At 39.1% G+C, this 122001-nt stretch overlaps 2 protein-coding genes across 3 annotated transcripts; one reads left to right on the forward strand and one right to left on the reverse strand.

Moving 5' to 3' along the window:
- Positions 1-40665: 40665 nt before the first annotated feature.
- On the forward strand, positions 40666-49443 carry CSRP2 (cysteine and glycine rich protein 2). Its single transcript, XM_027655872.1, has 6 exons — positions 40666-40726; positions 44389-44507; positions 46468-46636; positions 47626-47758; positions 48429-48522; positions 49125-49443. The coding sequence occupies exons 2-6, from the start codon at positions 44396-44398 to the stop codon at positions 49199-49201; spliced, it is 585 nt and encodes a 194-aa protein (XP_027511673.1). The 5' UTR covers positions 40666-40726; positions 44389-44395; the 3' UTR covers positions 49202-49443.
- A 1731-nt stretch (positions 49444-51174) lies between these two features.
- ZDHHC17 (zinc finger DHHC-type containing 17) lies at positions 51175-121562 on the reverse strand. 2 transcript variants are annotated; one of them, XM_027655847.1, is made up of 17 exons: positions 118612-118663; positions 103822-103925; positions 95789-95911; positions 90393-90470; positions 88852-88996; positions 82774-82838; positions 81392-81554; positions 76751-76876; positions 75341-75483; positions 73066-73166; positions 65913-66037; positions 62813-62875; positions 61528-61621; positions 57737-57820; positions 57186-57343; positions 56297-56391; positions 51175-54351 (listed from the first exon to the last, which is right to left on the reverse strand). In XM_027655847.1, the coding sequence occupies exons 1-17, from the start codon at positions 118612-118614 to the stop codon at positions 54213-54215; spliced, it is 1809 nt and encodes a 602-aa protein (XP_027511648.1). In that variant the 5' UTR covers positions 118615-118663; the 3' UTR covers positions 51175-54212. The 2 variants fall into 2 exon arrangements, with proteins under 2 accessions (XP_027511648.1, XP_027511658.1); XM_027655857.1 differs by lacking the exon at positions 118612-118663 and adding an exon at positions 121459-121562 and having other exon boundaries at positions 51181-54351.
- Between the last annotated feature and the right edge of the window lie 439 nt (positions 121563-122001).

Here is a 122001-nt window from a genome sequence, read left to right on the forward strand (position 1 = left end):
CTCTTGGTTAAAGTAATTTATTTTACCTAAGCATACATGAATGTTTTCCTCCCTAATCAGGAGCAGAGACTAACCATGAAACTCTGCCAGGCTGAGCCCCATGAAGAATATATGCAGACCATGTCACCACACTTCAGACACCACACTAGTGGGGTGAGCTCTTCAGGGCTGGTTATTGGGGTATATCTGAGCAGAGACACCACTCCCTTCTGGTCTACTGGACCTGAGGAAATGGAATAGTTTAAGAAGGCTTGTGTAATAAAATCTTTTACGAATATCTGTACTGCAAAGTTAAAAGGAGACCAAGGGAAGGAGAACTCAGTACCCACAGTGTATAGAACAGGGTCCCACAACACCCAAGCTTTTTCTCTGAGCAGCCCATGCATCCTGATGGGCCATGGTGGTTTCCTGGACACCCTCACTCTCCAGCTCCCTCCCTCCAGCCCGTCACCCTGTCAGTTTGAAGCAAATGTTCGTGAGGTGATGTCTATCCCACGCAAGCCTCAGGCCCTGGCAAATTATATCCTGATGCACAGCACTTGGAGAAGAGTTGTGGCTCTGGAGGTGCTGAACATGTGAAACAGCCCTCTGCCCTTGAGAGCTTCCCCATGCTCTGATGAAGGGGATTGTCCAGCTGACAGTTACAGAGGGGAAGGTGAGGTGCCTTTCAAGGATGAAAGGCTGATCAACTTCCCCTCCCCTCCCTTTAAAAATATGTGCATTCAGATGACATGCAATGTAATTTAGAGACCTCGAATGTGATTCAGGGTTGAATTCATAAGCCCTAGGAAAAAGCAACAGCACAGAACTCAACCTCATTGCTTCTGACATGCTCCTTATAGACAAATGACCTTCTCCATATTGCAATGTCCAATAGAAAAATAATGGCAATAAAACTTCTCACTTTATCTTTAGAAAATTCAGTAGAATCAGATCTTGCACAAAAATTATTTACCTTCAATCATATAATGAACACTGCTACAGGGTAGACTTAACTGTATGATTTGACTGTATAGTCCTGTATCTTAACTTGCCTCAGTTGCTTTTAAAGCTTAACCTTCAGTCTGAATGATCTGGTTAATCCTTTGTTTGAGTCTAAGCACAACATTTTCATAATGTTTCTCAGCCTCACAAGAAAATTTCAATGACCTCAGCTCAGGTTTAGCTGAATTTTTTCCTTCCCTGGAAAACACATGTGAGCTCAGTTGTTCCAGAATATGAAACATTTCTTTCTGCAAATTTTTAGCCTGTGTTACATTAGCAATTGAACTTCTCCTCAGCAACAAAACCATTATAAATGTTCCGTTTCCATTGCACAAAGGGAAAATGAGAGTAGAGCCTGCTTAGCTTCTTTTGCCTGTGAACTAATGAACACAGACCAGAAATGATTGTCTGCAAGACCTAGTTATCTATCCCTGCAAAAGGAACATACACTGGAGGAGAAAATGAGATTGCAAGAAAGAGGAAAGCTGGAGGATTAATAATTACAGGAAAGGAAACTCATTTAGGAGCCTAACATGATCATTACGTAACTAAGCTTTGTTCAAGACCGTTCAGATGATAAAGCAATATACACCCAGAATCAGCTAATGACTTGCTTGAAATGCATTAGAAGCTAAAGGGTTTTTTAGCATGAGCCTTGATCAAACCTTAATCAAGGTGACTGATATTATTAACTGATTAATATTAAATGTGGTCTGTACACATGAGGGGTGCTTTCCTCTCCTCAGATAGGAAAATGGCTCTTATCTTGCTGAGAAGGTTTATCTTTAAAGGGCATATCTGAATTCTTCCAAGTCCCATTATTTTTGCTGCATGTCTCCTTCAATCTAACTGCTGGTGGGGTAGCACAGCCTGGTTCACTCCTACAGAAAGATGAGTCTGCCACAGTTAGCTCTGCTTCTAAATCTGCTCTTCCAAAAACAAGCCACCTTTTAAGAGTCAACTAGCATTGCAAAGAGGCCTTAGGCTGGAATGGCCAGCTCAGACCTCAGCCATAATTCACATTATCCCCCACCTACCTCAGTGATCTAATCTAGGTCCCAGTGGATGGATGGGTGTGTCAATCTTTCCATCTTCTGCTAGATGGCAGCAAAATCAAAAAACTTGTTGCTTCACGGTTTGTTTTGTCATTGATGAATGATGCTCATGGCTTTCCTAGTCTTCCTTCCTAGTAATCCTTCCTGGTAAAGGAAACTAGACTTATCCAGTTTTTCAGGACCCATTTCATTCCAGACACGCAGCAGTTGTTTCTCACTTCTCCATGGATCCTTCCCTTCTTCATGGTGGAAAGGAACCCATTCAACCTCAATAGAAAAGAACAGAAAAACATATAAATCAGAGCAATGTTGAACTACTCTAATAGTTGATAGGTCCTATTTATTTCCATGGCACTGTCATTCCTTTTGCCAAAAAAGACCAAAATACGTGTAACCAACCAATTTGGGATAAAGTCTAATTTCATTTTCATTGGTGGAAATCTGATGTTCAGCAAATTATTTCTACTCAGACTTTCATGAGCATTCACATTTTTTCAACAGCTTTCATCAAGATTTCCATCGCTTCACTGTGCTAGAAAGATCTTCTGCTGCATATTAAACTACAGTATAAGCAGAGGTACATCAGTTGGGTGTATTAATCTGAAAGCACTATAACAATACCTGCCAATGTCTTCCAGAGATTCAGCATGAAATAAACTTATGAATTTCAAACTTACTTGTTTTAATGGTACCCCGAGGTCCAGAGAGAATTCTGCTGGTTGCCTGGGAAATAAGTTGCTCTGGATTAGATGAATAAAGGAATGACTGAAATCAAATCACCCTGTATTTGCTTGGAGTGACAAATCATATCACTACATGAAAAAGATTTCCATCTCTAGGGTACAATTTTTGTTAAAATAAATATAATTTATTCCTTATTTGCTATAAAAGATTGGGCATTCATAAACAGTGGACAGCCAGCGACCATGTAGACTTATAATGACATTTAGTAGCAGATAACAGCTATGTGTAAAGACTAATGTGAAAGATGCATTTATTTATTGGACAGTTACTGCGGCCCCTAACTGGCGAATGGGATGCAGAGGGTAAGATGCCTTCTTAATCTCAAAACTTAAACATCTTTAAAATAATAACCGTATTTATGTCTGTCTCACTTTGTAAACATTAACTAATGAATCTTCACTACATATCCATGAGGAAGACATTTTATAGATGAGGATATGCACAAAGACATGCAATGATTTATCCAAAGTCACAGCACAGTCAACATTAACAAAGATTAGAACACAGTAATTGTTAGATCACATTCACATTGGGAACCGGGTCTTAAATATTTCATTAAAAATTAACTTTCACACCCTTCTCATCCAAAGAAGAACATTACTGCAGCTGTGACATATGTCCTGTTCAGAAACAAAACAACCTTGTGTAGGGTCATCTCCTCTACCTCTTGCCAAATATTCCACTCTCTGCTTGGTTTATTCCCACAGCATCAAATATAAAGAGTAATTATAGTACAGTGAAATTACCTACACTTTCTTTCACAACTTGAATTCTTTTCAATTAGTACTATATATAAAAAATAAGAGGATTGCTTGAGGAAAATTTCTTTTACAGATCTATCTAGTTTCTCAGGTGCCATAGCTAAGTGTCCTAATGCAGTTCTAGATGAAGGAGTTGGTAAAACATCACAATTATATGCCTGCTTTCTGAATTCACAGGTGGAACCAGCTCCATGTTTACAAGGTGATAAATTTGCTGAGCCAAATTCACAAGAGGGCCTGATACTAAGGACAAATACAACAGCAACAGCTGAAGAGATCAGTGTTTGCTTGCTGCAAACCATTCATCACCACTCTCCCTTGCTCCTCAGGAGAGCATGTCCTCAACCACCTCTGTTATTCCAAACAACTCCATTCACAGATGTTGGTTAATTCAGCTCACGTGGACTGAAATGAGGAAAGGAGTTTCATGAGTAGCCCTACTAGCAAATCTGAGCAAACAGGAGCTTTTTGTAGCACAGCATAAACACTGTTGCACCTGTTTACAGTGCATGTTTTCTTGCATGCTGGGACAACACATCAGTGTCACGTACATCTTCAATCATAAGGCACAAGGGATGTTTCACTGCCACTCCTACTTTCACTTTATCATAGCATCGTTTCCATTATGCCTATAATCCTGTAATCCCTCTACAAAAAGACCAGATGATGAGGAGAAAGCCAGAAACTTTACAGAGTATGGTGTGTCAGAGCACCTCAGTCATGGCAGTCATTCCCAGCATCAAGATATTTAATCTTAAAGGTATGTACAGCCCTTTGGTACATTTTACTACAGCTTCAGCTCCTTGATGATCAGAGCTTGGGAAGCAGATGAAGGTCAGCTAGGATGACATATGGGAACTTAACCTGCACCTCTTTTGTGACCTACATATTACAGTGCTGCTCAGCTTTTAATTTCCCTTATTCAAGGTCTCCATCTCAGTATTGCCTTGAAATCTATCACTGATAGAGGTACATCATTGTGTCTTTATACTGTTAATTCATTCACCTGTGAAGGAAAAGGAGGATGTCCATCCTATTTTACGTCACCATTTCACTTCTTGAAAATTTTCATTTTCCTATCTACAGTGGAAACTGGTTTTGTTTCACTGTTTGATTTCCTTATCTTGCTTTTGCTATATGGTAGACTGTATCCTGCTTTTCTCCAACTGTAGTTAATGTAGATTAAGCTTTAAAGTTTGAACACTGGCAAAATCATACAGGGATAACTCTGAAACTAAGAAGACATCTCTATGCCTACCTGAAGCATCTGTAAACCATAATGTAGTTAGAGTAAGTCTTCCTTCTTTTCTCCTCCCAAACTGTGTTCCAACATGTTCACTTTTTGGTGTTTGTTTCTGTACAGCAGAAATAAAATTGGACATGTGTGCCAAAAGCCCATGATATTTTGTATCAAGCAAGAAGAATTTTATGTCTTTTAATGGTAAAGCAACATTAACTCACTTCTTACCTGCCAGATATCCTTTCTTTCCAATAACTTCTGCATGTTCTGCCTCAGGTGTATGGTTAATAAAGGGTCAAAGTTGGATCAGTTTATTTATCCAAATAATCCTATTAAGAAAAATGAGGAGTCCAAAGGTTGGTAAGAAAAATAATCCACTTGTTGAAGTGTTTGGACCAAGTAAGAAAAAACTAGTCCCATAGTCCCATCTGGTTTTTACATATTCTTAAGAGAGAATGAATAGCTAATGTAGGAAAATATATTTCTGGTGTGTTTTATAATCATTTTAAAGTAAGAGGCCATTTTCAGACAGCAGAAGAAAAAGGTCTTCTGGAAATTAATACTCTACCAGACTCCTGATTTTTAACAGTAGGACATGAAGATTCAGTTTGATAGAACAATAACTGAGTAGCAGGCTTGCCACACTTGGAAAAATGGACTTCTTTTTTCTGCGCAGTTTTTAAACACCTGTTATTATAGATACTAGCAAGGTGGTAAACTGTGTCGTCTAAATAGGTTTAATTATATTTAATAGCAGTTTATCTCATACATTACAAGCTAGGAATGAAGGGAATGCCTGGGAAAGAAGAGAGCTGCCAACTTCAGAGAAGAGAAAGCAAGGGGGAGCAATTACTTCAGAGCAGGATCAGCCCCTGCTCAGTCTAATTTATTTATTTTGTCCAGTTTCTGACCTATTCCATAAAAAAGAATATTATTTCCTATATATACATTTCAAGAAAAAAATAATGGAAAAATGCCAGGAGAAGAAAACGGTTGACAAGGCACCCATCTGAACAACTAAAGCATTTCAGATCCTGCTACAGTTTCTAGCAATTGGGATTAGAAATACCACAGAGTACCCTCCTGCCATTCTTTTACAGACAAGTCTTCTTGGCTCTTCCAAAGCAGTGCCTGCCAGATTAGGCCTGCAGCACTGATTTCCAAGGATACATATATTAAGACTCGGTCTTGACAGGCAAGATTCAAAGCCCCTATCGCTTTGAATAGCCCTTCGTCACTTTGAACATTCTGGATCAACATCACTGTCTAATGGATAAGTAGGGCAGGAGAACCTATTTCATTTTAAATGTTGATTTACTGCAGTTTAAAGGTCCGTGAGTCTCCAAAGCATTTTCCAGAACCAGCTTGGGCAGCCAGCATTCAAAGAGTACCTTTGTGTTACATCTTTGAGGCCTCTTTGTCTTTTGAAGTTAATAGCCTCTCAGCTATTCATCTGCTCAGGCTGTGCCGAGTCACCTTGGGGACTGGAGCAGCTGGGAGTGCACAGGAGGCCTGGACCCCACTGTTTGTGTCACACAATGTGTAGTAGTGCTGCACAATGTGTGGATATTGTACAGAGTGTCTCTGCCAAGATGATGCCTTCCAGGTCCTGCCAGGTCCCCTGGAAATGGCATGCACCTGATCAGGCTGGGCATGCTTTCCAGTCTGTCCAGACACAGACCTGATCTCCAGGCAGGCTGGTGGCCATCACTCAGACTCAGTGCCAGTGCAGCTACAGCCCCTCCAAGTAATTTTCTTTGGCATCTCATGAACAATAAGAAAAAAAATAAACCAAATGGAAAACCCTAGCTCTGAAATATTCCTGAGTACTAAGACACTAGAACACTACTCATATTACATAATACCTTCAAGTAGTTTGCGACAAATTCCCACAAACCAGCACAGAGTAAAAACTCCACACCACACCTGCTCAGCTCCTCAGAGGTTTCCTTCCTGCCCACAGGCACATAGTTGTCCTTGGGAAGAAAAACATGCTCTGTTCTTCTTTGGGGAAAAAAGATAGCTAACTGTTTATTAAAAAACAAACAAACAAACAAACAAACAACAACAAAAAAAAAATGCACTTCAAAATCATACAGAAATACTTGGCTACAAAACAGTGGCCATTGCTGCTCTAATTCTATGAAGCACGGTCTCCAGTGCTAGCCCAGGCTGGCAACATCTCTGATTACTCTGATGCTTTGAGCCCCTAGGAGGGGTTTGGGTCCCTGAGGAATATGTGGAAAGTTTCAGTAGTGTAACACTGAAAAGTGAGGTAAATATAATGTACTGAAAGGCAACAAATGTGTTAATTCTATTAAGTTTTTGGGATTTTCCTTCCACTTTCCTTTTTGTTTACACAAATGGAAATGTCCAATTACACAACTGGACATGTCCAATAGATGTACAATGAAAGGAAGAAGGATTTCCTATGCTTAGAGACACTTTTACTCAGACATGCAGTGTGAACTTTGAAACAAGGAAAGGAGGAAACTAACACTCAGCATGTGCTCACAACTTCAAACAAGTGGATAGCTGTATGAAACAAAAGCTAAATCTGTATTTGGACATCTGAACAGGAAAGCCAGCATCTTTTATGGGCACCAATATCTTTATTTCATAGGAACAACTCTTGAGGCTTGAGGCTTGTTTTCTAGGCTCACAGCAGGAAAGAGGATTTCCAGGATGCAGACAACCTCCTTTAGCACTTCAGGAGTCACAGCACACTCCAGCCCTGGTCTAGGGAAGGTGAACTGCAAAAAAGATGAACATTTTCTGATGTACCTGAGGCAAGCTAAAAAAACCAGCTCGAGCTGTTCCTGTGTTAATGCACTGTGAATATATCACTTTATGGAACTAGGCATCTGAGACTCTGCTATGGGAAACCAGGGGTCAAATGGGTAAGGAAACCTGCTCTGACTGCCTGAGTATGGGGTGTGTAGGGAGTCAAGCGGGGCACCCCTCGACTGACAGGAGCTGCTGGCATTGGGAGTGTGACCACCAGAGAGTCTTCTGAATGGGCTGGGAAGTTTCCTTAACACTTTCTTGCCTTTCCAACGCGATTGGATCATCCAGAGACTGAAGAAAGGCATACAAGTAAGAGAGGTAGGATGACAAGAGAAATTAAGTGCTACGAGATCTCTATGGCAGATCTTTTTCTGTGTAGATTTGTTTCAGAGTCTCAAACAGCTAGCAACAGAGTCAGAGTTGTTGTACATGCATGTACAAAGCAGCTCATGGAAATCTTGGAAGTCTGTTCCCTCAATATGTGCAGATCGATGCAACAAACTATACTGCTCTAACAGCCTCCTAGAAGAAAAGAGAAGGAAGAAAATGAAGGGAGGACATCTGCAGCATATTGACAGTATTTAGCTGCTGTGTGGGCTCAGTTGTGGAACTATTTTTCAACTTCAGATCTTACCCTAGCTAATCTCTTGCCCATCTGTCCACAGCAGAGTCATTGAGGTTAATCTCCTTTTCCTCTGTAGTATCCTCTAGACTGGATAGTGTATATCAGGAATGTGTCAGCACTGGGCTGACTCATTGCACCAAATCATACAACCAACAGAATTAACCATAACTTGTGAGCTTTCCATAGACAAAATTTCATAGATCCTGACTTTCATGCCAAAATGAAAGTTTTGGAATGCCTAGATTATTCACCCAAGGCTTCCTGTGCATCAGTTAGAGACAGGCACTCTGAAAGAGTAATTTAGGTTGTAGGAGGACTAAATTGCATTCCTTGACTATGGGAATAAGAGAACTTAAGATATTTGGATCCTTAATTTAGCTGCCTCATTAAGTGCCTATGAGGTAATGGAATGAATTTGGGCAAAAGTGTTCATGTCACTGCAACAACAGGAGCCTGGGAGGGTTGCTGCTGTGTTTCTACTTGGAGAAAGTCTAGCTCATCATTTTCCCACAAGCCTTTGATCTCATCTCAGTGGCTCTGCTCAAGTCACTAATCCCCAAAAGCACAAAGCATTCCATATTCAATTTAGAAAGAGAGTGGGCGTATAAATGAGTGTACCAAAATGGGTTTGGGAAAACCAGAGCAAGATGGAGAATATAATTTCAAAACCCTGTTCTCTGCAAGGGATGCGCTTCCTTCTCCTCTTAGATGATTTAGAGGAGAACATCAGACTTTCCGCTACTACTGTAGAGGCTGAGTGTTTAACAAAACATACTGTTCTCTTGTCTGAGGATCTCTGCAATACATGAAGTACATTTTAAGAAATCATTGCTTTTATTGACTGCAATTATTCAGGCCAGTAATGAAAACTGGAAAGGACTGTTACTCAGTACCTCCCAGCTATCAAGATTCATAACAACCAGCACCAATTAACTAAGCTATAAAGCAAATAGTTTTAAGACAGCCAGAAATATCCAGGGTAGGAGTGTAATTGACCAAATTCTCAACTTTCACACAACACATTCATAACCTTCTACCTACCTCATGATTTCACAGTAATTGATCTTGCCTAGGGAGGGAGATGACTCTGTATAGAAAACTGAAGTACTGTCTCAGTTTCACACCGATATATGACTAGGGAGTGGAGTCTTTCTGTTATGGCCCTCACCACAAGGCAGAATTAACTTTTGTTTTTCTGCTAATAAATCCCTTGGGGTGAATTAAAGTAAATCAATACTAGATGATCAGTGTTTGCATATACATATATATGTGTGTGTGTATGTGTACATGATTTATTTTAGATTGCAAAGGAAAACATGTATGTAGCTGGTTTGGTTGTTATTATCTATATGGCACTATAAAGGTATAAAGATATCACCCAAGAAAGTGTGTAAGGGAAAAGAGAGAAAGAGAGAGAGAGAGTAAGAGTTAGAAAGACAGAAAGAAAGACAGGAAAAAAAGTAAGAGTTTATATTCACCACCGAGAGGTCTCCGATGAACTTACTTATTGTCATCGGTGTCACCGATGTCTTGTTCCGTTGGGGAGTGGTGAGGGAAAGAAGCCCATGAAACGTAAAATTCAATGGGTTTATATACCCTCAGAAACTCTCCTGGTGTCTCCCCCATATGTGTGTGTGTGCATGAGGTGCTGTTTTTGCAGAGGATGAAGGGCTGGTTTATCGCAGTCATTTTAGGCTTGGGGGAGGGGGTGCTTTAGAGGCACTGCTGCTAAGAGAGAGGCTGCCTCCAGGGTAGAGGCGGGTGTGTGCACAGAGGGTCTCTTTTGACACAGCCTGGCTCATAGGAGATAAGCATCACTCACCCAGAGAATGGTAACTGATCTTCTTTAGGCCCCCCACAAAGGTAACAGTTTGTGGGCTATGGCCTCCTCCCCTCAGCTTTTATTTTCTATCTCCTGGGAGGAGGCTTTTTTGCACAGTAGCAACGTTTTAGGAAATTAAAAAAATCCAATTCCTCACACTTCCATACGTATTTTCTGGGAAGAACCCATTCATTTATTGAGAGACTAAGCTGCTGTTGAGATTGAAGCTATAGGATCATGGAAATGTGGGTTGGAACATACCTTTAAATGTCATCTACCCCAGTCTCCTGCTCGAAGCAGGACTGTTGCCATCCCAAGACTCTTCCTATTGGAAAGCTACGTTAGGTCTTGTTTTATTTGCAAGTGAGATAGGGGTTGCCTTATTTGCAATGAGAGTGCCCTGTCAGCACCCACCCACCATAAACACCCAGAGCTTTTTGAGCAGGGCTACCACTAGTCAGTCACTTCTCAGTCTGTGCTGATACCTAGGGTTATTCTGCCACAGATGCAAAACTCTGCATTTCTTCTTGTTAAGTTATTTGAACTGTTTAGGTTGGCCTTGTCCTCATGTTTAGCAAAGGTCTTTTAGATTGAAGGTCTGCCACTCATCTTGTCAAAGATTTATTCTAATTAAATGTCTTCTCTAAATTCACTGATGGTTCATTCTGTGTTATCATTTAGGCTGTTGATGAACATGTTAAGCAACACTTGCAGTACTCCTTTTATAAGTGACCACCAACCAGATGTGAGCCACCCTTTGAGCCCAGAGGTCCAGCTGCTCTTCAGTCCACCAGGCGTTTTGTTTCTCCAGCCCATATTTCTTCAGCTTCCAGGCGAAAATGCTGTAGGTGATGATATCAAAATCACTAATAAAGTGTATTGTATACATGGCTCTCACTTTCTCCACACAGACAGTCACACTTTTGTAGAAGGCAATCCATGTTGACTATCTCTGAGTATCTTCTTACCCATCACATGTCTTTGGATGGTTCCAGGAAGACACATGCCCTAATCTTTTCAGGAACAAAGCTAAAGTTGGCTAGCCTTCACACAGTGAGTTCCCTAGATCACTTTTCCCCCTTTCACTTCTTTAGGACTTACTACTCATTTTTTTGCTGTTGTCACAGACCTTTCCAAACCACCATGATTTGTCAGAGAGAACGGGCAATAGACTATGAAATTACATATGCCAATTCTTTCAGCACTTTTGGGAAAACATCATCCAGACTCACAGGTCTGAATGAATCCAAGTTTTCCAGGCAGTACCTACTGTGTTGTTCCCCCACTGTTGCCTGTCCCTCCAAGTCTCCAAATTGTGCTGATATACACAGTGGTTTGGGAGTAGGTTTTTCTTGTGCAAACCAAAGCACAAAGTTTTGTTTCTCATCCTTTTCCATATCATCCAATACTAACTCATCTCCTCCAACAGACCTGCATCTGCTTTTGTAACGAGTTTGCTTGTAGGATTCCTGGTATCCTCAAGATCTCTCACTAATATCAGCTCCAGGACTTTGACCTTCCTGATTTTGTCTGTATATATGCAAGGAATGGTTTTATACCACTCCTTTGCTGCCTGTTCTTCTATTAGCACCTTGTATCCTTCTTTTTGCGTGTAGTTATCAGCTTTTGTCCTGAATGCTAAGACATGGAACCACTTTTAAAACATACCCTTTTTTAATAACATAATCTGTTTGTTATCTGAACAAGCCCATTGTACCTTTGTGGGTAGGACAAATACATCTCTATGGTTATCTGCTTCTGTCTTCTGATGCTGTGTGAAGAAACTGGCTCTCTTGCTACATTTAAAAAGCTCAGATTTTTGCAATAAAGAATGACAAAGATGAGCCATAGCACAGTCAGTGGCTTGCATGATGGAGTGTCTATTTATTTTTACAGCAAAGCTCTAAAATAAAGGCCTATGAAGATATAGTGTTGACATCTTATTGCACTGCAGCTTTTGGGGCCTTGCACATTCTGTAGTCATTTCCACATGTGCAAAGTTGACAGAATAAATAAATAAAAAAGCTAGGAAACCCAAGGAGTCATTGCAGTTGTTTATTCATTTTGGTTTCCCTCTGATTTCAAGCACTGAGTAATGCAGAATCAGGTCTCCTATACTGTATTAAATCACATTCCTAAAGGATACTTTTAAGAACATATGCATTTACTTATAGTGATTATGAAAAAAATTCTCTATTGTAAAAAGGAGCAAGAACCTGTCCTCTCTTGGGAGGGTAAGGCCATAATTGTTTAGGCCTTGTGCGCAAAGACTTGGTACAATCACAGACCAGGGAGATTGTTACATCACAGAACTGAGTTTTACCAGTTTCTGAAAGTATCAGTATCATGGCAGTGTCCATGTCCTCCTTCTGTCCAAGTAGCTCACTCTTTCATTTTCCCATAACCTGTAAAGATACAAAACGCTTTTTGTGTGTGTTTGGGGATGGAGGGGGGGGAGGAGGGTGAGTCTTCTCAAATAAGGGTATGGCAGGACTTATTCTCTGCCTTTTCATCCTACTCCTTCCCAAAAGCATATTCTTTAGCCAGAAAAAATACGGGAGTGTAACAGAAGTAAGGGCTCTGCCTCTGCTTCGATATACTCAAACAGTTGCTTTGTCATTGAGACTAAAATCCTTTTGTCTTGCTTGTAGCCTGCGCCTTAGATTGGGAAAATCAGAATCTCATTACCCTTGGAAGAAGGGCCTCCTGCAGCCTTAACAGCTTTTTGAATCTTCTTCCTGTGTCTTAAATCACTCCCAGCACTTTCAACAGTGCTGTGTTTGTTGGCCTGCTTCCTTATCTTACACACACACAGAGTTTCTGTAACTCCTTTCAAATGAGCTTTTGAGGTTTTCTTCAGCACTTTGGATATCAAGTTATCCATTAACACACTTTGCTGAGGCTAAGACTCAGTGGTTATACTTAGCGTTGTTTCTCCAGCCTCCCTCCCTGACCCGGATGTTTATTTTCCATAAGACTCTTACAAGTTTAATCTTCTCAGTGGAATTTGTATTTGTCTAGTGAACACAAATTCCCTCCCACTGGCACCCGCTAGCCTCTAACAAGGCACGCTGTTCTTACAGGATGTCTAGCTCCCAAGCAATAGGCAAAATCTCTTCTACTTAAGATCCCTTTGGCTTTGGGAATGTGCTAGTTCTGGAAACATGTCAGTGGGGGTGCTTTTTGAAGAGACTTGAGGGTGCTCAGTTTGAAGAAACAGTACCAGCTAGCTTAGCCTGCTTCAGCCAGCTGCTTGTGACTTTTGCCAAGAGGAGTGGCTGTTTGCCAAGAATTACCCTTCCTAGCAAATTTTTTATAAGGACTTACCAATAACGGGGATTAGTCCTGATCTGATCTCTCAGGAAACAGACTCCAGTACAGACACATCCATGCAGTCCCCAGTGCACAGGAAGAACCAGCTCCTTTTGCACCCAAAGCCTGTCCCTGGTTGAAGGTGCAACCTGCCCCACCAGTGGGAAGCACTGGTTTATGAGACTGTGCTCAGGACAGCAGCAATAGCCCCCAGCATCCCCCAGCTAGTGTATTATGCCCAGTTTGGAGACAATAACTGCCTCCAAGGCCTCAGCTCAGCAACCTGCACAAGAAAACCTAGTTCAATTCCCTAAGTACATGCCAAGCGCTGGAAAGGGAGTTGCTGTTATACTTTGTATACGCTGTGCTGGCAAGGGCACTTTTGTTAGCATGTCTGCATCTACACTGTGGCAGCTGCTGGCACCGATCTTTCTATCAAAACATGCCTCTACCCCAGCCAGCATTCCTGTTGCAGCCAACGTTTCTAGTGTAATCCTAGCTGGAGCTCCCAGCCAGCTGTGATCATATGCAACCGGCAGCATCTGTCTGTCTGTTCTGGAGTACGATGATCTAGCAATGGCTCATTGGTAATACTTATCCAGGCATGGAAATGCTGCTGAGTTTTTCCATCTTTCAGCCTAAAGAAATGATCTCAGAGTAATGGTAGATTTATAGTCATTATATTGCTACCTTTCCCAGGATTCCTGCTTCACTGGAAACCTTTCCTGGACCTCAGAGAGAATGGAAAGTTTGGAAGAGAGTTGTTTCTAAAGCAAAACCTCCGAAATACCCATCTTCAGCCAAACAATAGAGGTTTGGCACCATCCGTCAGAGTCTAGCCAGCTTCCAGCTGCATCTGAGCATGCTTGCAAGGAACAGCCATACGGAGAGACAGCTACTGTCACATACAGTTAAGGAAAATGAAATACAGGGAAAAGCTCCACTTCTCACCTCCCACTGATTCCTCAATGATAAATTCTTCCAGAAAATTAATTAAAGTCATTTGTGTATTGAATTCTATATTTGGCAGCAATTCTTTATGCTTACATATTCTGTAAGTGCCACAGGGAAGAAAAGTGTTGTAAGTTGTTGTATGTTACGTTGCAGGAACCCTTTCTTCCCAAGGCAGTAAAAATTACACTCACTTGAGCTTAATCAAACTATCTCATAGGTCTTGCATTACCAGAAAACCTTCCTGAGGTTAAGCCAATGTTCTAATGAGATTAAGTATGTGCTGCAATGATGGTTATGGACAGGCAGTGTGAACAAGTCCAGGACACCCCTCTGGGGAGTACCCACTTCAGAGGACAAGGACAAAGAGATAGATCAGTCAAACAACAGCAACCTCTGGCTGTCAGGCAGGGGTAAGAAAAGTTGGGAACTATGTGTCTTAGAGAGTCTCCAGCTGTTCCGCTTGTGCTGGACTCAATGTAGGTCTTCTCCCAGTGAAGATGATAATTTTGGTGGCAAGGCTTTACACCCCGCGCAGGAGAGCAGTGAGAGGTGCTCTGGGGAGTCAGTCTCAGCTGTGATTTATGGCTGCTTTATGCCACTGCCAAAGGGCTACCACCGAGCTCACAGGTATGAGGACAAACTGTTGTACAAGCCCATAGGGAGACCTTGCATTGAAGAGGAAGCACAGTTGAATGGCAATGATGTTCAGGGAAAATAGAAAGGAACCAATCCATTTAACACTCAGGATATAAGACAATAAACTACCTAAGGAAATTTTGTTTTACATTCCCAGGATTTTCTGTTTTTTTCTTTTTCGATAGTCTCTTAGTCCCTGCCCAGTGTTAGTGAGCATAACACCATTCACCTAATTCTGGCTGGGATTTAGCATTTTTCCACAAAAACTGGGCTGCTGTCTGTGGAGCAGAGCTGCCAGTAGCGCCTTCTGAACAAGCAAACAGACCTAAAGTCACAAAGATCTGCTGCAGCATGACCAGCTTTCAGCTGGCTGCCTTCCAGAGAGGGATTTACAGTCCCTAACTAAGCCAGCATTGAAGGGTAAGAGGCAGAAACCTGAGCTAGCCAAAAGGAAATGCTTAAAGGAAGGGTGTAATACAACCTCACCCTGCCACACTCCTCCTAGGCTTGGATGTTTTCCCATAGGCTTCTTGAACTGGACTTCCAGCCCAATCCTCTCTAGGCTCGCTGTCTGGCCAGGGGTGCATATCCCTCTCTCAGACACAGTACTTCATATACAGCAGCGATGTTGCCTCCTCTTTTCAAACCATGTCTAAGTAACTCATGCACTCAGCTCTGACTCCCCTTTCATTTCTTCTGCCCCTACTGCTCACATTTGGTACTTTGTTCTGCCCTCCTTTGCAGCACTCTGGCAGTGCGCTCTTGGGAGAAGCTGCTCTGTGCCAGGGGTGGTACCTCAGAGGGATCATGACCCACATCGGGGCAGGGACACTCCTGCAGCTGGTGGACAGATGAAAAAAGTAAGATGGGACAAGTAGTTGAAAGAAACCCTTATGCACAGATCCATCATCCAGCAGCACCCATCACCTCACTGGAGGAGCTGGAAGGGACTGCTTGTGAGTGCTGGCAGAAACAAGGGAATCTGAAGCTTGAGAGATGCCTGGCTTAAGCTGAGTCAGGGAATGGAGACAAAAGGTGTTTCCCTATGTGTTTGTTTAATTGTCTTTTCCTCAAAATTTAAATCAGTAATTAAACTTTTATGTTGATCTGCCAAAAATTAAATTAATAAAATTCCCAAAGTCAAGACTATTTTGGCAGTGACACATTGAAAACTGCCCTTGTACTAGAGATAGACTTGAAAAATAGTTAAAAGCCCCCTAGGTAACTCAATTCCTTGAAAAAGCCATTTAACTCTTTTACCTACTTCTGTTCTTCGCAGATCTTTCAGTTTCTGAGTCCATAAATATTCCTCTTAAAATGTATGGTTCACTTCCTTTGTTATTGTATGCTGCCTCAGTCTCAACCTTGATGCACATAGGTTGGAGTCAGCTAAGCCGGGTTTCATTTGAGAACGGCCTACACACACATACACACATGCTCAGTGACTGCAGTAGCAGGTCTTTTCCTGTTCTTTTTTTTTGAGGGAAAAGCTATCCAGCTGTTGGACAGACCAAAACCCATCACTTCCAATGGACATCTCTGCATGCTAAACCTTGTTCCCTTCTACAAGTTCACTCCTCTCATACCCTCACCTGTTGCAGAGTGATGAAGGTATAGCCCACCTTCATCAGTGGTGGTATTTCAGTGTGTACAAAGAACAGTATCACCACACACACCAATGCCTCATTTTATGCAGAAAATGGGGAAATAGTTGTGCAAACCAGTTATGCATATGGAAACTATCATCCCCAAACCTTGGCTAGCTTCACGGGAATACCAAAAGTCTTGTCACCTCTCCAAGGACTATTTTCCTGTACTGTTTCAGTCTTTACTTGCTCCCACCCATCTTGACACCAAAGCTGTTCAAAACAATCCATCACTGTCTTCTTTTTTCCTTCCAGTGAAGGGAGAATATTTTCCCTGCCTACAGGAATAGCTGCGTTTTGTTACTCAGGCATTTAAATGAAATTAATCCGGGGTAGAAACCTGGTCTAGAAAGCTTAAGCTCAGAGGCTGAAAGTTTCAGCAAGTAATTAGCATCTGAAAATAGAGCCGTTAAACAGGAACAGTTTGACTGTGATACTCCAAATATACATCCCAATTAAGAATGAGGGGAAGAAGCAATCTGCTCCAGGCTGAGCAAATACCTATCCCGGTGGAGAAATGGGGGGGGAAAAAGCCTGTAGTGAATAGTGCCACTTCATCATGAGCCCAAGCCTGGGGAAGGACCATGTCTGCAACAGCTCTGGCTTTCCTTAGTTGGTGGATTTTAGGTACTTTTATTCCTTTCCATTTCTATTGTTGAACAACTCCTCCCTCTTCAGCATACTTCGCATATCTGAAGCAGAAAGTACTATTTTTTTCCGCCTTTAGAGATAGAGTACTCTAGGACAGGGATACTGAGATCGGAGCCCTCAAAGGTATTCTGGTTCCTAATTCAAAGGAGATTCAACAACTTAAATGCATATAAAGGTTTGGGATTAACCAACCTTCAGAGGCTGGGTATCATCTCCACAGCCCTGTTGAGTTTTCTGAGCCCGGGGCTTGTGTTTCAACACCTAGAGATGCTTTCTCCTGTTACAACATCTGTTCCCGAATTCAGTGTACTTCCTTGCTGAGTAAGGGAGTGGGACCAGTGCATTACAATACAGACAGACAGGTACAGGTCACCCCTCCATCCAGGTTTCCACCTCTGATGCTTTGGCCACAACTCTGCATCAGCTCCTCATCCACTGTAGTGCTGTGTCTCTTTGCCGATAGGGCAATAGGCTAGAGACAAGCACATGGACACACACACTGCCCTCACTGCCCCTGCTGACAGGGTGCCATTGTTTTGCCCTACCATAACCTCACACTGCAAGTAAAATTTGGCATTCTCTTCTTGAATCTCCTTCCCAAAAACAGAGGAAAGAGGTGTACTTCATCAAGAAGTATTTCTTCTCCCCTCAAACTTCTACAACACAGTTAGACCCAATGGCAGCAGATTTTCAGAGAACTAGTTTAGGTGTTTTAGAACCAAGCCCTTTATAAATCTTGGAACTCCAAAAATTTATTCCTAAAATTGTTTCCTGAGAATCACACCTTGAACCTCCAAAGTACAAAAAGTTTCTTTTGTTAGAGGATTTAACTACTGCTTAGATTCATTAGTGAAGGTAATTTTGGCCTAATTAGTCTTCTCATTTCTATATTATCCCTTGTAGGAATATGCCCTCAGAAATTAATAAAATTACTTATAATATATGCTAATCACTATAATCTGATTTGTCTTTAATTATACGTGTAATGGGAAAACTGATTGGAAGATAAAGAGTATTCTGAAGGGCCAAGATATGTAAATCAGGAAAAGAACAGAATATTATCAATAAGCAACCAAAAAAATATGCTTTTGAGTATGTGGAAGACTATTTGCTTCCTATAACAGAAAAGTCAGATTGCTTCACTTCTTTTAGAGCTCCGTATTGTAGCAAAACTGATTCAGAAATCTAATAACAACTGAGGTTTTGGCCTTACAACATCTGCCTGGCCTGAGACAGAACACCTAATACAAGGACAGAAATACGGAAAACTTATTTTCAGAAGAGAAGATAAAGTATAAATAAAGTTGTAATTTATAATAGTGGTCTCTAAATGAAATTTTCTTAATTCTAGAATTTCCTGCTGGCAGAAAATATGTCACTGAAGTTTCCTCTGTGTTTAAAAACCAGATTGAGCTAGTGGGTCTTTTACCAACTTTGCAGTGTACTTTTTCCCCGTCCATGGATTTAATGGACAATAACAGTAAAAATAGCAATTTCCTGGGCATTTATTATTTCTGCTCTTGAAAAGTACATTTGGTATGAAATACTGTCAAATTCTGTTCATGCTTTAAATGTTGCAGTGTAACGTGACTTTACAAAGCACAGCATGGAAGGGAGAAATTATAGTTCTTCTATAAAGTTATCAGAAGGGAGTAATTTAAAAATATCTTAATACACAAAAGGACATAAATCAGCGAAAATGAAGATACTATAGCTATCCATGTCTTTTTTTTCATAAATATTTTAAAGGGTAAGCGTTTTTTCATCTTCTTGCTTTCTGAGTGTAGAAGAATTGAGATGTAGAATTTGTCTGGATGAAACAAGGTTTTTGTTTAATAATGGATTTTATTAAGGGGTATTGTTCAGCTGTTTCTTCCCTGTTGTTAGACTAAAGTTGACAAATTGCACTTTGACTATTCCAGTTCAATAAGTACATCAGTTAACTCTGTCTTTAGTAGTAGAGCCTACTAACAGGCTGTGACATGAATGGGGGAAGCTGATGCAGATGCTCTGAGCCTCTCAATCCAACAGATTGACAGGATTTGTCTCACAGTCTTACCTGTGCCTCTTGGCCTTGTGCCTGCCCTGGAATTGCATCTATAAAGTCTTTTCTGTTATAAAAGACCAGTTGCTAATATTTGGAATGATTTTCAAGCATTCAGTCCTTATCTTGGCTGATCTCATGGGTAAGATACACACCTTTGATCAATTACGGAAAGCATCCACACCAGATTTTCAGGTATTTTAGGAAACTTGAGTTATCATTGAATTGAATGTTCAAATAATCAGTGAAATCTGGCACATCCATCTGGGCAGAATCTTTCAGAAACCAGAGAGACACCTTGGCTCTTCAGCTCTAGCCTGCAAACCAGCTTCTGTAACTTAATGCAGAGGGAAAACTGCTGTGCCCAGGAAGAGCACACCGGTACAGCCCGCTGCTCTACCTGGTCACATTCTCATCCACAGAAAAATTAGACCAACACGTCCGTGCTTTGCTTGGGTACAAGTTTGCTTTCATACAAAATTTCTCAAGGAAGCTTCACTGCATAACAAGCTGCATGTTATTTTTCAGAAAAAATACATCAGCATCTAACATTGTTCTACATTTCAAAACAGAGTGCATTTAAATTATAAGAGAACTCAAACATTCAGAATTTCTCTTTGGTAACTTCAGTCTGACAAATTGCCAGGAAGAGTGGTGGCCACACCAAAGTCATGAGATGGAGAGGACACCTTAAAGCAGAACACAGACAAACAACCTTACCTACATGGTTAACAAGTACAATGTATGATGCAAAGAATCTCATTTGGCATTTAAACACAGAATGATAATAGGTGATATTTTTATTTTGAAATAAAAAGTCTTGTGCTAAAGGTCTTTCTAGATCATTAGTCTGTTGCATTTTTTTCTGTGGCTTTATATCAGCAAAGGATTTGAACTAATGACTATCATGCACATCTCCCAGTTTAGCCAATATCAGGACCTCTCCTAATTTAGCAACTTAAAATATCAACAACTATATTTTTTAATGACTCATGCATATGTGAGGGGAGATCCCAACCTTACAACAACTGGCAGCTGGGATCCCAGCACAGCTAGGACTAGGATGCCATCATGTCTGCTAATCTTCTTAAGAGAACTAAGCACACAGTGGGACGTGCCTTAAAGCTTCTTTTTAATTTTTTAATATATTTTATTAAATAGGGAATTGAGGAATCAGAGCACATTCATGCTACTTCCTCTGTCAATAGGATAAAACCAGGCCAGCTACACAAAATAAATTAAACATGAACCACTTGAAATATTAATTTAAAATAATATTCTGTACAGATGTGGACCTTTCATGATGACAACATATTCAAAAGATTTTCTAATTGTCTGAGAACTTGCAACATTTGCTGAATAATTTGAATAATTAACCTTCCCATGAGGTATTACAAATTGTTTCAATCATCCACCAATCTTTTTGTTTGTCTGATAATTCAAGTCATCTGGTATTGATTACTCTGTTGGAACTTTAAGTGGCAACAAATATAAACAAAACCAACCTGTACCTGCTCACAATAATGAAACAGCATGATTAGAATTGGGAGGCCTTCAGCATAGCCTCACAAATAGCTGGCAATTTTCTGAACATGTACAGCCAGCAAACAACATAAGCAGCACTAGCCAAGCATGAAAAGGTTTGGTTTTTTTCTCAACAATCATATCACATTATTAAGTATTCCCTAGCACAGCATTGTAGACACTGACACAAGCCATCCCTGCGTGGTTCACCATGCAATCCAAATGCCATCACTGCTCATAACCTTGTTTGTTTCAAGAAAGTGTTGACTGAACATATTTAAACCCTTACATGGAAAGGGGTCTGTGAGGATGCAATCTGTCTACAAAAGAAGCCGCAAGCCAGAAGATAACTTCGGTACTTTTAAAAGATGAGTCAAATGGGAAAGGTAATCACTCATCCCTGTGGCTTCATTTGACCTTCATCTAATGTTTTTCCATGGGTGTATAACTGAGTGAGCCCAAATGTGGCCATACACCATAAATTATGAAAACATGCATAGAAAAGATGCAGTGGAGAGGAGAATGATATGAACAACTCTGGATGACATTTAACATACGAGTTAATGGTCATATTGTTCTTGGGTTTTACTGAAAATTACCAGGCGGCCTCTGGAAAATATGCTCTGTTGGGAATCTGTTCAGAGTTCTTATCAAAGCTTTTTTGCAATTAGTGGCAAATTATTGTTCATTCCTCTGGAATTCCTTGAAATAAGATCACTCTGATTTCAGCCTTATACTATTCATAGCCTGGCAATCTGCAGTTCTATGGGAAGTTTGTTTTAATAATAAATGGAATATCAAGTATTTGTGCGGCAAGCAGCGGTGATAAAGTTCTAGTGCCGTTCAATAGCATTTTCACTGTCAAGGGACTTGACTTGCCAACTTTAGTCTTAATAGCTCCCAGTGAGGTGGGTGTGTGATCAGTTTACTTCAGTAAATATAGTGATAGAGGCAACTAATCTCTCCATCCCAAGGCTGGTGGGTCACACCCTTATAAGCACAGCCCTGGCATGGGCAACATTCGGCAACTTGCTCCGGCATCGCGGAGGTAGGCTCAGTTGGATTTAGGTGCTGTTCAAATATGCTGCTCTTTTCTTGTTCAAGTACTTCACAGCCCTGTGAGTTAATTATTACACCTTTTTTTCTGGCCAAAGTGAAGGCAAACACATGAGATTTGCTTGCCTAAGGCCAGGGTGCTGGAGCTGAGCCAGGAGCCAGGAGTTTAGGGAGCCTGTCAACCTTACCCTCCCAGTGCTTGCAAAGGTCCCACTGTAAACCTGACAGATTTTGGGCTGCTTCTCCACCGTGCCTCAGAAAGGGGAAAGATTTGACCTTCCAAGTCCAATTTCTCCCACGTAGTCACGTGACGTCCTGTGTGGGACTGGAATTTTGGGAACAGGCTGGTGCAGGCTGGCCAAGCTACAGTGGGTGAAGGTCCTTGCTGGAGTTGAAGTGGAGCCCAGGTGCAGCTCTGCTTCACCCTTACTCCTTTCTTCCCACCACCATTGCTATCAAGGATGGCAGGCAAAGGTATGGAAGAAGGAAAGCAGAGACACCTGGCCAACCTTTCTTGCTAGGGGAATGTTTCCTTGTGAGTGTCATCCATGGGCTGTGCCACTTTCTTTCTAAGAGAACACTGCAAAGTCATTTCAGTGCAAGAGAAAATTGGAATTACATGTTCCTCTATTGCAGAGCTGCACAAAATCTTGATGTAGCAACATCTACCTCATCTACAAGCATGGTGCTGATAGGCCATAAGGGTACACTATTATTACTAGCTACAACACTGAGGAAAAAGCTGGCATTAAAAGTATTATAAATATCTGGATTTGTTTTTTTTTCAAAGCCATGGGGTATGAGGCAAAGGAAATTAACCATGAGGGAAATAGTTGGTAGTGGTGTCACTACTTTCATGGTTATTCCTAGCAGCATAATTGCCAAAAGCATGAACAACGGGAAAGCATTGTTAATTGCAAATATTTTCAAGCAATTCAGGCAGCAGAAAAACAGCCAGAGTGAAGGCATGCAGTGATTTTAAAGGCAAAGATGTTACTAACAGGTCCTTTGAATGGATGGGATGCATACTGTTTCTTTTCCTCAAATAACAAAAAATGTTACTAATTTGATTAATTATGAACCTTCAGAAATAAAAAATGCAGCATGGAAATCTTGATTAGTAATCATTGCTACCCAAAGTTAAGAACTGCTAATGATTAATTAAAAATTGCTCAAATGAGTTCCTGCAGCATTTGGATGAAATTATATAGGAAATTACTGTGCTATGGTACACTAGACAAATGATTCCCCTAGTGTGTATTTATAGAAGTAAATTGCACAAAGCAAGCAGCAGAACAATTATCAAAACTAATCACTCCTGGAGCTTGGGATCTTGTTTACCTTTTATCTGGGGCTGTGAAACAGTCAGATAATAACCATGAAAACCATATCACCCATGGCAAGACAGCATCTGGTGATGGATGCTCACCCAGAGTGCCAGCATTACAACAACATATGCTTTTCATGCTCCCTTGTAACCTTCTGGTTTTGAAGGAAAGTATAAAAATTGTGGAGGCTGATTTCTACAGTGATCAGGGTCAGGGACTGAAATGATGGCTTTTTTCTCTTTAAGGACTTTATCCATCAGAAAAATGCAGTCAGGCAGCTTTATGTACAGTGTGACCATTGGTTTCAAGGAGCACTACAGATCTATTTGCACTCATCCCACTACCTGATCAGTCTTGGTCACTGATTTTACTGAGGTGTGCTCGCAACAAAGTGAGGATGGAAACTGCTTTATATTACACTGAAAAGAAAAGGAAGAGGGGATAAAGAGAAAAACCAATGCAATCATCAGAAAATTATTTGAAGCAGCAATAAAACATTAATAATCTAATGGAAAGGGGTGACAAACCTACAAAACTTTTCACATGGTTGTATTTTGTTTAGTAAGAGAATTTAGTTTTAAGTGAATGGATGATTCACATGGAAAAATATGTCCTAAGTATTCATCATCTGTGGGAGAGTACTGTTATAACATGCATAATGTGGTTTCAGAGAGAACAGTTTGGCTTTGTAGTAAAGATGTGGGCTTCAGTGGCAAGAAAAGTCTATGGTACTTTAAAAATCTGTCAAAGTTCCAGAAATTAAACTTTCATTAATGGAAAAACATACCATCATTATTCCCAAGCTGTTATTACAACTTGGTCTTGTCATGCAGAGAAATCTGCAGTCAGTTATCCATGCTACTCAATCATTTGATAGTCTCCTTGAAAGATACCATCCCATCCATTTTATAACATTATAGTAACACAGCTATAGTGTAATCGTATTCCCTTTCACAATATATGAGAGTTGTAACACTGCAGTGGGGAAAAATGTCCGCGTCCTAAAACTTTCATTGCTCCTTCTGGACTATAAACTTCTTACTTACAACTGCTGTTATACTCACTTCTGCTTACTTCCTGCATTCATTTGTTCAAAATTGAAATCTACTGGCAAATAAGCTTCTTAGTCAGTTTTCCAAAGGCAAAAGCTTGTTTTGTGGATGCAAAGGGAGGCCCAAGTTCACTGCCTCATCCAAAACCAGTTCAGTCAATGATTGCATTTGATGGAAACCCTTGGACCAGTGTTTATTCACCATAGGGCGTTTGTACACAGTACATGGGGAAGGTATGTGTGGTCCTAGGCATAAATCAGCACATTAATGTGATGTCACCACCAGTGCTTTCAGCTGGGGTGACATAACTGAAATGGGTATCAGAGACACAAGTAGGATGCAGCTTCTCCATAACTCAGAAACGAACCCAGATGAGTACTGAATTGAAAATAGGTGTACAAAGTCTTTTTTAAATACCCTTTTCTGAGGAAAAAAAATGTAAAAGCATGACATTTATCACTTTAGTTGCTTGTTCATTTAAAACATTGCAAATGAAGTGATTTTCTGCAGCAGGATACAGTTATTGCTTGTACAGCATCACCTGAGCCAATTTGAATTTCCATTCCTAACTATACTACTACCTGGAAACAGATAACTTTTCAATTTTGCAATTAATCCGAGTTACAAGTACTTAGAGAAATGGATCCATATATCTGAAACGAATAAGTGAGATGGAAAAAGAAAAAAAAAGATAAAAGGAATCTGTTACTGCAAAACAGCTATTACCAGATCCATGCATTTCAGGTTGCCAGAGCCCAAGATGGGAGAAAATAACTTGTTGAATTCATTAAGAAAGAAAGCAAAGATGAAGCATCATTTCTGCTCTTTGATCCCAACTTTCTGAGGAGTATGCTGGTTTTGGCTGGACTAGAGTTAATTTTCTTCACAGTGGCTAGTTATGGGGCTGTATTTCGGATTTATGCTGAACAGAGTGTTGAAACTATAGAGACGTTTTTGTTATTGCTGAACAGGGCTTACACAGAGCCAAGGCCTTTTCTGCTTTTCATACTGCCATGCTGGCAAGGAAGTTGGGGGTGCATGGGAAGCTGGGAGGTGACACAGCCAGGACAGGTAACCCAAACTTACTGAAGGGATATTCCATACCATATGACATCATGCTCAGTATATAAAGTAGGGGGAGGAAAAGGAAGAATGAGGGGAACATTTGAAGTGATGGCTTTTGTCTTCCCAAGTAACTGTTATGTGTGATGAAGCCCTGCTCTCCTAGATATGGCTGAACACCTGCCTGCCCATGGGAAAAAGTGAATTAATTCCTTTTGTGCTTTTGCTTTCCCTATCAACCCCCCTTTTTCTCAACCCATGAGTTTTCCAGCTTTAATCCCTCAGATTCTCTCCCTGATCCCTCTGGCAGCAGAATGAGCAAGTGGGTGCCTGGTGCCTGGTTGCTAACTGGGGTTAAACCATGACAGAGAGTAATGCTAATAACTAGAGCAAATATTAAAATGTCCATATGCCTCTCATCCCATCTGAAAAATCTAATATATTTAATTTCCCCACAAAAATGAGATGCTAAGAAATCTTCGTAGGAAAATGCATCCATTTCCAGGTACTGTAGAATAGTGACTATATTTCTTCAACATTACTTTCCTATTAAAGGGGATAAAGAATGCACACTTCTAATTTTGCGTCACTTTTGATCCAGGTTGTAGCTTTGTTTGATAAACATCACTGACTACCCCATAAAATATCTATCTGGCAAAAAAGGCAACCCATTCTTGTAAGTAATAATCAGGAAAAAAATATGAAACTGAAAACTCCAGAACACTAGCAGCCATGCTAAAGGAGAAAAATTAACCTTTTAGTAATGTTTATTCTAGTGACTTGTATCAACAATCCTGATCCAGACTGCTAACTCTAATACATGTTGCATAGAATTTGGAAAGATCAATATTTTGACACCTTTCTTTGGCTAAAATGCAATTAAAACCCAAATCCTATGCATTACAGAACATTCCCATACCATATGGAATGCTCCCACTTGCCCCTGCTCTCAGTAATTCAAAGCCCCCTTTAAGATAGATGTTTGTGTAGATCTATTTAAATTAAACAAAACACAGGTTCCAGAGTCCTCTTGGGTATCATTCTAGACCTGGGGAAATTCAAGTCAGGTAGAAAACTTTTCTTCTACATACAGGAGAAATCCAAGTTCCATGAAATGAAGCTGCCCACAAGTTCCCAAACATTGGACAGCTGCACCAGATTTGGCATGTAACCAGGGTGCACAAACTGAGCACTGTCCCTAATGATGAAGTTCAAGGAAATGGCCTTAATTAGGTCCTTTGAAAATGCCAAAGAATTGAGTAAAGTTGATGAGCCAACGAAGACCATGGAAACAAGCCGCTACAGCCAAAAACAAACAAAGTGATGAGTTGGCCAAAACTCCGAATCAAAAGGCAGCTGAATCTTCTTGTACCCGCAATGCTCTTCTGTGTTAAAACTCATTTTAGCTATAAGTCAAGAGACCTGCCTTCCTGTCCAAACTCTAATCCCCCTTTTGCCCTTCAAATTGTTTTTTTAAAGTATATTTTTTTGTAGAGTATTACATCTCCCTCCCTGGCTGTAAAACATCAAATACTGATGCTCTCATTCTGTATATACCTCACCTCATACAGACAAGCCCTCTGATGTTAATTGCCTGTTAGAACAGATAGTAGCATGAGGACTTCAGGATCTGGCCAGGAATAGCATACACACGTACCTTTCAAGCCCTCATTGATATGTTGCTCACCAGCCTGCCCCCATCAGCTAACTGCTGCTCTCTTTGGATGACCTCTCTTCTTTCCATCCAATGCTCCCTGTCCTATCACCTCACATGAATTACAAGCAAACCAAATGACATCTCCAAGATTTCAGAATTAGGGAGTTAAATACAAGGATGGTGGATCATGTCCTCCCTCTCCGGCCCTCCAGAAGGTGGGGGTACAGTCAGGAGTCCATGCCTCAGGAGAACAGAGACATGAGGGTACTGCACATACTTGTGACACAGCACTGTCCACATCAGCACCTTCAGCTGAGTTTTGGAAGATCCAGATGCCTGAGCCTCAGGCAACCACTGAAGACTTGGAAGACTACAAAGTACAGCCCTACATTTAAAGCAACACTTCAAGCTGACATTTAGCCATCTAAATTGTACAGACTGGGCAAATGCTGGATAAAAATTTATCTATTGCTGAAACATATTTTCATCCACAACAGAGTTTACAGCTCTCAATCTTTCTCATTCCTCTAAAAATCATTTAAACTTTTGTTATCAGAGCACCTGCAGCACAGGGCACCAGTGTCACCCACCTGCTGCTTTCCTGAGGACTGGAGTGAGATCCACATTCTGCTGGAGTGACACTTCCAAACAAATGCTGTCAAACCATCATAAATGTTTCCAATACCAAGACTCTGTGTTCTGGCTTTTCAAACACATGCTAATGCAAGCCAGAATTGTACTCAGCGAGGCTCCCTTGAGACTTTAAGTAAAATTGTGGGTTTGTGTTTGCTGAGTTGGGTCTTTTGCAGTGTAACTTGGTACTCATGATGAATGAGGAGCTGTCTCCTGGAAAACTGAATTCCTGGAGACATTTTCATTGATTGGCATTTTAATAAGTGCCTTGAGAAAACATGGAAGTGCTTCAGTTCAAAAGGCTGAGGAGTGCAAGATATTTTATAAGCCTCAAATGAAAAAATGTTTAAGGTCTACCACCTCTATTGAACTGTCTAGAAAACATGCTGTGGTGGGAGAGTACAGAAAGACAGCACAATGTCATTACTGTGCTATACATCCAAAGGGGTGATCATGTCTTCTGCAAAGAATCAAACCCTGAAATCCTCACTCAGCTCCAAGACCTGAGCCATGGTGTGGCAATACCAGCCCTTTTACCCACTGACTCTGATGCCTGAGCAGGGGCAGTGAAATCAGGTCCCAAGGTCACAGCTCTGTTTTGCAAAGCCACTATAGGGAATCTACTTAAAATTCATTCAAGCTGATGGAACTTAAGGTATGTCCTTAAGTGAGTATTTTAACAGGGATCTTATTTCATCTCTGACCAAATGAAATATTGTTGACAACTTCTGCAATAAAAATAATCCAGCAAACTGCTCTGGACTGTAAATCAACGGAGCCCACTGACCTCCTGAGCTTCACAAAAATCTGTCCCAGCTGTGTAACAGGATGAAAGTCTCAGCTGGGATCAGCCCACAGACCTGGGACTGGCACAGATGCTCAGACCCCTTTGGGTGCTCTTACAGGGAGCAGTCCCTGGGTGATGAACTAAAGCAGTTCTTGGCATAAGGAAGCTCAGGGTGGATAACCCATCATCCCAACAGCACAAGCTCTCCCCTTCCTTCTGCACCCACAAGTGGCAGCCTCGCTCTCACAGGGCAGCTTGGAGCCTGGCAAGGGGACTGCTGGCATACTTTCTGCCTGGAAAGAGAACTAAATCCACGTTTCCCAGACTCTTGTTAATGGCTCTAATTGCAAGGTTATCGCACACAATAGCACCACAAGTTGCCTTCAGGGAAGCTGGCAATGGTATTTCTGCAAGAACAATCCTGCCTGTGTACTAAGTACGCAATGGCTGTTAAGCAGGAACATTTTGCTTAGGATCCCAGCTGGTCTTGGGTATCCTCCACACCCTGAGGTATGTGTGCCAGAGCTGGGGCAGCTCTGGGTCTGCATAAACATATAGATCCAGTAACCTTAAAATCAGGAACTGAGGGAGCTTTGCAGTCAGGTAAAAACACACTTTTCCTTTAACTGTCCAAGTCCTCTACCGGATTTGACTCCAAGCTGTACAATGTACAATGAGGTAACACTTATATGTGGAAAAAAATATGATTCAACTTCTTCAGGTACTATTATATAATATGAAAATCATATCTGACATCTAGTGAACGTCAGCAACAGTGATGGCTGCTGGTTTTAGACAAATTCAGGAGTGCTGACACTGCAATGTACAAACACAGTATTGTACGATATCTGCACGTGTCCCCCTCCCACCCACCTGAAATTAAGCCTTCTGGGAAGACATCCAAGAAAGGGTACACCTAATACTTAGGCCTCTTGTCTCCTTTGACAAAACCCCATAGACTGGAGTAGATTTAAGAAGAACAGAAAATCTTAAACAAAACAAAGAAAACCATTTTTAAGAGCTACACTGAGTGCCAGAAGGCTAAACAACAGCTTTATCTACTCCTAAAATAACAAATTGGTCCAGTGCCATGAGTCGTCTAGCGGTTCTAAAAAGCATATCATTTAATGCCAACAATAACAGACACCTTCAGTCAAATATGACCCCTTTACAGAAATTGACCATATATGACTAATTCAGACAGACAGTGGTAAATCAGAAATCTGTTCCTCATCTATACAAGAAATTATTTATAACATAGTGAAATTCTAACATTAGAGTGGTATATTGCACAATAATGGTCTTTTATATATATTTATTTTTCCAACATTTCTTCCCTGAAGTATAGCTGAACAAGGGAGAAAAGAATCAAACTATAAAATACTATGTAAATTCAACTGCAAACATGCTGCTAAGACAAACTAAAACAATACTGAAACTTCATATGAGTTATTCAAAAAGGTCAGAGCAATAGGCGTGAGAAGACATAAACCATGTTGTCCTCCCAGTCCACATAAAAGTAATATGTTTGTATGTAGATACATATATGTGTGCACAGGTGTCTGTCCACACGTGTGCGTTCTGTACCAACTTGTGGAATGCTCAGGCAAGGAGGAGTAAAATAAGCAGACAAAGGCTTTGGGGTGGAAGGTGCAGAAAGACTGCCAGGCAAAGGGGAAAATAAAGGATTAAGCAACACGGTATGTCTTGCATTTTCCATACAATCAGGGCAGGAGGAGCAGAGAGACAACAAAAGCAAAATGAGTATCAGAAAATGTTTGTATAAGTTAGTAAGTAACCCCTGGAAGCTATTTCCATACAAATTACTAAGGTGATTAGCATAGAAAACACTAAGAAAAGATTGCATTCACACAGATTTGATTTTCATACAAAGTTACAGTACCTAAATCAACTCCAAGAATCACTGATTTTTTCTCATTTAAGAAAGACTTGTCTGGTTGTACAAGTCTGAAGCAATAAGAGCACTGCCCTGATGGCAGCCAAGCTGTCAATGGTCTCCACTTGCAGGATCAGGCAACCTATTGTTTCCTCAATTATGTAAGTTTATTTCAAACAAAAACGCCCCAGTGATGTGCTGACATCCCACAAACATCCAGACAAGTGCAGGATCTCCGTCCCCAGTGGTGAAAGCCATACTGAGCTGGCACAGGCTTGAGCATGTATAGTCTGATCCTGAGCTACCGCCACAGCGAACAAAACACAGGCAAACGGGATGGAAAATGTCTGGCTGAGTGCCCTGCCAGCCCTGCACTTATTGCTGGGCTGTGAACCGGTGGGCTGGAAGCAAGGAAAGAAACTGATAGGAATCCCCTACACCTCCAAGGTGTCCAGGTGCTCTACAGTTTATAGAATTTGGTGTAAAATGACCAAAAACTCATTTAGTGTCTAACCAACCTGCTTGTTATCTTTCCAAACAACGTCTGTACTCCTTAGGTGTTCTTCAGGAGTACACCAAATGGGTAAGAGCAACCCAGATGAGGTGAGAGACATGGCAATTTGTGCATGAGAGGTCTTCTGCTGTGTGCCCTGAATTTGGCAATTCCTCCACGCAAGGAAAACAGCCACAGGCTGCTGGAAACTACCAGCGTTTGTTATACCAAATGTGTAATTGGCAGCAAGAGTCTCATTCAATAGTTAAATGAACTGATTACCCTATTGGGCACAAGAATCCAAATGCACCACAGGCAATGGAATTGCCCCATTCCCTTCTCTGAGTTTTAAAGACCATCACCAAGTCTTTCAGAAGTATCATCATACAGTAAAAACTGTGCTAACCAACAAAGTAGTTTTATTTGACCTTGCATCTTTTGCAAAAATAAAAATCCTCTTCTGTTTGTCATAAAATAAGTGCTTTTTAGAAGAGCTAATTACTTTTCATTTCTGCTGACCTTTTTGCTGGGAACACAACATGTAACTGAAAACAGTATCTGGTTGCATGACAACAATTACATTTAAATAAATCAAAACAAATTTTAGTTGTGGATTTTAGGCCAACATACTTATTCTTAGGACATTAAAAGTCAGGTTTGGAAGAATCAGTACAATGCCAAGAGGCCTTTAAAAGGCCAGTTCTCACCAAACAACCACAGGCTGGCAAGAAAAGTCTTTTATTTCAGTTGTAAAGCAAACACAAAGGTTAGATTTTGGAATGCAAAATAAATATGAAGACTTTTAATGCTGCAATACCTGCTGAAATTTTTCCATGCTTGTTGCACTTTTGCTCCCTTGCTGTTTCTGCAGGGTTTGGCCTCAGTTGTGCTTAAAATTTGCTGTTGGAGAAACTGAAGTTGTGGCTCACTTCAGGAATAAGACTGAAACCATGTATGGTGGAGAAAGACAGACAGCAGATTGCTTGCTAAATGATCAGCACCACAACAGTAATGCCTAGCATTTCATCTTCAGACTGGTATGCTGTCGACCTTTAATTAGTGACCTTTAATTATAATTGCAACCAGCTGTTCTGGCGATATGGCTCTCAGTAGCTAAAACTTATTGCCCCTGTTCAGCTCCCACAATGCTGGCTGCTGTTATTCTCACTTTAGAGGGGGATAAGACTGCCAAGGAGAAAGAGTGAAAAATGATCCGGGCCTCAGTGAAATTCATGGGCCTTTTTTAGTTACCGTGGCAGGGGGCTTGGAACTAGGTGAGCTTAAAGTTCCCTTCCAACCCAAACCGTTTTATGATTCTGTGATTAGTAGGTTCTTGATTTGGCCTCAGCCTTGACTAGACAAGGGCATCACCTACTCTTAGGAGGGCTTTGCAGCCCAACAACACCATCAGAGCCCTACCAGCACAATAGCCAGAAGCCACAGCTGCTCTAGCACAGCCTACACCAGCTACAGGTAGAGAGAAATGCCAAAAAATCTTTTGCTGTTCCTCCCACTCTGGACCATGTCACTGAGGCTATTATATGCACACAAAGCATACTATTACACTGCAGGGCACAACATTCATGGGGTTTCAATTGACAGTGGAAACTTTTAGGTGATTTACATTGGACTGGTGGTGTGTAGTTGCACTGAGAAAATGATAGAGAATAAATAATAATATGTGTAACTAAGGACCAAAAATGACACAGACATCATTATCATAGAATAGTTTGAGTTGGAATAGACTTTCAAAGGTCATCTACATCCCCTGCAATGAGTAGGAACATCTTCCACTACACCAGGTTGGTCAGAGCCCCATCAAATCTGCCCTTGAACACCTCCAGGGATGGGGCATCCACAACTCTGGGCAACCTGTTCAGTCCCTCATCACCCTCACAGTCAAGAATTTCTTCCTAATATCTAATCTAAACCTATCCAGCTCTCTCAGCCTGTTTTCACAGAAGATATACTCCAGGCCTCTGATCACTGTTGTGGCCCTCCTCTGGACCTGTTCCAACAGGTCCATGTCTGTATATTGACATACAGAGAGAGAGAGAGAGAGAATGAGAGAGATGGCTATATACATTTCTGACTTAAAATTCAGTATCTGAAAAAATGCACTAATTATTTTGAGTTGGGAGAATAAACCTTTTGGTGGTAAAGAAAGACTACCATTAAATCCTAACATTTCAATTAGTGTATTCTTTATTAAACCTTTTGAACATATGGACTGCTGCAGGAAAAAAGATTTTAGGACAAAAAATTAAAATCTAACGGTACAAGAAGTACCACAACTTGTAAGGAATACAGAAAATACACATATTTCTGCATCTCATAGCCAGTTTGGAGTTAATAAACTTATGAAATTTAAAATAATTTTTTAACCTAATTCTAAAACCTCTATCATGGTGATGACTGTCTCCCTAGCTCAGTCTTCAGTCTGAAACAGCAGTTCTTTATTCTCCTCCAGAGACCTTTTCCACTAGGACCTTTCATATTATCTTCCTACTTATCATAGAATCAGTTGGGTTGGAAGGGACCTCTGAGGTCATCAAGTCCAACCCTTGATCCACTACCACTGTGGTTGATAGACCATGGCACTAAGTGCCACATCCAGTCTTATCTTAAAAAGACTTATCTCTGTTCAACTCTCCCTTAATACCACTCGTTTCCCATTTAACCTTTTTACTCTCTTTGCTTCCTATGCTCACTGTGAGCTTCACACTTACACCTACAAAACAACATCCAAACCCTTTTTTTGTTTTAATCCTTTTTTAATCCCTTCCTTTTAGGCAATAAGTCTCAACCACCTCCCCTTCAATCGCTGTTAGTGTGGTTTCTCACATTTTAACTTTTGCGTTAAGCAGGCTGTGTTCCCAACCTCCATACAACCTCTTTCACGGCGTAATGTGTCTCTTAGTTAGCTGTATGGAAGAATCTAGCTTTCAAGCAAGACTAGATATGAACTAATTTTTAAAGTTTGTGCAGATAGCTATCTCATCTGTACTAGAAAAAATTTGCTGTTGCCTAACATCTAGATCTGCTTTGATCACAAAGCAGAATCAATAAGAAGCACAACAGCCTCATTTCATTGCCTTGCTTAATGAAGTGTAAAAAACAAACTGACAGCACAACAAAGAGAAAAGGATAATTGATTTTTAAATGTATTCCAAAAGTGACATTTGTAATCCAATTAAGGAAAATATTGGAAATTGTTTGGGCTTTTTCCTGACCACGGAATTCCACTGTTGTTGATGCTCCATCTTCCTTTCTGAGTGGTAAAATTTCTGTAGGAATCCTTTCAGCTCTTGCACTGCTTTTTTACACCCATATTTCTCGGTAAAAGAGATTTGTGTTTTACAGATGCTGGTCTATCTTAGCAGGACGGTGTGTGGCTGTCACAGACCACTCACTACCTGATGATGGTTGTCATAATCTGAATGCAGCATTAACAATAATGACTAAGCCAAGCACTGAAAACTGACCATTGGTGCCATGCAGACGAAGTTCTGAGAACCTGTAGCCTCCTAGTGCTTCTGTATTTGTGCCAAGAAAAAGGGCTCATTGCCAAGATTGTGTGATGTGCAAGAGCTGGCCAATGTGCTCTTAAGCACAGTTGTTTTCACTTGTTGTGTGTGGAAGGGAGTCATAAATTTCTATCCAAAGAAACCACAGAAAAGCAGAGTGCCTCACAATGATTTGTTGGTGATGGTGCAGCATTGCCTCTAGGTATGATTTTTGCGCAGCTAGTTTTAACTGGGAACCATCAAGCACCCTGATTAATGCTGTGGGTAATAAGAGGGACAAAGTCTGGGCAGGAATGGGAGTAGGAAAGAGCACTGGGGCAAAAGGACAAAGGGAGAACCAGTGTTAGTGCTGGTTGATGGATATCTCTGCTGATGCTGGAAAGCAGCATCCCAGATGAGCAGTTTCTGCTGGGCAGCTCACATCAGGTGCTCATTGTGCACTACAATGGCCCTTATGTTAATAGAATCACAGGCACATCTCCAAGTACCCTTGCATATAATCAGCATTTCGATGGTACTGTTATTATCTAGTTTTACTGGTTCAAATAATTCAAATAATTATTTAGTGATAGAGGTAATTAAAACACTCCAACTAGTGATGATAACTGGATTAATTAATAGCCAGTATTATCTAATTCAACTCATGAGGTATTCTTTCCTCTTCAGATGGCACTGAGGTGAGCAGTTCAGCTTCAAAACGCAGATATGAGGTATAACTGTTGTGTCACACAGCTGCTGCCATGGATCCTGCACACCAGGGATGTGTCAGAGACAGAAACAGGTCCATCCAGAGCTAATGGAAACTTGCTTTGGTAGCAGGAGCTAATGCTGCCTCACCCGTAGCTGGTATCCACTGGAGAAAGACACCACAAGTGCTGCTTCTGGTTCACTGTAGGGGCTCAGACTGACAACTGCTATGCACTAAACCAGGAGCTCTGTAGGCTGAGAATAACTCTCAGGCACAGGTCTCGCTTGGCAAGATGCCAGCAGTCAAAATACCTTTGCTTTTTGGACAGAGACTGCTGCAGATGTTTCGTTTTCAGGCAAAGGAAGCAGAGGGGGGCTTATGGCTGGATCCTGTTGCTGCTACAACATCCAGTCTTAGAAGCACCACTTAGCCGGTGACCAGGGTTACCTATTACCCTTGAACGGGCTGTTAATGAAGCACAATCACGTTTATGGAGAGTCCTGTCTTTCTCTCACCAGGGCACTCAATGCGAGATGAGTTATACCTACCCTTTCCTTTTCTACTGCTGGAAAAAACAGGCTTAACAGTAGGATCACACACTCCCAAATAACACGTGATTATCATTGGCATAACAGTCAGTTGCAAAGTAGCAGTCTGATGCTCATGTTTTGTTTATGAGAACAAAATCCCACCAAGCCCCTCTGCAGACAGTCAGGGTAATTAAAGCATTGCTGGCTGCAAGGCGACATGCTAAAAGTTACCAGCCCAACTACACTCAATAGCTTATTCTCCTTCACGCTGGGTAGGTTTTCTGCCAGATTTTTTAATCCCTCTCCCTCGATCTGATGTTCCTAGTCTGAGAAAGATGAATCATCATTGCATCTTAGCATTTTCTGCTGTCCGGGGGAGGGACGCCAAAGACACAATGGTTTCCAGCAAGCATCAGCACGTTGCTGGGTTTACTGCTGACCATCCTCTAGCTGTTTCTGTGGAGTCTGAAATGCTTTTCCTTTGATGTAAGGATGCCAGGAACTTCATGCAATGGCAACACAATACAGCTTGGAAACAATCCACCCTCTTCTTTCTCACAACAGTTAGCAGGGAGCTCTGGCACAAGACTGCTAGTGGCTCTGATGAAGGTTGTTTGCAGCTGTTGTAACATCCTGACATGATTTGCCTTTGAGCTTCCTCTTCTTATCAGGACAAGTAGCTACATGCAGAGGTGCTGATGTGGTGGAGAAGAGTTTAGAGTCCTAACTATTACTGGGAAAGGGGATAATGGGAAAAAATATCACATGAACTCTTTTTTTTTTTTTTAGCCCAAGCACTGCTTTTTGACATTATGGATTTGGCAAGATTGCCATCTGCTATCTGGGTAACTCCCTCACCAGCCTGATGCAGCTGGGAAGCTTTATAAAAACAGCAGAGTCAGACCATTTCACCTTGTGATCCACTCTGCGCCTGCTATCTAATACTAAACACATTTCCTTGCCCTCCTCAAAATCAGTAACAGTATTATTGGAACAAGCTGTAGGGGTCCTCAAATTTTGTCCTGCACTAATGATACCCTGTCAGTCAGCAACAGAACTTGTACATGGTTGAGCTCTTGCCTGCAGGTTTTTCCATGGCACAACACAAAGGATAATCTGGCCTTGTGAGTGTATGGTGAACAAATCGAGCTTTATTAAAGAAATCAATACTTTCAGCCTGAGTTATCCCTCCTGCCAGCAAGGTGACATCATAACTAGTCCAGGTACTAGTGTTCTGCTGAGCTGGCATCTGAAATAGAGCTCGCATTTCGCTAGCCTTTTCAGAAACCTCTATTCAAAACCCCAGAACTTCAATGTAGTAATTTCAAGTTTTGCTGTGGTTTTACAGCGCTGTCACCTGATAACTGCATCACGAGCACCCTACACTGTGCTTTACCTCACTAAATGTATTTAGGATTAGATGCAAATCATGCATTTCTTTCATTTAGATAAAACTCACATCAGGCTGAAGTGTTGCATGCAAAACCCTGGGAATGAATGGATCCATCTCCCTCGGGGACCAGGAACACATTGAGTCCCAAAAACTTTGCTGAGCTGGAGAGAAATCTGAGAGCCTGTGAGTCAAAATCCACTGCTCAGTCTTCTTAAAATCCGACTAGCACCCATACTTCCAACAGTGGGCAGCTCCACAGCTGCCTCCATTTCTGCTTGGAGACACTAAAGCAAAGTAAAATAATTTATAAATATGGCAAATAATAAAGAAATCCATAAGCTTAGAAAGCACAGTCTTCTCCTACCTAATGTCTTCTGGATCTGTACTTTGGACTTAAAGAGCTGACTAAAAAAAAAAAATCACAGCTCTGGTAAACTCTAGAATTGTCTGCTGCATTTTCATTAATTTGTGCAAATTTCATTGATTTATCATTATCATATTTATAGTAGAATAAATGTATAGCACTCTCGAGATGCATGAGTGTTTAGATAAGGAAATTAGCTAAACAACATATTGCCTTCTAGGATAGGGCAAATCTGGGTAATGCTGGGCACAAATTAATTTTTCACTAGCTGATATTGCATATAAATCACTTGAAAATCCCTTTTATTAGGGGCAAGTTAGAGGGATGGCCAGTGAGAAATTAACCAAGTACTATGGAGACTACTGCAAGGCGGTTTACCTTGCAGGCTGGCAAACAATAAACTCTAATGCTAGCTTCAAAACACCTCTCCTGACAGAAAAAATAGCTAAAATTATGCTCTTCCACAAACATAATTAAGGGAGGTCTGTAAGTTGTAGTAGCATTTGGATAAAACTAGGTATGACAAAAACAGTGTCAAACTATGACTAGAACCCCTGCAAAGTAAAATCTAAAGTAACTAGAGTAAACTTTCATAAAACAATAGCAAGGATTATCAGCAGAGCAAGCAGACTGACTGCCATAAGCAGGCATGGGACTATGCCTACAAGATCAAACGAGGATAAGATAATCCCCGGTGAGTGGAAGGTATGGCTGTAAAAGGCCTGAATAACTGATGTGTGACAAGTCTTTTGAAAATTAACTAGGTCAGACAAGCTGACAATTTACTCAGCTCTCCGAAACACGGAAAACAACTTTTGCATAAAATTATGGCATAGCTAAAACCTTGAAAATTTTGCTCTGAGATGATGAACATACTTTGGGTCAATTTTACAAGTGAAGGGAGAACTAGTTTAGTGTAGAGCCTCTGGGCTTTCCCATGGCCAAGGAAGCAGAAGAACAGAGAGGCAAACACCCTGGGTCACAGAGCTGCCAAATCAGCAGGGGAAATTAACGGGAGCTGCTTATACACTTGAACACTGTTTCTCAGAAATAAACTGTCTTAATTATACTTTGCGGAGCTCAGAATGGCAGAAGCCAGACAAAAAGCTGGCAGGCTGCAGGAGCCTGGCTGCCTACAGGGACCTGGCACAGTGAGTGGTTAGGTGGGAACTCCGCACCAGACCAGTGAGAAGAGGCATCATCTGAGATTTTGAGCAAATAGGTCAGAAAAAGGAATTTATGGCAGGTGTCAGGCAGGAACACAGGGAAGGATAGGTCAGGAGGATGACAAGGAGGGTGAAGTGGGTAGTGGGGCTGCTCGATGAATGACAGGGATTCTTAGGGTGCCAGGATGAAGGACTGCAGAACGGCAAGGAGGAATGCAGCCGGGCTGGATTCAGGCTTTATCTTACATAAATTCTGAACTATGCCCTCAGGAAAGACAGACAGAGAAGAAGAGATGTGCTGATGAGACAGAATAAGTATGCTTATAAATAAAATAACTATGTATTTAGAGATATACAGATGCATACTTATATTTATAAAATATAAGTATTGATAGAAATAGTCCTTATCAATAAAGTATGTGATGAAAGTTTTCATTCTTGGTTTTGTTTTCATTCATTACTAGGTATTAGTCCCAACTGTTGCAGTAATGTATTCCTTATTATTGTTCCTATAGTAATGTATTTAATCAAATATTTATATCCGAACCCCATAGTTACTCTGTTTCTGACAGACTAAGTACTAAATATGAGTAAAATAAATGTTGGATGTCAGATTGTCTTCTAGCTCAGTCAGCAGCGCCTCAACGCTGAAGATCATTTTATTTCATACCAGCATGGACCCTTAGTTGCAGTGAGAATTTCCTTTTTTTCTGTACAGTCAGTCCTCACTAGGACTGCAATGCTTCTCCCTTCCCTTTATGATCTCTGCTGTTTATTTTTTATAGTCTGTAGGTAATGTTGTCAAAAGGGAAAATCTAATAGCTTTGGAGGCTACCTGAGGAGATATGGTAAATAACAGCATCATCACATGCAGTTCCAGCAGAGCTGGGCGCAGGACAGGTTGGACAAGAGAGCATAGGCCTTTCATGCAATAAATGCAGTCAGCCTGCTGTGACTCATACACCTCTTACTTGTCTGACTGCAAGAGATCCTCTCCCTCCAGTTCAAGAAACAACATTGCTAATACTTCTGCTTCTCATAGTGCTTGCTTCCCTCAAAACATAGACTAAAATTGTTGCTATGATGCTTGAGGTCAGACTCTTGGTCTTGCTTACAGCAAACACCACCTCGTTCCACAGCAACCAATACTGGCTTCACTTATGGAGCAGGGCTCCAGGATGCACATAAATCATGCACAATCTGGTCATTCACGATTCATTGCAAATAGAAAAAGAAAATTATAAACAGGAAGGAAAAAATCTCAACAAGTTGCAGCTGTCAGCACACAGGCTGCAGCAGGCTGGAAGAACATTTTAAAAGGAGAGGACAGCTAACCTTTTTCATTCCCAGGCTTGGTATGGAGGTAATGTGTGGCCTCACAGCACAGGCAGTTTGGCCCCATATATCAGTCACTGGACAAGGCAGGTTTCATTCCACGCAGCTGCCTGCACCAACAGCCCCACAGCATAGCTTTTGCACCCAACCTGCTGTCAGCCCATCTCACTGTACCATACTTGCACTGGAGGGATTTTTTGTGAGGTACTGAGGAGGCCACTCCTGTTGCTGAAACAGAACAACCTGGCACTCCTACAGGCAATGAGTAGATGATTTGGTATTGGGTTAACAGAGAGGTTAAACCTGGATCTTCCTCTAGACACAGGGAGCATAATCCTGAATCGATCCAGTCAGCACACAACAGCCCTGGGAAATTGGGAGATGGGGACGCTTTTAAAAAGCAGCTCAAGCTCTGCATTGTTTTCTCCAGCAGGAGCTGGCTGGTGTGGACAGCGTTAATTGCTGGCCTTCTGTGAAAACTGTTTAAGGCCCATCCTAATGAGTCCCCGCTGGAGCAGTGGTTCAGCGGGAGCTGCAGTGCCGACTCCCTGAAGGCTCCCATGGTCCGGACAGTAGCTCCCGCCCCAGCCCGCTCCTCCCGTCCAGGTAAAGCTCTTTCCGAGCCCTGCACGCCTTCGCTGTGCTCCGGAGAAACACGGTCACGGTGCCTGCAAGAAGTTTAAAATGTAAATCAAAATCCTAAAAATGGATAAAACCACGGGCTGGTGTCCTGCAGTCGGAGGCTGCAGCTTGGACGTCCCCGGGGTGGCCACGGCAGGGGCGAACCCTTGTGCCCCCTCACTCTCGGATGCCCCGGCGGTGGGGGCGAGAGCGGGGCTGCCCCGCGGGGCCGGGGCTGGGCCGGGAGCGGGCGGCGGGGCTGGGCCGGGGCCCGCAAGGCTCCGCCCCGGCTCTTTAAGCCGCCGCGGGGCCGCGCTGGGCTGAGACGCGCCGAGCTGAGCCGAGAGTTGGGGTGAGTGCGGGCTGGCAGCGGGAGGGCGGAGGGTGCAGGGGCTGGGCCAGACCAGACCCTCTCCCGGGGCAGGGCCGGGGTTGGTGAGCGCCACTACGGGACCCGGCGCCGGTGGGAGGGGAAGCGGGGGGCGATGCTCACCCCGTCCGTGCTGCTCGGCTTGTTGTAATGATCGAGCTGCCACGCACAGGGCTTCGCCGGCTGGCCGCCGAAAAAGCCGTCCAGGATAATTGAATAGCCTGGAATTTCTCAATATCTGTCTTGGGATGGCTTGGGCTCCTTCTGTTTAGAGCTGCCGTTAACAAACGGGTTGGAAAGGACCTGGCGGCTGCCGTGGCTTGCCCGAATAACGTACTCCCCTCTTGGCTGGGTTCAAGCAGCTGCCAACAAAGCTGCAACCGACAGTCAGAATTGTTGGTGCTGGTACTGAGGTCACCTGGATGTTTAATTACTGCTCTTGAGCTCCCCAGAGGCCTGCCTGAACTAGCCAAAAAGTCTTCAGGGAGCAGGGAAGGCTTAAGGCAGCACATGAGCTCTGAATCTGCTACCTGTGGAGCTCTGGAAGGAGATCAGGGCAGTGTGAGGCTGTGGTGCCGAGAGAGTGGCTTGTGGGCAGGGGGACAGGGTTGTGCACTGTCCTGCAGCAGAGCTTCTTCAAGTCACCAGCCCTGTTCCCCCAAGGTGCCTCCTGGGCACCGCTGCCGTAAGGGCAGCTCTTGCTGTGGGGTGATTGAGAAAATATTGCCATTCTTCCCATGCAAGCTGTCATGGGAACATCATGGAGAGGCTAAATGGAAATACTTCTTGTGGAAGACAGTACGGTCACCTTGAAGTAATTACTTCAGTTCCTTTTTGTTTTTCATTTAATGAATTCTCAGAGTCCTTATCAGACAATTTGAGTCAGCTAAAGGTTGCTGCATCACCTAATATTTTGTCTCCCTTGGGAAGAAAGGGTGGAGCTGCACTCTGTGTTGCCCAATATTACATGGGAAATCTGGGGAAAAGCTGGAAACCTGATTCAGGTCCTTGGCTCTAGTGTGTATGAAAACTATTGTTTACTAACAAAATGGTTAAAATTATTTAGGTTCATGTAAATACACAAAAGAACATGAATGGGGATGGTGAGAGGAAAAGACAGAAGTACTTCTTGTACCAAATGCCATTTACATTTTGGAAAGAATACAGAGTGAAAAGGAATCTCTTCTCCATTTTTCTTTTTTTCCAGTCTGTGCATTCCTTTTCCAAAGCTTTGTGCAGCCTATATTCGCTTTAACCAAGGACGCTCTTTGCCATGATTAATGTCAGCTGCTGTGCAGTAGCACAGCCAAGCACTTGAATAAAAGAAATGGAATCTTAATTTTTAGACTCTACAGTTGTGCCAAGAATGACAAAAGCAAAGTGGGAAATGTCATAAAACTAATTTTATGAGCTCAGTCAGGGTATTAGTGCTAAACCATGGAGCAGTAATGATGCTAATCCTGTGGAAGTATTAAACAAAGGGCTATCTCAGTAATTAGTGTCAGTGTGCAAATAGCACTGCTCAGCCACTCTGAGGAAGTTTCCTAAGCTATTGCTTAGGAATGTACCTAAGATGGCCCAATTTAGGTTAATAAACTAATCTTATTTTGCCACATGCCACGAATGGCTGTCTGCTTGTCTTGGACAAAGGTCTTGTAGCAGCTACCTGGCAGCATGTCTTGGGAACCACACAACCTACCATGCATCCCTAAAACTGCTGAACTGTTGGTCATGCTGCTTGGACAGGAGGCTTGTTTTACCAAGCCATATGGGTCACGTAATTCAGCCAAAACTGCTGCTCTCAACTGTTATTTATGAGTCTGCTCTACCTTGCCTGAGGAGCACGAGGTGCCTCACTCTGCACTGAGGCCTGTCCCACACATTGCTTCAAGATCCCCTTTCTTTAAGGGGCTTTTCTCACCAAAGTGCTCCTGTCTGGATCCCTGTGGTGGAGCTTCCAGTTCCTCTTTGTCGGCCAGTGGGATGACTGGAGATTGGTAGTCTCTGCTTCTGGCTCAGAGAGATGAGTGGCAAAGCTGATACAAGGCAGCAGACTGTGGGCAGTGTGTGGATGCTGTTGTGTGTATCTTCTCCCTGTCTGGCCAGCACAGGAGAGCTTCTAGAGGTGAGTTTTCCAGAGAAATGTCAGAAGCTCCCAACAAATTCCTTCCCTCCCTCCCTTCCTGATAGTTGACCTGTACTGCAGTGCTGCTGTGGGGAGTCTGCAGGGAGGGAATGGTGGTGCTGGTGGGGTAGGGTGGCAGTGGGCAAACCCATGGTCCTCTTCCAGAAACCTTCTCTGAAATGAGGATCAGTAAGGAGCAGTGAGGGTGATGAGTCCTAAGCAGCTCCACTGGGTTAAGCTCGCTGAATCGGTAGCCCTGTCTCTGGCTGCTGTTGGCCTCTGTGCTTGCGGGAGGTGGTCCTTTGGTGGTGAGCTGCAGGAGAGCAAACCAGCATTACCCAGCAGTCACAAGTTAAGGGCAGTTCAGGGACGACTAGGAGATAAGTCCTCAACAAACACTGCAGTATTATCTCGTGGTGGTGGTGGGAGGAGGAAAGCCCCAGAAAAGCCAAAGGTGACGGGCAGTGCTTGGCTTTGGTACTTTAACCGGGACGGTTAATGGGAGGAGCAGGAGGAGCTCCCACTCAAGCTGGGTGGGAGTGGCTGGTGGTGGTGTCGGGAGTGCAGGGGAGCTGAGGAGGGGGCAGCTCAGTTTGAGATGGGACAGTCACTGCTTCTGGCTTTATGTAGGAGACTGTCGGTTCGCACAATGGGTGAGGTGCCTGTCCCTGCACACTAGCCATCTGAGCGTCCATTCCAAGTAACATGTAATGTGTGAGAGGGAGTTTTACTTCCTCTTAAAGCAGCTGTGGCTCCTTGAGCAGTTTGGTTTGGTTTATATACCTGTCTGGTAAAGGTACAGTTCATGTAATAGCAGTGAGTCCCTGGGAAGTAATCTCCCTTAAACTTCTTTGAAGTGCAGGTGTGATCTCAAAGGAGTTCAGAATGTTCCTACAGCCCTGATAAGTGGTTTTCTGGTGAGGTGAACTTTGGCTTGTACCACATCCCAAATGACAGGCCCTGCAGTAAAACAAAATGCCGTTGTTGGCACAATTGGTTTGCTTCTATCAGATGAGAGGCCCAGCATTAATGAAGCATAGAAACTGAAATTATATCTATCTAGGGGGCATTTGTTCAAGGTACAGTAAAGCCCTTGTGCATGGAACTGTAGTTTGGGCGTATCCAATTTATGTAACTTTCAAAATCCGCAGGCAGGGACAGAGGACATGTCTCGTGAAGACTGTGTCTCGGTTTTTCTTGCTGTTCAGCAGCAGCAGTCTCTGTTCCCCTTGCCAGTTCATCTGCGCTTACAAATAGCCATAGAGAGCCCACCTAAGCCTTTATGTCTGGTCTGGGATCTGAAGAGCTGGGAAGTTGAGTTGATCCCAAAAACTTCTCATGCAGTGGAAGGTCACATTTTTAAAACGGTGAACTCTCAGGGTTGTGCTCTGATACATTAACTTTGCGGATCTGGTTTAAAGGAGCCTGTTACACCAATAGTCCCGGGGCCAGGGTGGTGGAGGACACTGTATTTAACAAATCTCTCCCCTTCTCCCTTCCTTCCTGGCTGGGCACACAGAACCACCATGCCGAACTGGGGAGGTGGCAACAAATGTGGTGCCTGTGGCCGCACTGTCTACCATGCTGAGGAGGTGCAGTGTGATGGGAGGAGCTTCCACCGGTGCTGCTTCCTCTGCAGTAAGTATTCCCCTCCAAAATCTCTGCTGGCATAGCTGGGGGGATCAGAGCAGCAGGGTGCTGGTCCACAGGAGATATCCCAGGCACAGCGGGCACCCATGATGGGGATGGCAGTGGCCAGAGATGCCTTTGTTTATCACATGTTGGGCTTAATTCCTGCTTCCTCACATGCTTCCTGGGCCTGGCATCCCAAAGGGAGAGAACATCTCCTGGAGAGGTATTATCCTACCTATCCAGTGTGTAAGGAGTGGGATGCACCTCTCAGAGCACATCATGATTTTTCTCTTCCATTTGCACTCTTGCCAGCCTTTTCCTCAAGAATCTGAGGGTTCTTTAGGTTGGAAACTTAGCTTAAGTGTTGCTCATGCAGAGGAAAAAGCCCTGTGGCAGAGCTCCATTTGCACTGATCTGAGCTCAGCTGGGCCACCAGATCTCCTGGTGGTCTTGGGGCTGGCAGTAGCTGAAGGAACAGTTATCAAACTGCTGCCCTGGTGTCCTGCACAGACCAGGACACCAGCATGCTTGAGCACAGCTGAGTTGTTGATGGTTTAGCTCAGCCAAAAGCCTAAATTTTCTTGGCACAGGAGCCTGTGGTTTATTTCAGATGAAAGGAGTCCAAAGCATTATTTTCCAGTCCAACCAACAAGCCTAGCGAGGCATTGAAAACTGCTTTCTCTGCTGAAAAGACCTCTGCTTAGATGAAGGGAACAAAGGGTCCCTGTGAATCAGAAGCTCCTGCTTTGCAAACAGACAGCCTGTCTGTCTGAATCAGAGAATTTTACCTTGTTGCGAACACGAGGTACTGTTTTGCCCCACTTGCTGGTGATTAATACATATGGGCAGAGCTTGGGTCTAGGTCTCTTCATCTAAGCTGCAGTTACAACTGGCCCCCTCAAGCATGTTAGTCTGCTGCCCAATGTCAGCACGCTGTGCTGGCACTGAGAGCCTCAGCACACCTATGCTCCTTTCCCTTAGCTCTACTGTGGTCACAAAAAACAAAGATTAGATGTCTTGGCTGCCTCATTTTCAGCCTTTTATGGGAGTTACTATTAAAAGAAACCTGGAACTTGCAGTCAAACAATGGCTCTACTGTGTCTGCATATATGCTTTTCCTTAGTGCATAGTTCTGTTGGGGTTAAAGTCCGTAGACTTAACAAACATGCATTAGTTGATTTATTTATTGGATATTTTTATCTTATAAAAAGAAACTTGGAGCTAATGAATGCCATAAGCAAAGGTCCCCCAGTGTTTTGAAGACACTGAAATTCTTTTTAAACAAAAAATTCATAAGGCCATTTCTTTTTTTTCTTCCCAAATTCTTTATCACGGGCATAATGCTGTTGCAGATGGAAAGAGCATGCAGTTGGCATACAAAAGGAGGTTTAAGAAGGAAATAGTTCTCCCTTCTACTGTAACCTTGAGTAGAGTGCTTGCATTGTGCCAAAGGACAATGTAGGAATGCCAGAAAAGCACAGCCCCTCCGGTGACAGCTGTGAACCAGCCTCAGCTCAGTCCAGAAGCAGAACTGAGGCGGATGAGGGTGGGGGAACCTTGAAGGTTTGTTTTTTTTCCCCAGCCCCACCCTGGCAAAAAGGGCAGGACAGGGGTTCTTCTGTACTGATAGGCTTTTGCTTCATGCTGTATGGCATCTGTCAAGGGAAACTGCTGACTGCCCTCTCTGGATTTCTGAGCAGCCTCATTCATCAAACCACAGCAAGTTTCCAGGCTTTAAATGTCATGGCCATGAAGAGGTGGGAGGGAATACAGCCCTTTACAGAGCTAAGCATAATTCACGAATTCAAAAGGCAACTTGCTCCCTCTAATCTCTGGTGGTCCCACAGCCCAGTGAGAAGAATTGTGGACAGGGAAACCCATAACATCACTTCTCACTTGATTTTTGGCTTACTATGTGTGCTGATGGAAACTGCCTTAAGGCAGTTTAACTCTTTTTTTCCTCCAGTGGTCTGCCGGAAAAACTTGGACAGCACAACTGTAGCGATTCATGATGCTGAAGTTTACTGCAAATCTTGCTATGGGAAAAAGTATGGCCCAAAAGGTTATGGATATGGCCAAGGAGCAGGAACACTGAACATGGACAGGGGAGAGCGACTAGGCATCAAGCCTGAGAGGTGAGTGAACTGAGTTCAGAGGCGCCCTTGTCCTTTAGTACTGTTTTCAGGAGTCTTTCAAGCTGGATTTTGTTTAGTTCATGTTGTTTGGAATTGGAATGCTGCAAAATACACCAGTCTAGCTCAATGCGGGGCATTTAACCTGTGCTACACAAAGCTCCCACTGGTGACTATGTGAGTAGGAACAGTACAAGCAGCAGTTAGTGCAGGCAAGGATGCACTAATCCTATGCATGAGCTATAGGGGACTGGATTATGGAGCTGCTGATTGCTCTACATGAGCCCACAGAGGTGACTCCCAGTGTCGAGGCACTCTCCTAAATAAGCTGGAAATGCGAATGTTCAGCATTGGACATGGATTTGGACAGCTGGGAATCTGGGGCTACAAGAAGAATGAATTTTTAACTGGCAAATGAAGAACCATTTGTGCTTAATGGCAGCCAAAGTCCAAAGGCCCATTAAATAGTAAACATTCCTAGTCTGATTAAGTTCTTGCTGTAAAGCAAAGCATGTGAAAAGAAGCTGAGGTATGCCTGACAACTTGCTTCATGCAAGTTCCCAAATTATTGCTTAGTGTTTATATGATGCATGCTCACCAGCCAGGTTCAGTGATCCATTCAGGTTCCAGATTATGATCAGTAGACAGAAATTTAACAGAATTATTTGTAGCTTACTATGTGAAAAATCCATGTCCTAATACAGAATTCAGCACTTCTAGATAAGCGAAAAGGGGAAGGTTCCTCAGAAAACTAGCCTTTACAGGAGCTTCTTTTTATCCTTTGAAACATGGCCATCCTCTTTTTGTTGTTGTGGTTTTGGCTTTTCTTCCCACCAGGTGTAATTGGATAGCCTTGCTGCTGACTTACTCCTCCTGTTTTGCAAAAGTACTGTAGCATGTGTTGGATGCTGCAACACGTATTTGTGTAGCTAAAAAGAGCAAGAGGTCATTTAGTAAAAGAGTAGAGACAACACATGTCCTGTTTCTTTCAGCACACCTTCTCCTCACCGGCCCACTACAAATCCAAACCCTTCAAAGTTTGCTCAGAAGTTTGGAGGGGCAGAGAAATGCTCAAGGTGTGGTGATTCTGTTTATGCAGCAGAGAAAGTAATAGGAGCTGGAAAGGTAAGGAACTGCATGTGCTGTTTTGTACCTGCTGCATGGACTTAAAAGTGAGCAAGGTGTGTTATGTGGGTCCCAGTAGGGAACCAACTGCAGGGCCGTTACCTTAAAATCACATTTCTTACCATTGGAAACAGTCAAATCAATCAACTTCATGGAACAAAAAGCACTTGAAATGCAGGTTGATGAGTGATCACCTTAGATTTCAAAGGTGAAGATTCAATATCATCTCATGCCAGACTTGAAGCAGACTGCAGAAGCCCTCTCCCTGAGAAGAGGGAACAGTCCTGTGGGGTGTGCAGCTTCTGAAGGAGGCTGAATGTTTCAGCAGAAAGGGAATGTTCTCTGAAAATACCATGTAAAACCATGTGTCAGGCTGCCAGCTGTCTGACTCACTCGCTACAGAGAGCCAAGATCTGCTCTGAATTGATCAGAGCAAGCCCAAACCTTTCAAAATGCTGCTCTGAGCAGGATGCTGTGTGGAATTTGAGGCTTTGGGCTACTCAGAACTGCAGATGCTCTTGTCTGCTACTGGTGCACTTCAACTGGTTTCTATTTTACTAGTCATATAAAAACAACACTGATGCAGATATTTCCAGTTAATATGGTTTTTTTACCAATTCAGATATCATGTGTATTTATACTATCTTTCTGCTTTTTATTTTTTCCCTAGCCATGGCACAAAAACTGCTTCCGATGTGCCAAGTGCGGAAAAAGCCTAGAATCTACAACCCTAACTGAAAAAGAGGGAGAAATCTATTGTAAAGGTGAGGAAAGAAACAAAGGTCACTTGTTTATGGTTCAAGGTAATATGTTACAGGGCTGGATTGTTAGTTTAGTCCTGGTATAAGAAACTTTCAGGCTCATGGCAAGATGGAAGTGCTCTGTAAGTCATAGGAATAGAGCTGAAAAATGAAATAAATATTACTGAAGCTGCTGATGCTGACATCTGCATCAAGCAAAACATCCCATACTGAGGGATGCAGCAGCCTGTGCCCTGTGCCTGGGTCAGAGAGCAGATCAGAGTAAGGAGACAAGCCAGCAAGCATCCTGCCATGCCTTCTTGCATGATATTGTGGATATAAACTCGATATGTGATATTAGATACTGTGGTTTGATGACAACAAATGCCTTAACAGATAAAGAGCACAGAACCAATATGTGAGTTACCTTCACAGAGCGGGATGGAAGCTACATGGACCAAACAGGCCTGGCTACTGAGTTCAGTCAGGGCAGTTAATGCAGTTTAACAAAATGTTTTTAAGTGTTGCGTGACTATGAGGAAGCAGCTGAGGGCTTAGCCTAGACAGCACTGTTCTTAATTAATGTGCCAGAAGACTCAGCTACTACATGTTCATCTTTCTTGCAGGTTGTTATGCAAAGAACTTTGGCCCCAAGGGATTTGGGTATGGCCAGGGAGCGGGTGCCCTTGTTCACGCCCAGTGAGGGGCCTAAAAACCCCTTATGGCTCTGCTGAGATCCTGCTAGAAGGAACAAGAGGGTTTCCTAACTGTTACTAACTACTGTGAAACAGATACTAGTTACTGTAGTGCTTGGGTATACATTCTGAAGATGATTTTAAAAAACCCCACAAACACTGCTTTTTTCCTTGCTTTGTGTATCACACTGTAACACTTTTAATACTGAGTATCAATTCAATAAAGCTTTGCTTGTTGATATATCCTAAAGCCGAGTGTTGCTTGCTTTGTCAGCAATGAAGGTGAGGGGAGTGTTGCTGGGGCAGCTCAGGGGTGGAGATACGATGCTTACAGACTTGGTGCAGACCTTTGCTGAAAGCTGGACATACAGAGTAGGGGTCGTGGTCTTCAGAGGTGAATGCCTGTCCTCCAGTATCACACCATTATATATGCACATGCAAGGCAACGAGCTGCTCACTGCACAGTAGTAAATCTTAATCTACTGCTCTGTACAGTGACATAGCTCTGAAAGTGATAGATAATGGGTAGCTGCATGCCTAAACTGCTGCCTGTCTCTGCCGCAGTCTCTAGTAAATGAAAAACAAACCATTTGCACCATAATATTCTGTGGGGTTGCATGTACTTCAGTATTGAGGTGCTATTATGCACTTAATATTCCACCAAGACAGCTGCAGATTAATACCATCCATCCTCAGCAGCTGGCCAAACTCTGGACTATCATATCCGACTTGGGTCTAAGAGCAACTTTTGACCTTTCCTTGGTAGTGCTAGGACTCCTAGCTCCCTGAAATGGTGGAGGGTTTTGGCCTCTTGAAGACAAAATGTGACTCAGTTCACAGAGAGGGAAAGATCAGAACTGGAAAAGACAGGCAGAAGCAGCACACATTTCAGGTGGGAGTTAGGAAGCAAGCAACGGCACAGCCTAGGAAACCTGGGCAGAAACCTTTGGCCCTGCTACTCATACTGCAGGCATTGCTTTCATAGCAAAACCATCTGATTTTACTTAAAGACAGCTAATGGGAGGTCAAGGCACTGAACTCTAATCAAACCATAATGAGGATGCAGAGGGCAGGCTTCTTCCCAAGTAAAACAAACCCAAGAACCAGCTTTCAAGTCATCAGGAGCCCACCCATACCTCCCAAGCACAGCAACTGTTCTGATGGAGCACTGCAAATCTTAAATGGAGACCTTCAGCACAGAAGGCAAAATGTCTTTTTTTTTTTTTAAAAGTACCTTCCCTGGTGTTTACCAGACAAGCCAAAAGGGTGGTCATCAGAGGTGAGCCTGGACACAGCCTCACCAGGAACATTGCTTGGGGAAGGGGAGAACAGCACCAACAATTCTCAATGTCAACACTGAAACCACACTCAGCAGAAAACAGACTTTTTTCTCCCCTTTAGGTGTGCTCTTAAGTCCTAGCCTTATACTTTAATATATGTTCCTGATAATAAATATCTTGGTTAAATTCCAACTTGGACTGTTACCTTGTTTCTACTCAAACAGCATGGACCAGAAGAGTCAGGGTAGTCGGTAGTCTGTCTCTTGTAAGTGCCACCCAGAAGCACACATCTTGGTTACACCTCCTAGCCTTACGTGGATGTCTCTTTTACCCTTAGAATACCTCAAATGTCACTAAATACATACCTCTGGCCACCTGAAACATTCCCTAGATGGAATTCTCCCTTAAGAAACATTACCTTGCCAGCATGCTTTGCTCAAAAGACAGGAATATCTAATTAGTGAATGGTAACTTTAACTGGTAGTACAAAGGTATACTTTACCAAAATCCAGTGTAGTAGCTCACAGGATCTCACATCTGCACAGAACTCGGTGCATGCTATCTGCAAGACACCTGTATGTCTTTCAGAAAGACTTTACTAAAATAAGCTGCAAGACGACAGCTATTTTTTCATGGTATGGCTTCTGAAACTGGGCAGAAACAACACTGTATGAAATCACATTCCAAGTCAAGACAAACACTGCATCTAAGAGTCAATATTTATTTGATTAATAACTTACAAAATTTAACAGATTTAATTTATGTAAGGAGAGCTAATTTATTAAACATTTTACAGATTTTTTTTTTTTTGTTCACAATGTAATACACATCAAGATCTTGACAGTATTAAAATAATACTTGGCACAGTTATAAATAAAGAATATACAAAAGAATCCATAGCTTAAAATGTAGTGATGCTGTTTTACACATTATTTGAAAAAAAAAATCTGGTGGACATCAAAGAATACAAAAACCTGCAAAGAAACAGCACATGTTTAGGGCCAAGACAAAATTCCTATTTATTCTACCTATGTCAGATTAACTTGGTCTGATCTGCTGTTGGTCTGGATCAACTTTGTTAAGTTTCAGAAGCAATGCAGTTTTGGTTCAACAAGTGAATTTTAAGTTTGATAACTTGACAGAAAAATGCATAGTTGGCTCCGCCCTGCTTGCTTTACGATTTCACAAACAATTCAGTGTTACTCAAGACAAGTTCTATTTTGCACTGGAAACATCATACATCCCAAATCCATATATGCATGTTACTTTTCACAATTACCTACTATTGTTCAGATTCTGCAGGTCTCAACAAAACTGTCACCAGAGAGCTACTGACAAGTAAATAGTGCAGAACTCGCAATGTGCTTCCAAAGATCACCTCTTCTTTTAAAACATATTTGACATGGAGTGCATGACACAATTCATGGCAGTTAATGCTACTGGGCAACTAAAACCAAAGCTTGTATCATGTACTGAACTGCTCTCCTGGTGGCTAGGCAATATTTAATAAAGTGTATTGAAACTCCTAAAGTCAACCAACCCCCAACAGAAATGTGGAAATAAAGAATAAAAAAAGAACAAATATATAGAAGATCATTGGTGATTTAAAGAAACTACACTGTAAAGTCTTCATGCTTTTTTCTGATTAGGAAAAAATATGAATAACTGAAGTCAACTGTTTTCACTGAAATAGAACATGTTCTTCGTTAGGATTACAAATTTTGTCTGACAACAATAGCAAAAGCTTCTTGCCACCCCTATACCCAAACCTCTCCTGTTAAAACTGTGTCCAAGAATGATGTTGATTTTTCCAGTATTAAACATTCAAGTACTCTAATGCTGCACTTCTGTAAATCCTGATATCTGGTACTTGCAAACTAAGTGTGTGTCTTGAGATCAATGAACAACTACAGAAAAAATGTTTACTTGCAAATACTGAACATCAACTATTTACAGTTTCACTGCTTCTCTTACTAAGGCAAGGGCCGGGAATACCACTAGATTGCTTTATTACCTGTAATCTGCATATTACAGAAAACGCTAATTTTGCCAAGCATCAAACATGCAGTGAATTTGCAGGGCATAATGCCTATTAACAGCAATATTGAACATCACTAAAAGCTCATTAGATATCTTCCTACACTTTTTTGGTTGAATAAAATGAAAATGAGCAGCTTTAAATACACTAAACACACACTCACAGAGAGAAAACTATTTGATAAATTATTTATATACAGATACACATTCTTTACACTGGTCTCAGACATCTGTTTTCAGGTCCCTCCCCAAACTCCCCTCACAGGTTCCTCGAACCACTGGGTTGCTACAGCACTTATAAGAGAACTAACCTGATTCTCAGTCTCTGTCTCTCTGTAAACAATAGTTAAGGAAGCAGTGAACAATTCACTATGAGTATATGAAAACACCATAACAAAAATCAGTGCATCACATTCAGGAAAAGCCCCTTTGGAATGCAATTTCAGATCATTCCTTACCTTCCAAACCTATCTGTAGCATGAGAACTTAAAAATAGAAATTAAGAGTGATTTCCATGTGCCAGTACACCATCTTCTTCAGAATGCTGGTTTGCATTTTCTGTGCGTGTGTGCAATTATGGGGATTCTTAATTTATTTTTTTTTAAAGCTTGGTTTCTGTTATTTCACATCCAAACGAAGTAAGCATTTCAGGCTACTTTGGGTTCTTCTTCTGCAGTTGCATTCAATTTAAAACTACCTTGTATTTTTATAACTGAGACTTTTGCTTTCACATCTGTGGTATCCTCCATGCAATTTCTCTTCCAACACGTCTCCAAATACACTACACTGTACTGTGTGAGGACCAAACGTAACACTAAAACGTTGCTAGTTTGTAAGTTGCTCATACAATTACTTCAAAGATAATGATTTCTTCCCCACTTTTTTTCCCTGAACATTATATACTGTAAACTAATTTTACAGGTGTATCATGCATTTAAGCAGGGCTTTAACTTTGACAGAAAAGCTTTCCTTATTGGCACAGTTGTTTATTTCAGACTACATTATTTCAGAACAGGGTTAATACAAGTATTTAGTTTTACCACTAGCCGGTGGCAAAAACAATCACCAAAAAAAGTGGGCAATATATTTTTTCTCAACATTACCTGACGTGCCCTACTGCTATAACTTTACATGTTACAGGAGATCCCCACCATACAATGTTTTTAACAGTACTAAAAAGCACATTTTTCAATGTACATCATACTACAGAAAATCTGTATTAAAAAAAAAATCACATTACAGGAACTACAACATAGCGATCAGTGAACTCTGTAAAATGAAATTTAGTTTTATATTCTAGATTCTTGTTTCAGTGGAATTATTGATATTGGGATACAAATTTTTTTGCTCAGCACAACATAACTACTTATGTCAATACTTCAATAATCTCATGCTCCATTGTGAAAGACCTTAAATAAAAAACCCAACAACAAATACTGTGAATATGCTGTCATGAATAATTCTCATGTTATGAACTGTTAAAATCCCTTTTTGATCTTCCTCCTCTTCCATATCAGGTTTGGCAGTTTATTCTGTCCATTTTTACTTCTGTTAATAAAATTCTGATGAAGAGAAGGTACCTTTATGATTCATCATCAGCCCTACACATAGCATGCTACTCTTCAAGGGATGCGGATTCGAGAGAGAGAGAATATTTTTCAGGCACCACTCAGTATGATATGCGCACAGGATGAAGGTGGTGCTACACTAGCTGGTAGCCTGATCCTGAAGTTTGGTCATATTCTATTGTATACTGCCTTGTCCAGTCCACAATAACAGGCCGAAAAAGACCACAGCATCTGAATTCAAAGAAGTCTATAATGTTCCTTATACATCCATGGCTAAAAACAAAACAAAAATACAAGTCAGTAAGCAATATCATGGTTCATCTAAGAAAGGACAATATCTTTTGCCTACCTACAAATTTGATTATTCACCCTTTAAGTTCTTAAATTCAGAAAACCATTTCAGTTCAGAATCATCTTTATTGATGAGCAAGTTCTGAAACAAGAAGTAGTCACCAGACTGGTTAATGTTTGATGGTTGAACATAATCAAGACACCAACTTTCTTTCACTATCTACCAAAACTGTATGGAGAAATGTAACATGTTATTAGCAGTACACCATCATGTAGCACAGCATGGTAATTCAGATCCCTAAGAGGAAAGACAAAACAGCATGAAGTAATGTCTTCCTAGAATAATTTCCATCTTTATTAATATCTATTTTTGCATACATACTGGTTCACCAGCTGCAGGTCTAGGATCAACCAAGTCCCTTGACAACACAAAATTAAGGAAGCATTATCTGAATTAAATGAACTATTCAAGCACTTTCTGTGGCTGAATGAATTGTCAAATATTTAGGAAACCTATATAAAAATTCCAACACGTTGGGGGTTTTTCACTTAAACATGGGCTGAATAGATCACAGTTTTCTGGAAGAGAAGCTCATGTTATGACATATGCAAGAGCAGGTCTAAGCAAAGAGGAGATGACAACTATTTGATGTTGTGACAGGTAATGCCAAGTCAGTTATTTTGGATATCTGGTGTTATTTTCAGGAGCCATTTTTATAATAGCAGCTATTTCAGTGAAAATGGTTTGTGAATGTGACATTAATTTGGGGATCAAATCAGCAGTTTTTTCCAACCCTGTGCACCACCTTGTGCTCTTCAGGAAAAATAACTATCCAGTTTTGCTACAACTCTAATCTGTAGGAACACTGCAACCACACAGAGATGCTTGTCTGTTTCTTACTACAAGTTTTGTATGAAGAGATATTATAAAAAAAAGATTTATTATTTATTATTTCTAGCACAGAAATCCATCTGCAACATAACAGAATCACAGAATGGGTCAGGTTGAAAGGGACCACAGTCAGTCATCTGGTCCAAACTCCCTGCTCAAGCAGGGTCATTCTAGAGCACATTGCACGGGACTGCATGAATCCATGCTGACTATCCTGATCACAGCTCCTATCTCCTTTTCCCCAGGTGGCACCTGAAAGACCATTGGTTCCCACAGGAGACATAGCATATACAGCAGGATGGCACGTGCTTCTGTCTTTCCCAGCTCCTTTTGTAACATGCTCTCAACCCACCAATATACCAGTTTCATGCCTTCATTTATTTCCTGCTCCATGTCTCTGTATTCCCATCCCAGCGCTACTTCACCTCTGAGCCCCACTCTTTCCTCTTGCACCCTCACCCCTACAGAAATTAGAATCCAAACCTACCCTTTTACCTACAGCCCAAAAGCCCATGTCTCACCTATGCAACACCCACTTCAGTTCCTGGGGCATCCTGCTCCAAATAGCTTTGCCCATGCTCTTCCTCTTGAACAGGAAGAAAGTGAAGCCTCTTTTCTCACAGAAAAGAGAGAATGGGGAGCAAACTCAACAGCACATTAAGTATTAATCAGGAGAAAGTGCCCAGTGCGGAAGTGAAGATCCAGGTCAACATCAACATGCTGCAGTAAGCAATCACCTTTGGTCTGAGCATTTGCTTTATAAAAAGGATATTTACTTCCCCATAAACTCTACAGCAAAATACAACCACATTCTTTTCTGTGTTTATGCATCTCTACACTACAAAACATTTATCACTTCCTTTAACTGGAGAGAATGTGTTACTGTAAAAACAGCTAGATTCAGCACTCCAGGTAGAGAAAATACTCTAAAAGTATTTAGCTGTATTCTGTTTCAACAAGCAGCACAATTCAAGTGTATGTAAGGCTACACATAAGAAATGTGTCATAATAAAGTGTATCCGCTTTAAAACTTACTTGAATGGGCTTTCAATAGATGTGGTTGTAACTTTAAAGTGCTTGTATCTTCTTGCATTCATTCTTTCATTTGTTGTGATACCCAAGCAAGATATCTGAAGACAGGAAGAATAAGTAATTTAGCTCACATAAAAACATGCAACCAAGTCCTGCATGAGCCAGATTACAAAAGAACTAAATTTACTAGTTTAAATTCTTTCTTCTGAAGCAGGAATTTTTGACTGGGGAAATTATTAGGTCCAAATGTGACACATAAAATTTTGAAATTGATATACGTTGTACGTGATGAATATTATAGAAAAAGCAGGACAAAAATTTACTGAAAAGTTTTACCTAAGTCTTAGAGGATAATTTCTATTTCTAGGACCTCTGGAAAGATTAAATCTCATGGTTCATTAATGACAAGACAAACTGAAAGTCTTTCATGTCATACTTGAAGGCTTGGAGTATGACTTCTCTTAGAAAGCATAAAGAAAATTTGAGTTTGGTACAGTAATGTGGCCTCAAGTCACACTGAGGCAGTGCAAGAAATTATTGCATTTTCTTTGAAGCTACCACTCTCTTTCTGCTAATGACATACAGCATTATTCCAAGCTGGCTCCACAGATCTTAACCTCTATTATTCTTTATTGCCTTTCTCTGGTCTGTTTTACCTTTTCGTCATTCTGAGAATGGAAGGCAGGAGGCAGGTAGAAAAAAGAAAGCCCAAGTGAATGAGAAGTGAATGATGCCTAAGATCGAGAGAACAGATGCTTGCCTACAAGAGCAAGGCTGAGAGACCAAACACTTGGTCTTGCACAATGCACAAGAAAATTTAAATGACAGAACTATTTCATATTCTTATGTCACTCCCAAGGCTCAGCATTACAAGTGAAGTGCTCTTCCATACCTGATACATCTGACACATGAGTAACACAGCCACCCACATGAAGTGAAACACACTGTTTAGAAACATCCAAAACATCCATGGAGAACAGGTAGCAATCTGTGTAACATAGGTCCAAAATCCATCCTTTGTGTAACTTGTCTCACAGTGGAAACCCCAGTCTAGAGAGAAAAAGTGTCAAAAAATATACAGGAGATTTAAGGTATGTTTATTGTATATCAACATAATGCTCACATTAGAATGTGATAAATTAAATAAGAAAATAACAATGTGCCAAAATAGTTTTACTTGCTCTCTTTTCCTTTCCCAACTCCTTGAACACATGCCATATGCACATACTTGGTTGTTATGAATTAAAAAAAAAGATCTCGGACAAGGAAAACATCATCATCTAAATTAAAACACCCAATATAGTCAAATATTAAAGTGCAGTTCAATTACAGAGTAAAAATATCCACCACTCTGATAAGGCAAAAATTTGTAAAAATCCCTACAAGGAGATGAAGGATTTAGAAGCAATTTAAAAACCAAAACAAAACATCATATTTACTCACAAGAGATACATCCATAAATCATCCAGCAGATCATAAAAAGCAAGAAGAACAGGTATCCCATAAAATAGCGATGGTTCCCTGCTCCTAAAGTTGTACAACAGGGATCAAATTACTATACTTTCAACAGAAAGACAAGAAAATTTCATTACTTGCTTAGAAGTACTGCTTATTTTATACACAGAAACATTATTCTCCAATATTAAGCCCATATAACTTCAAGACAGTGAAATTAGCTGGCGTATGGTGTTTTTTATTTACTTCTCAGACAACAAAGTAATGTTTCTTCAATTTTCTTCAATTTCCATCACATTACAACTGCAATTCACTAATTCATTTGTAACCTCTTCCATGAACTAATAAAATTTTTGATAGAAATATTTAGAACAATGTTGGTGTCAGCTGTTGCACAGCCCTCAAAAGCCAGGAATTACACATCAAAATATTATTTAAAAGCCATTAAAAAATCGTCAGACTTCAGAGTCCACTTTCTTAAAAGAAACAGAAATACGAACAAATACATAAGCTTCCTTGTATATTTGTTAATAAGCTAACTTACACCTTAGGTTTTACCTGCTTCATGAAGCTAGCTAAAAATAAAGTATCTAGCAGAACTTGTAAAATAGATACATGTCACTGAACAGATGAGGCCTAAGAACCTGGCTATAATAATGAATAAAAACTACTCTGCTTTAGACAATTTAAATGCAAGAAAATTCAGTTACTAAAAGACTGATCTATTTTTAACATTAACAGAGCTAAAATAAGCTTCTTATGTGAGTACATCATAATACTGAAGTACTCAGCCTTCCTTCTGGATGTAAAATATGTCCAGTGTTGCAACCTTCCAACAGCTCCAGGCTGTAAACTAAACCCACAGAGATGATAATGACTACAAAAGACTTGGCTGTCATCATCTACCACAGCATTTACTTCTTCATTATGTCAAATGTTTTCCCTGCTAAAACAAGAGCATCCTCTGGAGGCAGAAAATAATCAAGTGCTTTTAGCAAGTGAGCTGAAAGATTGTATAAATAAGAGATGAGGAAAAACACACATACAACCCAAGCTAGACTAAACACGACATTTCCTTGAAAATCAAACAAGTTCCTGCAGACATAAAATTATGTTGTAACATTGCCTTAATCACCTAAGGGCATATGAGAAAGTGCTGGGAACATCCCTGAGGTATCATTTTCATTTGCATTCTAAATTTCAGAACTGTTAAGTTTCATAAAAGACATTTTTTTAAAAACATAGAAGTTAAACAGTGACCTAGAAGTCCATCTGAGAGGCAACTGATGCAATGTTTCTTTTAGCACATCTTCAATGATACCAGGCCAAATTCTGCCTAACAGGAAATCCATATGTGTGGGGTAAAAACATAGGTGTAGCATTTAAAACTGTAAATGAAACAGGTACAATCTTTATCACAGTTAAAAAAAAAAAAGTCTTCAGAAAAAGAAAGCAGAGAAACTGTATTTTTGAATAAGACTGGACAAAACACAGCACTATGCTCTACAGTTTCATCCTGGACTGGCAGGAACAGTGAGTTATTCTCCATATTTAAAACAATGCTGTAAGAATTTTTGTTAATTTATTTTATATGCTTGTGCTTATACATAAGTAATAACATAAAATAAAGATAACTGATTTCTTACTGATGGAGTTATACGGGAGGATTTAGACAGTTTGCTAATTTCATAATTTTTCCAACTTTTAACTCCTTACAGGAGGGGAAAGTGATCATTTTTCTAAACCATGCAACAATTTCTCAGGTACACAAGAACCTAACTTCTGAGTCACTGCTATCAGAAAAATAATTCAGTACAATGTCAGCATATATTGTGACGTGTATTAAAATTTGGCTCTAGAGATTTTCATGTTACTATTTGAAAACTACATTTCTGCTGCAAGTCTGAAGTTTGTGTTTGAAATGCAACTGCAAGTTTAATAAAGTTTGTTATTTTTAATTTTAAAAAAACTGTAAAAAAAATGCTATTTTGATACTTTATTAAAAAAATAAATATAATCACTTGTAGAGACTTGCTTGCTGTATTTTTAACTATAATTCTGCAGGTATGAGGAAAATAACTTGCCCCAGTTGCCAATTTATTTATTTTTCAAATAGTCTGCACTTTTTGTCACCCTCTTCAGAATGGTAAAAATATTCTAAGTCTCTTTATGTGCGAAGTTTTATCCCCAAAGGATTTATTTTAGAGTGTCTGTAAACACTCTTACAAGACTTCTCAATCCTATCTTTAGCAACATTCTTATCTTTCTAACACATTCCACATGCATCCAAATTCCACCTTCCAGAAAGGCATGATTCATGTTTCCCTTTTTGGTAAACATATCACGAATGCTGTTTTAAGAATGGATTCTATTTTGCAATCCTATGCTCAGTGTGACCATGTACCAATCTGAGAGACAGAGAAGCCATATAAGGTTGTTCAGACCATCACTCCCTCCAGTTCAGCTCCACCTCCCATACTGTGATTCCTAATGCTTTTTTCCCAGCATACTTTCAAGGGCCCCAATGTTTATTTTTACCTCCAGTTACCCCATTCACACCACTATAAGACAGATTCTGCTTTTCCATCATCACTGTTATTTAAAAACCATTTCCTCCACCTAACCTAATCTCATTACTCACATACTTTTATGACACAAAAACTAAGGTCTTTCCTCCCCCATTTGTTTTTTGGTTTTCCGGTTATTGATAAAAATACTGATTCTGTCACACTGACATGTATTCCTCAGCGCTCTTGCAAAACAAACTATGACTAAAGTGTCTCCAAAACCTGAGCCCATGCTCCCCTGCCTGTTTAAATTAAAAATGTCTTAGTTCTTCATTGTTAAACATCTAAAATATAAATCACAAGTATCTCAAGTAGTAACATCTGTAGGAAAAATAAAATAGAAGGGGATGATATAAGTTGATCACAATGAGACTTTAGGAATGTTCTATTAAAATTCAAATGCCAGGACTGACTGCTTTACTCTTGATTTTCAGGTTAAACTACTCTGATTATGCCTTATCATATCTACTGGAAAGACTGTAATAAAGCATGTCAGCATGCCAGCTGTCAGTGAAGCCAGGTCCTAATTCCTCCCTAAGATTAAAGTTACCTCAGCCTGTGTCCTAAAAAATTAAGCCAGTGAAGCAAGATGCACTCATTTCCTAACTGTGAAGTCTTCAGTGCTCCTTGCATAAATAATGGCTTTCAAATAAGTTTCTTAAAACTGACAGGGAATAGCAGCATTTAGAGACTTTATTCCTGTTCTATATCCATTCCTTCCATAATCACTGGGGAGAATAAAAGACAACCTGGATGGTCAAAAAGAGGAGAATACCTCAATAGGAAGTCATTCTGTATCTAATTGCCATAATCATGACATTTTTCAATACATATACTTTCCCATTAAATTACTGAATTTTATTGGTGAAAATGAAAATCTTCTCTCTTATGTAATGGATAATAGTTGTGGAATTGGCACGTGCCTTTTCAGCAGTTAAGCTTTGCATCTTTTCATTACTAGAGCTTATGTTAATAAAAGTACATATACAGGAAACTGAATTAGACACAGAACAATTTTAAGGAAAGACAATACAAATCAGAATAAAGCAGAAAACCACACACAGAAAAAGAATTAAGCTCAATACTGAAAATTTTCTTCTTCTACCTAAAGTCCTCGACTGCTTTTCTCAAGACTTTGGCAGAAGCCAAGTCACTTGCACTGTGAAATGAGAAGAGACAAAACCTTGCACAGTATTTTAGCAAATTACTCACCTACGCAGTTACCCACCCATGGGCAGTGGTGATCAAACTTTGCTATACATCGATTGCAAACACCACAGTGTTTGGACCTCACTGGCTTCCGTATCTGCAATAGTTATTGACACTTGTTTAGAAAAGCAAATTACCCTAATATACTTGAAACAGAAAAACCCCAAACCCTCAATTTAAATGTAAATTGATTCGCTATTGTTAATTCCTTAGAGAACTTCAAACTTGATGCTAATTCTTAAAGCAATCCCAGCTATTAAACTTAATGTATACATTGTTTAACACAAACATCTTTACAACCACGCTGAAATGATTTTCACACTGTTTTGTTACACAAAGGATTATTTTCTCCATACAAAGTTCTTCTATCACCCCCAGCTATTGAGCTTTGTATAGCAACCAGCTTCATTTCAGCTTTTTAACAATGAAAATACGGAATGAGCTTGAGTTCCATGATTCTGTCAGTATCATTTTTTAACTGAGCTCTATTATAAATTCTTCAGGTTATTTTCTAAAGACAGAAATACAACTCAACAAGCAGAACTAGGTGGAATTTAAAATGCTAAATTACTCTCAACAATTTTTCTTGAAAGGTTATGTTTTGAAATAAGTGGTCTTATATATATATGTATATATATATACACCACCTCCATCCATCTATCTATATATGTATGTACACACATAGTTTTTAAGGCGTCAAATCTGTATATAATTTACCAGCTTCAAAACTAGGAATATTAATATCACTCATGTTCTATATAGGTCAGAGCTTTGCGGTGTAACACTGATAATCTTGAGAATTTTATATTTACTAGTTAACTTCCAAAGAAGAAACATATTACATTTCCTTATGAAAATTAAGATTTTTTTTCCCCCTCCTGACTACTGCCAAATAGAGAAATGCACCTAATTTTTGAACAAAGTATTTTATTAGAAGCACAACATAATTTTTGCTGTGAGTTACAGAGGCAGTGGAATGTCACCTGTGATTTTCATAACTTGTTAGGTGTATAACCAAACATCTTAGTAGACATATTGGATACTTAGATTTTGATACTGGCAAGTTATTTCCACAGTGATCTTTTTTTTCCTCTTACTGTTGCATTTTTTTTGTGTACAGACATATATTATTTATTGAAAACACAAATTAAACATTACAAATAAATCCTGCCCTTGAAACTGCATTATTAAGGCCAAATATGTGCCCATTATTGGAAGATTAATTTTGGCTTAGCATTAAAGAAAAAAAATAATAGTAAGTGCTTAAATTTAGTTAAAAAAACACTACCAAGCAGGTACTGCAGAATATACTGAGGTCCAGACTTCCTGTCTCTGCAAGTTCTACTATTGTCTGCAGTAAAAAAAAAAAAAAAAATTATAATTTAGCACATAAATAAATACTGATAAATCATTTTCATACCCATAGCTGTGAACTCTTTATGTCAGGTAATTTCTACACACAGCAACAAATTAAATTCAGATGAAACTTATTTTTAATCTCTTTATTAAACCAATATACACATTCTTCTTCTAAATTCACTTCTAAATTAATTCTAGCTTATACTTATTCCTAGTCTATTTAGGTTTAACTAGAGAAAAAGCTAGCTTATAGTAACTTTGATACATCCAGAGTGATCAGCAACAGTTCGACTAACATGTTAAACCTATTAACATTAATGCAGTTGAATTTCCAAACAAGAAAATAGTAAAACTAGCTATCAGGATCTGCCACTCTAAAAACAGGCTTTCTTTACAGAGGTCCCTCAGATGTTGAAGCTTCAAGAAAGAAAATAAATAATGCAAACCAAACCTCCTCTTACAGATATTCTTAAAGGTTGTCACACTAAATGACGGCATTTTTATTTTGTACACTCCTTCAGTACCCACTTCATTGTTGGAAAAGAAGCAACCTATTACTCCACTAAATGGTTTCCCAAAATTTTTAAAATTCAGCAGCTGAAAACATGCCATGTGAGACATAAATGACATTTGCAACATATGGAAAATATCCCCAAAACATCTTTTGCCAGCATAGCCTTCCTTGAACTAGAAGGAATTCTCTCAGCATAAATAGCTTAATGGCAAATAGATTAATCTACTTCTCCCTTCCAAACCACATATATTGTTTCATCAAGCTAGTTTCTCATTGCACAAGCAATAAAATAGTCCTTACAATTATTTTCTCATCATAGCAATACAAAGATAACTTCCTTAATTAGATGATGAACACTAAGGTACCTTGACTGAAATCATAGTTTTCCTCTAAAATATTAAACTGGTTAGGAAAAATTTATAGAAACTTTTTCTCAAAGTAACCAGTAAAAGTTGGTTGATACTAAAGTCTGAAAGCTGCACTATTTTTTTTCCCCTTGATTATTATATTTCCACCTACTATTTGCACAGTATCCTTGCCCCCCCACTGTAACCCTTGATATTCCCTCTCCAAGCAACCACTGACATTCATAAGCCCTTCCAGGTCCCTCTTGCAACTTGCCAACTTCCAGTTCTTTGCATCCCTTTCTCACTCCTTCTCCCATCACTGCTCCAACATTTCCCAGTAAAGGACTTGAAAATAAAGGGCTCCCTCACCAGAGAGACTTTTGTATATTATCCAGATGAATAGACAGTAAAAAAACCATGTAAGACATACCTACTCTGATTTTAATGCTGCTGGCATGACTTTTGATACCTTGGACAATTTTATAAATAGTCCATCTGATTTCAGTGGGAGTATACAACTACACTACAGACTCACAAAGGAATGTACATGGCATGTTGCTCAACACTGGAGTTCAGTACTGTCCACAAGCAAAATCCCAAAGCTCAGGAGAACAGAACAAGAGCAGGTGAATAGCTTTTAAATATAACTTTCATGCAGACCCAGAAGCACTCAAGGTAGAGCTGCATCATTATACTTTGTAAATCTTTGTCTATTTTCTATACTTTTGAACTATATTAACAGTGACTTGGGTTATTTTGTAACACAGAAGAAAGAGTATGACACAATAACAAACATCTGAAACTGTTGCTTACTACACATTTCCAAACATACTTGGTCATCTGGAATTGAAAGAATTTTTTTGCTTACTTATTCCAAAGCTAAAGGCTAACTCAGCATTAAATACTTGGAGACAAGTTATGAAAACATTAGGAAGTGCTACACTGCACGAAGGTAAGGCACGTCCTACAGTGGTTCATACCCGTGACAATAGAACATTTTACAATGTGGTTAGCTGCAATGTAAGAAATCCAAAACATTCACAGCCATATGCATCTGCCTGAAGAAATTGCATTTTGCAATTCCTACCAGTTCAACGAGGCTTTTGTAACCACACTTAACTACTTAAGCAAGTAGATCAAATGAATTGCATGTTTGTGCAATTTGCTGAATGCAAATCAAAGTGCCATTGCTGACTGTTCTATTTAATTTAGTCCAATTGAAGAAAGAGAACTTAGTTTGGAATTTACTTTGGCAAAATTGCCATAGCAGAAATGGAATTTGCAGAGTAAATCTAAAATCTGCACACTGACTAACAACTTAGTTATAACCTATTGGAGAATACAAAAATCATTTAATCTACCACAACCATCCTTTTAAGGGCTATTATAATTTCAGTCCTACATAAGGACATAATTCCAAATGGTCTGACGTTGATCCACACAGGTGTTTTCACAAGTAACCATGAAGTAAACACTCAAACCTCATTTTTGGTGTGATGCGGTCTAGGAAACTTAAACCAAACCAAACCAAACCAAACGCTTCAGCTGCTTGTATAATTGTGGCATATTCAATGCTCACTTTGGCTGCTGAGAACAAGACACTTCAACTAAAAAAAAATATGAAATGCTAAAAATAATGATATAATGTCCTAGAAAGGAATCATTAGATCATCCATATTTTCTCTAATACTTATGCCAAAGCAAAAGCCCACCTCAAACCACTATGGGTTTTGGTTGTTTTAGCCTCAAAATGTTTGTCAACCTAATAGTTTTAGACATAAAGCTAAGGAAAATTAGAGATGCTTAAAAGTCTGGAAAACTTTTATAAAATTAACTAACACTTTTCCTGTAATGGGCTATATGTTTCAGCAGGGCAGAAGTCTGAAACTTCACATTTTCTTTTTCACCCAAATGCTTTTCAAACTTTTGATCTTGAAAATTCAAGTCACAATTTTATTTTGCTACTTAAATGACCAATATGCAATTTTGCATCGGTAAGACTTGAAATATATTCCATATGTAAAAAAAAAGAAATCTGGAAGACTTTGCAACATTTTAAACCTTTTGTTATACAACTTATTGAAATTTAATGTACTGGACAGCAAACTACTCTGATCGGCTGCTGGAAGGCTGTTGAAGAACAAATTTCACATATCTCATGGCTTTACCTTTTTCTTTTGTTCTTCCGTGGCTTTGATGATTCCTGGATCAGATTTCCAGGATTTTCCAAAATTGTAGAAAAGTGCAACGCTATTAGCAAGGAATGGAAGATGTATAAAGAAAAAATTGAGATGTGTTTACAGTTAAGGAATCTAAAGTATAAAACTAAATTTCCTCCTGAACATACCCAATGACAATTCTAAAATAAAATTAAATTTAGTTACGTTTTTCCTAGAGCCCTCGAGTCACTGTCTTCTGAATTAACAAAATCCAGCACTGCTGTAAGAACTAGTTTGGTACTTACTATTTTCTATTGCTCAAACTTCAAAACTTACTTTCAAGAATGCTGTGCTCCATAAGGCATTTCTAAAGCATTTTTCTTTCTAAAGAATAACAACAGTTCAGTTTTTGCAATTATTTTCTCTTTTAATTAAATTAAATCCCATGAAATTTATTTTCTTAATAACTATTTCCTGTTTTCACAAAGATTTCAGAGCTCTATTTATAAGACAGACATTTGACTGCCTATGTTTTCAGTGGCTTGACATTCCTGTGAGATCATAGGATGGACTGTTTCTAGCCATAGAAGGAATTGTGCTGCAATGACCAGTGTTGTGTGGCAATCTTCTCCCAACACCACTTATCTCCAAGAAAGGTGGTGTCTGAAACCTGGTCCTATAATAAGGCTGTACCCATATTTTGCATCAATGACAGTTATTTTTAACATACTAATATGTTTAATACGTACGAAATCACAGAATTTATTATTCTCTTGAAGTGTTTATAAAATCACTTACCATATAAAGACAGAAAATAACCATTTGTATTAAAATACATTTCCTGCATTGAATGTCTTGCCATAAAATATGCCTTAGAGCATAGTCTTAGAGCACTTGACATTTCTTCAGAGAATTAAAACATTTCTTAGCAATGATGTTGAAAAACCAAATACTTCAGATATGCCTCTTCCACAAAAGGTGGAAAATTATGTATTCTGATAAACCTACAAAAGACTTGACTAAACCTGACTAAAGATACCTGCTCTAAGTCATAAGTGTAAGGAGATACCCTATACCTGACAAAGCTGTGGTGGCAGAAGCCTCTACAGCACTGTCCAAGCAAAAAGGACATCTAGTACTCATGCACAAATCACTGCACACTCAAATTACACTACATTTTGAGAAAGTTAAATAAATACACACAGATCTAAGTAACTTGTGATGAGAAAGAACCCTGAAATGCGAACAAATACAAGCAGGCCTCTTTATTACTTCTGAAATGCTAACAAAGTCTCAGTCATGTGAAGTGTATCCCAAATAATTTTTGTTCTCCTCCTGTTCAGGGGCGGAACTGGTTGTGAATTGGTAATAAAAAATATTGGCAAGTTAAATTAAAATTTTAATAATGTATCATATAGTAGAATATTAGATTTATCTCACTAAAGGTTAATTAATCTTTCCTCTAACAAGCTGTTTCCTGCTAGCTTATAATAGGGGAAAAAAAACATAGCTATACTATAACCTTAACACTCACAGTTCTATTTCATACATTACAGATGAAAAGCCCTGACTTCAAAATTGATACAGTCCAACTTCTTCCTATTTTTTTCTAAAACTATCTGCTGCCAAGAATAAGCCAGTTCAGCTGATTTGTCTAGTTGGATAGATTACATTTTCTTTAGAATACTAAAAGAATCACTAGGGGGTTTACTGCAACAGTTAAAACTGTTTTTTCACTAAAAGTACCTTAATCAGATGCCTGTTACAAACAATAAAGATACAACTGAAAATAACATATGACCCATTCCTAATTACCATGCATCATGTCTAGACTTTTAAAGAAGATATAGGGAAAACCGGTTTATTTTCTATCTAGTATGAGGGTTTTATAACCTTAACGCTTTGGAATTGTTTTTTTTACTAAGTAAAATTTGCACAACCTGTGTGATAAAGAAGCTGTTCATTTTTTGAACTTATATTCCCCCATTTTACTCCATTAAATATAGAGAGAACATAAAAGACATCCCACAGTTTGTTTTTCCTGTCCTTTCATCACAGTGGTGTAAGATGAGTGCAACGCTGACAATGTAAATGGTGGCAGATAAGGTACTTCTGTGCTGAGGATGGGTGTAGGAATAGTTGTGCTTTCGGAAGAATTTGTAATGGGAAAGCTAGAAACTCATTTTCGCTTAGGAAGCCTGCAAAGTGCCTTCTCAAGAAGGTATTTTTTTTCCCCCCTTCTGCAGTCCAGAGGGGGTTGCAGAGAGCTGTGTTATCTCTCTCTCTGCTACGTTGGAGAAAGACAACCCTAACAGACATGTACAGAGGCCTTGGGAAGGCGGGGGAAAAACAGAGAGGATACTAAAGGCCCTGGAGAGGGTGGGAACTTGCCTTTTCTCCCTAGGGCCTGGTGTTTCAATAGCACTGTCAGGTATTTTTAAGATGCTCGTGTTCTGGCCTTCTAAATAAACTTTTGAATTCTTTCCACTGCCTTGGCATTTCTGGGGATACCTGCATATATTACTTTACAACAGGAGATGTTGGGAGACCACACAAGAAGTTAAAAGTTTTCTTCTCCAGCATATTTCCGGTATGTGATGTGGATAAACAACTCCAGCTGTAGGCTTCATATCACCCACCGAAAATCACTCAGTATGCCTTCACACGCATCAGAAAGAAAAAAAGTCATGCCCCATCTACCTTCAGTATCAAAATATTTAAATTAGGTCAGAGAAGCAGAGCCCTATAAGTGGTTATTTTTTGTCACTGGCTATGAAGAGTGCTTAAATATTAAACATTAAACTTCAATACAGATGTTCACCCTCCAGGTATCTAAAATCATGCTGAACTCCCCTGTGAAGTTATCATCTTGCATCACAGACATCTCTCAAAACTCTCTATATGTAAGAAACCCTTGTAGGTTTGCAATAGCTTCAGAGTAGGGAATTGGTTCTCCAGAGAGTGCCTCGTTTTGCCCTACCACCCTCATTTATAACTACAAGGAAAAATACATTACTATATTATTAAAGGTTGAAAAATGCACGATACAGCAAGCATTCACCTTCTGCCTTGCCACCAGTTTGCTGTCTTTTATGCAGTTCCCCCAGTTTTCACAGAGAGAGACAAAATAGAAACACCCCATTAAAACTTCCTACTTCTAGTCCTGATCAATATCCTTTAATTATCAGAATAAATACAAGAGACTCCTTCATATTCAGATGGAACTTTCTGTGGATCAGTTTCTGTCTGTTGCCTCTTGTCCCATTGCTTAGCACCATTAGAAGAGCCTGGCTCCATCCTCTTGCCATCCTCCCTTCAGATACTTATAGACATTGACGAGGTTCCCTTTTGGTCATCTCTTCTCAAGGCTGAACAGGCCCAACTCCCTTAGCCTGTCCTCATTAGAGAGATGCTCCAGAACCTCAACTCATAACAGCTGTACATCTGGATCCAAGAGTCCAGGTAGACAACATCAGACAGCTACATGAGAAGCCTCATTTTACTGGGCATTTATTAGACAAAATCCATCTGTAATTAACTGAAGGTCTGCAAAACCCCCTATACCTCCATTTCTATCTAACATAAAAAAATCCCTTAGCTTGCAAATAAATTAGTGTATCTCCTTTAACCCAGATTTTTTTTATATATATTTTTTTTTATTTTAGAAAAAGTATTTAGACATGGGAACAGAAGTTCTGGATAGCTGGGCCTAGAGTTTGGATTTTTTGGGTCTTCGGTTCCTCTAGAACATGGTCGCCAGCTTCTTTCTTTCTGCATGCAAGGCTTTTTACTGTTTTCCTGAAACTAATTTTGGTAATAGGCATTTTTTTAGAACTGCTTAACTGTACCAATTAGCTTGTTACCGTTTTTAAAATCCTGTGCTATTGTATCAGTTTTGTGAAAGCATGAAAATCATCATGAATTCTCTTATACCCAGTTTTAAAATGATGCCTAAATGAAAAAGTGTGCAAAACCTAAAACCCATCAATACATGAAGTATATTTGAAATAAAATAATCAATACAGTATTAGTCAATGATGAATTATTTTTAAAAATATAAATTGGTTTATATCATCTCATTGTCTCAGCATTGCAAGTAGTATGCTATAACAAAAAAAGCTTACTTAATCAAAACTGCACACTGCCATTTGCACCAAATAGAAGTGGCAGAAACAAAACAAAATACAGTGAATATTTTGGGTTACAGCAGACTCTGACATCTTAGAAAAACAGAGCAATATAGGCATGTTCTGACATAACAGGCACTATTTGTTCAGCTGGAACTGAAAAGACTGCAAGAACAACTGAGATATGAACTCCATACACGTGCCCTGGACTTTTACAGGACACGAGAAAACATTCTACCTATAAATGCTAACGAAAAAGCACAAAATGTGAAATTCTAGTCTCACATTATTAAAAGTGCAATTTTAAATAAGGTTTTTTCTTTTAACAATAAGACTAAATTAAAATATAGTGATTTAGTGTGTAGGGTTTTTGAGGGCATTTTCCCCCTACTCTCCAAACAGTAGAAGACTAGAATACATTAACAGAGCTAGACATAACTATCGTTTGTTATGGGCAAAATATAGTTACAAGGAAGCACCAAAACAGTGGCATGGAAGCATAGGACAGTAAACTCACCTACAGACTCATATATACATAAACCATAACTTCCTGATTCCCTGCAAGAATAGGATTTCTATTTTAACAAATACACCAGATTCAGAAGCTGCTGAGAAAAATCCAACAAAATGGAAACGTTTACAAAAAAATTCAGTACACTTTCAAGATTAGTCTTTTGGAAGGTACATCATTAAACCTTAGAATTTAGAGCCTTATTTTTCATGTGACCACCCTGAAATTCAAGAAAATGCACTGCTAATCTTTGGCTTTATTTGTTCTTTATGATACATTTTATCAACTACCTTTTTTTGTCCCATTAGGATTAAAACCACAAGACCTGATGATCTTCCAGACACCTTCAACATATCTACAAAAAAAGAAAATTCTTACGAAACACACAAAGATTAAAGTAGCACTTGCAGCAGTTAAGATCTTTATGTTATTTATAACATAAAGTTCCAGCAAGGCAATTCCTGATAGTTCTTTAAGGTTAGAAACTTTTTTCCCTGAGCAAAAGACAGTCAGAATTCATGAAAACTATCAGGGCAGGTTTTATCACTTGAACATTATAGAAGTAGTACTCTAGTCTGCTGTAAGCAATCCTATGAAGCTGTAAAAACACAAGAATTTTTTCTCCAACCACAATGCTGTGCCTCGTGCTACAAAATTAGAGCAGGCATGCAATTTCTTTTATCCAATAAAGCTACAGGGTAATTTTCCAGAAGAAGAATGAATTTGGAATCTTATTGCAAAGACTTCCAATTAAAAATCACCAATTAAAGGAAGAAGGCCTCAGGCACTCAAGTCTCTAAAAGTGCTTGTCAGAGAATTGTGTCAGCCCTAATGAAAGCAATTAGTAACTGAAGGTTTTAGACTTACTTCTGTGTACAAAAGACTGTTGCAAAGGTTTTGAGACACCAGTTCAGGACAGAAGCAGGACAGTATTTTATTGACATTCTGAAGTCAGGCTTTATTAGGGTAACCGGTTGTCTATGGTTACTACTCCTAGTGGGCAATTAACATTATTCTGTGACCAAAAAAATATGCTGAACTTCAAACTGTTTAATCTGAACACTAACATAAATAAAAATCTAAGCAAGTTGGGACAAATATGAAGGAAATATGAGCTTCAGGATAAAAGCCTCACAATTTGACAGCCCTAAGACAGGTCACCACTGAGTTGCGTTGACTGTGCAGCCATTTTAATGTAGTCAAGGACTTTAAATCAAAGTTGGACACCTTCTTAGATTTGGTTTAAGCTGATGTTATGTTAGCACAAGAAAGAATTTCACAGTAGATCAACATCTGCAACCCAAAACATGTAGTAGCATTGGCAAACATAAGTTTCTATTTTTAACTACTACTTTTTAAAATGTTTTTCATATTCATTTTGTACTCGCTTTCCTCATTCTGTAGCCAGTAAGTAAATTTGAGTTAAAACATAGAAAATCAGACCAGGCAGAGAGACTGGTAGTAGGACCAGCATTTCTAAATAACTGTTTCAAGACATACTTACATTAATATTGATATAATTTTTTTAATTTTTAAGGGTTTTTTTAAAACATGACATAGTGGTCATTTCCATTCACGTGGACTCCTATTCAGAGCAGCACCTTCGCAAACACTGTCAGAATTGAAGCCAAAGGTAGCATGGACGCAGGGTCTCCTCTCTGCTCTCAACCCAAAAATACAAGGCTCATTTAGCTAAGGATGTAAAACATATTAACAAGATGCCAAAAGGTATGCTCTGTTATGATCCCATTTCATGGCAATTCCTTCCCTAATGAAAAAAAAACCAGTTTCTAGAAAATCCAAGCCAGGATCCTCATAAAGTTCACTTCAACAATTTACAGTTGTAAGAACTGTATTAAGCACCAAATCTCTATTTTGTTTTCTTGGCTACTGAAATTACAATACCCAAGAAAGTTATTTAAAAATCTGTGGGGGAAAACTGATATTCCTCACTCAGTGAACTCTGAATCAACTTCTACTTCCATGAGTATAAAGAGTTCATATCTAGACAGACAATCAAAGCAAGAAAAAGATGGGTATATGCAGAATCTCTGTAATCTAGTGTTGTTTATACATACATTTTCAAACATATCTAAAGTTTGTATGGGATTTGCAAAATCTTTAGGAAGAACTAAATATGAAACCAATTCCATTGGAATTAATACAGACCATGAAATGGCCTACTAATTTTCTGAAAAGAACGGTCTAGAAAATGCAGTCAATTATACCGTGTCACCTCACAGATAGAAAATATTTTGTAGAGTTGGTAATATTCTCTCCACGTAAGACATGGTGTAAAGCTCAGGAAATATTGCAGACTACTGTAAGCCAATTTTGAGGAAAATCTTTCACTTACTGAAGCAAAGAAATAAAATAATTACCATTAATATAGAAAGCAATGTTTAATGGAGACCCCCTTTTTAAAATTTTTATTGGCTTACTTACTGTTATATGTAGGATATAGCTGGGTAGTTCCTCATACTATTAACATAAAAAAAAATTAGTGTACACAAAGAAAGGATATCATTCCAAAACCAGAAGAACCACGTCACGTACATCCAGAATTTCGTAGCCAAATATATACCAAGAGGCAGTGCACTGTGCATGGAGTGATCAAAGAATGACCTGTAAAGTAGGAAAAATGTCACGTGGTAAATTTCTACTTATAAAAAGTAAATCCTGAACTGTTGCTTTAGAAAAACAGTTCCTGTTTAAATATATACTATATGGGATATTGCAAAATACATTTTCCTCACTTTTCCCTTCAAAGTTCATGAGAATTTCCTTTTTTAAACCTGTCAAGAACTGGCCAATAAAGGCAGAATAAGTGAATACTCATGCTAAAACTACACCGTGAAAGCATTAGGAGCCTGTGAGATTCCTAGCCACATGGACAGTGGCTGCAAACTATATTTACTTTTGAGATTCTAATGCTAAAGATATTTTGGAAACCCATACAATGAAAATGGCATGTTAAAACTACTTCAGTAAGAAAAACTAAAGAGATCATGGTGGTATCAGCCTTGAAATATTTTAGATTACTGAATATTTTGCTTCTGTTACAGTTGCCAACAAAAAAAAAACAACAAACAGATTAAATCATTTCCCATATCACTATATTTGCCAAGTTCTAAGATAGAATGCTGCTACTTTAATTAAAAAAAAAAAAGTGACTAGGTTACTCCACATTCAAGAAAAAATTGCTATGAACCATAGGAAAAGCCACATTCTAAACAGGTAAACTCTCGAAAATAAAAGTTCTTGTACTGCCTGTCTAAACATTGTTATATTAATCCACTCTGCTTTTTGTGCTAGTGGTGTTCTCAGGGCTGCCACAAACATGTGCAGGGAGTAGGTTCCATTTTGCTTCTTTACTTCCTTGCAGTATCTCTCTCTAATAGAAGTTCCTTAGGTCTTTTGAGAAAACCCTATAAGGAATATGAGCTAATGTGATGAGTAATTAGTGAATATACATTTGGACACACAGGAGTTACTCTGCACTAATCTTTCAGTGAGTTCTGTGCATTTTTGTGTGTGTGAAAGCAGGGAGAAAAACACAGCTAAGCAGATAAGCTAAAATTCAACAGGGAAAGAAAGTACTACCAGAACAACAGCAGAAGTTTAATTTGAACCTGGATTTTGTGAAAAACATTTCAAAAAGGATTTATACTAGATAATAAGCAAAGGATAAGAGAAAGTTATCCTTTCTCTTATGTTAGTAAGAGAAAGAGAATGTTAATCCTGAACATGTCAGGTAGGTCAAAAATATAAAACTTGTCAGAACTCAGATCTTCAGAGACAAAAAAATCTTATTGTGCCTTTCTGTAGGAGGCATGGTTGAGGATTTGCATTGCCAAATGATTTTTGTGGGAGGAAGTCAGCAAATTGCACAGCCTCAGAGATGACAAAAACACTAAACAGATCATCTCCAAGATCCTGCAAAAGCTTGATGACCCTCCACCTACCTTGTGGTATATTAAGTTCACTAAAATCTTCTGAACTTGGTTTAAGCAAGAGATATACTTTCCTCTTGATACAGAAAGGAAAGAGAACCCAGTGATTCTAATAAACATGACATCCAATGCCAGAAAAGCAGAATGTTCTAAGCACAAAGGTACAAAAAGGGCTCCTATACATGCTACATGTGATAAAAAAAAAAATCAAAGGATAGATGAAGTATTCTACAGATCTTGAAAATCCACTGGAACATGGCTATAAGTGCGTGTGTGTGTGTATGTGTGCACATATATTTGTAGGTGCATTTACATATATTTAAAGAACCCATAATCACAACTAAAATTCTTTATGATTGGTAACAAAACGTACAAAAAACACTATTGGAAAGTAGTCATCCCTTTCCATAAAAACAGAAGCTACAAAATCTGACTCTGACTTAATTTCTCTCTTTAGATGTCTTTGGGTATTTAAATTCTTAACTAGCAAAAAAGAAAGTTGTAATAGTACACTTGCACATTATCTTTCTTCTATTACTTTGCAGTAACTTTCCCACTGACTGCTTTCTGCAAAATTCATGCTGATAACTCTTTGTAGACAGACATTCAGCACCCTCCTCTGGATAATGACTGAATTTCTGTTCTGCTGTTAGCTTCTGTTAGCTCAGTGGTATTCACCAAAGGTAATTCCATATGTTTTGCAAGACAACAGAGCATCACACGAGCTAAAGTTGCACCAGAAATAGTAATAAACAATTCCAACAAGTAGAAATTTAAGACTATCAAGTAAAAATGCCAACAAAATACATGCACACTAAACAGACAGTGTCCTGGTAAAACACTTACTTGGAAAGGAACTGCACCATAGCCCAAACACCACCATACATCAGCCCTTTAATGAGCCAAGAATCAATGTCTAGGTCTGCTATAAACCCGACCAGCCAAATAACTAGGAAAGGAGTTCCCAGCATAACCTTCTGACGGAATTCCTACATAGAAACAAATACCAGTAAGTAACTCTATTTTTAGGAACAGACTATTATAATATTTTCTAATAAACAGGACAGTCACAAAAACTCAAATTTTCACGAAGTTTGACATTGGGGAATGAATCTTGATAAATTTTTCATTTCTTGTATTTACATATCTTTAAAGAATTTGCAAGGAAAATAAGCCTTCCTAGAATTTTATAACAAATCAGTAACTTTGTTCTTTTAGAACTGCCTTCTAAAGATTCTGCTGTTAATGCAGAATCAAGGCAACAGTAGGGGTTTTTCAAGAGTCTGTCAGTGTATGAACTGCTACACAGCACACAGCAATCTCAGTGAACTCTAAAGACTACACTTGTGTAAGTAATAAAGTCATACTGAAGCACTATGAAGATAGGACCTTTTTTTGTCTTATACTATACGGGTACAACTCCTGATGAGGTCAGAGAACTCTTTCCAGATATTCAAAGCACAGTGATAATGCACATGTACACACAATGCAATGTACAAATCACTTCAGGTCAATAATCACTGCATTGTTACAACTCCACAGGGTTAAAGCACAGGCTGTAACCAGTACTTCAAGCACCTTGATGCAATATATCTTTAAATCAAGAAGTTATAACAAATCAGTATTAGTAAAACTTAATATCCAGCACAACACTCTACCTGAGTGTTGTGATGAATACTAAGAAAACATTACCTCTGTAGAAGTCACCAAACAATAGGCAGGAGAGCAGTTCCTCATGCTAAAGCAGTGTATTACCCCTTACACCCTCATTTCCTGCCTCCTCCTATCTGCAGTATTAAGTAATAACCTGAGAAGCAAAAGGCCTCCACATTAGAGATTCATATATTACATTATACTACCAAGACTGACTGCTTCTTTCATTCAAGACAAAATAATACATAATTAGAGAGGAGATCAGAGTTCAGGATACCCAAAATGCTTCTTTCCTCAGCTACTTGACAGTCAGCTGTGGAAAGTTCTGGTTAACTCCAAAAACACCAAATCACTTGGTGCTTTCCTAGCATTTGGTTAGCATAAATTTTAAGGTTTGTGGAGGTTTAGGGTTTTTTTCCACCTGCCTTGAATAAAACACATTTTTCTTCTTTTGCAATTACTTTTGTCATGACAAAAAGACATTTCTTAAAGCTGAAATGTGGGGAAAACACAGTCCTGAACTGCTTCCCTTAAACAAACACACATCTCCAAACCAAAAGCAGCAGTAAGACTGATTTACGCAAGTATTATACTACCACTTACCTTATCAGCTTTTAGTTTTCTCAGAAAGGATGGACTGTCATATCCCTTTGCCTGCCTTGCTTCTTGTAGGTGATTGATCATCCAAACGTTCTTCCTCTGTTTTGCGAGATCAAGTGGTGATTCTCCCTGTCAAGGGTTTAAAAGTGGGAAACATCCAATTTAAAAAGAAAATGCATTCAGAGCACTTTTGAAACAGAAGATTGGCTGGTAAAAATAATACATTTTAAATCAGTTTAAGATACAATCTGGCATACTTGACACCAAACATCATTCATTCCTTTAGTTTTTTTTCCACTCTCTCATAACTACACATGCGTGGACAAGTTGAATATTAAATGTATGATCCTCACAAGATGTATGTCCTCACATAGCAGTAATTGTTGCCTTTGGCATAACACATCTATGTTTCACTATTCTACACACAGTCTACTAGTCCGTAAATGAAAGACTGTGCTTCCCCCTCAGCAATTGACAGGCAGCAGAAATCAAGCAAAGAATAAGAACTTGTGACCCACTGGATCATGGTAACTCTCCCAAGTCTAAAGCCTCACTTCCCAATTAATTCTCTGCCTTTTTGGCAGATTGACATCACTTGTATTATGGAACAATTCTATAAGGATTTTTTTCCCCACAAGCTTCACGTTCCTACGTTCATCTCAGTTACTGAAGTCCCAGGAAGAAAACAGAAAAGAATAAACTGATTGCTCATGTCCAACTATTTTCAAAACTCTGAGCTTTTATGCTGAGCTTGGGCTTCATGGACTTTGGGTGCTAGGCCAGCAATGGTCCATGTTTCTTCTTCCATACTTTCAGAGACAGATGAAGCAAAAGAGAAACACAGAGAGAGATACAGGGGCCAAAGGTGCCTACCAAACTGACTTGATTTTATTGTTTTTTAAACATTTAGCAAGAGAGCTAAATGAAAGTTATTGACTGGACCTAAAATTATAGAGGAGGCAAGAGACAACCAATTGCAGGTACCTCCAGCTTCAGTTTTGCATTTGACTCTTCCTCTCTTCTATTGGAGTTAACTCCCCTCCTAAACAAACCATTCATGGAGGCTTGAAAAATGGCTGAATCCTCCATCGCTCGGCCCCCTCCTAAAAAAAAAGTACAGACAGGTACCAGAAACTGAAATTACCCAGAAAGGGCAATAATTACTATAGACAGAAGCGATTTCAAAGATTAAAAACTACAGTTAAGACAACGGGAATTGAATACTTAACTGTCATTTTTGCCTTTGAAATCTTGCTCCACATCTTTAGGAGAGTAAATAGCACAGTCTATAGATTATGAAGTGAAGATTTTTGCTACTTAACAGGACCTTGCGCTTCTTCTGTGCGAGAAGTTCAACTAACAAAATCAGTTAAAAAAGAATAACCTTTTGACTTAACGTGGCTTCAAAGTTATTTAGCCAGATGTTTAAAAAACAGATTAAGTTAACTCCATCCTCAACAGAAATGCCTGAAATCAAACTATGGTGCCTGCTTCATCACAAGTTTAATAGCTAATATATGGGAAACTCCAGAGATCCTGTTGTTTTGATATCACCTTATATATCCAGACTGTAAAGATTACCTGTGGACAAGCAATCCCCTCTGGGAGTTGATCTCCCAAGTAAATCCTGAAGTTGTCTTGGGGTCCAGCTGAGCATCCCTTCCACTAGAGGGCCATGAGACACCTAGGAACTGCCTAGATAAAAAAATTGAGGGAGCTTTAAAGAAGTCTTTGACTACACTGGCCATTTTAATACTCTAGTACTTTCCTTGTATTTACAGTGGATGGCTGCCTTGCTTAGACAGAAAAAAAACAAAACAAAACAAAAAAATCATATGTAGGGGAACTTAATCTAGTCACACACTTAAGTTTGCCAGCAAGCCATAAGGCTTCAATAGTATATATTTGAAGTATTTCAGATTATTCTTTCCATCTAAGAGTCATTACCATAGTGAACTTTACATGTAGACTTCCATGGAAAAGCCTAAGATACACTGCATAATCAAGAAACTACATCTAAAGTTTGATAAATGATTCATTAACAGATTAAAAAAAAAAAAATCTTCCTTAAACCATAAGAGTTCTTTCAGATCTCTATCTCTCTCTAGTAAAAAAAGGAGCTTCTGCTTATATTAAAATAAGATTTACAAACTTCTACCAAGCCCCCTCTGAGAACACAAATCCCTGGGAAATCCTGTCCTCATCTGCTCAATCTGTCTGCTGGTATAAGATAATTTCCTTAACAAAAAATTCAACCAAACAAAAAAACCCCACTCTACTTTGATTACTGGAAAGCAGCTTCCAACTCAAACATTAATCTAGTTCTCAAAAAGGAAAAAAAAAATATCTTACTACCAAAAGGAAAGTATTATTTGCTTGTACAGCATAATACAAAGAGGGTAAATACACAAAGAAGACAAACTCATTCCTTGTATCAAGCTTCGCTCTAGAATTAAAGTGCTATTGTTCAAATACTTCACAAACTGTCATGCAAAGTAAATAACACCTTACTGAGATGACTGGTCCCAATCTTGTGCAAGCCTAGGCAGCCAGCAGCACGTGCCTTTCTAACACAGACTGCCTAGCACTGATAACAACAGAGTTCACTTCTAATATTTCAGTCACTTCATAATTTGAAAAAGATGAATGGTTTTCAGCCAATGTATTTCCTTAACCCTAGCTGTCTTACCACTGTTCTTGGTCAATTCTGTGGGCTATCTGAGGAAAGGACTTCACTAGAGAGTGCTACAGAAATCTGGAAGTGACTGCATCAAAAAGGAGCCTTTCACAGTTCCTTTTATTTCTGAGGGAACACAACGCAGATATTTTAACAACTGGGTTTTGGCTCAAAGAAAACGTTTTTGCTGAACAGTCAAAGGAGGGTCACAAAACTGAGTTTCTATATATCTATAAACATCAACCAAATTTTTCCTATATATTTATTACCACTTAAATCAGCATCTCTTATAAAACCACTGGCTGGATGGCAAAACTGCCTCTGCTTGCATGATTTTGATCCTCAAGAAACCTAGATTCCACTGCAGAAGATAGGCAGTGGTTAAACAAACCAAGTACATGTCTTCTGGCATGACTGGAAAGATCATGATCCAGCAGGTTCAAAAATGTGTTTTTCTACTGACTGCTGCTGTCTGTCAATAAAGAAGGTAAGACCATGTACTGCTTCAGGCTAGCAGATACTTTTTCACTTGGCCAAGCACAGGAATTTCTGTTACAGATTTCATAAGAGTCCAGAAATGTAAGTAAGGTGATGATTTTAAAACTCTAATCACACTAATCAGTCTGTCAGAAGAATCAGTATGACACATTGACTTTTTTTCCCACAAAAATACCTTAATTTTTTACCATTAGGTGGCATAAGAAAAAAGCCTTTCAACACAAGAAGCAAGCCTAGAAGCATAATTCATCCACACAACTGACCTTACAGACCAGGAATAATTATTATTTATTCATAGCACTGCATGCAAGAGGCTAGTTGATTTGTTTCAAACATGTGAAAAGCCATGTGATTCCTTGTAATGAGTTTTCATTCATGATCATGAGTATTTCTGATATTTTAAAGTGCATTTAGGACCTAGAAGCTACTAACAAAATTTGACTGCACCCTGAAAAGGCTGTTCCATGTTCTTAAAGAAAATTGGTGTGTATGTTAGTTTTTTGCATATTTCTACCACTTGTGGTCAAGTAAAATAGGCCTTGGCCATCTTAATCAGTAGAAAAAATGGCAAAAGGTCAAACAAATTTATTTAAGTATTTAATATTTTATAAATGTAGATTTATAGCTCTGTTTTCAAGTGTAACCACTCCATCTGTAACACTCTTTAAGTGGAAAATACAAATGTATGAAGAGAAACTCAGTAGAGAAATTTTTTTTCTAAAAGTGAATTCTTCTCCAACACCACAGAAGAAACAGCTTAGGTAGCAAAATGCATCTGATTTGATATATAGAATATCCAGAGGCAATGGATAAAACCACATTCAAAAGGTACAACTTCCAAGGCTGGAGAAGCCTAATAGACTCCAAGTCTATAGCAGAAATTCTAACAGCTGTCTTGCTGGTCTAACATACACAAGAGATGGGTTCTGTTAGTGCAGAATCTAGCTTCATTGTTAAGAGGTTCTGGTAATCAGGTAACTTAGAGTTCAGATGCAAAAAAAGAGTCCGTTTTCTAATTTTACTCCTACTGGTATTTTCAGGCCTTCAACTTCCTTACTGACACTTGGTGACAGACTAGAGCATTTGCCAGCTCTCCAGAAGAGAACAGAGATGTTGTCTCACATCTCAGTCCAAAAAACAGTCACCTCAGAAGTTCACTAGAAGAAAGTCAGTCAGGTTTCCAATTTTGCCTCCAAATGCACAGGTCTTCATACATGCAGTCTAATTGCACACCCCACTCCCATATATTTACACATAATCATTGATACATTATTTTAAAGTGCAGATCTAGTGGTTATGTGTCACTTTTAGGAAAAACTGATTTCCAAATGACATATTAGTGGCATGGCTTTTGCTCCATCTTCATGATCCCATCATACCCACAACAATAACCTATTCTTGAGATTTATCACAAGGTTCTGTTATTTCTGCCTCAAACCACTCACAATAAAAACAGACCAAGTGTTTACCTTAATATTTTGAGCATCAACATTAGCTCCAGCTTCTAACAGAAGACTAATAACTGTAGTATTTCCTGCTAGCACAGCCCAGTGCAATGCTGTGTTTTTGTGGTATTTGTCTCCAAGGTTAACAGAAACATTAAATGTAAGTAGTAATCGCGTTGGATCCACACTAGAAAAGAAAATTCTTGTTAGATCTACAGAAGATGAACTCAAATACATACCAGCTTACTGTTCATGCATTCAATTTCTTCGAAGATCATTGATCAGGTACACTATACAATAGCAAAGTGACATTGCTGCTGATTATGAATGGCTCAAATTCTCTTCCCTCCAAAGAGTAACCACAATTCTCTTGACTTATAAAGGAGGTCAGTAAGACAGCTTGTTCTGGGATGTCACGAAACACATTTGCTATACAATTCTGGTTTTGTGTTTTCCAAAATCTAACACTACTAACAAATTTGTAAAAAAGGCAAATGACCGTATACTTAGACAACCGAAGTTCAAACCATGTTATATTTCCACTTCACAATCCATAAGATGAAAAGAAAAACAGGATGATAAGCTTGGTAATGGCAGGTATTGGTAAAAGTTAGTCTACCAACAATCAATGGAGACACGTCCTTCCAAACAGGAATTTAATTAAAACGAATTTGCTCTTTGGAGAAGTGTTATTCTTCATCAACTTTTTCCAATCATCTCCACAGGAAGCTGTGGATTACTGAGTACTTCATAATGTCTTCTCTCTTTATTAAGTCATTGTACTGAGTCTGTACTGAAATCCAGTTAATCTCCTCCAAAGTAGCTCCTATGGCACTGTGCTTTGGATTTGTGACCAAAACAGTGTTGATAACACACCAGTGTTTTAGCTATTCCTGAGCAGTGCTTACAGTTGAGAGGGAACACTGGGACAGCCAACCCCAACTGCCAAAAGGAAATTTCAGACCATATAATGCGCTCAGCAATGAAAACTGAGGGAAAGAAGGAGGAAGCAGGGGACATTAAGAATTAGAGTATCTGCCCTGGCAAGTAACCGTTACAGGTGACCTGGAAATGGCTAAACTTCTGCCTACCAATGGAAAGCAGTGAATGAATGCCTTATTTTGCTTATCTATTAAACTGTCTTCATCTCAACTCACGAGTTTTCTCACTTTTACCCTCATGATTCTCACCCCCATCCCACTTGGAAGTGGCTGTGTGGGGCTGAGCTGCCAACTGGGATAAACTCACAATAAGCATAAATGAAGAAAGATAAAATGGCAACTGTGGAAAGAATAGTGACTAATTAAATAACAACAGAAAAAACCCCTCCAAATAAAAATCAGAAACAGTCAATAATATATGCCACTTGGTTAACAATAAGAGAAAGTCAAAACTGCACATATTACCTATGTGTTCTGTAAGCTGCCCACATTAAAGGTGTCATTCCATTTTGATCCATCATATCTACATCCTAAAAAAAAGGAAAAGAAAAAAATGTTGCTGAGAAAAGTAAGCATACTCAAGATCCAGTAGATACAAGGTTTGCAATGAGAAGTAGTATTTTAAGACAAACCATCTGAATTGCAGAAAAACTGGTAAGCTTTTAGCACATAATCAAATAGTACTTAAAAAAATAAAAACAAACATTAACACCATCATTGCCAAAATATGACCATTCCAATCTATTTTGGAAACTAAGGAACAATCATACTGTATAAGATCGGTCATTTCTAAATTCCTACTACTCTTCAACATAAAAGATACATGTAGATGGTGTATTATTGCATTCAAAAGCAGGAGAAAACTAAAATAATGAACCAATATTTACAAAAAATACTTGATAATTTAATATAAATACCATCATCCTACATCCTACTAAATGATAGCTGCCTCTATTTTTCAGATTGCAAAGCAATTTTCCTTAGTTGCCTCAGTTCCAATGGTATTTATATATCTGGATATCAAGTTAATGGATGCCAGAGTTTAAACAAAAGCCATTAATTAAAATAACCTACTCAGAAATAAAACTGATCTCTAATCAAGTGGTGACTAAATTGATGAGTGAAAATAAATAAATAAAATCATTATTACATTTAACAGAAGATAGCCACAGGACGACCAAACAGCACCACCCAGACAATTCTTTTAAATCCTTCAGAAAGGATTTAATTTACAGCATTTTTATCTCTTTCCTCCCCTGCCTCACTAACATGGAAGTTGGCAATTCCTAAATACTCTGAGACAGATTAGACTCTCAAGCACATTTGGGCAAGATTCACAGACCAGCACTAACAAAATCACCCTAAGCTACCTTAATGCATCACCTGAAGAGTTTTCCTTAGAGGCAATAGAGATGTCAATACTTCCTATCCTACTCCCCTCAGTCCTTACTAGGAAAAATTAGATTGAAAGTGTTTCAATAAAGTCTTTTGCTAGAGACTCCTGACAGAAACCCAGAAAATTAATTATGTTGCCTTGTATCACCCCCAGAACCCTCTTCCTTGCTCCAGTAGTCTGCCAAATGCCCAGCACTCTGGGATCCCTGTCCATGCTGCTGTTAGCCTCACCCAGGCAGTTGTTTTCCAGAAAATCCAACTTAGTTCTTCCAAATAATTGCTTTTAAAACATCTCTAGCCTGCAGATAACTTTATATTTCTGCGTTTTTACTCTGTTGCTTAATTTAAAAAAAAAAAAAAGGAAATTTAAAATCCACAGTTGATGGAGACGAAAGAGAACTGTTACTTGATTGCACTGTTTGTTCAGAAAAGAGTTACATGGTTTGAGACTGTTCACAGTACTTGTACAGATTAGATCCTTTTGAGCCTACTAAGACTGCACAACTGCTGGAACTCTAACCTCCTGTGGTTGAGGTAATGAAGGAAATTAGAACCACAGCCCAACCTCAAGTTCATTCATTCTTGAGAAGCACTACTTTGATTCACAGGTCACATTGAGTGAACAACATACTTGGAAGACTGTACCAATTACTGTGACAGGAACAATCTCTCTTTCATCTTTAGATTTCATACAGAAAAGTGCTTCTTTGTGACAGTAGGGACCTGCCTGGATGTAAGTAAAACAATGCCTTCAATGATTCCCCTCAACAAATCAAAACTAAGTGACACTCAACTAAATAAAAAAAACCAAAATCCATGAGCTCCAGACTATTCCCTAGACATAATTTAACAAAGCAGGCTACAGCTATTACTTATATTAGGCTGCTATGTTGGCTGAGGCAGATCCCTTCTCAAAGGAACTTTAACAAGAGGCAAAGCAACTAAAATTGACTTGAGTACTGTTGTATAGATGTAACAAAGGTGATGTAGCTGTGCACAGCAGACACATGCTCCAACAAACCTCTCATCAAATATTCCTTGATATTTCCAGTACCATAACCAGGCAACAAGTGAGACATTTTAAAAAGGAAGCTCTGTTCCTGCTTTTTGCCAAAGAAAAGGTTGAGGCGAAAAAGTAAACCTTCAGCAACTGGTACATATTAAGGGATGGTTCTTCTATTCTAGTGTGTACCCAACAGGCACTTTAGAATTAATTTTTTCTTTGGCTCTTAATGACAGATCAGTGCCCATGGAGGGGTGTACCTGTGCTGTTAGGACATGGTACAAGCACTGTAAGAAACAAAGATTGCAACAGTAAGTGACACAACGATCAAAAATTGCACATACTGCTGCCCTCTGTATGTGGTTCAAGTGTGAACTCTGTGGACTGCAACCGGCAAAATTTTCAGTTGTTTCTAAAGTACAACAACTCTTAATCCTAGGACACTAATAAAAGATCCCACAAAAAGCTTTCGGAAAGGCAAAAATACCATGGAGAAAGTTTTCTTCATGAAAAGGAACTATTCTGCTGCTTAATACTACTTTCTGAAAGCAATATATGTTTGACAAGGTAGGATTCTGAATAGCAGTTAGAGATCAGAGGAGCATTAGGCTTACGAGGACATTTAACAAGCAATGGTCAAACCAGTACTGTGATACAATACAGCCTCTTCAAAAGCACAGAAAGCATGAAGAGATTCCACTCAAAAGTACATTCAGTTGCACAGAAAGGAACCAGGAATTTCATCCTCTTTAGAACCATTACTGCTTATTTCACAAAACATGGACCTTCATAGAAAAGACTCATCATATCCTTATTCAGAATCCTGTTCTCCATGAGGAAAAGATCTCTTTCCCATGGACTGCCCAGGGAAAGGGAAATGGGCTTTAAAAGCATATAGTAAAGAAGATTTATTAGAAAGGGAGATATAGTAAGTCTGACAATATTTCTTAATTTAGGAAAGATGTGTGTTAGTTATTCAACAAAAGCAGAGATTTTGTAGGATTCCCATGGAATGAACCAAGTGCAGACCAACAAGTAAGTTAACACAGAGAACTAAACCAACCTCAATCTTTCAAATAAAAGCTCTGTTCTGTACACTCCAGTCCATCAAACTCAGAGTCTTGACAATCATGAGGAAGAACACAGCTGGACTTATAATTTTGTAAAGTAGTGTGCTGTGAGTTGGGTCTAAAAAAAACACCTGGTTTAATGGCCTGCACCCGGTGGAGAGGAGACTCGGTGTCAACAGAGGTAACAGCGCTTAGGAGCACTGCTCGTGGACTGCAGCACCGAAATAACCAAAACTGCTGGTACCAGAAAATTGCAACTCTGAGAATAAAAAATTACGTACTTGATGAATAAGTGCCACTTAAACTATAAAAGTGATAGCTGAACTGTAAGTATGAAATAGTTAAACTATAATTTTAGAACTAGAATATTTCTTACAAAATGATTTTACCTGACTAGCAACTTTATAGTCACTCATTATCTGTGACTGAGGTAAGATACCTCACACATGCCATAGGATGAGAACATATTATTCAACAATTTGACATACCACATCCATATCTTAACTTACTCCAGGTGAATGTTTGTGTATGCTAGGTCCTGATGTGCCTTTGGCATTTTAAGTAGCGCAAGCACAGTGTCAAGCAGTCAAACTGTACACTGAACTATTTTAAGTGCCTTCAAGTTCTTTTCAGTTTTTCTTTCCTGTATTTCTTAAAAATAATGATCTTACCTGAACTTGAACTGTGCTACAGATTCTGTAACTTTATATCTGATTATATTTATATCATGCACTTGCCCCTGGCTTGATTTTGACCCAGGCAACCCACTGACACAAACAACGTGAGCAAATTACGATACAGCCAGGTATCAGTCTCTCAAAATTCAGTAAGAGACATGACTAAATAAAAACCAACAGCTATCAGCCACAGCTGCCTCTTAACTAATACTTGTTGGCATGAAAGCAGGTTCACTTCCAACTTAAGCCAGAGCGCATCTGACCAAGAGTTCTTCCCCAACACTACACTCCAGAAACTAGAGAACTGGACTCAAGTCTCAGATTGGAAATTTTATCATTGGTTGCTGCAGCCTAGAAGAGAGTGAAGCAGCAAGACGGAAGCTCTGTTCCAGCTCTGCCTCAAAAAGGGACAAGAAGCAATTAGGACTTCTTAATCCACCTGTCAGTCCTCTACAAAGTTATGAAAGTTGGCTCTTCTCAGACCATACTCATCCACAAAGGCATCAGGACCAAACTAACAAAGCACAACAGCCTACAGTGACTTTTATTTGGACATAGCTGTCATTTACCACACCGATACTACAATTAGCTTCAGAACAAGGGCAAGCCTATTCTTTGCATGTAAGAGAACTTGGTCTCTATAAAGACAAAAGGCAAAAGAGTAGCAGCAGTTCAAGTTTCCAAATCCAAATCATGGCATCACAAAGAAGATGGGGAAAGAAAAGAGAGATTAATGGCCTCATATGTAGTAATTAAAGGAGAATTAAAAAATAGAATCAGGTATTTCCCATAGCTTCTAGAGAAACCATGTAGTTTCTGTAGTCGTATGTAGTACAGCTAGAGAACTAGGAGTTTAGGGATTATTACAATGCTATTAATATTACTATATTTTAAACATACAAATCAATATATAATTTTAAAGTTGAACTTCCTGAAGTGCTATGAAAAATTACTGTTAAATTCAAACTCTCATCACAGAAAGGATAGAGAAATCATACTTGATAACATTTGAGAGATTTAATAAGAATCAGCCTTTTAAAAGCTATTGATAGCAACAGTTGTTTCCACGATAACAGGTTTTAAATTTTAAGGCAATTTTTGTGTCTCTATGTATATACTCATGTAAAGACACACAGTTTCTTTTGCACTGAAGTATTATAAGCTTGAATAAGTTGAGCAAATCTGTATATAAACATGAGGACAAACAACATTTACAGGGAGATTTCATAATCAGAGAGAACACTTTAAAGGTCATTAACACTTCATCAACGCTATGCTTTAAACAAGTTCGTACTTGTGTAATATCAACAAGATGTTTCTAGTAACATAAAACCCACATACAATTATATGTAATTTGTGAAGAAAATACAAAACTTGTTCCTCATGAAAACACGTTCCTCTCCAATCATTATTTCTCACAAAACAGCAATTACACAAAATAGGATCAGACTCTTGTTTTGCCTAGCTTAGTCTCTATCATACACTAAATACCGTTTTACCAAACGGTTATCAGATACAAATTGAATACTGCATGGAGCAACAGCTTGGGGGTTTTCACAGGTACAGACGTAATTTTCCACAGCAAATTTAGTATTTGTTTTACACAGACCAAACCCACTGACTTCATATTCTACGTGACTCATTGGATCGTATCTCACTTGGTATTTGAGAAAATACGCAGAATACAGAAGTGTGAACAGCATTAGTAGGACAGTCATAAGAGGAGGGCTTTGACTTTTCTGTATGGTTTACACAGTAAATCAAGTTTATGCTTCAGGCACATACCTGCAGGTGAGTAAATCAACAAATTACAGTGCAGGATGAGTAGCAAAAACATGAACAAGTTTTTGAGCAGACAGAATGACAGATGGGACACAACAGGAACAGTAATGAATACACATTATATGCACACTTTACAGCTCTAGCAGTAATATGAGGGTAGTAAGAAGGTTTGGAGTTGTTTGATTTCATTTCTATTTACACATGCAAGTAATTAGGAAAATAGCAATAAATTAAAAGTTGTTGACTGATGTGTCACTAGATTCTTTATCCATGTATAACTGATGATTCTGAGAAGAATTCTACAATACTTCCTATCATTGTCAGAGTTACAACTAAAGATTAAATTAATTAGAAATAAAGAATGGTAAAAGAATAACTGCTAGAATTTCCATATACTACACTTGACAAGTGTGAATTAAAGCCAAAGTACTCAGACCACTGTTAGAGGAAACTAATTTAGTAGGTGGCACATCAACACTGTAGTCTACAATAAAGGACATGGAATTAGTTTTATATTTATTCAGGTAAATATTTTGCATTTCCTGAATGTTTCAATTGTTTTCCTACTCTAAATCTGAGTAGAATCTATTTAAATATGATATTACTTAAAATTTACCTGTCCCTTTGCTATCAGGTATGCAACAATCGAAGTATGTCCAAACTGGGCAGCCAAATGAATACAGCTACATCCTTCTCCATCAATTAGCGACGGATCTGCCCCATATTTCATCAGCTGTACAACCATGGATAAGTGACCCTGTCTAAACGTAACAAAACACAAAAAACAAACAACTGAATAACTATATACAGAAAAACTATTGAAATTTGAATACTGGAATACAACAAGTATGTTTAGCAGTAATTACACTACCAGAGTTCCTGCACTTTAACTCATACTTTGAAAACAACAACTGTAATGATCTGATTCTCCAACAGAGCAAGCAAATTCATTTATATGAGCAAATTCTATGCAGACAATGCATTCATCACATGCCATTTGCTTAAGTGTACTGTATAGCAAAAAAGACAATTAACAAAAAACCTAACTTACAGTTTAGATCTAGTCTACTGTAACTTCTTCCAACCCACCTTTGAAACGTGCTATTTTAAGAGATGTCAAATTGGCTAGCTACTCACTTTTTTGTGGGGCTTGTGGTTTATCTTTCTACTATCAAAAACTGTAGTGAAACAAAAAGTAGGAAAAAACCAGGAAAACTGAAGGTCTACATTTCTTCCACACTACGTTAAAAGCTTAAGCATCTTTTTGCCATAATGAGCATGGGAATATCCTTCTTTTAGACACGATGCCTAACTGTCAGTACACAGTTCCTGAGATGAGCAAAAAGACCTCTTCAATTTGTCAGAAGCAGCTTCAGACAATGCTTCACAGAGTAACAGATTCCAGGTATAAATGAACACCAGGAAATTTAATCAAGCTTTTCTGCTGTCAATACAGAATCACAGAGTGTGATCTGTAACAAAAAGAAATATAGATGCTAAAATCTTTAATGGAAGCTAACAAGCATTCCTCATCTTTAGTAAACACATTCTTTTGATAAACTGAATCTTCTAAAACCTAATTTTCTAAGTCTCCTTTTGTCATCTACAGGTAAAAATATTAATATGGATAGTGTTTCTTTCCTGCCTATTTCTAGGTGGTTGTCTGAAGGAGCAGGACTGCTCAAAGGCTGTCTTCAATTCTTCTAGCCATTCATCATCTCTGACCATCTCGTACATAATAAATCAGATTTTAAGTACATCTTAAAAAAAATAGAACACTGCAAGGACAATGTCACAAAAAAAATCATCCGAAGACCCATCTGCAGAAGTGTTGTTGAACTTCAGAAGATTTGACAAAAATAAGATCTCCAAAGTAAGAGTAAGCCAAGGTGCCTACAGACTCTGATTTTACTTGTTTTCCTATCATAGCAATCATCTTCCTTTACATCAGAAAGAGAGAAGACAAAATCTGAACATTATGCTGAAAGCTCCCTTAGCTCCAACATAGCACATTCACAATGAGCTCAGTTATCAAAGACTGAATTAATTCTAGTACAAAGTATTTCCAAAAATATAGCAATTTCATAAAACTATCAGTATCAGATTACGTGTTAAGCAAAGAAACAGAGAAGAAAATTTAAGAAGGTTTTTTCCCACCTTGTTGCCCAGTGAAGTGGGGTAGAATTTAAATCTCCTCCAAGCTGATCAACAATAGCACCCTTTGATATATAGTATCTGGAATAATACAAATAATAAACATTATTGCTTGTCTTGGTTAAATTGAAAGGACACACAGTAAGCATGTTTGATGTTACACAAAACAGGCAGTTAAGAGACCAGAAGATCAGAACTTTTTCTTGTCTTCATATAACCTTCCTTTTGCCTTTCTTATAAGGGTTGGGAGAGCAGGGATACCTCCTACTGCATTTTAAACATGATACTATTTCCTAGTTTGATTCTAACGTAAAACAGAATAATTGCTATATAAAGTAGTACAAACTGTGCTACCACAAAAGTATTTAATAAACTATTTCTTCTTAAATATTTAGGGTCTGTTGCATTAAATAGAACTCTGAATTACTGGTAAAGAATATGTTGCTAGAAGACGATAATTTTTAGAGCATTTTGGCTAAATGGCAAAAGTATATAACATTAGACTTGCATCTTGTGTCATCACTGGAATGGTCCTGCTGAAATCATTGGTCCCAGAGATCACACTTAAGTTACACGTTTGCCAAAGGACTAAGATTTGTACATACTTCTCAACTGTTATTAATTAAAGGACAAAAACTATCCACGTATTTTAAAAATATTTCAAAATGATGGGTTAGAAATTATTTTTCCCTCAAGAATATCAGTGCTGGTCACTTTTCAAACATCACCTCTTGATGTTTGAAGGCGCAAGGGCGCAGGCAATTCCCAAATGTCAGAAGTCAAGCAGGTGAGGCAGAAGGCCAGCTTGGCTGAGCAGAGATCTTCTCTTGGAAATAAGGCAAAAAAGAAAGGTGTATGCCCAGTGGAAGTCAGGTCAAGTGATATGAGAAGAATTCAGAGATGCTGCTTGCTGCTGCAGGGAGAAAATTTGTGAGGCCAAAGCTCAACTGTTGAAGCTGGATAGAAATGTGGGGAACAATAAAAAGTTTTTTCAACTACAGTAATGGCAACAGGCAGTATAGAAATACTATTAGTCCATTACAGGATGAGGATGGTCACCTCACAAACAGGGACAGAGACAAGGCAGAGGTGTTTAATGCTTTATTTGCCTCTGCCTTCAACACAGAGGACAGACCAAGGGAGTCTCAGCACTCTGAGCTGGAGGACCATGACTGCAAGAATGATCAACTCGCAGCTGACCCTGAAATTGTGTGGAATCTGCTGCTCCAGCGGGATCCCTACAGATCTCTGGGGCCTGATGGGATTTGTCCCAGAATCCTCAAAGAGTTTTCTGATGTCATCACAAAACCTCTCTCGATGATTTTTGAGCAGTATTGGGAATCTGGAGAATGTTGTCCCAATTTTCAAGTAGAGTAAGGAGCAGGACCTCGGAAACTACAGGCCTGTCAGACTCACTTCAGTGCCTCGTAAAGTTACGGAAAAGATTATTCTGGGAGGTATTGAAAAACACCTGAAAAACAATGCAGTCATTGGTCACAGCCAGCCTGGCTTCAGGAGAGGAAAGTCCTGCTTGTCCAACCTGATTTCCTTTTATAACAAGGTAACCCACCTAGCTGATCAAGGAAAGCCAGTTGATGTCTTCTTTTTGGATTTCAGTAAAGCTTTCTATACTGTCTCTCACAGGATCCTTCTGGACAAAATGTCCAGCACACAGTTGGATAAACACATCATGTGGGGGGTGAGCAATTGGCTCATGGGTCAGCACAGAGGGTGATAGTGAATGAGGTAACATCAAACTGGTGACCTGTCACTAGTGGGGTTCCTCAGGGCTCCATCTTGGGCCCTGTGCTCTTCAACATCTTCATAAATGACTTGGATGCAGGACTGGAAGGGATACTAAGCAAGTTTGCAGATGACACAAAACTGGGAGGAGCTGTTGACTCCCTCAAAGGCAGGGAGGCCCTGCAGAGAGACCTCGACAAATCAGAGGACTGGGCAATCACCAACCATTTACAGTTTAACAAGGGAAAGTGTCAGATTCTGCAGCTTGGATCAGGCAATCCCAGATGTTTGTACAGACTGGGGAATGAGATGCTGGAAAGCAGTGCCATGGACAGGGTTGTGGGTGTCCTGGTCAATGGCAAGTTGAATATGAGTCAGCAGTGCCCTGGCAGCCAGGAGGGCCAACCGTGTCCTGGGGGCATCAGGCAAAGCATCGCCAGGCAGGCGAGGGAAGGGATTGTCCCGGTCTGCTCTGCACTGGGGCAGCCTCACCTTGAATATGGTGTGCAGTTTTGGGCACTGCAATATAAGAAAGATATTAAGCTTCTAGAGAGCGTACAAAAGAGGGCAATGAGCATGGTGAAGAGCCTTGAGAGGAAGCCGTATGAGGAGTGGTTGAGGTCACTTGGTGTGTTCAGTCTGAAGAAGGGGAGACTGAGGGGAGCTCTCACTGCAGTTACAACTTCCTCACGAGAGGAAGAGGAGAGGCAGACAGTGATCTCTTCTCTGTGGTGACTAGTGACAGGACCTGAGGGAATGACCTCAAGTTGTGTCAGGGGAGGTTTAGATTGGATATTAGAGAGAGGTTCTTAACCCAGAGGGTGGTTGGGCACTGGAACAGGCTCCCCAGGGAAGCAGTCACAGCACCAAGCCTGACAGAGTTCAAGAAGTATTTGGATGATACTGTCAGGCACATGGTGTGACTCTTGGGGATGGTCCTGTGCAGGGCTAAGGGTTGGACTTAATGATCCTTAAGGGTCCCTTCCAACATAGCATATCCTCTGATTCTGTGAAGATTTATAAAAAGATGAGCTACCTGTAGGAGCAAAAGAAATTACCCATTTTTAACTGCAATAACTCGTAGTCACAGTCATTTGTACTGTTTCTGTGAACTGTTTTCCTTACTGTTTTATCTGAGACACTAAACTGGCAATATTACTTTTCCTTTGTGAAAGAAAATGCACGCTTTAGAAAGAAATCAATGTTTCTAAATACAGGCCTTCCCAGAAGGTTTCTAGTTTTTCATTCACCACTGAATGAAACTTTGAAAAGTATTACCTAGGTACAGATTCTAAAGTGCTTGGACATTTCAAGTACCTGTGCCTACAGACTTTCTACTTTGAAACTATCTGTCAGGTATATATGAACGTTGCACTCCTGCCCTCAACAAGTTGTCCTTCAAATCCTCAGTGCTGAGTTTCTGGTATCTCAAATTCTTCTAGGTGTTTCAAGACATGGCAAGAAAAAGGTCAACAAATAGAACAACTTGAAAAACATTATTCTTAAGTAACTGTCTTAATTTTCTTTAATGCTTATTGATTCAGAGAGTGAAATTTCAAAAATAGCCCTTATAGGAACCTTTAGGAGCAGAAGAATGCATTAACTACACATGTCCACACTAAAAACATCTAAAGTAAAAGTTCTTTTATACAGTTGCTTTAGAGACATCAGACACAATCGAGTACTTCATCAGATTTGCCAAGGTAAAAACCTGCTTGTATGACAAACAAGATCTGCTCTGATAAATGCAGGACAGTCCACTCCTCTGGTGTCCAATACTAAAAGAACAAAACTTCAACATCTCTCTGGATTTCTCCATGAGAACAACCAAATATTTTGTCAAAGTCTTGGTCCCATATAGGTGAAAACACAGAGCACATGTAAGCTAAAGAGATAATGTAGTTTTGTTAGAATGAAGTATCAGCTACCAACAAACGTATTTGAAAAAGACACTGAGAAACTATTTAGTCCCCCTTGGAAAGGAGTTCCAAAGGAAATCTTGTTCAGATAAAAAGACAGCACAGAGAAATTCACAGTCAAAGCTTGGATCCATTTCTCTGATGTGACAGCCACTCACAGGGAGGTGAACACTAAACAGATTGCCTTCATTCAAACACTGGTCCTTGCAGAAACGCAGAATATGTTCAGATTCTGCTGAGCAGCAGAACCACACTGGTTAGTAGGTTTTATTTAGATGGAAGAACTTGCAGTTTGACAACTGGAAAAAGACAAGGCGACAATCTCCTGCCAGATGGTGCATTGAAATAACATTTTATGTTTCTTTAAGCATGTTCTTAGACTAAGTTGAGATTTATCACTGCATTTCAGTTTCAGTACACATAAATGGTGAGATTTGCTGCAAAATCAGACTGAGAACTTAATCTCCTTGTCTAAGCACATCTTGCAGAAGGAATTTTGTGCTCAGTGAGAATGCCCCTGAACAAAGAAAGAACTGGGCAATTCTACTCTCGGTGATTCATCTAAGCTTCCACCAGAAGACACCAGGTATGCAAGTCCTATTTAAGCAAGCTACTTACATTCAAAGCAAGCAGATTTGATAAGAGGTTGCCTTAAGAAGAAAATACTTCCACTGATCTCCGCATTAAGATCACTAAGTCTTTGCCAGGCATTTGAAAACTACCCCAGCTTGCATTCAGTGCTTGTGGAATCAAAGTGCATGCAGTCACTGTTGCTAGAAGCAGGAAAAGTAGAAGAGAAATCCTTGTCTGGAGAAAGTTTAACATAGGGGATGGAGAAATGCAGGCAGGTAACTGCAGAAATATAAGGCCATTTTTTGCATTCTCACAAAACTGAGTTGAAGAGATACTAATAGATCAGTGTCATGATGAAAACAGAATTGTGCTGTTGACACTTAACCCCGATCCTACAGAAATATGAAAAAGTTCAGCAGTTTTCCTTATCAATGTGTTTCACTGTTATCTATGCTGAATCTCATGTTTCACAATAGATGGGATGAAGAAAAACTAAAAATAAGAGAAGTCTAATTCCAAGCCTGCACTCTCAACAGACAAGCTGCTAAGCTACTTAATTGGGAAGATCTTACATAGTCAATACCCACTAAGCAAGACACTGAGATCCTGTATCATGAGAGCAGACGACTTATATTCTATCTCTGTAGTACCAAGCTTAATAGCCAACATTTTAAATGAAATTATCCACTGCATATAATGGGGAAATAGTGAAGACTTGGGGAAAGATATGATAGGCTTAAACAAAAAAAACCAAAACCACAACAGAATAATTTCATTCTAAGGAAAAAGAATGAACTAGTGTCTTGCAAAGAAACAGTGAGAGAGAGCACAATATGGTGAATTACATAAACCAAAATAAACAAGATCCGCTAAAGACAGAGGAACTTAAGTTTGTAAGAACTGCATCAGGTGAAAGGAATTTTAGATACAGTTAAACACATCAAGAGTCACATGCATTCTAATAAACAGCAGGAAGAAAATGCAATGCTGTCTGTCACAGTGGCAGAGATGCATCAAGAAGGGATAAGAGCTCTGACATACTGTCAAGGAAAAAGGACATATTAGACACATTAGATTTAAAGACATTCAGTTGTCTTAAAAAAGAGAAATCAAGACTTTTAAGGATGCAAATAATTTTTGTTTAACTTAAAGTGTAATACATACTTCACCAGATCTATCCTGTTGTTGATTGCAGCCCAATGGAGAAGTGTTACGTTTTCTTTGTCTGGTTGTCGTACATCATATCCAGCTTCCACCAACTCTCTACATCGCTCATATATTCCATACCTTCAAGAATAAAATAACATTTATCAAAGCTCTCACCTTAGATAAAAACGCATTCGTCAAACATCACACTTTTAATCACAACACAAAATTTTCAACAGAAGAGAAAGGAAGAAGAAAATTTACTTTCTGTTTCTATTTGATTACAAATCTCTTACAACAAGAAGCTTCCACTGAAGTTACATCAATCAATTCAAGATTTTACAGAAAACTTGTGTCCCTAGCAAACTGCACTGCAGAGCAAGGCAAAATATCTATCAATACTATACCAAATTTGGATAACTCTTCAGTTCCTGGGAACTCCACTACATGTGTTTCTCTCACCCTGTTTTACTTCCTTTCCAGCTCTTGAAGACCAAAAAAAAAGCTTAATCAGCTGATTTGACAATATCTTCCTAAAATTCAGCAAGTAAGATCATCAAGTCAATTACAAACACAAACAGCTCAAGTATTTCCCACTTTTCTTCTCAGACAACAAATAGCGATCTTCCCGATACAAGTTAGTACCATTTTCTTCTTGAGACCATGTCAAAATTCATATTATTATGAAATTTATTCTTTCATTAAAGAGGACTATTAAATGTCATCTACCGTCCTTTGAAAAAAAATTCTGCATACATTTTTAAAGTTGAAACAAATCAGGAAGCATAAACATCACTTAGGCATCTCATGTAGGAGTAACTTCAACATTAAATAATGTTTGTCTTGATGTTTACGCTCTTTCGCCACCTTTTTTCGTGTCAATAAAAGCAATGCAGAAGAGCAAGTAAACACTGCATTTCAAAATCTGCGCAACCCATAAGGATTTCTCAAGTCTCAAGGAGAAGACTGACATGGGGGCATGCCTTGAAATCAAGGTCAGTGCCTCGTAACATCTGACTTCTGCTAAAGGAGAATTTTAACAGCCTCTCAAAGTTGAAATTTAACTAAGTTTTTTATGTGCTGTTTCTACATTCTACTGTCTGCAGAAGAAACAGCCTTAGACAAGGTCCTTCTACTCCACTTGATCAGCTTGCATAACTGATGCAGAAACCTTTTTCCTGGGGTAGGTGCCATTCTTACTCTTTCTTTCATGCATTTGAATGCAACCTCAATCTGGACAGTGTTCCCATAATGAATCCTCAAATGACTCAATCCAACAAAACTCAAGTGCTTTCCAAGTGTATCACAGGTTTGAAGCATAAAAACTAGTCGAACACTATTAAAAAAGGAATAATAGACATAACTAGCCTACTTAGATTGCATTGTTTTCAACTCCTTAAGTAAGTTCCACCAGAAATCACAAAAAATGCCGGGAATTGCTGTCATACCTATTATCTTTTCCAACATTACAGGAAACCAGAACAAAAACTATTGTGTGCAGTACATACCAAGTGGCACCACACCTGTAAAATCTGGTCCCTCAGACTGAGTAAAAAAGCAGCAGTAGGGAATAATTCTGACAGCAAAACTTTGGTTTTAATCAGTTGGGGGTAGTGGAAAGAAGATGTTTGGTTTATGATGACTGAAAAATATGCAACCAGCTAGACAAGACACATACACTCAAACAAACATAACTGCCAAGAAAACTGAGCCAGCCTTCAGGCACACTATCTCCCAAGTACCAACCTACATGAGCAATGTAGCCTGATGAGTGCTTGTACAAGTGGCTTAACGCTTATGTATCATTCCTGATTTCCCATCCCAGTTGGAAGGGCCACTGAAACAGGTTAAGACTACAAAAGGCAGGTCAGACAAGAACAATGAGTAAAAAGAGACAGTAGAAGAGATGGGAAAGCACATACTTCCAAAAGCAGGACAGCAAATTTTGATCTTATTACGGTACTTATTGCTAGCATATTACAGCATCTGAAGGTAGCCTGGAAATGGATTCATACAGAATGGTAAAACAACCATTTGTTGACAAGCTGTTCTACTCCAGTCAGCTGTTAGGACTCCTTCCTACTGCAGACAAGCCTGCTGCCTTCATTTAAACTACCAACTGAAGCCAAAATGTACAAAATTATTGACTTAAAGTCCTGCTATTAGATTTAACAGCCACCAGCTAAAAAAAAAAAAATCTACTGCCTGAGGTTGAGTTTAGTTGACTCTTATCCTGCTTTAGTAAGTAGAACTACACAACAAGTAGGAATTATATTAATACAATATTCTAACTTATTGTAAAGATACAAAGAACACAGGGATACAACAATGCTAACTTCCTATGAAGTGTAAGAGTCAATCATGTAAAGCTTTCATGCAATGGATTAGGATTTTCATTATATGTACTTCTTTCAGCTGGGATCAAGTTAATCTTTTTCACAGTGGCTCCTAGGTAGCTGTGTTTAACATTTGTGAGTAAAAGTGTTGATTAACATACCAACATTTTAGCTATTGCTGAATGGTGCCTGACACACGGTCAAGGCGTTTGCTGTTCCTCATTCTGCCCTGACAGCGCAGAGACTGGAGGTACACAAGAAGCTGGGAGGGGACACAGCTGGGACAGCTGACCCCAACTGATCAAAGAGATATGCAATATTACACGACAGTGTGCTCAGCAATAAAAGCTGAGGGAAGAAGAGGAGACATTCAGAGTCAAGGTGCTTGTCCTCCCAAGTAACCACTACATGAGATGGACATGGCCGAACACCCACCTACCCACGGGAAGTGGTGACTGAATTCCTTGTTTTGCTTTACTTGCATGTGCAGCTTTTGCTTTATGTATTAAACTTTGTTTATCTCCGCTCTTAAGTTCTCACTTTTACCCTTCTGATTGACTCCTTCTTCGGGCTTAGCATCATAGACTTCCATTCCACCCACTGGAAGGCAAACTGCAAGTCACAAGTACTTAGTACTACTTGGCCACAGAACAAAACATGAAGTTCTGCAATACATCAGAAGAGCCTTTCCAGGGAAACAAAAGTCTTTCCAGAAGTGATACTGAGAGTGACGTATATAGCAATTTTTTAATTTAAGTCACCATCAGTTTGTCTGTTCCTAGCAATTCATTTTGGTATCTTGAACTCAATCATAACTGATTACAAACAATGTAAAACACAAGGTGTAATTTAATGAATCTTCAATTTATTAAATTGTCACAAGAGGACTCAAGGATCTTGACTCACAGAATTGGCCTGGCAAAAAAAAGCCAGGAATTTACAACAATTTGCTCCTCTTCCTGGAAACAGCAGGCTCTCAACAATTAAATAAAACCCTGAACCTGTAGCAGTTATGGTTTCTTGAGCTCTGTCCTAGAAACACAGCATTCTCCTCTCACATACAACTACAGTCTTCTTCCATCATTTTGCTGAAGCTGATTTCACCTTGCCTTTTTCCAAAGCTTCATGATGCACTGTTAGGTTACAAAATGACAAAGTCACCCATTTCAGACACTCAGCATAATTGTGCTTGTAATGTTGTTATAAAGGGCTCTATGCCCTTCAAGAGGCATGGAGGGAAAGATTCAAATCCTCACAAGACATGATGTATGAATCTAACAAATACTTCAGCATCTGAAATGCTGAATATTTCAGCATTCTAGAGGGTGACGCTGTAAACATCGATACGGAGCATAATTAAAGTATATTTTTGAGCTTGTCTTGAAAGAAATAGGACTAGTCCTTGCACGGCAAAAATACCACTGTGGTAGCTCATTTTGCTATCACAGTCTGAGCTATTTCAGTAACTAACCTGCATCATTTTATTTGTCACCACACGTTAAAGATATTCTGACCTTAATACTTTGAAAAACAGTAGTACCCTATTGCCTTCTGTAATTTTAAATACGTAATCCATTTTTTAATCTTTTGTCTACAAACACATAGACACTTCCAGCTTTGTTGCATGATTAACATGAAATTTGGCCAGAATAATAGGAAGGAATATCTCTACAGTGAGCACATCACCATGCCAACAAAGAGTAGGTAAGCCAGGAGCTCACTCCCTCGTCTTATCATTGTAACTCACATCAAAGCTGTTTTAACTGGAAGTGAAATAAACAGAAAAATGATCTTTTTTATCTTTTGAAATCTCATTCCCATGAATGATGGTTGTTAAATACTAATAAAGCCTTTAAAACATTCGCAAGGGTTTTTGTGCTAAACAGTAAGACATTTTTGTTTTCAACAGAAAAGGTATCACTCAAGAGCTACTTAAAGAACCATTAATAGCAATGTTGAAAGATGAGAAATTTGGCTTTTAAATATGTTCCAGAGCCTTAAATTGTCTGGACAGTTCTGGCTATATTACTAATGTGGTTAAAAAAGTTCCACCCTTCCAAATGAACTGTAGGTACGTTTCACTTTCAGCAATATAATCAAACCCCACGGGTACAAATGACCAGGAATAATGGATGTGTACCTATGTCATAGTCTGCCCACTCTCCCCTGTAAGCAGTTGAAAGAAGTCAGAAGTAATCATTCCTTTGGCTAACTCTTAGCAATTTGGATTATTCCCAATATATCTTTTTTTTAATCAGTTACCTTATGACTGATGAGCAATAGTGATGAAAAAAGCTATTCTCAAATATATCCAATAATTTCATTCCTTGGCAAGATTCAGCATATTTCGTATTTTATGCTGCACTATTTCACAACGCACACGACTTCATTTTGAATGAAATTATCTCAGTGAATAAAACTAATAGAAAAGTTAATCTTGCAATAATGAAATCGTAACACTTGAGCACAAGGAATCAATCTTCCAGATGTCACAAAAGCACTTGTTAATATCACTAATGTTTAATATCCATGTTCATAATGGTATCATAATTCATTATTTAACATACTTTCAGAATTTGCTCAAGCTCACTACAAGCCAAAGGCTTCACTCTCAACAGAACTGAAGAATACAGTGCAATGATTAGTACATCTCAGATTTTGTTCTCCTACTGATAACCCATCATATACTTTCTACCTGTGAGCATTAGCTACTTCTCCTCAGTTTCATGGCTTTAAAGATTTAAAACAAAACAGAAGCAGCAACTTTAAGTTGTTAACACAGTACCCTTTCCAAGACATCATATTAAAAGTTAATGACTCCCACCTAGGGTGACAGAGGGCTACTGCGGCCAAACGAGATAGAAATAAACATATCCAACATATCACCATTAAACTTCACTTCTACATTGCTTATGATTTTTTTTTTCTCTTTTGTGACAAGATTCCTTTCCCTTGGAGCTCCAGCAAGAACACTGATTATCACAGAGGAATAAAACCAAAGGATGGTTTTTTTATTGCTCCTTTGAAAACAGTTTTTCAAATACAGATGAGTGGCCTGCTTCTGCTTTCAGAAACACAATGAAACTTTCTATGAATGAAACAATTTTGCTATAACCAAATACAAGATGCCAAAAAATTACACACATATTCTAACATCTGCAAGATGAAGAGCTGAGCCACTACTACTTTTAAAGCTACCTAGATGCTCTTGGACATCCTTATAACAAAGCCAGTGAAAAGTGTTCCTCATATTCATAGGTACTAAAACCAAACACTATGATTTTTACTCCAGCAAATGTTTCTGCAAAATAAAAACAGAGAGAGACTATTTTTTATATAAAGCATGCCTAGGGCCCCAGAGAGAGAACTTCTCCCAGTGGGAGAACCTATGAGGAGCATCATGGGGAAAAAATACCAAGACCAATAAGCTGCTTTCAATGAGAAAATTAGCTGAACCACTGTTTTCTATACAAAGTCTTAATGTGATTCTAAGAGGCTATTAGATTTGTAGCTCTTAGTGTATAAGCATGTTAATTTAATGTGTCCAATCTACAGATTAAGAAGATAGAGCACCGAAACAGTTCAATCAGATAGGAAACAACATATAAATACTTATGGGAAAACATGTGGAGTTTGCAAGCCCTTATTTTTCCTTGTTGGAAAACATAAAATCAAATGCACTATTTTACAAACATTGTTTTATTTCTCTGTAGTCCAGTGTCAATAAAAATATCTCAAAATATAATTCTACAGCCAAATAGCATATATAAAACATAAATGAGTTTTAAATGTTCTCATCCCATTTTTTTTCATCATCATCTTGCATAACTAGTTACTTTCACAGGAGAAACTGGACTTGGGGAAAAAAACCCCACCCAAACCAAGAGACCTAAAATGATCCTTATTGTATTTTGCTATATTTTGATTGAACTTACTGAACTGCTTGGGGGAACTATTCTGGGAGACTGTTGAGAGGCCCTTTTTTACAAAAACTTTTTATGGCATCATTACATTAACACTGAACTAAAAAGTAAAGAAAGTCAGCAGATATTTTAAGCTGAGTATTGATTTTTGAGGACAAAAGGTAGAGGATAAGATCAGTTATTTTCCTACATACATATGGTATGTTATATTTCTATAACTGTAAATACACCATTTTAGTAGAAAAAGTATATATTTTTAATAACACTGACATAATATATTAGTAGCATTATTTATTTCACTGCAAGCCTTATGATATTTGGTGGGTTTATGTTCTGCCTTAAATTTCAGAGATATTTCCCTTTATAACAGACATTTTATATAGAGTGTCCTTCATGTTCTAGTAAATACTTAAAATAAAGGTGAATTCTCCCCTCTAGTCAGGGAAATGCTGCCTGGATACCACAACTTCAAGTTGGCAGTCCCCCTTCCCTATAATATTAACCGTTAGGGTTATGATAAGAAACTGAAATGCTCTTTGGTGAGATGTCATCCTCTGTGTAAATCACATCTTATCATGACTGGGAAGGAATAAAAAAGTAACTCAGATCCACTGATTCTTGCTTGAGGAGACCAGAAAAGAACTGTAACAACTCAGCTGAAAGTACAGTCTAAATTTGAGAGTTAATGGGGAGGAAGGTGTTTTAGGTTTTCAAATACGCAGTGAGCATATGAGAATACAAGCAAGTAACATACAAAACCACTTCTGCTGCCACACTTTCATGCTTTTATAAGAAGCAGCTGGTTTGATACAGTGCCAATATTTTAACTTCTAAAAATCCCCTAATGTGAGTATTATAGGTTGTAGTATTACTATTAAAGTATTTAGAGCAACAATTGCAGAGTCAGTCAACATCTGTTTCAGGAAGCTAAACTCTTTACAACTCAAAACAAAAAGTGAAGGAAAGTACATACTTCCTAAACCTAAACTGGGCCTATGTCACATGCAGAGTTGCTTCTTTCAACTGGGGGAGGTGTCTTTTAGGAAAAAAAGGAAAGAAAAATTTTCTTTTAAGAAGAAAAAGGCAAATAGCTCTGCAAGATACATAATGGTTTAAGCATTCAAATTAACAATACATTAAAAATAAAAATCTTACAAATCTCCATATCAGCTCATTGCAGAAAAGTGACAGTGGTTTCTGAATGGCAAACAATAACAAACTAAAAAGTAGCATCATGACAACACTCTAGAAAGTCTTGTGAATTAGTATGTTACTACTGTGTAACAAATTTGTGTAATTCATGTACATTAAGAACACAATTACTAAATTTGCACACAGTTTACTCCTACAATCCTTTTTCAGCAATAAACTCGGTGTCATAGCAGCACTGAAAGTGCAGAATCAGAGATAAGGAAGCAAGTTACAGAGACACAGTCTTCCTACCTTCCTATAAATCAATTAAACCGTTATGTTTGCATATAAATGTTACCTACTTACCTCTTAATCATCACCTACAGAAAATAAACATTAGTACCAACAGGAAGAAAACCTCCCGTTCTCTTCCAACAATCTCTCCTAGAGCCATCTATTTACAACTTACCATAATTCCTCCCATATATTTTCATACAACACTCGCTCATAAATTTGTCCTAACAGTAATCACTTCTGAAATTTTCCACTCTTGTATTGACAAATACAGTTTACCTTCCACTTTACATAAATAATACAATCCATTTTACTGTTTCTAACTAATACAGACACAGACAAATCTAATGCTCAAAAATAAACTTACTGTGTGGCTTTAACAATGTCCCAAGTGCTGTAATCATCAATGTGGCTTTTCCGTCCAAGAGATTCACTATATCCATGGTTGTAATGGCTTTGAGGTTTTAATTCCTAAAAAAGACAAACTTGCTTTTAGAACACCCAAACCAGCAAGTTTCTCAGAAAAAAAAAAAAAAACATAAGCAAAACTAAAGCTACCTAAATATGAGGATGGTACATTTCTACATTTTGGAAAGCAGGCTGCCACATTCCCCAGTGTAGAACTGAAATACTTTACAGAGAACACGACTTGTAATTGCAGAGTTCTGCCAAATCCTGGAGGAAGGTAACTTTATACAATGTTAACAAAATGTAACAGTAATTTTCTTTGGGTATGGTTTTTTGTTTTGCTTTACTTTGCTTTTATAAATAAAACATAGCATAGCTAAAACCCTATTTGCCATAAACTGACAAAGTCTCACTCTGTTTCTACAAATAAACATTGTATTTCAAATAGCATAGTCAAATACCTTCTATAAAAAAGTAACTGGGAATGATTAATAACACTGACTAAAATCTACTGATGCTTTATTGATTCTTCAGTTCCAGCCCAAGCTTCAGAGGTTATCTGTGTATGTTTAACCTACAGGCCTCAGAAATAAATGGCATGACCATGACACGTTCTTCACCAGATACAACTCCTTGCCTTAATTCTATTGATGAAGGGCAACACTTCTAGGTTCAATGTTTCCCTTGTGGAATCTGTATTCAAACACTGTATTAAGAGATCACTAGGGCAGCAACACACCATTTTTCTCTACAAAATTCCTGCATGTGAAAGCTCTTCAAGCTGAAATTGAATGATAAATTTTATACAGCTTCTGGACAATTTTTGATTTGTTACACATACTGTAGCTGATTGCCTCTTTGTATTAGCCATGCAACTCAGCATAGCTACACAAAACGTGAAAACGCGCATGAATAAACAAGAAAAGCAGTAAGCTTTCTCGGAATTCTAAAAATGAATTTCAAGTGGTTTCATTAAAATGTATTATTTACTTTCAGTCAGTTTTCCCCAACATATACTTCCAGGAACAGAAATTTTTTCTTTACTCTAAATGTGGAAACACTTTTAAACACCTTGTGAAAGGTGTTTAATTAAACAATTCCAACTTCCTCTTAGTTACTGAAATGTGTGATCAACTTGTTCATTATTATACTAGACAGATTTTTAATTTTTTTTAAAATAAAGATAAATGAGTTAAGACAATGATCACGTAGTGCACTTAACCTTAACAAGGATTCACAGTCACAAATCCCCACCACTACCTCTCCCAAGAGGTCTATGTTGAACTGATACCTTAAGTGACTAAGATATATTAGGGCTAGGGAGACTCCTACTGCCAAGATGAGCAGGCCTCCCTATTTCTCACGTTCTCTCAGCTGTGCAGTAATTCCTGCAAAAGGAATTGTTGGTCACAATGAGATGTAGCTTCTTAACGTGCCCAGTTGTGGCTAATCAGCCAAAGCGTTTTCTTGCTTCCTGGGACAACGTTAACCAGCTCTCCATTGACTGGATGGGAGCTTAAGTGAACTCCTCTCTGACTCTCAATCCAGACATTACTCATCTTGGCTGTATAAATACAATTCCTCCTGGTAGCTGGATGCTGGTAATCAAATCCATCATCACAAATTTTTATCATTAAAGTTATTTTAAAATAAGTATCTCTACCCTAAAATTATTACATACATTATCTATGTCTTTTAGACATAGAAGAAGACTTAAGTCAAAAAAACACATTTTAAATATTTCCAGATTTCAACACCCTGAAGTACTTCTTAGGCAGAAGTCTAAAAGCTTTGGATACCACTTATAATCTCAGAGTAAACTATCAAGAAGTTAGTCTAGCTGCAAATCTGAAAACTCTCAGTAATTACTTAAAAACTGAGTAACTTTAGTAGATCACATTTGTAGTGGTTACATACAACATACCTATTTCAGACAGGAGGAAAAAAATCTAAGTATGAGTACACATTCTACTGCATTAAGTATATTTTGTAGTACTGAATTTATATAGTAATTTATATAGTTAGAAAAATTATGACATTTTATACACTAAAAAATCTTTCAAGAAATTCAGTCATTTAGGACTTTAAAACCAGAACACAGTAACACTGACAACTAATGCAGCAAAAGTCTTCATTTTGAAAAGAGATTTATTCTTATGCATGACTTTTCTTCAGAAAAACAAATTTTTCCATTTCACACAGCACCTAAGTGATTGCCAGATTATATCTTTCCTTGACCACAACATTATTCTGTGTCACTTAATTTTTCTTTCCAAGTCTGAAAAACTATCTAGATGAACCAATTAAGCATTGCCAGCCCAGCAGGAAGATTGCTCTGTTGCCATCTCTACAGGAGAGACAACCTAAAAATGTAACAGGGCATCTGCCGCCATCCAATTGTCTCCTACAATTCAGAAACACAGCTTCACTTTGTTTTGAAGAACAACAGCTTATCCAAATCTTTTTTTCCCCAGCTACTAGATAGGCCAGAGTGTTATTCCGAGTACAGGATGCTGTAAAAGATACCAGACATCATTACAACTAAAAAAAAAAAAAAAGTATAAGAGAAAACTAAATTCATTATTTTGTCCCACATCATTTCCTCTTTTCAAAAGCAGGATTTAGATATCTCTGTTAACCCATTATTACACCACACAACTGCAGCAGGATTTTATATATCCAGTTGTAATCCTCAGACCATGAAAAGCTAAAGGATAAGTTGGCAGAGACCAGAACAAAAAAAATTCACTGTCCTAGAGCATCTTGATGAGGAGACAGTAGTTTGATGTATTTCTTAGCCTTCCACAGCTACTGGGAGGGGGAAAAGTCTCTCTTCTTATCTAATAATTATTAAAAGCAAACTGAGAAACTTGGGTTATTTTTCAGTCAGGTATTACTGTACCAGAGAACACTATTTTTCTTAAACTGTATTTTCCTGACCACTCCAAGCATGCAAATCAGGTTTCTGTTCCCTTGAGCCTGCACTAGCCAGTCAAGAGAACATTTCCTGGCAGTGTAAATTTATGTCAGCCTAGAGTGATCACGAAATCACAGCCTTATGATACTGTTTTCATAAAAAGATTTATGGGAACACAACAAAACCTTACATTTTAACTATTAACCATGTAAATTCAAAAAAGTGAGAGAGTATATTCCTTACCTCCTCCAACACCATATCTACTACTTTTCTAATGACTTAAAGCTAATGACAGTACCCTTAACTTGAAAAAAGGTATCATTTTTAATTTCCTTTTGTACTGATAGCATCTCTGAAATACTGTTTTTAACAAAATTTGAATATTTCAATATACATTAATGCAAAATAGCTGAAGTGATAAAAAAGTTAGATTTGAGGCGATGGCAGGTGATGCATGACATGACTAAGCAAAAAGCAGTTCTCCTTCTTTCCCCCAGACATACATGAGCAGCTACAATCCATTTGTTTAATATAAAGACTCACAACAAATATGAAGTGTGAACCCTATGTTCCATGATTTACTAAGAGAGTTGAGTTCATACTTTACATTTAAGAATAGTTGAAACAATTCCTAAAATCCTGAAATGTGTATGAACATCACATCCTCCAACATCATACCACAAAATTCTTCTATGCCATAATGTGAACTATGGAAAAAAGAATGACTTCAGATGTGCCTGAAAAGAAGATGCAAACTCTGCTCATTTTGGAAGTAAATCTTTTAGGACAAATCACAGGAAAGCCTATAAAATCTGAATTCTCATCCAATACAGTCAGGTCTCTGCAGCCTGGACACAGATTCCCAATCTTAGACTAAAAATTTATCACTCAGTATTATCTAAGCAACTTGGTAGCTGCATGTTGGCTCATAGTAGAATGCTGGCTCCTCTAAGTGCCACTACACTGTGTTTAACTCTTACCTGGCATTATAAGTGCCTGGTTGATGACTGATCTGCAGAGTAGCTTCTCAGTTATTAAGTCAAAAAGCTGCCAGGAATCAAGAGAAAAGAGAACCTGGATTCTGTGAATCACAGTAATACTTGATTCACCCCGTGACAGGTAATTTGGATCAAGGCAGTGCAAATAATGCTGTTACACACTACACTTGGCTGACAAGGGAAAAATGAAAGAAGCAAGGCAGCAGCTAGGAACTGCAAATCCTGTGCAGGGCTAGGACACAGTACTATAAATGCAGAAAAGTAGTTTCTTCTAGTTATTCTAGACAGAATTATTTAGAAAGAAATAAATACTAACATTAAGAGAATGTAATCCAGGTTTTCACCATTTTAACTGGGCAAGTTACCAGGAACAGGAAATCAACTGATAGCCTCAAGTACGAGACCATTAGAAGACCTACAAGGAGCGAATGCAAACCAGCTATCTGCTCGGGGTGTTACCACTGTGCCTACCAAACACAGCTGGCAAATTCTCTCCTTGAACCTCGAGCTTTTGATTTCACAGTTCGTATCAGTCTTAGGCAATTCTCAGAACACTTTGGTTATTTATCTCTCTGCTTAGAAAGCCTACTAGTTTGATTAAATATTAACTTTGTAGGAAACCAAAACTATTGCATTCAACACTTAAACTTCCAAAATGTCATGACTTGTGATATACTTAGTCAACAGAACTTGACCATCTTTGCTTTTACAAAGGCTATATATACCCACTAATGGAAAAAATGGAAATAATCAGACTTCAAATTACTTCAACCAAACTAGTATAACCTTATGCCTGACATGTATTTGGTCCTATCAATAAAGTCATTTCCAAATGAAGTGCAAAGCTCTTAGTTATTCAACGAACAGCACTGAAAGCCAAAAGCACATTCCTAAAACTCACAAGTCCTTTTAAAAGAAAAAAAATCCTACAATTGAAACCCGTATTTTCTAATACTTATACTAGAGACAAATAAATGTTTTCTGAAGCATCTGTTGTTCAAATGAAAAAGAGTAAATGTAAACTCTTCTTTGTATCTGCGCAGCCAGCGGTCAAGCTTTGCCCTATGGCTCTGCAGTTAGTTGAAAAGAAAGAATCAGAAAAGGAGAGTATCATGATTGTTTCATTTGACCACACTACATTGTTACAAACATGATCAGAAAGGAGAGAAGATTTTCAAATGCCATTATGGAAAGTAATTAATTTGTCTCTAGGACTATAACAGTATATTTAAACCATTAAGTTTGCAAGAAGGACTCAGCAGTAAGACAAGCCAACACTTGAAAGTGAAAAAGCTAAGCCTAAATATGCAAGGATATCAACTCAATTACTTAATAAAACTTGTATAGACACCAAAATTCCAAGTGCTTGCACATTATAGGCCACATAAAAGACATGGCTTAGAACAAAACCACACCAAAGCTTAAGAACTAGCAAAAATTTAACATTTCTAACACATTCTTTGGCAAGTTCTCTATTTTTAAATGTTTAGCATAGCAATTTAAAAGACTGCCACTTAAAAAGCTGAGGATGTTAAACACAACCTTTTTTTACATGCACTGCTACCACATATAATGGTTTCAATGCAGGCACAACCATCATTGCTGCCACAGCACACACAGGCACATCCCTAAGCCAGCAGCAGGCTGCCTGCACAGAGCTGAGTGCCCAGGCATCACAGAGCCTGTGCTGCCCCAGCAGGATCAACCGCAGTGGTGATACACCAGGGGTGAGTTTGCCCAACGTCAGTCATTCTGAATCTGCAGCTAAGCTAGAAAGAAATCGCAAGTACGACATTCAGACAGCATCTCTTTCTGGAGTTTAACAGAAAATTAAATCAGACAAAATAGAGATTACTTCCTAGAACCTGCTGGACAGAAGAGAAAGCCCAATGTTATCCTACACTAACCTAGATTACCTGCCCCCCAATATTAAAGGAACAGAAATAAACATAAAAAGGTGAAAAATAATGATTTTAGACTTTTTTTAAGTTCTCACGTAAAAGAATGAACCTCCTCTAAATTCATATGCCCTCACAAAAATTTTAGGAAAATACTTAAAATTCTTGAAAATACTGACTTCTTTAAACATACGATATGACAGATTGATAATACAGTAACGACATGATACTTTGAGCCTAGAATATAAACCACATTCACAAATGGCTTCAGCAGTATTCCCAAGTGTTAAAATATTTTTCTTCTTATGATGAAAATATTTATTCCACGAAAATTCAATTTTTTAATGATCATCCACTGTTAAAAAACATTAACAGCTAATTAAAGGATGAAAAACTAATTGAAACCCAAGCACATTTGTTCTTCACTATTTTGGTCTTTAGTGACAGTGGCTCTTCCCCAGCTGAAAGTCAGGAAAACTCAGCAGAAGGTAGCAGAGCAGAGCCTGATTTCACTGATTTACAATAAGCAGGCTGCAAACACTAAATCTCTACTTATTTCATTCTGTTTCAAGGAGCCATGTCCAAGCATGACTTGAGCCAAATCAGTGGTTTACCATTACCAGAAGAGAAAGGTCATTTCTCTGCCCACTCTCCCCCACTGCTCTTGGCTCCTGCTCCTGCTGCCTGACCCAAGCCAGGTTTGGTGCTCAGAGCTGTCATCACACTGTGCCCACTCAATTCATTACAGTGAGGAGGCAGGGGGGACCAACAAGAAACAGAAAAAACTGAACCTTTTACTAGGACAACAAGTTGAATCTGTTTTGCCTGTGAAAACACAGGCTCCAGAGCCACTGAGAGAGGGAAAGCGAGTAAACAGAAGGTAGCAGGAACGTTTTGGCAGCTGTTAATTGTTAATTTGACTAAGTAATCATGGAGCAACACACTCCAGCTTTTAAATATTCAAGGAAGTCAGATTGACAGGCTGAAGAAAATTATTCTACTTAGAAACTGCTAGAGTTGGTTGGCTTAGAAGGTTGCAAGAAAGACAGATTTTGCTTATTTACAAGAATCAAATTTGGTTCTCCAATTACTACCAAGGGTCACTTCTAGATGAGCTTCCCACTTCAGTGACTATCCTTTGACAGTGCCGTATTCACTCTTACGCATCTGTGACTAGTTTGTCATCACCCATTAGCCACAGAATGTGCAGACTGCTTGCACAGATGCACAAGTAATGCAGTGTAGGAAAAAAAAGAACCTCAAAAGAGGGAGAATAATGTTTTAAAGAAAAAAAAAATAAAAGGTGTTCTGGGAAAAAGAAACAACACAGAGAAGAAAAGGAAACCTCCTCTGCCAAACAGGACCAATAAGATGCAGAAAGAGAAGGTACAGCAAAATATGAAATATAACTCCAAAGGAAAAAAGACAAAGTGCAGGGGAGAGAGGGGGAAAAATAAGTGTTAATTTTTGAAGGTGTGCTAATACCAGCATTCCCAATCAATCCTCCTCATAACCAAATGCACAAATAAAGTTATGCTCATTTCCCCATAATACTCAAAGCTTTTAATCTTTTCTAATAAAAAAGCCTAAATTAAATAAGCTTAAGGAAAATTCTGAGAATAGTATTCTCAGAAAAAATTATGAAGTTTAATGCATTAAAGAACAAGATGACTAAGACTGAATTATTCTGAGATAGCAATTTTATAATTCACAATTATATAGAGCAGGAGGATATGAATAGGTCAATATGCCTGCTTGGACATAAGGAAGGGAGGAAAAAACTGCTGCTTACAGCTGCTACACATGGCTCTGGTAGCATTAACAGATGGCCAGGACTGCTTTGCCTTTAACATTATGCAATATCACTGCAAGGAAGCGACACCATGATCAAAATCAGACACTTAAATTCTGAATGGTGACCAAGATAATTGAGACTTAAAGAGAAAATACTATGAAGTTTTAAAATAAAAACTTAGCAACAAAAGCATTACTTTCTATAAAATATTGCATACTGTTGCCTCTGTTTCTTATTAGAAACAAAGTAGTTTCTTTTTTAATTGATGACTACACTATTTTAATGTCTGGCTGCAGTCAAAAGAATCATAATAAAATTGGAAGTGACTGCAACTATTTCATGGAAGCTAAATAATAAAATAATCCTCATGCATGAGTGTTACATTTAGCAGGGACTACTGGAGGTTATTATTAAAGAATTCCTTCCCCCATATTTGGGTGTTCAATTTCCCTGTTTATCATTTACTAAAATAGAATGCTTTTTAGTTTGCTCTCCCCATCCTCCTCCTACTTTTAAAAAGGTGCAAGAATCTATACAGATAAATTTATATATAGTTATTTACACATTGTAAACACCCATGTTCATTTATATACACATAATGACTAATTCATTAGCAGTAATAGAAAAATGCTCAAACAATTAATCACAAAGAAAAGAGAGATACTGTTGGTATTTTACCATTTTTAATGAAAGATCCTTTTCTGAAGTTTATGATCACTTTCCTGCCCCTACCCCTTCACCTAATCTGCAACACAGAAAGTCACAGAAACAGAGGTGAAAATGATCATGTCTTCATTTTGGAGAGAATCCCATTTAATTCTTTACAGGCATAAGAAGAATAGCTTTTCCTTCTCTAGAAACTGTTTTCTCCCTACATTTACTGCTGTAATGGCTACTCTGACTAGCTGTTGACTGTCATCAAGTGGGAACAGTCTGATCCTTCTCATACTCATATGAAGTCCTAGCCAAAGAAAGAGGAATTCTGTATGGCCATGTAGGTTCATCCATTTGAGGAGCCAGAGAGTTCAGAATCTCTGAGCTCCTAAGATTGTCTGAAATGGAATGATTCATACACACCTTCAGTTTAGCTAATACATGCTAGAAGACTTCCATCTAAACCAGATTACATTCTCCATCAGGAAAAAAAGTGTGCAGTTCTGCTTTTTCTTTCTAATTGCTCAAATTATGTCTTTTTTCTTTTTTTAAAGTTCAGTGTTTGACTTGCAAATATATACCATCAGACTTGCCTTACTTTGACCCATATGATTTCTGCTAGGATTCTTCCTGCCCCCATCACAGCATTAAATTACACAAAATGAGTACGACACGACAAAATAAACTTCCATTCAATGGTAATTCTGTCACTGCTTTCCATTACGTTTGCCATTTTGCTGCAAAGTCTGTTTGGTTTACCTCCCAAACTTTTGGTCTACCTGCATGGTTTCTTGACATGCTAAAAGATGCATTTATGAACATCCCTGGCAAAGCTAATTATAGAATACATAAACAATGGGAAAAGACCTGCACCTAATACTCAGATTTTTTTTTTCAAAGCAAGCTACAGTTGAAATAGACAATTCCTTCTTTAAAAAGCAGCAAAATAGATTAATAAAAGCCCCATTTCAAACACCATAAAGTGGTTCCTTTTGCTGACACAGTGTTCCACCCACAAGCAAGTCAGCCATCACACAGAGAGCATAATCCTACTCTCCAACATAGATTTAATTTTTTACATAACGAGTTAGAGATGCTCAACCAGAGCCCTTAATCCAACCACTCCATGCAGAGGTCAGAGCTCATGTGACTTAAAGCACAGCTGGTAATGAGTAAGTTTTGTTTCTTCAAAAGAACTATCCACAAACAATCAACCACTTTCTAGTCATTTCCTTACAGATGCTCCTAAATTGAACAGTGTTATACTTTAGGAAGCCACAGCTTCACAAATAGACTTTTTGGAAAGCCTTGTATTTGCACACATAGCATCACCAGCAAGTGCTATTTAAAACAGTTGTGTTTACTACAATTTGTAAAGGTTAAAAAAATTAAAAGTTTAAAATACTATGGTTTAAAACTCACTTTAAAGCTTTCATTCAGTCAGCAACTTACGTTAACACATACATGTTTTTAGCTTTCTTTTAAAGGAATGTTGTATTGTGTTCTCAGGATTTCAGCAAAAATGAAACTTTTTCCAACTGAAAGTTTGCAGATCACTCAACACAAAAAAACCAAAAAATCCCTGAGAGACTTAGCATTAGTAGTCAGTCATGAGATTAATGTAAAACTAATTTCATATTTCACTCTTGAAAAGAGCTAAACTTAAAAAATGCACTCAGCTACTTGGAGAAAAAACAGTCCTCTTTTTAAAATTCACAGAAAAGGATATTCTGAATATTCTTTTTCAAAAATCAAGACTTTTCATTCAATTTTCAAACCTACTAGCATCACAACAGTAGAAGGATTAAATCAAGAATTTGAGCACTGGAAAGTGCACATGACAGAACGAGCAGTCAGCCTAGCTATGGATGCTCTTTTCTCCTTGGCAGATACAGAAAAAAGTTACTGCAAGTTGTGCATAATCTTTATAAAAAATTTCAATTCACCATTCCCCACCACAACCTTGAAGCAGTAAATGGAGCTTCAAATCAACAGCCAGAAAAGCAAACTCCCATTACCACTTACAATAAACTCTGGCTGGTTTACCCACTTCAACTAGGAAGTGCCTGAAAGGTGCTTCTAGACATGCTAATAGTCAATCTTCTGCAGCAAATGAGACAGCGTAGTAAATCCATGGTCTGACAATTAAGAACAGTCCCATTCTATCCAACTCCTTGCCTTCTAAACCAGTCCTGCCAGCTCACCATCTACCTTCTGTTAGTACTGTAGTGCACTTGATTCTACCACGAGTAGTTTCAGTGAACTGGCAAAAAGTTATTCACAGGGTTTTTTACTGGATGCATTTTCTATTGATTTACTTCCCTGAACTGGCTCATCCTGGGACCAGATAAGCATCACTGCCAGATGAGTGCAGCTGGAAGCATTTAAAGGTAGGTTTCACAATCAGCTTAAGACAAGCTAAAACTGACCTGCCATTAGCCAGGTGGTCACACTCATGGTCCCAGCTGTACCTCCTCCATTAACTCTTACTAGTTCTCACAACAGCACAGTAATGGTTCCAGTTAGATCAGGTCACAGACTCACAAAGCAAGTACCTCCCCCATTCACCTACCGGCCACACAATTGCAGGAAGGGGCTAGGGCCGTGCCTGGGTTCCACCAGGGCTTAAACCCAATCATAAAAATCACATCCCTCAGAGCCAGCAAATACAAGTGTTTTCAAAGCACACTGTGATGCCCTCTCTCTCTTCCTACTGTGCTTCCTCCTTCTTAGTCATCTTCCCCTGATCTTAAAAAGCTTTCCAACCTCTGACCACACCATTCCCACTACTCTCATTTTTGGTACCTCTCCCCTTACAGCTACAATTAAGAAAACCCTTCTACAGACCTCAGGGCATCCTAAAACCGTAGGAAGAAATCACTAGATTTCAAAATTGCACAAGACAAATTGTTGTTCAACGTTACACCACATACTGGGCACGACAGACCCGAGGCTTCAATTCAGCCACGTTCCCTCTGATTCAGAAAAAGCTTTCTGTTTGCTCTACAGTCTCATTTGTAATAGAGCCCAGTTTTCTCTCAGCTACAAGGATACCATGAAAATCAAATCTTTCTTATACTTTGAAAACTCATAAAGAACAGTGTGCACGCTGAAATATCAATTACTGAGGCTGTTCCTACCTAAACATGTCAGTACCAACAGCAATATTGTTCAGTTTTCAAGCAAACAGCAAACAAACATTTTCCTCCTTAATTCCCTAAACCCTCTTCCATATTTATAAAGTCTCATTACTTTTCTGAGAAAACAGGTAAACACGTGAAACAAATGCTGCTGAAAGACTAATCTTCTGTGAAATCTAAAAGAAATAAAGCCTGTGCTTAACAAGGCAAACTGAATCAACACAAATTTGGGTCAAATCAGACATTTATCACTGATGTTTTAAGAGGGCTTGTCTCAGAAAGTTAAAAATCAATTACTGCCCAAATCAAAACAAAATATGTAAAAACCCCCCTGTAAATAGCTAAAATCTATTTTAAGTGTTTTACTAGATGCCCAAGAACCCACAATTTTATCCCCGAGAAAAAGCCCAGTGGTGAAAAACTGCACAGTTTACAAGGGAAGTGAAAACAACTGTAAAAAAAAAAAAAAAATCTTATAAAAACAGCAAGGGAAGCATTGACAATGACCATGACAAATTAGAAAAATACCAAAACCTGAAACGCTGGCAAAAGAATACAATACATCCCTATCCCTAAAAGGGCAAGCATCATCCTAGCAACAAAAGAAATTAACAAAAGTTGTGAAGATTACAAAGTAAGAATGATAGAACTGTAACAAAAACACACCCACAAATTTGGAAATGTTCAGTAAGTGCAGAACAAAAACAGTCTAGGTAAAAAATTTAAATCATATCTTGCTGCCATAACAAAATGCTTTCTAAGAGAAAAACAAATATTACACTTCTTTAAAATATAGGTTGCTTAGGTCAATCGTATAGTCCAAAAGGTGTGAATATTTGAATGAACCGAACGTGTGAATGAATGGCTTTTTATTATGCCAAAAGAAACTCGAGTCATCTGGATAGCAGACAACATGAATTATGTACGATTAGTATTTTAAGCTGTTGCTGGCTTTTCTAGTTCTTGATACAGAGCTGACAAAAAAGCAAATATAGTAATGTAGTAGACTAGCGAAGACTAATACTGTGGCTTCACAGGAAATTAAATCTGGCACTTTCAGTTGATAAAGTAGTAGTAATGGTCAAGCACAGTTAATGTCCAAAGTGTTTGATTTAGTACTGTCTGATACTTTAATTAAGAAATTAGAATATAAAGAAAGCTAATTGGTGTGTCTCACATGTACTAAAACTAGAGGTGAACAAGTTTTATGCTTACAGTTTGCTTTGTGACTGTTACACATACTGTCCTAGTTAAGGACTATGCCGTTCAAAAATATCCTCTTGGTCTTTTCAGTAGCTCCCATTTTTAAAACCTCAGAGAAGTGTTAATATGAAAACACAACTGAGAGGACACTAAGCATTCTTCAGAGCTTGTACCTTAACCCCACCATATTTCATCATTGTCTGCAACCCAGAAGTAAACAGCAGACAGAGGTAAATTATACTGCGGGGGTGGAGAAAGGCGGGGGAGAGTAAGGGAAAGAAGTAATACTGTGTTTCTGATACAACGTTGTGTATCGGTATTCTGATACAACTTGGGGAGGGTTGGGACGGGCCAGACTAAGGTTTTTTAAAAACAAACAAGAGCAAAGTCCTATCTAAAAATGAAGGCCAATCCTAGAAATTATCTCGAAAGGATGGAAAAGACTTGGAGGTGGGTCATTATCTGGGCACAAGTTTCCAGTGTGATGCAGTTCCCAACAAGACCAGTATAAATATAGGTATGAACAATCAGAGAATGACATGGGTTGGAAGGGACCTTAAAGTTCCAACCTCCCTGCCATGGGCAGGAGCACCAGGCTGCTCAAAGCTCCATCCACCCTGGCCTTGAAACACTTCTAAGGATGGGGTATCCAGAGGGTTTTTTACTACGGCAACCGTGTGACTGCTCCAACAGTGCTCTGTTCTCAAGCTCAGTCCTGCAACAGCTACTACACAGAGAGCAAAGCCATGAAAACACAGAAAGAATACGAGAGACTCAAAAGGGTCATCAGGACTGCAGACCGGAACAGCAGCGTAGGGATCTGATAATCATCAGCATATTACATAAATACAGACATATATTTGGATAGCTATCTCTCAAGATGTAATGAAAAGAAACAAATGAAATTCAGACTAGAAACAGGTTTAAGTCTTAAACAGACTAATTAAATTATGGGGCAACTTTCCCAGCTATACAATATGATCTATTGCTGTAGGATTTTGTTTATTTTCTTTTATACTTTTAAGTAGTATTCTGGCAAAAAAAAAAAAAATTAAAAAAAACCTCAGTGCCTGCAATATAAGGTTGGATTAGATCTGCAGTCCTCTCTGGCCTCAATCTCTAAAGCTACCCATGATACACAAAGTAAGGCTCAACCTTCAATATTAAGCATGCTAATTTGTCTGAGGCTTCACAGTTCCATTCTCCTTTTTAAATAATATAACAAATGATACCTGATCTTTGAATGAGCTCACAAATGTTAAGACTAATCCCTGGAGTGATCCTGACTAAACGACAGAGTAACTCCTGTACCTGTACATGACAATTAAGAATAATTTGCACTCCAGTACACCTCCAACAATATCTGTGGAACTCCACAGGGAACAGAGTTGGACTGTAAAGTCAAGCCTTTCACTGACATTTTAAACAGAAGAAATTAGAGTCAAAGCTATCTACAATAGGTTTATCTGTTTTCTTCAAACCACCAACAAGGAATACAAGAAGATGTCATGCTTCCTAGGTAGTTACAAATTGAACCACAGGGAGAGAAACAAAGATAAAAATTAAGGCTTCCATCTGGAAAAATCCCTGTAAGACAGAGCCCATAACTCTTAAAATTTTCTTCCAACTTTGTAGAAAGACTGTTCTCAGCCAAAACTTTTCTAATGCCAAAAGAGATCTGTAATAACCAATAACTTCAATCTTTCTTAAATATATCCCACACCACTTGACACTGGTGGATGCATTACATTGCAGGGACAAAACAGATCTTCCTCCCCAGTAATAGTTTCTCACCATGTAGGATGGGACACAGGCCTCGACAGCTGAAATACCTCTGACAGTTCAGCCCATATTAGGCCACACATATAGAATATCTTCCAAACACAAAGAAGCAATATAAACAAAATCTATTTTCTAAAGATTTCCCCCTTTCCCACCCTTTGGACTTCAGAATAAAACATCCAAGCCTTTCATCACCTACCACAGCACAGTCAGGAAGTCATTCTTATTTAGAAGGCCCAAGTAATTTAAAGTCAGAAGGCCCATTGGCCTATTAAAATAGTTTAGTCAAGGATAACAAGCACAAACAGTATGAGTAGGATTCCCCTACTAAGGCTACACTGCACAAAAGGAAGCAGACTTGCCATTCTGTCACCAGAAACATGAACACCAGGAGAAGGAAACAAACCAACAGGGACTACTTAGTCCAGTGTCACTGTGCCATCCTAGGGTGCCCTGCATGTCTCATAATGGAGCTACCATATCACACTGCAGGGCAGCCAATGCCAGGTCCACACTGAGACCAACATCCACAGGGCTCCCTTTGATCATCCATGCACTTAACAATCCTGCAGAAGAATTCATATATGAAATTTCATATGACAGAGTTAGAGTCACTCCAACACAGTCTACACTCCTTTGTATTGACATATTTGAAACACGGCTTGGTTATCCATTTGTGAAATTCAAAAACTTGCATTTGGTCCCTAGAAAGACATCCAAACTCAAGAAACATGATCCAGTCCTTGATGAAAACATCAAGAGCTGGATAATCTATCACTGCCCTCCTTTCCTTCTTACAATGATTACTCACCTTCAGCATTTACCACTTGTGGCTTTCAATTTGATTCCATTCAACTTCACTTTCTAGTCATTGGATCTTGTTAAGTATAAACTGAATAAAGCACTGGTTCTCAGTAGGAAAATATTCAGATGGGGGAAATAAGATGCTTCACACTATTTCAAACAATGTGAATGGGGTTTTTGCAAGCCTTTCACCATAAGGCATTATTATTTTTAACTCTTTCCCACACTCTTCATCATTTAACAATGACTTTTAAAGACAAAACTTCATCATTAGCATTACCACACAGCCAAAAGTCATCTCCTTGTTACTACATATTTTTAATCAAAGCATTATACTGGGAACTTCTGCTGAACTGATGGTTCATATTTGCATCCCACCAGTCAATAAATTTTGGGACAGAATCCCATGCCTATGTTTGCTATCTTCAATGCATTATTTTGAATACAGCTGCACTAAGGTGCACCTTGCTTTACTGGCATAACTTCTAGATGGCATGAATTCGAGATGGTTTTGTACAGTTCTGTCCTCCCTGCTTAGCACCTACCTGTCTTGTTCATCTGCAAGTTTTATTAATGGCAATTTTGACATAACTGCCAAATACTAACAAAAAAATCTGAGTCTAGTAGACTACTTCCTCCAAGACTTCTAGCAACAATGACATCCAGGAATAATCCTTTCTAACAACTAGATGTATCAGCTAACCAGCAGTCCCCCATGCACTTATCATATACTATAAGATCATTCTACAAATATTACATGAGTAATTGATTTTGTTATACTTCGCCACTAAAATTATCTTCATAAGGTTTGCTGTTCCACTGGTAATCTTGCAACAATCTTACAACTGGAAGAAAAGAGTGGGACCTATACTCAAAAATTTTGAAAGTAATCTAAATTACTCAGTACAGTAAGTCAACACAAGACAGTAAGAAGCAAGTCTCATAAAAGAAAAAGGCACAGAAAAAATACCCGGAAAAGATACACAACACAGACAACAGTAGCATGAAACGTAAAAAAAAACTGGTGGAAATTTTGACAGCCCTGTAAAATCAGTTTTAAATGTATAAAAATGTTGGAACTGATTATATGCTCCAATATCACTACTTGCATAAAGACATAGTGATATTTTCTTAAAAAATGGAAATCACCAGGTATCAAGGCCCCTGACCTTCAAAAGTGACTGAACACAGATGCACTTCATTGTTCAGCAGGCAGGTCTGTGACAATAATACCCTGCTATGGCACAGAATCCTTAAGTTTTTAAAAGAGCATTTCTGGAGTGTCTGTTAAAACCCAGTCTGTCTCACCACGACCATGAAAAACATCCTTCTCTTTTAAAGCTTATCTGCACAAACAGATTTTAAGGAATAAGGAAACGCCCCCTGAAATTCATGTAAACACTACCCTGTGAATAAGGCCTAGCCAGAGACTCAGCATTTCTGGAAAAAATCAAATAAAATTCCCTCCAAACTAGTTAGACAAGCGATATTTATTGCATATTAAAAGACTCAGGTTGATGTTACAGCACACAATATATATTAACTTCCTTCCCCATCTTTTATACACACATTCAACTTTATACATCAAAGGAACATTATAAAATTCTACCACATTAACTAGTTAAAATCACCAATTTAAACTAGATATTTTAGTTTGCTATATAGTAATTACTCAAAGTTAGTTTAACAAATACTATTCTTCAATTTTTAAAACACAATGGTTTTCTGACAGTCTGTAGATTCCATTTTATAGTTTTAGACTAGCCATCTAAAGTTTCCGCAAGTTAAGAACAGTTTCTTACAAAGAACATCAACATCGCACAGTCTGGATCCTTACTGAAAACTTCTGTCACTTCTGAAAAACATCAGACACTGCTAACAAGGGTATTTCTCCAGTTAGTCTGAAGAAACATGTAGCAAGAGTCTACACACATCACTTAAAATAAATCCCCCTCCCCCCCCCCAAAAAAAAAAATCAAGACACTTATTTGGGGCTTATTGCTTTGTTATTTAACAAATGGGTCTATTCTAAAGTCACGAGTACAATTTAGAGAGCTAAAGTGGGTAGGATACACAGTCACACATAGAGGCCCATAGAGCCTCTTCAGTCACCAAATAAACTAAAAGTGTCTTCTAGGATGCTGTTTAAGGAAAAAAGTACCATCTGCTTAGCAAAAACTGGAGCCTGGCATATGCACTTATCTGTTTTGTAGGCTGAAAAATCAATTCTTACAGTCCTTAATGTATCAGATGACAAATCCACACGTAAAAGCTTTTCTAAACTATTTAAAATACATTTCAAAACAATCATACTATTGCTCAAGAATGCACGCATGCCGCTGTCAAAGGTGGGCGGCATAAAAGAAGGATAAAAAAAATGTCACGAAACGACCTCTACATGTTACCTGTAACCATTCTCGCACAGCGAGGCCCACACATTGGCCAAGACAGACCGTTTGCTCTCAAAATAAAGCCACGGCATACGAGATGGGCTGGATGGGACCAGGCCCGACCTGCGGGCGAGCCGCGGGCCAGTGTCAGCCAAAACCAAGGGAAAACACTTCTTTCTCCACCTCCAAACCGCCGCCTCCCGGGCTGCCGGGCCGGGGCCCGGGCTCCGAGCGCTGCTGCTCCGGGGCCGGAACCGCGGCACCTCCCGGGGCGGCTCTGCCCCCGTCACCGCCTCGCCCCCGGCCCGGGGCGGGCGGGACCGCCGGGGAGGGCGCACGGGAGGGCCCGCGGCGGACCCTGCCCCGCTTCCTGACACCCGCACCCGCTACCCCGCCTGGTCGCCTCCCCGCCCGGCCCTGCCCAGCCCGGCCCGCCGCCGCGCACACCCAGGCCGGCGGCGTGGGACGGCGGCGCACCTCCCGCCCTGCGCGCACCCCGCCCGCCCGCCTCGCCCCGCTGCCCCCCGCGGCGGGGGCGCCGTCCCGGCCGCGCCCTGA

Source organism: Corapipo altera, unplaced genomic scaffold (assembly GCF_003945725.1).
Source record: "Corapipo altera isolate COAL_440 unplaced genomic scaffold, ASM394572v1 1, whole genome shotgun sequence".
NCBI lineage: Eukaryota > Metazoa > Chordata > Aves > Passeriformes > Pipridae > Corapipo > Corapipo altera.

Bases quoted from the DNA above. Each gene is read 5' to 3' on its own strand.
- ZDHHC17 (XM_027655847.1), bottom strand. The intron at 88,997-90,392 runs GTGGGAAAAAAC...TGTTACGTTTAG, and splicing joins CCACTTCACTGGGCAACAAG to ACAGGGTCACTTATCCATGG. The intron at 56,392-57,185 runs GTATGGAAGAGC...TCCTGTCTTCAG, and splicing joins TCATGTGTCAGATGTATCAG to ATATCTTGCTTGGGTATCAC.
- CSRP2 (XM_027655872.1), top strand. From the start codon at position 44,396: ATGCCGAACTGGGGAGGTGGCAACAAATGTGGTGCCTGTGGCCGCACT. The intron at 44,508-46,467 runs GTAAGTATTCCC...TTTTTCCTCCAG, and splicing joins CCGGTGCTGCTTCCTCTGCA to TGGTCTGCCGGAAAAACTTG. The intron at 47,759-48,428 runs GTAAGGAACTGC...TTTTTTCCCTAG, and splicing joins AAGTAATAGGAGCTGGAAAG to CCATGGCACAAAAACTGCTT.